The sequence below is a fragment of the Candoia aspera genome, chromosome 3 (assembly GCF_035149785.1).
Source record: "Candoia aspera isolate rCanAsp1 chromosome 3, rCanAsp1.hap2, whole genome shotgun sequence".
NCBI classification, from domain to species: Eukaryota; Metazoa; Chordata; class Lepidosauria; order Squamata; family Boidae; genus Candoia; species Candoia aspera.
Window position 1 is genome coordinate 160,767,984 of NC_086155.1, and position 144,179 is coordinate 160,912,162.

The 144,179-nt window shown below is 39.3% G+C and overlaps 2 protein-coding genes across 2 annotated transcripts in view; both read left to right on the plus strand.

Moving 5' to 3' along the window:
* Window positions 1-4,826: 4,826 nt before the first annotated feature.
* COLEC12 (collectin subfamily member 12) lies at window positions 4,827-111,370 on the plus strand. The gene is made up of 10 exons (XM_063299157.1): window positions 4,827-5,109; window positions 21,378-21,428; window positions 84,321-84,443; window positions 92,127-92,225; window positions 92,937-93,962; window positions 100,139-100,609; window positions 105,281-105,417; window positions 106,934-107,043; window positions 108,906-109,051; window positions 109,831-111,370. Exons 1-10 carry the CDS (start codon window positions 5,103-5,105, stop codon window positions 109,848-109,850), a joined length of 2,190 nt encoding a protein of 729 aa, XP_063155227.1. The 5' UTR covers window positions 4,827-5,102; the 3' UTR covers window positions 109,851-111,370.
* A 14,504-nt stretch (window positions 111,371-125,874) lies between these two features.
* The window catches only part of THOC1 (THO complex subunit 1), a 21,120-nt gene continuing 2,815 nt past the window's right edge, over window positions 125,875-144,179 (plus strand). Inside the window, exons 1-20 of the mRNA XM_063299158.1 lie at window positions 125,875-125,978; window positions 127,404-127,477; window positions 127,582-127,642; window positions 129,172-129,238; window positions 130,140-130,258; window positions 132,237-132,285; window positions 132,772-132,867; window positions 133,174-133,256; window positions 133,926-133,999; window positions 134,343-134,451; window positions 135,062-135,193; window positions 136,530-136,630; window positions 137,750-137,816; window positions 137,994-138,044; window positions 138,430-138,500; window positions 139,590-139,688; window positions 140,889-140,954; window positions 142,315-142,398; window positions 142,543-142,690; window positions 144,155-144,179. The exon at window positions 144,155-144,179 is cut by the window's right edge and continues 54 nt beyond it. Of these exons, the coding sequence (XP_063155228.1) occupies window positions 125,928-125,978; window positions 127,404-127,477; window positions 127,582-127,642; window positions 129,172-129,238; window positions 130,140-130,258; window positions 132,237-132,285; window positions 132,772-132,867; window positions 133,174-133,256; window positions 133,926-133,999; window positions 134,343-134,451; window positions 135,062-135,193; window positions 136,530-136,630; window positions 137,750-137,816; window positions 137,994-138,044; window positions 138,430-138,500; window positions 139,590-139,688; window positions 140,889-140,954; window positions 142,315-142,398; window positions 142,543-142,690; window positions 144,155-144,179 (1,627 nt within the window). The 5' untranslated portion in view covers window positions 125,875-125,927. The remainder of the gene's footprint in view (window positions 125,979-127,403; window positions 127,478-127,581; window positions 127,643-129,171; window positions 129,239-130,139; window positions 130,259-132,236; window positions 132,286-132,771; window positions 132,868-133,173; window positions 133,257-133,925; window positions 134,000-134,342; window positions 134,452-135,061; window positions 135,194-136,529; window positions 136,631-137,749; window positions 137,817-137,993; window positions 138,045-138,429; window positions 138,501-139,589; window positions 139,689-140,888; window positions 140,955-142,314; window positions 142,399-142,542; window positions 142,691-144,154) is intronic.

Here is a 144,179-nt window from a genome sequence, read left to right on the forward strand (position 1 = left end):
AAACCTTTGAGTGCTTTCTGGCTCCACATTATGAGAAAGTGGTGAACCTGACCACCAAATCACACCTACTCAATGAATTGTGAGTTTTAGTAAAATGAAATCCAGAAAAGTCCAAACAGAGAGAATTTTACTCTTTTTGGAATGTTGTCATTATGGATCATTTCTCCAATCTCACAATCCTCACTATTAAATTCTGATTTATTCAGAACATTTTTGTAACAGATGAAAGGAATAATAATCACTTTCAAAAGTTATTTATTAGTGTTTTTCATTAAGTGCTGCCTACCCACTGAAATTGGAGCTGAACAGTATTTTTTAGAAAACATGTTTGCCTTTCAGTGAAAGAACAGCAGAACAGAGAGTGTTTCAAAGGCTGGAAGTAGCCACTCCATCCTTCTGAAGCAAGTCTGGAAGAAGAGCCTCTACAAAGGATCTCCAAACCTGAGCAAGCAGACTATAACTCAGTTCTATATGACTTTACAGCCTGATTATTTCAGCTTCCTCTAAAGAGCTACCAGGTTTCTATATGAGATAATTTCTCAGGGAATCTTTTACAACTGACGTATATTTTGTTATTTTAATACAACACGTGCATGATGCCATCATCATTAAAATGCCATGACTTGCATCTCTGCATCACACATTGTGATGCAAGTACATTGCAGAACAACATAACCACTTATTGTCATTTTGATGACATCAACTGATGTCACTCTGATTTGTTACAGATGCCACAATCATAAAGCCTCTTTTGGATGGAAATATAGATCCAGCAATGATGAAGAGAAATGAAGCACACAAACACACACGTTTCATTGTGCCATTCCTAGGTGTGTCATGCCACAGCTTCTTGCTTCAATTACACGGTAGCTAAAAATCTGACATGATCACACAAATCCAGTACAGTCCAGTAGCCTAATATTGGGAACAAGAGGATGGGGGAATAATCTTGCTATACTGATGAAGGTATATCCCATCTGGCAGAGCTCTAAGTGTTACTGAACTTAGCAAGACTTTATTCTGATTAAATTGCATAGGACCATGCAATGAAACTCCAATCTTAGGTATACTAATTTAGAATTATGCTCCACTGAACTCTTTGGAACTTATCCTTAATAAAATTGCACAGAATGGGAGAGTCCTCTAGTTCTGTACATTCTGTAGCAGAAAATAGATCATGTGGTATATAATAATTATGACTTATGTGTATAGTGGATAGTTCAATTAATATAAGTTAACCTATTTTTGTTGCTCATTTCCCTTGTTATTCTTATAACCTCATAAATAAAACAATATACTCAAAAATGTTTTAAATTTTTAATTTAAAAATGCCTCTCCCTTTAAGCTCTAATTTTTCAGAGCAAGCGCAACAAGCTCTGGGTTATATTGTCCTACAGTTTCCCAACAGTCAACTGTAAATGTTGTCAACAGATACTTCATCCAAGGCTATTTGAAATCATTGGCAAATCTCTGCTTTGGTGATCCTCAATAACATTATTATTCTTTAGTAATACTACTTATAACACTCCAGTTCTGACACAGTTTAAGAGAAAAAAGAGTTATTCATCCTTAGTTTGCACAATCATTGGTTCTCTAAAGGTTTTTAACTTATTATTTCTGTGCCTCCCAATCCCCTGAGTATTTAACATGAAAGAAGTCTTTCTGTGTCATATTTAATGTGCAATACATTCTAAACATTTTGTAACACAATTCCTGTAAATTTCTTGCAAAGTTTTATAGCAACAGTTCTACAGGATATTTACTTCAAACTCTGATTAATTTTTCTCTAAAGCAGCCAACTCTTTGATTTCTCTCCTGGCAAATAACTTTAGAAACGGAGGACAAATAAAATCATTCACACATGAGAAGGCCAAACCAGAATTGTTGTGAGTCTGGCACAGGCATACCAAATAGCCAATAGCTTAGCTTTTACAACATGGTCAACAAGCCCAGGGTCACAGCTGCTGGGAAAACCTCAGGATACCAGATAATTAGGCATGGTCTATTAGCCTGGAAGTTCATCACATTGGATCTTTGAGCATTTTTGTGTTTTCTGCATTTTCTGCATTTTGAGGTCAGCAGAAGAAACAGTGATGGATTATTTCAACTGTACAGTATTATGAAGTATTGTGTATGTGCAGAAATGCCCAAGGTTTTAAGTATTCCAGAAAAGGAATGAGTAAGTCATCATGCTGTTGGACATGCAACCAAAGTAATACTTCATTAAAACACATATTTTTGCAATGGAATGGATTTTAGACTTAAACCAAATTTACAATCAGAGTGGACCAAGTATGAACGCCACGTATAGAATGTCACTAAGTAGCTCTTAAAATAAACTGCACAAGAAGTTCGATGTGAGAATTATAGAATTTGGAATTTAAAAGAATATATCATAATGTTGACATTATACTTTAGGGTGGCCCCCAAACTCCAGAAAAGGACAGCTGAAGTTGAAAGACCAATACAGCATGTGAATACGTTAGAGACTGTGAACAAGCTGCAGAACTTTTTCTGCTTTCATCAGGGATACACAAGTGGGGCCTTTCCAGATGTTTTAGATTCAATTCCCATCAGTCTCAGCCAACATATATGGGCTGTGGGAATTGGAACCCAAAATTCTAGAGGGCATCCAGTTGACTTCTTTTAGGTTACATGCAGAACATGAACATTTTATTTACAGGTTTTTGGGGGTAGGAAAGGGGATAGTGGGTAAATTAGTAAAATTAGTAAATAATCAGTAAATTATTAAGAATTTAATTCTTATATTTTAAAACAGGATGTAATCTTGGCATTCTAGGGGGAAAAAGGCTCAAACGCAGTCTTCCTGTTGAAAGAAAAGCGTTGATTGTGTGTGTGTGTGTGTGTGTGTGTGTGAGTGATTCATTCCCTTATACTCACCATCGTCTTCGATCTAATGCCCTCCAGATACGTTTGATTACAGAGCTCATAATTCTAGCCAGCATAACCGGACTATGTGAGTTATGGGGACTAAGAGTTTTGGAGGATTATTTGGAAAGCAAAAGATTGAAGAAGACTGTTCCAGAGGATTTCCTGATTTTGCAGAAGAGTTTCTCAAGAGACACACAGCCTGTACTGGGAAAGAAAAATGGAACAACTTGGCACCATCCCTCTTTCTCCTGCTTTGAGCAGAATTCTAAGGCTCACGTGTTTGGATCCAATACAACATGTGGTTAAAAGGAATTTGTTTCTCATTTCAGGTGGAGAGATGCCTGCAGCCTGCTGCACATAAAAAGAGGTTTGGCTTTAATTCCATGGTAATGGCCACCATCTTGACTTTTTTGACTCCCTACAAGAGACCTGTTTCAGTCTGAGAACAGCTCAAGATGTCTCAGATTGTGTAGATGATATTGGCAACATTACAGAGTTAAGCAGAATTATTTCTCAATCAGCAGTGGTGTACAGGTAGTCCTTGTTTAGAGACCATTCAGTTACGATGGTGATGAAAATGTAACTTTGTGACACAATCCTCACATTCCAGTCTGTAAAGCAAAGGAAAGCTGAAGTAAAAACATAAACACAGTCGCAGTTTCACTTAGCGACTGCTTTGCTTAACTATCGAATTGCAAGTCTTAATTGTGGTCACTAAACGTGGGCTACCTGTAGTTGAGACCATAGTGAGACTAGTTTTTATTTCACAGTGCAAGGGAACTCTTGCTTTATTTGGCCTCCTAATTCCTGGGTTTGGTTTATTTTTTTCATGCATTCAGAGAAATATACTGTACCCAACATAAAGTAAGGATATGGGTGGGGTGCGGAGAGGAAGTGCAATAATTTATTTTATCTCCCACTTTGCTGGAATGGGAGTGAGTCTTTTCCCTATTCTAGAAACTGTGGCAGCTGTGGGCAGTGATTGTTGTTATTTTTTGCTCTAGTTCCCAGCATTTCAAGATTAGCAGCAGTGAAACTGTGATAGTGATGGTGCAGAATGGACCTGAAGTTCTGTTTGCACAAGTCTATCCCAATTCACCAAATTGTCTGGGTTTTCAAAACACAGCAAACCACACACCAGCCAGCCATGTTTTCTTGTAAGGGGGTGTGCTCATTAGGGATGTGCATAATGGCACAGGCCAAACCAAGCTTTCTGGGAAGGGTTCATGTGTCTGGAACAGGAAGTTCTGTGGACTCCTTTCTGTTCCTAATGATACAGGTCTGGAAACTCACAAGCCACCCTTGGACTCTGGGAGGGCCTGTTCCAGGAGAAAAATGGAATGTTCTGGAAGAAACCGGAATATTCCGAAGTTGAACCCCACTCTGTCGTGCACATAATTAGGGCAACAACGCCACTGATTTAACCAGAATGAACGAGCATTTGTTATTGGTGATTATTTATCTTTTTTCGGAACAAATACACCTCTTCAACAGAGTTTCTGCATTCTGGGAAGGGACCAGACTTAGAAGGCTTAAAATGTTGAGCAGGGGCTGCTGGGCTTCTCTGTTTTCCACCCTCAAAGCGTTTCGCCTCTATGGAGAGCCTCCACACCTTCGTCTCTGCAAAAGCATTTTGGCCTCGTGTTTGCACGCCTCCGTAAGAGCTCTCTGTCCGAGAAGAGTCAACCTCGAAGGGAAGGGAAGGGGAAGGGAAGGAGGGTGGCTGATTGTACAGGAATTTTTCAGGCAGTCTGGAGCTTTTGGGAGGCTGCACTTAGAAGAGGGAAGAAATTTCTACTTCTCTTTCAAACTTCGCTGGAGGTTTATTATTACAGTCTCTTCCTTGCCTCACTTTACAGTCCAGCTCGTGAAAGAGGCGGGGGAAAGGGGAGCTGCGGGGCGGTGGGGGGGGGAGAACTGTGGAGCCAAAAGCTTTCTCTCCTTTCCAAAACTGAGCAGAGAGGAGGGGCAGCAGAGGCTGGTCGTCTGAGCTTAGGCCGGCAGGAGAGCGAAAACTCTGGACTCCTTCAGACGGCTGAGCGAGAGGCCAAGAGTTCCATCCTATCCATCCATCCATCCATCCATCCATCCTCCTCCTGATCAGAAGATCCAGGATGCCCGGCATGGAAATCCAATAAAGGAGTTTTGTGTTAACAGCAGCAAATTCCTCCAGCATCTGAGTTTTCTATGTGACCGCCTTGTGTGCCAACATGAAAGGTAAGCCAATGGGTGGGTGGCTATTTCAGAAAGTAGTATTGGAAAGAGCTGGGCGGCTGTGAAAGAACAGGAGGCTTGTCATCAGTGAACGTGAGCTTCTTGTGGAAGCAAATGTTTTTGTAAGAGGGTTCGTGTTTTGTGTTTGTAAGAGAAACTGAAGCTGTGTTGGATCGCTCGTCATTAAGGATGAAAGCTGCCATTTGTTCTTAAGGAAAAGCCCAAGTCCAGCTCCCTGTAAGTTGTTTCTAGATGCCTCTTTTTGGATTTCTTTTAATTGAAAAAAACTGTCCAGGAGTGCAAAGTGTTCACCCGCACAATTTCTGCTTCTTCTAGCACATATTTCTTGGCCACTTATCTTTAAAAAAAAAGTTTTAAAACTTTCCTCTGCAGTTTTTTAAGAGACCAGTGGGGGGTTGCCAGCATTTTGTGATGTTCTTCTAGACATCTGGCAGTGATTAGATTCCAGTAGAGGCTTAACTGCCTTATGAAATATATTTGGCATTTTCTCCCTCAAGATCTATAGACTGGAAAAATATTTGGCCTTTGCTGTGTATTGCATATGCTAAAAGCTGGAGTTTACAACCCAACTGCACCCACCAGCTTTTGAATCCCACTTTAAGGGAAAGCATTTTAGGACCCACTGCTTGCGAGTGTCATTTAACTTCATAAATTAATCTTCTCTTTGGCACATTTTGGAGCTTAATAAAAAAGATACGTTACAATGTTCATCTTATTCATGGAAGTAATAATGCTCCAAGTAATCTGCGGAGTAAGCACACATCTCTGTACCATGTGGTGTCAAATGTTTTCAAATGTACAGGAAATAGTTGTGAGCTTTCAAGTGTAGATTTTCAGAAATAATCTTAGTAACTATGTGGATAAGCATACACATGTGTGGATATGCGGGAAACTGACTGAATACTAGCATGCTGTTTGAAGTGCGGCATGGGGCTGTTGATGCCAAGAAGGCAGGAACTGTGACTGTTTTTTCCAGAGACCAATAAAAACACTATAAAGTCATTGATTTTTTTTATTTTTTGCCAGAGAAGCAGCCTATGGGGAATAATATTTAGTTTTACGAAGCCCACACACTTGAAAGTAAGTTTTGAATATCATCTGGTGGTGAGGACTGTCCAGAATGCTGAAGATAATTAGCAATTAAAATTATTTTTATCAGTAAAACCACTAGGGGCTTATATTTCTTATTTTTCATGCTCCTACCAAGATTGATGACATTAGCAAATGAAAAACGGTGCATGTTTGCTTACTAAATAACTTAATGTGTTGTTTTCATAAAATGTGAAGATTAAGCCCTTTATGCAAGGGACTTATTTGGGAATGAAGAAGGGAAAAATGTTTTTTTGCTCTTTATTCCAAATGCTAAACACATTACAGTAATACCAGCAGGAATTTTACTTGATGCATGCATTTGTGTATAATGTAGGTCACATGGTAGGTTTTCACATGGTAAACACATTGCTCCCTTAGCAGTGACTACTCATATTCATGTATGTAGCTTGCATACATGATAAACTGAAATGGGGTGCTACTAACAGACAGATCAGTTGTTAAAGGGAAGTGATGTTTTCTGCCTGAATAGTAGTTTGCTGTGTTAACTCTAACCCAAGTTTATGCAGGCTTGTTCACGAGGTATCCCACTTAGTTCATTTCAAGTCAGTTCCATGTAGGTATGAGTAAGATAGCAGCACTGATGAGATTTTTCACTCTGAGAAATTTAATCAGGTACATTTTTATAAAATGTTACAGTGTTCAATTTTTAGAATTTGAGATTTTGCTAAAGTACAATAGTGTTCCCAGTCTCTTTCAGGAGCCACAATTAACCTTTCACAGTAATTTTGGAATGTTTCCCCAGATACTCATAATAAGATTAAAAACATTTAAAAATTAGGACTTCATAAAAACATCCTTCAGTAAAAATTTCAAATGGTTAATCAAGTGTTATGCAAATTATAAACAGTGTCAAGGTGAATATAGTGTTTCATAATATTGGATCCTTATTTAGCTGATTTGTTTATCTCTCCTGGTGTCCTCTCTCTGTATTTGGAGCTTTTTAAGTTTAGCATAGTTGAACCCTTAGATGTGTTATACAACTGTCTTTATTCCTGCACCCCTTTTTATGGAAAACTGTAAACTATCAAAATAATGACATTGGTAAATATATGTAAAAAAATATTATGTTTTTCATTATTTGTATGTTAATATTATGTGACAAATAACCTGGCAACAATGCCTGATACTCAATTAAATGGATCATAGTAAGATAAATCTTTATTTGTAGACTTTTCATTGTTTTTATATTATTCAGAGACTGGGCAAAATTGCATTGATGAAGAAGACTGCCTTCCTTCTGCCATGATATTTCCTGAAAAATTCAGCTTCTTTGCCAAATTTCAACTTTCTCCTCAGCTGTTTCATAAATGGCTGACTTAAAGAAAAAAGAAAAAAAGATGAGAAACGTTGTTATGTGAAAAACATATCATTTTCATTCTCCTATTGAGAAGTCCTCACCCAGTCTGGGATCAAAGTTTCCAATCATTTAGGTGATTTTTTTTTTTTTACTAATTTTACAAATGGTTACCAACTGAAGCCAAATGATTATAGTGAATAGAATCTGAAACCTATAAATAATCTATAAGCTTATTGCATTATCTTATAGATTTATTAATGAAATAAATAAGTATCAGCAGAGGCTATAAAACTACTCTGTAATGAAGTACAAATTCTTAAGAATGTAAACGTTAAGTATATGGCAAAAATACAGCTGTTTCATGTTTACTAAATGAAAGCAAGAACGTACAGTAGTTGTGATTAAATGGGAATACTAAATTTATTTAATGTTATTGGCTGCAATTTTATGACATTTAAATAATTACAAGTGACTCACATTTAAAAATAAACAGGCTTGATCCTCAGTTTTAGTAACTAAAAAAACTAAGGTCTGCAAAGAAAAGATAGTGGAGGTAGACCAGCTTTCCAAGGCAATAAAAGAACAGTGAATTATCAACCAGCATTATATGGCTTTGCAGCCAGATTGAATTTCTCTTGTTGGGAGCTCTTGGTCTCTTGGCCAATAGATGAGGCTAGAGTATGCTTTCCTTCAGCTTCCCAGGCCCAGGAGGAGCTAAGTATCTATTAAAGAAAGAGAAAGAAAGTTCCCTGAGTTTTTCCTTTAGTGATATGAACAGCCGCACTGATATTTCCCTTTGCCTTAATGTTATTTTTAGGAGTCAGGGGATGCAACTTGTCCCCTGGCTAATGGATAGGCTTTCAAGTTCTAGTCAGTATATTTGTACTGGGCATTTCCACATCCCTTTGTGATTATGAATCTCCCTCATGTACAGAAAAGTAAAAACCTGTTTCTCAGGTGCAGAATGTAAGTGTGTGCGCTTACTAGAATACACCTGGATAGGTGGATCATAGAGATTAAACTGGAAAGAACAGAACCTGAAAACTTCCAGTTAGGTTACTGATGATCCTTAGAAATCTTGTTCTTACTAACACATCTCAGATTTTTCTCTGTACCTGTCTTATATTGACTTTCCCATAATTAAATTTAAGGGCCCCAACCTTTTGGCCAGTGGATATGTAGAATTTTGAGGGCATGTTGGTTCATGTGTGGCTTCCATTTGGGAGGGCTTGACCATTCTCAAAACAGTTACTAGGATGAAGTGCAAGTTATAAAAAAGTCAGGGGAGGGTTGCATGGAGCTTAAAAGGAACCCAGGTGTCAAGTTAGTCCTTGTTATATTTTCAGAGACTGTGATGACATATTGACTAAGTTCACACATCATGGTAAACTTGATGGTTAACTTGTCTTTCACTTAGATGGCCTTTAACTTAATGCATTAAGTATACTAAACCCCCTTTTAGGGGGAGATGGGCGGTGATAGAAATGTGAATAATAAATAAACCTAATGTGTGACTTTTTTAAAGTAAGCCATAGTTAAATAAGCTATGGTTAGATTATGTGACTGTGTCTCTTCTTTCTGTTATTTTCTAAAATAATTAGAAACTATCATGTGCCCTTTTAACCTAGTTTGCTGAACCCATGGTTTCATTTCCTGCCCAACAGCGTAATCAAAGAAATACACACATTTTATTATAAATGTGTGAAGCAAAACGTAACACAGGTAGTCCTCACTTAACGACTACAATAGGGACTGAAAAATTGGTTAAGCGGTGCGGTCATTAAGTGAATCATCACATGACCAGACCCAATTTTACTCCAGTCGTTCAGCAAATCCAGCTTCCCCAATGGATGCTTTTTGCTGGAAACTGGCAAAAAAAGGTCGCAAATTGCCATCACGTGATTGCAGGACACTGCAACTGGCTATAAATGTGAGTTGGCTGCCAAGTGCCAGAATTGTGATCACATGACCTCAGGGGTGGTGTGATGGTTTGCGACAGTTGCAAGTGTAAGTACAGGCTGTAAAACACTTTCTCCAAGTCCATCATAACTTCAGACCATTGTTAAATGAATGGTCATTAAGCGACAGCTGCCTGTATAGGAACATACCACTTTGCCAGCACCAGGAGATCATTCTGATATTCACACAATGTTAAAATAACTTGTAGTCTACCTGTTCTTGAAGTATCCTGAACAATTACACACACAGTCCAATAGACAAAGCCCCATACAGTAACGTAGTGGCAGTAGCTATAAAGACTATCTTTACTTGTGAATTCAGTATGAAAAGGACATCAGAATGAAAAAGTTTAACACTGAAAGCAAGACTTGTTCAGAAAAATCTGAAAAACAGGTGAATATGATACGCTATCACACACACAAATTTGAGGCTTGCTGCTTCTCATGGGCAGTTCAGGAGGTAATATCTGATCTGGTTTCAGAAGTTAAGTTCATCCTTCCCTAATGTCATATTCCAGAGCTGGATTGGGATTACCATTTCTATATTTGCCAGTGGCATGTTGTCAATGTCGAAATTCTGAATTTTATTTTATTTTATTATTTTACCATTTGAATTTAGTGGCACAGTAAATCATTGGGTTTATGTTTACTGCATTGGAATTATTTTTATAGCCTTGAACAAAATGTTTCATGCCATCTGAAACTTTTCAATACTGAACCTGTCAGCCCTTTGAAATAGGCCAGGTAAGGAAACAGACACCACAAGAACTACTAAAACTCTATTGGTATAGGTAAAATAACAGAATCTTGAGAGTCTGACAGAGTATCTCTCTCCCTCTCTCTTACACCAAAGAGAGTCAAAGCAGGATAATCTTGAGTTTCTTCCTCACCTCCTGCTGTCTTTCTAGGCTAAACTGATGTTTTCTTAACAGCTGTTACACACCTTTTTCGGGGCTATCTCCATACTCCTGTATATCCCTTCCCCCATTGGAGTCAATCTCCACTCTACCATGCAAAGAAAATGCTGGCATGGTGGGAACCAACTACAATCCCACCCCACCCCCAGTTTGGCAGCTCCTCAAGGTCACTAGATGAGTCTTGCTGCCATAGTCAGATGGAGCTGAAAAGTCCCCCCACCCCCACTTCCCGACTGTTGCACTGTGGCCTGAACTGGAGAGTCTGTCATGATGAGAAACGTAGAGTCTTCATCCTGAGGTTCACTGTCTATTGATAATGGTGGCATATCATGGGAATGGAACTTGTGTGAGAATTTCAGATGAAACTGGTGTACTAGGCATGGAGTATGTGTTGGAATTATCAGGGGTCAACTCAGCACTGTCTCATAAGCATAAGGGGGTCTTTCTAGTAAACTCATCTCTATTGTGCTTGTGGGATGTCACATGGGTCACCTGATTTCCACTTCCTCCTCTTCCTTGGGTTTGGGGATTAACAATCTCCATTACCTCTTGGGCATACCTGAAAGCAGGAGGTGCTGCAGAATGCAGCTCTCATCCCTTTCATCTCGCTTGCACACAGACTTTCTATTTCCATAGAAAGTGTCTACAAAGAACTAGTGATGAATAAGTGCTTCCTACTATGAAGCTACTTGTATCCAGATCTACTGAATAAATGTAAGCTACCTTTTTTTTTCTTCATCTAACTACTATGTGAAGACTGAATTATTTTTGGAATGTAATTAAGCTTAATGTGCAAGTTTTGGTTCACTCTTCTACATTGCAAGATTGTTGTTAGCTGCTTGGAGTTCTTTTATTAACCTTTAAAAACTCCATCAGTATGGACATCTGTTGTGCATTCCCAAGACTTTGCAGATTCAGGGTAGCCCTCCCAGTGAATCAGATACTCAAAGTATCCCCTCCTGCATTTAGAATCTAGAATGCATTCTGCTTCATATTCTTCTTCCCCATCCACCACAAATGGGATGGGGAGAGGAACGGGTTCAGAATTCAGAGAGCAGGGAGATCCTCAGGCACAAGCAGTGACCAGTGGAAGACCAAATGAACCTTCATAGAAGCAGGCAATTGTCAATAAAGGAGCAATTGGTTAATTTGTTAGATAACTGGGAAGGCACCAATGAACTCTGAGTCCAAATTTTTGGGCAGGAGGAAAGCAAACATTTAGTGGAGAGCCATACTAAATCTCCTGCTGCAACCTTAGCACCCTTTGTCCTGTGTGCACCTGCAGCCTGCTTGTGTGCAACCTTTGCCAAATCTATGTGTTTCTTTAAGAGAAGCAGAGCAGCCTGTCTTTCCTGCATAAAATCAGGAAGAATGGAAGAACATATTGTTATAAGCAAATTTTGCAAGAGGCAACAGTTGGGTATGAAAAATGTGCTTACAGATGCTAGAAATTTTGAAGGGTAAATAAAAACTTTCCTCAGATTATCATCTGACATGGGGTATGGCCTCTTAACTAGGATCTGTGCCCCGGCTTCAAATTGATGTTACACACTCAAGGGGGAGGCAGAGTTCTTGCTTCCTCCTCCCCCAAAACATCAGCAAACATATTTTTCCAGCAAGGAAGGGGATTCAGTGAACTGGAGAGGAAAAAGAGTAGGAAGCTTGCAAACAGTGCTGTTGACATCTTAAAGATGGAAAAGAAATGGTTCATTGCTTTCAGTAAACATCTGGATTATGGGTACCCAGCACAATGGGCACATATAAGGAAGCTCAGACATACAGTAGCAAAGATTTTGGATGATTGTTTGTTGCCAGCTGCAAAGGTGTAGTGTGTTGCAAAACAGGACTAGCTCAAAGAGCTTTCCTGTCAATTGTTTCCACAAGCGTAGATTTCTCTAATAACTAAATGGGTAATGTAAAACTTTGCACTGTGGTCTCGTCTATCGAACTGGCTGAGGCACCAAAGTCCATAAGAACTGAAAGTGGTATTTCCAAGGTAAAGGTAAAGGTTTCCCTTGACATTAAGTCCAGTCGTGTCCGACTCTAGGGGGCGGTGTTCATCTCCGTTTCAAAGCCGAAGAGCCGGTGTTTGTCCGTAGACACTTCCATGGTCATGTGGCTGGCATGACTAAACGGAACGCCGTTACCTGCCCACCGAAGCGGTACCCATTAATCTACTCACATTTGCATGTTTTCAAACTGCTAGGTTGGCAGGAGCTGGGACTAGCAACAGGAGCTCACCCCGTCATGCGGATTCGAACTGCTGACCTTCCGATCGGCAAGCTCAGCAGCTCAGCGGTTTAACCCGCAGCACCACCGCATCTCCCGGTATTTCCAAACCTGAGTCTAAATAAAAAATGACAGGAGAATAGAATGTCCTTTCCTGTTGTCGGTTGCCTGGGCTCATCTTGATTGTCTGAGGCTGCCCTGGCCATTCTTTTGAGAAAGAAGCCTGCAAAGTTTCCTGAAAACAAGGCTTTGGAGCAATTGGGCACTTGGTTGCTGTGTTGCCTGCAGTTCCACTGGTGTGGCACTTTGCAGCTGACTCATAGGCCTGTACTTTAGCCGTGCAAGTCTTGGCCAGATGTCCGAGGGCTGCATAGTAGAAACTTAAACTGAGCTCTTTCCTTCTCTATTTCTCTGCTGAGAACAGGGATCTTTTTACTGCATGGGTTCTCCAGCACTGGTGTCCAAGGAGCCAAACAGATGAGGTAGGGGTGAAGAGAGGCTATAAAACCTTTCCATACCATTTCCTCCATGCCTCAACTTTTCCAAACACCCATCAATTAACACACAGTATTGGAGCAGCTCTTTCAAATTCTCTGGGTGCCTTGTTTTACTGACTCACCAGTAAGTCCTTCTTGAAATTGATCAGTCAGAGCTAGATCATTCCACCCACATTTCTGGCAGTTTTAGTTTGTGAATCTCTTGATTGATGCTTTGCTCTTTTAGCTGAATCATCAAATGCAGCTCTAAGTCTTTGCATAAAGTTCTGGTAATTATCCAGTAATAGATCGTTGCCCTCAATGAGCATTTGGCTGCCCCTTGTTTCAGCAGACTCAGAACAAAACTAATCTTGATGCAATCCAAAGGAGATTCAGTTAGCTGACCCACCATAAACAATTCACACTGAGTTATGAAAGTCTGAAATTGATATGGGGCTCCTCCAAAATTCTCTGGAAATCTCCCATGAGAGTACAGAAAAATATGTTGGTCTATAGACTGCTGTATTGTTCCTGGCTGAGGCAAGACTTGTCCTAAATGCTGTGTTAGTTGTACCATGACATTGCCAAGGTCTTTTATTTGTGTATCTACTTGCTGTTGATATTGTAACAGTGCTTCAGCAAGTGGTTCTGTGGACAACGTCATGCCCCAAGGATCTGATGCCATCTCCATGATCAAAGGCAAGGTTTGATACCTGTCTGAACAGAGAATAGTGAGGCTTTCAGGACTGATGTCAGCTCTTTAAAGTAGGCCAGATCAGGAAACAGATACCACAAGAACTATGGAAATCTATTGTTACAGCATAAATGACAGAATCTTGAAAGCCTGGCAGAGTTTCTCTATTTCTCCCTTTCTCCCCCCGCTTATGCCAGAGAGTGATAAGGTGGGACAATCCTGAGTTTCTTCCTCACATGTCTTTGTGGGCTAAGCTTGTATTTTCATAATGGCTGTTACAAGATTTCTTCAAGGCTACCTCTGTATTCTTCTACACAACCATACTCTGTATGGAGTCCCCTACCCTCCAAAGGCCCTGAATCAGCAGAAATCATTGTACTGTATAAAGTGCTCTTTTCTTCTTCTTTAAGTTATTTCCAGTTACTGTCAACTAGTTGGAAAAAATATATAGGTAGTCCTCAGTTAACGATGGTAATTGGGACTGGAATTTGCATCGCTAAGTGATGAGGTTGTAAAACACTATGTCATGTGACCACACCACTTGGAGACAGCAGTTCTGGCAGTCCCCAGTTACTGTCGTTAAGCAAGGACATCACATGATCACAACTTCTGACTTCTTGCTGGCTTCGCCTTTGACTTTGCTTGTGGGAAGCCAGCAGGGTAGGTAGCAAATCGCAATCATATGACCATGGGACACTGTGATGGTTGGAAATCCAGGCTGGCTGCTGAGTGCCCAGATTGTGATCATGTGACCATGGGAGCACTGCACCAGCCAGAACTTTGAGGATCAGTCGTAACTACTACTCATTCAGTGCCGTTGCAGGTTCAAACGGTCGCTGAATGAGTGGTTGTTAAACGAGGACCACTTATATGTTTTAAAAATACTTTTCTTTCTTCATTTAATTGTCTTTATTTTATTTCCATAGTTGCTGTATTTTCTTTGAATATATAATGAACAGTGGGCATGCACCAGGTCCCCTTGATTAAACAGTGTGGGACCTGGAAGTGTGCCTTCTCTGTCACAGCACTGTATTGCTAAGTTCCCAGCCCAGCAGGGTTAGGTTACAAGTTCTTTTGGATTCGGAAGCTATGATAATACAGTATTAGCACTTAAGGCTTTATTCCAAGGCAGTATAAATAAATAGCATAAAAACACCACCCAAGACAGCAATCAAAGAATATTCATGAATGTTGTTATCATTATTGTTATTTAAATTTGTACATGGGCCAACTCCAACAACAGAGTATACTGAATAATACAATAAGACAAAGAAAGAACATATGCCCCTTCTGCCATTCACGGAATCCCCAAAAGATGACAGCTGGTGGACCCATTCAAAGCCAGCAAACATTCAGCACCCTCCCAATCAGATCTGCATCAAAGTTATATTCCATGGGAATTTTGACTAATTTATATAGGTTCTGAACCACCATTACTCACACCCCTTTTCAGTGGTCTCATCTCACTGGAGTTTGCCAAGGATAAGTTAATCTTACCTTGTGCTGGAAAGCTTTGTCTAGTTCTGCCAAAAGTGAGACCATCAAGGTTAAGGACTATATGTTTATGTCAAAGTTAAGGAGTATTTGTTTCCCAAGGTTTTTGGCTGACAATGAGAAATATCACAGGTGTCCCACCAAGGAGAGGGCAAAATAAAGTATAACCAAGTATACCCTTTAGTAACTAAAATAAATGCTTGCTTAATTCTCACTACATATTGAGCCATTAGATAGGAATATAAAGTTCTGTGTACTACACACCGATGGGAAGAGATACACACCACTACCTAATTTTTCCTTGCCAACCTTCCGTTAAAACTACCAGCAGTACCGGCACCTGTTCTCTGGAATGAAGTTCCCCTGAGATGTGGATGACTCCCACCCTGATGGCATTCTGGAAGGCCTTAAAGACCTGGCCATTCTCCCAGGCCTTGGAGTAGAGTGGACAGAACCTCTTGTTACATGTGTTTGATATATGTTGTATATGTTAGTTGGCTTGAAGTTGGGCAGCGTTGAAATAAAATCAAATAAATAACCAGATGTGAGACACGGTTTATCAAATTCAGGTTTAAGGGTCAGATGGGTTTCCTTGCCTGAGCTGCTTGATGCTGTGACCAAATTGGTAGTGGAGTTCTTCAGATTTGTGGTACAGTGAGACTTCAATTTGCCTTCTTTTGGCCCAGAATTAAAGGCAGTTCAGGAGATCATAGCCACCATGGCAACCATCAACCTGATCCAGTCTTTTGATGCCCCAGCTCATAATGGAGATAGCACTCTAGACTTTGTATTTGTCTCAGGGCAGCGGTGACATGATCTGGAGTTGGGGGAGGTCATCATCACTCCTTTGTCATGGACAGATGACAAAAAACCCTGGTAGCCTTGAAGTTCTCTGTGGCTGCTCCCTGTTGCAGGAAAAAAGGACCAATTTGATTGGCCCATCCCAAAAGATAATGGACCCAGGTGGGATTTGGAGAGAATTTGGGGTTGTTCCTGAAGCTCTGCTACATAGCTTGACTGAGGCCTTCTTCGCTGCTTGGAATGAGTGGGTGACAGTGGCTTTGGATGGATTGTGCCTGTATAGACTCTGTGTGTGTGTGTGTGTGTGTGTGTGTGTGTGTGTGTATTCTGGAGGGCCCCCTGTTTTTTGTAGAGACTCCAGCAAATGAAATGGCACAAGAGATCCCTAGAGTGTTGCTGGAGAAAAATGAAGAATGCCTATGACCAAGCATCGATAAGAACCTTTATTAAGGATTGCCTTCTGGCAATAAGAGTAACAAAACATAATAATACTGTTAGGTGTCTTGGTTCCTCCTCCTTAAAGATGGGCCAGGGAACTTTGGCAAGGTCATTGTAAGGACTCCTCTAGGCATATGTTGGATAATGCTGCTCCGATTCACTTGAAGTTGGATTCTGGCTGTGCAAGTTACATGGAGTTCACTGAGACATCTTGTTCCATTAGCTGGGAAGAGTTAGAAGGGATCTTAGAGTTCATCTAGTCTAACCACCTCAGTGTAGCAACCACTGGAGCATCTCTGACAAATGAGCATCCAGTCTCAGCTTGGAGACCTCCAGCAAAGGAGACCTTCTAACACATTCCCATTTTCTTTGTTTTCAAAAGCTTTCTGCTTCAGGGCTTAAACTCCTGTATCATTCAAAAGGCTAACTGCTTCTAGTCAAGCTGCAAATTATAACTTGTCTAACTCCCTGGCTTGCTTAGAGACTTGATCCTCTTGACTTTTCTTTTGAACTTCCTTTTTATCGATCATTCTATTTTTGAGGAGTTTTCCAATATGAGTGTGTTAGACTCTTTTTTTATGTTTTTCTCTGAAATATGCATTATATAGAGACTTCCAGGGAAGAACTGGCAGATCGAAGATGGCTCAGAAGAGTGGAGCCAACGACCACAGCAGAATGAGGAGCCGGCAAGTAGACTGGCTCTTCAATAATTCCTCTCCAGACAAGGAGAGGACCTGAGACTGCCCACAAGTGCTCCAGACAGTTTTTTCTCACAAGGAAACTGCAAGGCAGCAGTCTCTGGTGGGTTTAGAGCTCTGGGAGATGAGGGAATAGCCATCTTGCTCAAACCGCAGTTGGCACCTTTGAAAGGACGCTAAGTGTGCATACTTCCTTTTCTAATCACTTTCAGAAATAGCTTATTAACTGCTTTTCAGTATTATAAACCTTTGGATCAAAAGGTTTTACACCAGGCGAGTTTCCTTCAATCCTTAGCAAAAGAAGTTTTAACTACAAGTTTAAGAACTTTTTTTAAAAAAATTGGGGAATAAACAACAAAAGGGTGATGATTATAACTTTGATTTTAGAAAGTTACAAATGGACTTTGTGACTTTCTAAAATCAAAGTTATAATCCAGATAAATTTGAAATAAGATTTTGGAATAAATTATAAAGAATCCTTGCCGTGAGAAAATACTTTTATTTTGAATTTACACACGCAGACACACACACCATACATATATATATGATTTTAAAAATTGGACAGTAGGAACTAGAGGGAACTAAAGATTACAGTTAAAGGAGAACACTCAAACTCGACTTACAATTATAGTTTGAAGCAAAATAATCTAACATTGAACATAGTGAAGGATATTTTTGAACAATGGACCCAGAGGTTAATTTTAATAGTGTCTGCCTTTATAGATAGACTGTGTTTAAAAGATGTTATAGAAAAGGAACAAGTTCTGCCTGACAAGATTGAGACTGATTTGAAAGTGGATCTACAAATGACAGGCTACAAGGATGGCATGGAAAGAGATGTTACAGTGGACATACAAAAGAAACTGGCTGATGTATTGATAATTAAAAGGGATTTACAAACAACAAACCAAGAGAGTGACCTGGATAATTTTCCTATACTGGATTTACAAAAGAGGCATGTTAAAGTTTGGAAGAACTTTGTGAGAAGGGACAAAGAAAAAATGAAAAGAAATCAAGTTCTAGGACATTATTTGAAGGGACTAAAGGTTAAGATTGCTAGAAGTAAGAGGAAGGAATATAAAGTTGGTTTATTTGATCAGAATTAAAATAGATACGTTGTTATCTCTGGTAACCCTTAATGGACTTTTGCTTACACCAGGACTGAAATGATGATGCTTTATGGATTTGTTTATTGATAAGAGATAGTATAAGAGATAAGAGATGGGATATGGGAAGAAGAGATCATTTGTATTTTAAGAGAAGGTGATACAGTAAGTTACTAAAATTGTTTATGCTTGTGATGAAGAGGGAAATCACTTCTTTATATATTTCTTTTCTTTTTCTTTACTAGATTCTTATTTTTTGTTTCTTTTCTATTTCTCTTTATTTTTTCCTTTTTTTATTCTTTTCTGCACCTTCTACTCTTTCTTTTTATTCTATTTTTTCAGTTTGTATTTGTTTTAACTGTTGTAAAAACCTTTACTGTTGTAAAAACAATAGTTTGGGAAAAATAGTTTCACCGTTGGAAAAATTTTTATTGTTGGAAAATCTTTAATAAAACTACTATTAAAAAATGAAATATTCATTACACAGCAACAATTTTATTGCTGAGTATTGAACAATACATCTGCAATAGGATCTAGGGCACCACCTTAGTTTAAGTTCAAGAGTGCTTCCATTCTGATGGGTAACATGGCCAGATATTCCCAAAGATTGGGCATATATCAGGACTGGACAATATGTAGGTCCACTCTTTGCGAGGACCCTTTTTGTGTGAGGACAATTCAATTCAACTCTTCATTTGAAACTTTCTCTTTTGGTTACGTGCCTGATTTCATTCTCTGAGTATAAGTAGTCTTTGTTTAGCCATTGCCTCATTTAGTGACTGTTTGCAGTTGTGACACTGATGGTAAAGTAACTTTATGACCAATCCTTGCATTTACAACCTTTACAGGACTGTAAAGCAAAGGAGAGCTGAAGTAAGATTGTAAGCACAGTCACAGTTTCACTTAGCAACTGCTTTGCTTAACGACTAAGTTGCAGGTCCCAATTGTGGTCACTAAACAAGGACTACCTATACATGACATTTCAGCACCATTATATCAGTTGTTTATATTTTTTGAATATTTTAACTTCTGTTTACAGTGTATTGTTACTAAGGCTCAAAATATTGCTCATGCAAGTATGGCAATTATCTGTACAAAATAATGCTGCAAAACAAATGTTTGAGTTTAATGCTTATGCAAGAATGTCATTGGCTTTAAAAAAACAAGTCATTTTTAATATGGAAGAAATACTTGAACATAAATGATATGGCTTAATTTCAATCAGGCTAAAATATGTTACTCAGTACTGAGAAACTTAAATAGAAAATTAATTCCCTTGCATATGTATGTAATTTTGACTGCATATGCAGCTAGTAAATTCCCATATACTACAAACTAAGATAAATTATCATTGTATCATTAAGTGGCCGCTGTAGTTTTTTCCACTAAGATTCAACTATGCTGTGAATCTAGATTTGTAAGGCCCTATGAACTATTTAAATATTCACAAAGATATGCTTAGTAAATTCAAATTCTTTATTATTAAATTAAATAGAAGCTGCAGGAAATGCTTTACTTCCTTCAGAACTGTCTTAGCACAAGTTCCATACTAAGTTTCAAGATCCACTTATGTATTTGTGATTAAAATTCCAATAGCAGTTGGTGATAAATGCAGTTACATCATCAAATTTAGGATAAAATTAAGGGCCACATTTGCTCTTACCATTTCTCAGTTTCTGAGTACTTTTTGCTAAAATCATGCTTGAGTTACTTATATTTTACAAGACAAGAACTTAACTCTCTTCCACTTGCCAAGAACGACATTAATAAAGCTTAGCAGTACGATTGTAACAGTCCCATTGAAATAATCTTGAAGTCCAAAAACCCTGTGGAACTGATAGGCTGCCAAAGAAAGAAAAGATTTTGAATCTGTATGAGTATAAAAGTTTGGTCTTAGCCTTCAATTTCCTTTCCTGAGCTTAGTGACTCACATATGGCCACATGTACTATTTAGGCATATAACATCAGTATAGAAATTATGCCATTTTTACTTCACATTTTTTGTTGATACATGGAAATGTGTTTTGGATGCATATTAAGTAACCTTTCTCAAGACATTGCTTAAGAACACCCACTCCTGGAAAATACTAAATCAGTGGATTTAGTGTTGAACTAGAAATGTAGAGACTCAGCTTTAATTCTCATTCAACCATGAAGGTGACTGTGAATGTATTCTCGTGACATACTTCATAAGTCTGCTGCTATCAGGGCAGACCACATACCAAAGCAAGCTACAGTCAGACATTGTTTGATGGTCACCATCCATTCTCATTGTGTTGTTGGCAAGCCAATTTTGCTCTTTTTTCTGTCTTCAGAATTTATTACATACTGGTATACTTTGGGAATTTACTAGCTGCATGTGCAATCAAAATTGCATACATGTGCAATGGAATTAATTTTCTATTTAAATTTCTCAGTACTGAGTAACATATTATTTGTACCTATTTTTAAAAAATCTATAGAAGAATGACTGTGAATGAGATGAGAAACTTCCAAATACCTTACTAAGTGGTCTTCTCTGTTGTTCATAGGAGTTCCTTTTCTCCTCTTCCAAGTCAGAATGGGGTTAAATATTTTTCTTTGTTTGTGTTATTGTAGTTGCAACAATGATATATTTCAAGCCAGATACACTTTTCTTTTTAAAATGTTTTGTAAGAAAAATCAGACTGTTCTATTACACTACATATTAGACCACCCAATAATTTCCATACACAAACTGCTGAGTATGACCAGATGATATACTTGTGATTCAGACAAATAGAGCTTCAAGAGTTACATTTCAACTAATAGTAGAAACAACCAACCAACCAATAAATAAATAAATAGCAGTAAGGGGGAATGCTGTTGATACTTTTCATACTACTTTGAATCAAATGTTATCTTTAAATGCAGTTCCTATGTAGACTTTTCAGTAGCTCTAGATGTATTTTCATATATATTTATAATATTCAAAACTATCTAAATTAAGTATCCTAGTTTATCTTATATTGACATCTATATTGATGTCCATATCTCTTTTTTTTTAACAGACGAGTTTGCAGAAGAGGAAGAGGTTCAGTCCTTTGGTTATAAGAGGTTTGGTAAGTTAGAATATATCTTCAAGTTTTCATAGTGTAGACAAAAAGGTTGCCCACAAAAATTCTGTGTATATGTTACTTGAAACATGGTTAAAACATTAAAAAGCAGGGGCAAGGAATCTGTAGGGGGGAAATTGATGAAGAACACTTCACTGGTGATTTTACAAAATGTGTTTATTATAGGGATTTCTTTTTGAGCATTTACTTATTTATATAAAAGCTTTTACTCTTTTTGCTATTCAGTAGGAATATTTCACTCTTAGTAACTATCATCCAACATTTGCAATTATCATATCCTGAATAGCAAGAGGAGTTGCTATATGTCATAAAAAGTGCCTACTTAAATGAATTGAGTTTCCATCAGATGCAAAAAATATAGCCTTCAGACTTGAAGTTCAGTAGCACCAATTAGTAAGGGTACTTTATTTTCCCATAGGAATATGTGGGTGTGAAAGTTTAGCACTTCTGTGGATTAACATGCTGAAATTTTCTGTGTTGTTTCAATGTTAATAAATGGGCAACTGAAGTGACTACCCCAAAATTTCAAATCCTGGAAGCTGAATCCTAGGTGAGAATCACCATGTTTTTCTATCACCTTAATCATGCCCAAATATTGTGGAGAATTGCAAAGGCAAGTTTTAATGCTCTTACATCAGCTGAGATGGAGGATAGAACACACCTTGTAGTGAATACCTCTGCCTTTTTGATTTTGGATCTGTTGAAGCTCTTGCTCATTTTTTCCTATATTACATTGGTATAGAGATATTTATAGGCATAGGAAGTAAATTTAATTTTTTTTTAACGCCTCAACCCAATCATTCGGATCATGTTTATGTTTCTTTCTCAGCAGCCTGATGCCGTTTGCAAGATAGCTAGATTCTGAGTGTTTGTTTACAAAGTTTGTTATGATATTGTTAAGGATCCACTTATTAATTATTAATACACCATATACTCAGTAGCTGTGATTCATGTATTTTATGCATTCATTAAATTGTTGATCTTGGACTATAATGAAGTTAGTATTAAAGTTTCAGGCTTATGCATTTGTTCTGTGTAGAAACATCCCTGAACATGGAGTAGGAACTGCAGCTGCTACAGAAAAAAGGTGCCAGGTTATTAAATGGAACCATATGATACCAGTCCTCAAAGTATTGCACTGGTTGCCTATGAACCCAATGTAGTACTTGTATGTGAATGCTTTCACAACTTAAGAACCAAGAATGTATAACAATGCTTCCCCCAGTAACATCAAACTCAAGTTTTAAGATTGGTTAGGCCCTGCTTGTGATACCATCCAGTGGGAATGGCCCATACTGAGAGAATTTGAAATAAGCCCTTCTTGGCAGTACTTTGAGATAAAAACAAGCTCCTTTTTACAGCTGTTTGGAATGTAATGTGGCTGTGGGACTTTTAAAATTATTTTTATTTATTTATTAAGCAAATTTATATGGCTGCCCCACTCACACACGGTGACCCCAGGCAGCTTACAGAATTAAAATCCACAGTCTCTTGATTTATATCTATCTTGTTCTTTCTGTTGTCTTTTTGTTAAAAAAAAGCCCTCTTTGGGTGTTTTTGGTTATGATGCATGATATAATTTACATTTTGCACTGCCTTGGAATTACTTTATTCAAAGGACAGCATGTATGAATGAATAATGATGAAAACGTCAATTCTGAAATAAATCCAATAACTTCAATCAGGTTGCTCTTAACTATGTGAGTAGCATTGTAGCCTTCACTCTTGATTGCTGCTGGGATCGTAACATCAGAGCACATTCACAGCATCAGGCTGTACGCTAACTTTCCTGTGGAAGAACTATTTCTTAATGACCTAATGATAATAAATGTCTCTGTTTTCAGATTTTTCTTTCTAAGCTACTATCTGAGAAGAATAGAAGAATGTTTGATATGATCTATTAAGATCTGTTGCTAGAATTTATATCTTTTAATATAAATTGTTTTTATATTTCTACTGTTTATATATTTCTACTGTGAAGTACTCAATACATTTTTGCTTTCTGAATAATGTTGCTGCTTAGAATAGATCTGCTGAATATTCTGTAAAATGGAAGAGGATTTGCAAGATTATAACTTGGAATGGGCAGAACTCAGATACAGAAATGTTGCTAAGCTTAGCAGACCCCCCCCCCTTTTTTTTTTGCTTCACTTTAAATTCCTTAATTGTTCACCCAGCAAAAATCTCCAAATTCATCCTAAAATTAGATGGTAATTATTGTGTTTCTTCTACATATAATTAGGGCAAGCAGATTTTTTTAAAAGGTTACTCGGGCCTCCTACCTCTCAATGGTACTATAAGAAAAAAGATTTCAACTAACATACTGTAGCTTGTCATGCTATTGTTGCTTATAGTTCCTTTTCTATACAAGTATTAAAATGGTGCCTTTATTTTACATCTGGCCATCCTCTGTATAAGGTAAAATTACAAATCACTGTGTAATAATCTTAATGTAGAGCTAACTGTGCAATTTGATCCATTTTGATCAGAAGTAAGTGCCATTAGTCAAAGGATGAGGACTTGGCTATAAAAAGTCAAAAGATCTGCTGAAGAAGCATGACATAGCTGTGCCAAAAATAAAGTCTGTGTCAGTAACATTTTAGAGTTATTTGTGAATGTCAGCACACATATGGATACAGATGATTCAGTAGATAGTATTTACTTGGACTTTCAAAAGATACTTGACAAAATCTCTCAACAAAAAGTGCTAAGCAAAGTTAATTAGGAGAATAGGAGATCCTGCTCTTAGGACTCATTAGTGAACAGATAGCAGAGAATACATGGACAAATCTGAATTTGGACTGTTGATTTTTAACTTGGTCGTACATTAGCTGGATTTAGGAGTAAGTGAATGATTTGATGGTTGAGTTTGCTAACAACACTGCAGTTATAATTAATGCTTAGAGCAAAAGGGAACCACGGAGACCTTCAAAAGGATCTTTTGAGGAATTGGGCAACAAAATGGCAAATGCAGTTCAGTGTTAGCATATGTAAAGTTATACGTATTATGAGTTAACAATCCTAACTTTTCGTACAGGTACAAGTGATAAGGCTAGTGGTATCAGTAGCTTAAAGAGCCAGTTTGCTGTGTTAGTTAAGTCACTGGGCTAGAAACCAGAAGACTGTGAATTCTAGTCACACCTTAGGCACAAAGCCACCTGGGTGACCTTGGGCCAGTCACTCTTTCTCAGCCCTAGGAAAGAAAAACTTCAGGAACTTGTCCTAGAAAACTGCAGGAACTTGCATCCAGGCAGTCTCTGAGAATCAGAATGATTGAATAGATGGAAAAAAAAATCAGCACCTTAGCCAGCTGGGTGCTTGATGCTTCTTACATAGATAGTTTGTTAGCAGGGGAATGCTGGATTTGGTACAGAGGCTCATAAATTTTTTTTGGCATAAATATATATTATTGGTAAAACAAAACAGTGTTTCTTCAATCATAAAAGCATTTAGGACAAATTCATTTTATTCTTGTACTTATTCATTTATGTATGTATTTGTTATCTATTTATTATTAGATTTGTGTGATGGTGAAAAGTCTCCTGTGCAAGCACCGAGTCATATCTGACCCTTTGGGGGGATGCCGCTTTTGTGATGTTTTCTTGGCAGACTATAGCAGGGCGGTTTGCCTTCCCCAGTTGTCACCTTCCCCAGCAAGCTGGGTACTCATTTTACCAACCTTGGAAGGATGGAAGGCTGAGTCGACCTGAGCCGGCTACCTGAGAATCCAGCTTCTGCTGGGATCGAACTCAGGTCGTGGGGAGAGTTTCAGTTGCAATACTGCCACCTACCACTCTGTGCCACACAAGGCATTCATTAGATTTATATCCTGCCATTATTTTGTACAACATAATACTACTGCTTAAGTAGATTTCAAGTAAAAACTGCATGTGCTCAGAATATTGATTTTGAGTAACAGAGCATTTTGTTTGTTTTTAGTTATCTGGTTTTTGTTCTAAGATATCAGGATAGTAAAAGCAATTTTAGAAAAGCACAACAGGAGAAAGGGGCCACCTGATGAAACATGACATACCAATTCTTCCATCACTTGGTGTTCTTTGGGGTCCTTTAAGGCTACTGGGGGCAGCTCTACACAGTTCAGAAGGCATTCCATATCTTCTGATCTCATGTTCAGCTGGTTTTGAGAGCTGAGTTAACTTATTTCTATTTTGGGGCTGATTTATTTGAACCTGAAGACAGTTAGCTTTTCCATGTGTAGCACTACAGAACTTGTAGGTGGGCCACACTGAGAATTATGGGAGATGTAGTCAGTTTTCCTACTCTGACTGCAATTTTCTTGATTTTCTCCACAACTCACAGATTCCTTTTAATTCATTAGCTATGGATTATTTCTTTTCTGCTAATAGTAGCACACATTAATTGCATTGTAGGTGTAGACAAGCATTAGAATCAAGCACTTCCACATCAGTGCCTTACACCACTTTGGTATCAGTTTCACATGGGATTGATCTCACAAGGCCACCTGGTTTGTGAGCAAAGTCATTTTAGTTTTGATTCTGCTTTGGTTTATTTGGAGCCTCGTGTGGCTCAGAGTGGTAGGCGGCAGTATTGCAACCGAAACTCTCCCCACGACCCAAGTTCGATCCCAGCGGAAGCTGGATTCTCGGGTAGCAGGCTCAGGTTGACTCAGCCTTCCATCCTTCCAAGGTCAGTAAAATGAGTACCCAGCTTGCTGGGGAAAGTGACAACTGGGGAAGGCAATGGCAAACCACCCTGCTGTATAGTCTGCCAAGAAAACATGGCGAAAGCGGCATCCCCCCAAAGGGTCAGACATGACTTGGTGCTTGCACAGGGGACCTTTCACTTTTTTTCACTTTGTTTATTTGAGTCTACAGCAACATAGATATTTTTCTTTTAAGTATTATGACTCTTTAGACCTTGTGGATAGACTGTTTTCTCATTGATCTCTCCCAACTTGAGCCACTGCAACAATATGCAGTCACAGTTGCAGCTAATGAGGAAAGCATGTGTTGCAAAAACGTTGACATGTTACAATTTCACAGCTTGCAAACATCTTTTAATTGCAACTGAGGAATGGCACTTTGCAGACAGCTTTGCCACATAGAGACTGCTTAGATTTGTTTCACAAATGACCAGGTAATTGTATACCTGTACTAAAAATGTGCATGGAATGTCTTTTGTGTGGAGTGGGGAGAAGAGATGTTTGTTTCTCCAGGATTTGGAGCAGCTCAGTGAATGGGTCACTGAATTATTATTATTATTATTATTATTATTATTATTATTATTATTATTATTATTATTATTATTATTATTTCTCACTCTGTTATTGGCCAGTTGGAGTGTGGGCACTGATTGACTCATAATGTTACTGCCTGCTGTCAGCATTTTGAGGTCTGCAGAAGTAAGGGCAGTTGCAAGCTGGCTTCAAAATACTTTTGGAGGAATTGGGGAGTGAAAACTGTGATGTGGAAGAGACCTGGGCTGGTGGTCTTTGTCTTTCACCCTAAGGTCCAAGCCTAGTGGAACCCCTCCCACTGTAATTTTCTACAGTTGTTAACCACAGCAGGCCTGTTGTTGGCAAAGGACATTATAGGCAAAATACATACTTTTTGTACCATCACAGTGGATTAGATACTGGGATAAGCAGGAAAAAGAAAGAACAATTGTATTTATTCCTCATATGTCAGACTTCGAAGATTCCACTGAAGAGATATTTCTAGAGATTCCTCCTAGCTCTTAGATTACGTGCTTCTTGGAGGTTAAAAACATTCTCGTAGAAGAAAGCCTTTAAAAATAACTAAACAGTGAAAAATTTCCTCCTACAATAGACACCCTCATCCTCTTTCTAAGGGGTCTGTATTTTATTGAACTCGTTTGAAATACCAGATTGTAATACCATTTTCTGCAATAAACAGAATTAGTTTTCATTTGCTAAGTCCCAAAACACAATAGACTCTTACCCTCTTTGAAAATTCATGGAGAAATATAAACTACCAAGCTTATGTGTTTGTGTTTGAGTTTGAAAAGGAAAGAAGGAAAAAGGCACAAGGATTAAGTCAAGTTTCACATTTAAGTTATCTTCTGTGTCTCAGTAAATTGAAGGAGCATGCTGAAAGTATAAAAGAGAAGGAAAAGTATAAGAAAGGTGGTTCACTCATTCCAAATTCCATTTGGTAGAAATACATAGAGCAGTCTTCCCCAATATGCTGTCCTACAAGCCTACTGGACTGCGGTTTCCACGATGTCCTAGCCATTGTGATGAGGGTAACCTGACAGAAACAACTGGTGTAAAATATAGAACATTCCTGTCAGTAATTAAGTTCAGCTGCTTCAAGGAGCTCTCTGCACCACCTGAGCATGCATGTATTGTAAGTAATCACATACCCAGAAGACATGGACAGGGCCTTGAAGTTGCTGGCAAATGTCTTATAGGCTGCAATGCCTCGGCATCTTGAGCACTAGTTTCAGAGGGACATTTTGGTAACCTTACAAAATGCTCCTCCAAACAGTTTGTACAACCCTAATAGCAATACTACTCATGATAGCTAGAAGAACAGTCACCTTTTTTTTTTTTTCAGTGCTATAGTCTTCTGACCAAAAGATTAAAAAGAAAACAACTGGAGAAATGTATCTTCCTTTGAAGCTCTTCAAAAGTTCCTGTGATATCTGAGTGGGCTTTGCTAGCAGATGGAAGAATGCAGTGCTATTTAGACCACTGACCTGATCCAATCTGATGATTTTTATCTGCTTGGGAATAGCTTTGCTGCTTCTAAGGGTATCCTGTTCTAGTGACAGAATGGGATGTGTATCCCACTGATGCTATGGAGTGTTCCACACTTGGCCAAACCAAACTATTTGCTGACTTGAATTATCCTTTCTCTGGTTTGCTAGGTTGATGAAGTGCTTGAGAAAGCGTGTTTTCTTATCACCCTCAGTTAGTCATTAGTCATGGAATAGCTGCTTTGAAGTCAACTTCTTCTAGATAAACTAGAAATTTATGTGCATTGTTTTTCTTCAGGAAACTGCCACCAGCACTAATCATTCTGTAGGGCAGGCATTTCCTGTTGAGAAATACTTTTTGAACAAATTTTAAAATATGATTGGTCTGAGATGTGCCTCTGAAAATCCCACTGAAAATGTTGTTACTCTATTATAATGTAGGTCACAATTCTTTTTATTTTAAATTGCCAAGCAAATTGAAAAATGAATATTTAGAAAAGCAATATAGCCTACAGTTGCAATCCCAGAGTTAAATATTACAGCAGGAATAAGGCTAACATAACAGACAATGAATGGAGAGCAGATACATTCCACTTTGTAAACAGATTTCTCTCTCCATTTTCAGTGGCCTCCCTAAAGATTCCAGCTAGTGCTCCCATGAATAAATACTTGGTATAAAATTTAGAAAGTTTATCATAGTTTTGCTTTGATGTAAAACTGTGTTGAATCATTCAAAGAAACTGCAGTGGTTTGTTCTTCATTGTTAGACATCTGGTATGTAGATAGGCTACAATTTTGGACTGTTTTCTGTTTATTTTGAGAAAATATATTCTCTAATTGATGTTAGGCATGTGTCTTTGGTGGGTTAGCAAGAATTGCATTGCAGCTTTTGGGAAGATCATGTAGTAAAAAACAGGTATTCGGGAGGAAAAACTCCATGATGGAAAGAAGTGGTTCCATGAATAAAGGAGGAAAAGAAAAAAAAATCCTCTTCAACTGTAAGACCGGAACAATCATTACAGCAGTGTATTCTGCTTCATGCTTTTATATGATCTCTGACTGAACTAAAAAGATGTGTGACATCTTGACACAAAAATGGGTATGTTAGGATGACAATATGCCCCCATATACCCTTGGAGAAAGACTTAACAAAAACCAGAATTTCTGAGTGTGGTGGGTAAGATTAATATATGGGAATTCCAGAAGTAGGTCTGCTGTAGTCATCATAATAGTTCTAAAGTAAAACAAGTTTCTTCTTTCAGTTGCCCATCTTTTCAGAGCCAGGACTCAAGATCCTTAGTAATAGACAACTGCTTGCTCTCACAAAATGAAACACAAAAGGCTCACAATTGAAGGTGCCTTCAGATGGAAGGTCCTTGTATTGCCAGTCCAAAGGAATAGGGCATCTATTCCATATAATTCTTCTTAGCAGGTTTTCGTAAGGCACATGGCTGCCTTTTTTCAAACATGGAATTATATTTGCTGCCTGTGCTGTGGTATTTGCAGAATCACCTGGTGACTTTTTAAAATTTTCACAGGCAATCTTAATCATAGAATGATTTTTAGATTTTGGACCAATAATATCTTTACTCATTTTAACAATTTCTTGCATTATGTTTTATGTTTTAATAATTTGGTAAGGTGGCCAGAGAACTTGCTTCTTAGCCGCTATATAAGTACTGTAAACTTTTAAAAATAAATATTTTCTAATGAGGATGTTAACTAATGTCTTCACACAGACTTCATGCCTACTGAGTAGACTGCCATATTTTCAGTGATCACTAGAGAAGAGAGTGTTATGGTAAAAGTTAAAGGCCATTAGCTTCAGAGTTAATTTAACTCCCACACCCACACAAAAGCAGTCTTCTCAGAGTCAAAAATGCTCATTCTTTGCAACCCAGAATCACAGCTAGAAGACTCACTAAATGATAGAGTACTCTCAAATCTGAGTTTGAGAACTTGAAAAGTAAATAGAAGAAGAGTAACAAAGTGCAAGATACAGTATCTTCTTTGCCAAGAGAGTGTTAAGGCTGCCACAAATCAGTTCCCTACCTTTCTATTCCATTTTTCCCAACAGTTTCTGTTCCCTGCTTTGGAATTTAGACAACTTACTGTATTCCTTTCCTGACCAGATCAGCCTTGGTACCTTGGCAGGCTTCATATAAGGTTTCACATAAGTCAGTCAGAACCTAACACAAACATAGAACCAGGTAATCAGGAATCAATACTCCAAATGTGACCAGTTAGAAGCTGGCATGAACAAAGGACCAGTCAGGAACCAACACCACCAAAATGACCAATGAGGATCGGGCACAAACAACCAATCAGAGACCAGCCCTCACTAACCTGCACCAATCAGAAACAAGCTTAGCTAAAGGCCAGTCAGAAGTCAGGACACCTGGCTGTAAAGACAGGAGCCCAGTCAGACCCTGCTCAGTTGCCTCTGGTCTGCGCAGCAGACCACCTTGCTTCTAAAGATGCCAGCCACAGTTGCCAGCAAAATATCAGGATATCTGTTGTCTAGACCATGATCACTAAACCCTGAAGCCCAACATCGCCTTTCACATAAGGTCATTATATGCATATAGGAGATAGTCAAAGGTGAGCTATTGTCCAAGTCTTTAAAGACTGATTGAGTTTTCCCTCCCTCCCTCTTACACTCTAATAAATTAGGGAGGAGTCAGTCTGAAGTTCTTTCTCACACTTTCACTGTTTCCAAGGCTTAAAGTATGCTTTTGTTTATGTAACTGGCCCTGTTTCTGCCTAGTCCTCCCAAGGTCATCTCTGGTTCTCTACAGAACCCCAGTTTTCATATCAGTTCCATCTGGGGGAATGCAACTAGGGAGTCAAGATCTGAAGGTCTATGTATCCACAGCTACTAGGATGAGTTTGTTCCTCCCCATCCAGATCCCCACAGTCTTTTGTCACTAGGACAAAATCTTGATAGCATAATTTGGTTGGCAAGGAGTTGAGATGTACAGGTGAGTATCATTAGAATACTGATGATACTTGATCCTGTATCTGATGGATGACCTCTCCCAGCAGCTTCAAGTACAGTAGATGTTTAACAGGAGGGGTGTGAGTGTGAAGCCTTTTGGCACCCTGCAGCTCAAGGACTTTAGATTTGTTTTCTCCACTCCTATCAACACCAACTGGAACTGGCCATGGAGAATGGATGAGAACCACCATATTATGTCCCTAACCCTAACACAGAATCTGGTTAAAGAAGAGAATCTTTAGGAATAGACAATTCCTTAATTAAAGATTTAACCCCCTAATTGTGGCTAAATTCTTTAGTTTTAAATGCAGGCAGAGAATCAGAGCTAAACACAAAATCTAATTGTATGCATGTGTCACCCTAACAAGCTTCGGTGTGTTTAATTTTGGTTTTTTAAATGATTAAGCTGAGTTTCACCCTTTCTTTTCTTTTTTTTCTTTTTGTAAACATGAGAAGCTGAGGGTTCATGCATACATCTACAGAACAAGCATATTCTTCTGACCATTTTTAAATATGTCCTCATGTGTTTGTGTCATTCCCAGCCAAAAGCAGAGACAACCTAAAGTCACCTTTAGCTGTCCTACTTTAAAGTAATGTTTTCTCTTTTCTTCCAACAGCATTTTTGCTGTGCATACAATCTGGCATTCTTCATTGATGATGTGGTTGCTGACACAGCTGGGGTGGGATCTACTCAGCTCCTTAAAAGTATTGGGGCATCCCCCTCACTGCTGGTTGCTAGGAACTGCATTCCATGAACAGTTTGACTTAGGCTTCTAGAAACACCTGGCTTCTGCAGAGGCATCTGCTTGTGTAATATATGACTGCCTCTTTATGAAGTACAGTTCTTATGCAAGCTCCTTATAAATATGGATTTGGTACTCTTGAAAGAGTGTCCAAACTGTGTTTAAAAACAGGACTGTTGCTCTTGTCCAAGAACACTAGTCTTGTGCTGCCCAGAAGATTGATTAAACCAGGAAAGAGAAGTAAGTTTCTGTAAGTTGAGTGTTACTGATTTTGTTACTGATTACTGCATTGCAAGTTTTAATGGGACTCCATTTTCATACTGATTCCTCCATTCCTGTGATTTGCCCAATGGGCTATTTTTAGACACAGGTTTAACACTCTTTCAAAAGAGTACTAGACTACATTTAAAAATAGGCCAGCTGACAAGTCACAGGTATGAAGTACGTCTTTGTGTGCATCCTGTTAAGGCAACTTGACAAGTGGCTAAACCTACCATTCAGAGCATTGACCTAAGTTCACCAAGCCCTGCCTCACTTTATGTTAAGGAGAGGGATTTGCTGGCAGGTGACACGTGGTGGGAGGTGAAATGAAGCCGTGGAAGTACATCAGTCCCTTTCCTAAGCTTGTCCCATTTTGAAATAGTAAACACGGCACCAGTCACAAGCTTTATTATTAAAGCAGAATAGGACTCAGTCATGAGTCACAATTTATGTCAGCATACTTTTGGGCTGCCCCAAGGAGAAGAGGATATAATGTGAACACAACCATGAAGAAAAGCCCTGAAAGCAGTTCACAGGTACACATGAAAAAAGATGACTTTGTATAACAAAGTTGATAAGGGGCTTGGCAACTAATTCCTATGAAGAATGGTTAAAAGGTATTTATAAAAATAATAAAGGCAGGATAGAAAATAAAATAAGTAAGTAAAAGAACTAGGCATGTTTAGCCTAAAGAAGAGAAGGCTAAGGAGAGACATGAGAGCAGTCTTCCAATGCTTGAAGGGATGCCACAGGGAAGAGGATGTAGGTTTATTCTCTGTAGTGACCAAGGGTAGGGCAAGAGCCAATGGGTGGAAGCTTTACAAAGAGAGATCCAAACTCAAAATAAGGAATTTCCTGACCATGAGAGGAGAGCTATTAACTAGTGGGATAACCTGTATCCTGGAGTCATCCAATGTGCCATTATTGGAGGTTTTCAAACAAAGCTTGCCTGGGATGGTCTGAGGATTGCTGCCCTGGGTTGGACTAGAAGATCTCCAAGGTACCTTCCAATCCTAAGGTTCTGTGATTCTGTGCTTCTATGAACATTAGGTGTTTTCTGTGGGATCAGATGAACTCTCTTTTCTAGAATGTACCTAGTAATTTGTCTGGCTATGGCCATATATGGCCCCTCAGTAGCAACTCTACCCCTACTCCTTCTCACTGCTTTTGGTACTGGGAAATCAAGCATAAGCATCTTCTTTTTTTTTTTAATCCATTCAATCATGCCTGATTCTTGGAGGTTGCCTGGACAAGTCCCTGCAGTTTTCTGGGGAAGGTTTTTCAGAAGTGGTTTGCCATTGCCTGCTTCCTAGGGCTGAGAGAAAGTGACTGGCCCAAGGTCACCTAGCTGGCTTTGTGCCTAAGGTGGGACTAGAGCTCACAGCCTCCTGGTTTCTAGCCTGAGGCCTTAGGCATTACACCCAACTGGCTCTCCATCATAAGCATCTGGCTTATGTATAAAGCCCATGTAGTAATGCAGGCAAAAGCCAGAGAGGGTTTTTTCCCCTTTCCCATATCTTACCAATGGAAATTGCACCAATAAAAAGATAATAATTTATACATATTCCTTTTTCCATAGGAACAGCATATATTGCAGCAATCAAATAGAAATTTATTCCAAAACATGCAAGTTTGAGTGCCTCTTTTTGCTGCATGCTGAACTGTATGCCAGTAGAATTCTCTTTAAGATTTCTGTAGCATGTTTTAGAAAACACCACCATCTTCCATAATTTTCAAATGTTATCTGGAATAATTGGAGCAATATTTATTTTCAGTGGCGTGAACTTTGTATTTGAATTTTGAGAAAACAGCCTAAATCCAGTAAATATCTGATTTAAGTACAATATTAAAAGACATCATCATCATCTCCAATCCGTGTCTGGAGAGACTTGCTGGCACAACATCTTAAAGATCAAGAATAGTTTTTTTTCTGTTTTTAATGAGTTTTGATGCAGAATATAGGTTGTGGTGGGCTTCTTTTTAGAAGCTCAGGAAAAGGCATAGGGAACAAAGAAACATTTCCTTCTATGCTACTATATCATTCCTGTCTTGAAGCTTCTGTCATTCTGGCACTAGAAAAGAAATGAACATATTCTCATAGCTCTTCAGTATTTCGGTGCTATAGCATTTACTATTTTGTTTTATTTATTAGATGTTCATACTATTCAAGTTCTCTGGATAATAATACAATTCAGTCAATATATAAATAGCTTGTTATAGTTGTCTTTGTTATACATGGTTTCTGCTTAGTGAATGAGACCAGCAAAGTTGTAATATCAGTCTGTACACTGAGTAGAAACCATATGAAATGGTAAGCTCATTATATATCAACATTACCAATGTATATAATGTGAAAGTGCAAGCAGACTGAACCTGATGGAAAAGGTTTAGATAATCCACTTCCTTTAGGATGCTCTGCAGCTGAATAATTTTCCACCACATGCCTAGTGACCTTCCCCAAAAGATTGGAGTAGTGGGCAAAAGTTATTAAACACTACTGGATCCAAGGAGAACTCTAAAGGAGGGGGCGCCCCACAGCCTCCTTCAAAGCTGCTGGCATCCTCTGTTCCATAGTGAGGCATTGACTACTTCCTGGATCCAGCAAGTCACAGACTCAACAGCTCTACAGGAGCCAGGAGAGTTGGATCAAGCCTGCAAGTGGCATGCTTCAGTAGAAATCCCTCATGGAATGCAAATTTCAGATGCAAATTCTTTGATGGAATCTGACAAATGTTTATATAAGTTGGCTAAAATTATTTATAAGTAAATACTTCCAGAACTTCAGTGTTATTCTAGTTCATAAAAGGGCTGCCTATATTTCCCTGCTAGAATACGCTTAAGTCAATCACCAACATTCAGGTTTTGTTGACACTAGGTTTAATAAAACAGAATGAAGACAGTATTATTTTCCTGTCCTGCGTTTGATGTGCATACTGCTGAGGACAGCAAAGCTGAAGAACAAAGGGCAACAGAGCAGAGACAAGCTGCAGTCGTAGAAACAGTTGTGGTTGGTGGAGGAGGCTAATGCTTCCCTTCATTTGGAAATCATTTCTCGAGAAATGACCAAAAGTAACAGATTGCTGTTTCCAGGCAAAATGTTGCTGAGTTTTTTTTTTCTTTTCATTATTGCAAAGTATATATACTGGCATTTTGGATATTTTCCTTAATAATGTATAGTGTGTGTGTGTGTACATACACACACACACACATATACAAACACGTACATATATACAGTGCTCATTGATAGACAATATTATTTAAAAGATCAGCTGCTCCAACTGACATGTCAGAAATACTCCCTCTCTGCTCTGATTTGAATTGTTTCGGTTTATATACTATCCTTAACTTCATCAGACTGGGGCATGTGATACAACTGCACTTTAAGACAAGGTTAAAAACATCTGCAGTTTAGAAACAAGGTCCCTGGGGAGGGCTTTAAACCAGAGTGCTGATCTGTTTCCTGTCTTTGTTATGATTTCTGCCCTGTAACTGAATATCCCTCTGAGCTGCAGCAAATAAGAATTATCCTACTATGGCTATGTCAGCAGGCCAAGAATTGCTGGCTTCACCTCCCTCTTTTACATATTCCTAGTGAGCTTCCAGAATCCCAAAGCAGATTTTTATTCATTTATATTTTAAACTGTGCTCTCAGAGCATGCTTTGAGAGTAATGGACAGTTGCTCTCATCTTACTTTCGTTATTAACATTAAATGGATGCCTTAGTGTGGGATACTATATTTTTATTTGCTACCTCCAAAATTTCACAGGAATGCTACACAATGGTGTTGCTGTTTATATTTTGTCCTACATTTTTTGCCAACCCTGCCAGGCTAATCTGATGCTGTTTGTACTTAAAATGTCATGTTTAGTGGACAAATGGAATGCAGTTGGTCATAAATCATCCGCATAGGAAACTTCAAAAAATGTGGTCTTACATAACCTTGTTATAATGTATATGGAAAATTACTGGAAAAAAATTGCAAAAGGTAGTAACAGGGAGGTTCTCAGCAGTGTTCTGCAGGGGTAAGAATCTCCTTTGTATACAGCACCTGGCTATCCTTGGCTGTTCTCAAAAAATTAAGCAGGATTAGACATGGCCTTGTTTGGATGGGAAACCACCATACCTAAGTGCTAGATTACACTAGGAAGTCTTTAAAAAAAAGTTGGGATGAAAACAGTGGCAGCTATTTCCATATTGTTGCCAAGGAAACTATATGGACATTCCATAAAGTCACCAGCATTTACTCAACACAAGAGAGATTTCCATTTTTTATGAATATATTCATTATAGGAAAACATGAGGGGTTCTCACAAGATTTATAGCATTTGCAAGAAAAAAATGCCTAAGGGAGGTAAAGGAGCTACATGGATTAGCTCCATATTCCCACTCCAGTATCCACCACCTTCACATGTTTAAAACTAATTGAAATTGTTTGTGTACATACACTTACTGTCCAAGTGTATAGAAGTAGTCCTTGTTTAGTGGCTGCCTCGTTTAGCAACCATTCGCAGTTACAACAGTGATGAAAAAATAACTTTGTGACCAGTCCTCATATTTACAGCTTCACAGGTCTGTAAAGCAAAGGCAAGTTGAAGTACGACTGCAAGCACAGTTGTGGTTTCACTTAGTGACTGTTTTACTTAATGACCAAATTGCCAGTCCTAATTGTGGTTTTTAAACAAGGACTACCTGTATAACTCTTCCACACAATGGGAATCCCTGGTCCTGTGATGTTCAACCTCAGCAGAGTTTAACTTCTATAGATTAGTACATATGTATATTTCCTTTTGATGCATTCCTGATACGTTGGGTGGAAAACTGCTGGACAGCTCCCGCTCACATTATTCCTTCATGAGCAAGAGGCAGTGTAATGACTTGGGAAAAAATAGTCTTCTACAGCACAGGTGTCATGACCTCATTGCAAGGCACAAAGAGCCTCACAACGTAGATCATGATCATCAAGGAATAGAGGAAGAAGATAATTAAACCAGGGATTAAAACAAGCACCCAAAGCACCCACACCCATGGACCCATATACAGCTGAAAAGAAGGACATCGGATGAGCAGAGATAAGCCGCATCTGGTGCCCCGGAGGACACACCAGAATCGAGAGGACAAGAGAAGACACCGGGAAAACGCCCATGCAGCCATCAAGGATCCCATCAAGAGGGATTGGCACAATAGAGGGTGGAGGAGCCCGGGGCCCTACAAGAGGGTATAAAATGGGCACCTCCACACCACACACCCCGTTCCCGTTTTTCGTTCTGTCAGCCACCATTCCAATAAACCAGAAATCCTTAATACCCATTAAGTGAGTCTGTGTCTTATTGCGAAGCGAGACTGACCCTGACAACAGGTGAGATATTATTTAGATTTACTCTACCCAACCCAGCATTGTGCAGTTGCACAGAGTGACAGTTACTAAGATTTATTTATTTTTATTTTATTTATTTATCATATTTTTATCACCGCCCATCTCCCCCACATGGGGGACCCTGGGCGGTTCACAGTAAAAACAATTTAAAATTCAATGAAATTATAAGTAATACTAATATTTCAATAAATATAAAATACAATAAAATCCAAATAAGGACAGATCAAATTCAGCCCATAAGGGATAAGGCTGATCCCTGCAGGGCTAGGGAACTAACCAGCCCCCAGAATGGCTCTTTCTCTTCCCACCCCAAGCATGGTAACAAAACCAGGTTTTCAGCTGTTTTCTGAAGTCCAGAAGAGAGGAGGCTAACCACATTTCCGGGGGAAGGATGTTCCAAAGGGCGGGAGCTGTTGCAGAGAAGGCCCGCCTTCTGGACCTCGCCAGATGGAATTCTCTTACAGATGGGGTCCGTAGCATGCCCTCTCTGCATGACCGAATAGAATGGGTTGATGTGACAGGGATGAGGCAGTCCCTTAGGTAACCTGGACCCATGCCATGTAGGGCATTAAAGGTGATAACCAACACCTTGAATTGGACCCAGAAGCAAACTGGCACCCAATGCAGCGTGTGGAGCAGTGGAGTTATATGTGCTGATCTTGAAGCACCTAAAATCATCCGCACAGCCGCATTTTGGACCAGCTGTTGCTTCCGTATACTCTTCAAGGGTAGCCCCATGTAGAGTGCATTACAGTAGTCTATATGGGATATGACCAGGGCATGAGTGACCATTCGAAGGGCCTCTCACTCCAGGAGGGGGCGTAACTGGTGCACAACACAAAGTTGTGCAAAGGCCCTTCTGGCCATGACTGCCACCTGCTCTTTGAGCAGGAGTCGTGAGTCCACAAGGACCCCCAAGTTATGCATCGGGTCTGTCTGGGGCAGTGCAACCCCATCCAGAACTAAAGACGGCGAATTCCTGGGCCATCCGTAAGACAGCCACTCCGTCTTACCAGGGTTCAGCTGAAGCCTGTTGTTCCCCATCCAGACTCCAACAGCCCCCAGCAAGATTTCCCTGCTAGTATAGAAGAGATTGGGAAAAAATGTGTAGATTATGAAGGATCTGTGCCATATAAGAATAAATAAGAAAAAGCTGGATGTTTCATCACCTGGCCAACCTCAGGCACTCTGGTATAATATGATGAACAAACAGAATTCAAATAAGCTGCCTAAGGAAGCTGTGGACTGTCTTTTCTTGCAGGGACAATTTAGGTATAGGATTCACTACTTTAGAAACAGTTGCTTCAAAAACTAGGATAATAGTTGTGAAGACCAGTTACAAAGCTGCTGAGAACGGTGAGAGTGGTAGAACAACAGGAACTGGGAAGGAGTTAAAGCCTTAAATTAAGGTCAGGGAAAACATATGGCCCTTCAAATGTTGCCGAACTTTAACTCCCAGCAGCAGTATGGGATGCTGGAAAATATACATTAAAATAATATTTCAAATCTGGTATCCCTAAATCAACATATTTTTCTTTCTATTGTTGTGTGTACTATAATTTGCCTCATTCTAGTAATTTTACAGTTATAGTGAAGGGGGAAAAAATTCATTATATATGAAACCAAGTAATTAGCAATAGAATAGGGAGCGTTTGAGTAAAAAATAAAATATCTGGACGAAGAGTCATTTGAAATGCACCTATGCAACTATGATAATTAAACATGTCTCCATTACTTATCATAGTTGACTTCTTTACTGGATTTTTAAAATGGATATATCATCTGCAAACAAATTAAGTACACGTAATGTTTTTATATTAAGACCTTGAATAGTCTTGTTATTTCTGATATTATATGCTAATGTTTCTATGTACTAAGATCAAACAAAATAGGAGAGAGTGGCTACTTTATTCGAAAACAATCAAATATGAGGGCTGTGTAAAAGTTTCTAAGAACACAACAGTTGTGCCAAATTCAGTTTGGGCCATTCTGACCTGTGGGACTTCAGGTTAGGCATGGCTATAATGCTCTGTTCTTTCAGAGAGTAAAAGAATGACATGTAACATTTATTGTAGACAGACAGACAGACAAACAAATAAATAAATTAGAGCGGCTGTTTCAAACACAAAAGGTTTTTAATTCAAAACATTTTGTATATCCCTACTAATGAGCTTTTTACATACATATATTCCATCATCCCTGCCTTTTCATGGTAAACAATGTTACCATGGAAGGCACAGAAAAAGAATGAGAAGTAGTGAGCAAAACAAATCAAGAATTAAGAGACTAGGAAATTAACTAAATATTGTTTACACTATTACTATTCACTGTTCTCCATATCTTTCTGTCCTTGTAAATCATCCTTGCTTTCACCGTATCCATACACTAATTCATAGCCTTCTGTTCCTTAAACTTCTCAACTCTTTTCTGTGAGGATCCCACCAAGTCTTTTCAGCCAAAATGTCCAGTCTTCCTCTGCCTCTCATCCTTTTCCTTATATATTTGTTTGGCAAGTTGATCCTCATTTGTTCTCTCTGTTTTGTATTGAGTTCATATAAGTATAGCGCACATTCATTCTTGAACTTTTTTTAATCACATACTTCTTAAATAACCCCTTCCCACTGCATTCAACTTACTTTTATATTTTGACATAGTCAGCTCTCCCTTCCATATGACGAATTGGCAGATGCATACTCTTATGCACAGTGATTTTTGCTTCTTTCAACAAACATTTGTTCCTTGCAAGAATCCATATACTACTAATACCCATCTACCAGCAGGTGCATGAATTAATTATAGAAATTAACATAAGTAAAACTTTAGTTTAATAAACCATTTGAGGGAAGGGCTTTCTGTTAAACCCCAATGTCCATTACATTTGAATTTACACAACTGACCTGATTTCCATTTGTGTCATTTGAACAATTACCTAACTGAAAAATAATTACTTAATTATATCGTTTGACGCAAATGATGTAAATTATATCAGTTGTCTGGATAGCTATGGAAATCTGAAATAAAATGTTGCTTAAATCTGAACACCACCGAATGGAGGTCTGGAGTATCGAGGTTTTATTATATTTCCAAACCCCATTTCCAAAAACAATTAAAAAAATTTTTATTTTCCACTCTGTATGCTTTGGAAAGCATCTAAAAACAGAAAGAGTGTGTTAGTGTACTTAGGACATTTAGTAGCCTTTTAACTGAGTCTATCATCTTTTAGGAAAAAACTCAAACTGATCAGGAGTTAGGTGAAGAAAGAAATTAAACATTAATTAATGTTTTTACAGCCTCGTCTGCCATATCTCAGCTAGCAGAAGGACCTAACAGTGTCGTATTTGGCTGTGCGATATTGCTGGATCAAAACTGAAATGTTTATAACTGCCCCATCTTCTTGGAGATGATAGTCTCCCTGCTTATTTACTTTCATAAACCTAAGTGATAATTTACTCTAGGACTGCCTTTGTACTGTCAGTTTTCTAGCTCCTTTGTTGAGTGTATGAAAATTATACCTTCCCTACTGGCTTAATTTTGTTTGTTTTCTTTCTTCTTTGCTAGAGAGATGGACATCTGGCAGGGCTTTGATGCTTCCTGGTCTGATCTGATTGTTCTCAGGCTGCCAGAGCTGACCACCACTGAGAGTCAGTGTAACAAGTCAGCATATTTCTTTGTCTGCTTGGAAAGTCTGGTACTCACATTGCTTCTTTTCAAATTAAGCAATAAAGAATAACCAGTGGATTTCCAGTAAACTGTATGGATATTAAACACAGAGGAAGAGCTTTTGAACCACGTCTTTTGCAAGACTTCCAAATAAAACGGGAAGTGTTGGAAGAAGAATGAGCTTGCATGTTTAGTGGGTTGTAAATTATATGAGTTCCTTTCAGCACAGTTAGTATATATAACTCCTCCATCCCCATTTCTGCTTGAGATCTCAGAAGAATATTACAGATTTTCCAGTACCGTTCTCCTTGTGTTATACTGCTATTGATCACACTTTAATACAACAAAAATAAACTCCATGCCCCTTCTGATTCAAATTACCTGTGTGGAGAAGTGGGCTTCATGTATGTAGCAATTTTTCTCCCAATTAGGATAGAATTCTCTATTTTGTTTAAAATAGGTTACCTGGATGGAGCAATGCAGAAGTCTGTTTCTGTTTCTGTGATTGCTCTTTCTAAGTCCATAGCCTGATCATGCCTTTTGACCCTTAAGTGTCTCTTTGTTAACATTACTCATCATTTATTGTTATGTTTCTTAAATTAATTTATTATCTCTTGTATTTGGTTTATTTGGGCCCTAGATCCTTTGTCAGCTGAAAAATTCACTACTACTTCAGGATGTATACAATCATACATGCAAACTATGTACAACCAAAAGCTGAAGAATTTTCAGTGCTTTGGTAAAGGATCTATGATAAAAAAAAAAAACTTCATAAATAAGGGGCTGTTGGAGTGACCATGTGTGTTAGATCGCTGCCACTCCTGATTGGTTAAAGCCTCCAGGGTGGTGTCATGTGGTTAGATCCAAGTGGTAGTAAATGCATCCTTGAGACACGGGTTGCTTCCTGTAGCTCTTAAAGTGATGGTAATCTGCCCTTTCCTCAAGAAACCATCTCTGGATCCAACAGAACTGGATAATTTTCATCTGGTCTCCGACCTTCCGTTTTTAGGTTTTTTCTCCTTTACTGCTCCAAAGGGCCTTAGAGGAAATGGATTATCTAGAACCCTTTCACTCTGGATTCAGGCTAGGTGATAGTATTAAGACAGCATTGGTTGCACTTGTTGATGACTTATGAAGGGCATGGGATGGAAGTAGTACATCCACCATGGCACTCCTTGAACTCTCAGTGACCATGGTGTCCTTCTGGACTAGCTGAGGAAGAAGCGATTGTTCTCTTCCTTTCTCCAGGATTGGTTCCAGTTGATATTGGTGGCAGGCAAGCAAGCTAACCTTACGTGTGTGTGTGTGTGTAATGTGTCTATTCATATCTTATTAAGAGTACAGTTTTCAATTGTTTTTGCTCCTTGTATGTTTCATAATTAGAGGAGGCCAGAACAAATAGATAAATGCTAATTGGAAGCTTCATATTTGAGGTTCATACACATATATAATGTCCTATTACATGATTTGCACTTGTAGAAGCTATGCATTTATCAATTCTTTCCTGACCTAATAAACATAAAGAAACATAGTCATTCCATTGTTTTTTACACCAAGAGAAAAAGGGTTGTTCCTTATTGTGTCTATTCCTGCAGCCCTAATTTATGCAGCTCACTGCAAATGCTTATTTGTGCATACGTCACTGTTAATTAATCTTTAATTATGGCTGATGTATTCAAGAAAGTGCTGTTATTAGATATTGTAAAGGGAAGGAAAGATTAATCTTCCCCAAATCTTACGGTAATTTTTAGTCTTCCAGTAAGGAAATAATGTGATGCTTATCCATTACGTGCTTTTGCAGTCTCTTAATTAAATCACATCATAAAGTTCCAGTTTAGAATATTTTATTTATGTTATATACACAGAAGTGGATTGATATGTATTACACAATAGTTAACAAAGCCAATATTTCCATATTGATCAGAATAAACTGCTGTTAAGAAGATGGAATTGTATGTTTTCATCCATCCATTCATTCACGCACTCACTCAATTTATACAGCTGCCCATCTCAAATACATGACTCTGGGCAGCTAACAATTATTAAAAGCAAGATAAAAACATTATTACAAACTAATAAATAACATATACAGTATATCAGCCAAGATTAAAAAAAAAACCAACCAACAGCAATTAACACAACCATGATACAAGCTCAACCACAATCTGAGGCCACAGGCTCAGTAAACAAAACCAGGTCTTCAAGACCTTACAAAAGGCCACCAGGGTTGGGACAAGTCTAACTTCCTGGGAAATTATGTTCCAGAGAGGAGGTGCTATGACAGAAATTCTTCCAGATGGTACTTCCTAATGGATGGGAACCACAGCATGCCTCTTCTGTCAGATCTAACAGGGCAGGTAGATACAAATGGGGAGAGACAATCCACAAGTAACCCAACCCGAAGCCATGAAGGGCTTTATAGGTAACTACTAGCTGCTTGAATTGAGTCTGGAAGCATAACTGACAGCCAGTGCAGCTTGTGAAGCAGAGGTGTCACATGTGCCAAACAAAAAGCAGCCATAACTGCTGGTACCACTATATTTAGCACCAGCTGCAGCTTCCAAATGCTCTTTAAGGGCAGCCCTGTGTAGAATACATTGCAGTAGTCCAGTTGACCAGAGCCTCCCAATCAGGGAACGGACAGAATTAGCATACAACATATAGCTGTGCAAAGGCGCTCCAAGCTACAGTTGCCACCTCTCCAAATTGTGCATAGGTTCCATCTGGGGTAGTGCAACCCCATCCAAAACTAAAGATGGAAAATCCCAAAACCAAGGGGCCCTAAAACCCAGAGCCACTTGGTCTTGCTAGGGTTGAGTTGAAGCCTGTTGTTTCTCATCCAGACCTCCACAGCTTCTAGGTACCGAAACAAGACCTCCATGACATCACTTGGATGATCCAGGGTAGAGATGTAAAGCTGGGTATCATCAGAATACTCATGATACCTCACCCCAAATTGTCAGATGACCAAGTGGCTTCATGTGGATGTTAAACAGGATAGGAGAGAATATTGAACCCTGTGGAACCCTCCAAAGCAGGGGCTGTGGGATGGACCTCTCCAACCTATCAACGCCAGCTGGAACCAGCCCCAGAGGAAGGAAAAAAAACAGCACAACACAGCACCGCCTATCCTCAACCCACAAAGCTAGTTCAGAAAGATACCATGATTGATGATACCAAAAACTGCTGAGAGGTCAAAAAGAAGAAGGATGGACACACTGTCCAGCTCCAGCCAGAGGTCAGAAGTGCAACCAATGCTGCCTTTGTCCCATACCCAGGTCTGAATCCCACCTTTAAGGGATCCAGATAATCTGCTTCTTCCAAAGTCCTCTGCAGCTGCCGTATAATCACCTTCTCCACAACTTTCACCAAAAAGAGAAGGCTAGAGATTGGATGAAAATTGTGCAGAACAATTGGGTCCAGCAATGGCCTCTTGAGGAGAGGGTGAACCGCTGCCTTCTTAAGAGCTGATGGAACCACCCACTCTCTCAAAGAGGGAATACACTACCACCAAGACCCAGCCACATGTCACCTCCCAGGAAGCCTTAGCCAACCAGGAAGGCCATGGATTTAAAACAGAGATGGTCGAGCTAAGAGTCCCTGTAAGTGAACCCTGTCCACTTCATCAAGACCAATAGGATGAAACTTCTCCCAGATAACCAATACTGGATACCTTCTTCACACTTTTTATTTTTGGAAGAAAAAAGGCAACCCAACAGAAGTTTAACATTTTGCTAAAATAATTTTGTGGTCCTTTCTGTAGGAAATATTTATTGTTCATGTTATTTCAGCAAGCTGATGGTTCTGTGGGAATGCAAACCTATGTAACTCTTAAACTCAATAAACTATTTTACATGACTTGTTAAACTATGGTATTGTTTGGCCTTCTGTGGCATGTGAGCCCAGATCTTGTAGTTAAGGTTGTTTCTAGATGGTTTATTTATCCTAACCATGGCTCTGCATGTTATCCGAATGTAGCTACACACACATACACACTGTCTGTCTAAATTTAAAACTCTCTTCTTGCCCCCAGACAAGCCAAATTCCCACTTGCATTTAACCATAGCACAGCCATTTTTTGAGTACAGCAATTCTCCCATGATGTTGCCTTCATTTCGTTCCAGACCATGAGTGAAACAGACTTAAGTTATCCATGGCTGTGCTGGTATTAAAGTTGTCTCTTTCCCTTATTCTAACATTGTTCAAAAGCAGCCTTAAGGTGTTTAAAATCTGTTTATGTTTCTTCATCCCTAGCATTGGAGGTGAAAAGTGGCCAATAATGGGAGTTTTTAGAGATGTACCTTCAGTGGAGATGTGGGGGGGGGATGGGGTATGTCTCCCTAAGGTACTGTTGTGCTGCATCATCATAGTCAGGGTGTATTCCAGGGAAGGATGAGCAAAGAATGCCAGGAGTGTATGCCAAGAGTATATAATCCCAACTGGGCCACCCATGAAGGCCATCCCAGCCGCCCAGCTAAAGTAAGCAGTGTATAGAAAGATGCAGGAGGCAGATGATCACTTTAGTGACAATGGCACAGTCATCATTTCATACTCTGTGGAAAAAGGCAGTGGTAAATCACTCTTGTATTTTACCAAAACCCCCAAATGGATAACCAATATAAAGTGATTGACAGTATATTGCCAGATGATTGGCCCCTCAGTCAGATGGCACTCAACATGCTACTGAGGGAGAATTTAGAATCTTTTGGTGTACTAATAGTGTTTATGTCATGGCCAGATTAAAGCCTTTGGGGCATCTAGTTGCTGATGTTTCCATACAGGAAAAGAAAATCTGAAGCTGCAAAGACAGAATTATGGTGGGAATATGGGATATGAGAAGCATGAATGTGGGACAGTTTAACACAGTGAAAGATGAAACAAGGATGCATTGACTTTAAGGCACCAGTAAATTGAAATGGACTGGAATTGGACACTTTCAGTCAGAAGAAGAAGTTTACCACTCAGAGCATGAAAAACTCCTCTCGTTACCAAGTTGGAAGGCTATAGGAATTGATGGAATAGCTACAGAAATATGGGAAGCAATAGAAGAAGAATCAGTAAGAGTTCTAACCAAACTATGCCAGCAAATCTGCAGAAAGAAATAGTGGCCAGCAGATTGCAAGAGGTCAGTCTACATACTAAAACCAAAGAAAAGAGACTTAAAAGAGTGGGCAGATTAGTGTACAATACCCTTAATTTCACATGAAAATAGAAAAATATTGCTTAGGATCATCCAACATGGAATGGGAGATTCCAGATGTTCAAGCTGGCATTACAAAAGGCTGAGGAACAAGAGGCATTATTACTGATACATGCTGGATAATTGAGAAAGCCAGAGAATACAGTATCAAAAATAAGTCAGTGTATGCTTCATTGATTAAAGAAAAGCTTTCAGTTGTATCAACGATGAGAAGCTAAGGAATTTGCTTGGGAGAATGGGCATCCCAAAAGATCTCCTTGTCCTCATATGAAAATTTCAATAACCTGCACTATGCTGATGACGCTGCTCTGAAATGCAAATGACATGCAAGTTCTAGTAATGAAAATCAAGGACCATAGTGAAAAAGCAGGTCCACAGTAAAGAAAGCAACAGGTACAGGAACCAATCTGTGTGTAGGTCTCTCAAAGGAAAATACGGCTTTAGAAGTTCTGCTAAGTTGGCCCAATTTTAATTTTTAAAATCTCATCACATTTTCTGTCCTTAGGTGGGATAAGAAAACTCTTGGAGATATACACATAATAGAAAGAATGCAAAGAGATGTATCTGGGTATCATTTGGCAGTAAATGAAAGCCATGTGCAAATTTCAGACTGGTTTTTAAGATGTACATTTGCACACCCACTTCTGAACAGAGCACGCTACTATGAAACAAGCAAAAGCATCTTTATTGCCAGATAGTCAAATCCATGTAACATTAATATGCTATTTCTCTATCTGTTTTAAAATATAACACAGGAAGAAATGGGATAGACTTCCTCATATTTCATATTATTAAATTCATAAATTTCAGTCAGATCTTAAACACTGAGTCATGGCAGTTCTGATGTGCACTTATTAATTTAGCCCTTTTTAAAGAAAAAAAATACACTTTTAGCTAGAATTATCACAGAGCAGCTAACAAGTATCGGTACTAAGAAAATATGTACCTTCCTACAGAAAAGGAAAATGGGTAGAGAAGGAACAAGCTCAGCCACCAATTCTTAAAGTTACAATTAAGTTCAAGTCCCATTGGGATGCAAATAATTTGGATAATGTGATTGAATGGCTACCATCTAGATGATGCAGAGCTCTCTTGGTCTGACAGAACCACCTTCCATCACCTCTGCTGATGGAAAGTCCTTTAGTCCAGTGATACTTCTATAAATGCAGGGGAGGGACAGCTGATCTTCATTGATTCTCCCACCCTCTCCACCATGTTCTCTAAAATCCTCCAAACTTTTGGAGCAGATTTGTGGAGGAATATAGGCAATTACAGAAAACCACTTCTCACAATGTTCTGTTGATAGAACCTCCACTGGATCAGAGAGTTTTCTGTTAGTGGCTGTACTTTTTGGCACATCCACCTGCTATTTTTCATTTCACAAACAAAGCCTCTCCATTGAGGTTCATCCTCCCACAGAAACTTAATGCATATTTGCCCACAATTTCCTAATTGGGGTAATGAAATCTGAATTTTTGATGAAACATCCTATTACATTTATGATTTCTGGTTCTCATAAATGAAATTTCCCAGGATCAAACAATGCGGTTTTTAGTACCAGTGGAAGCTTTCCTCCCAGACAAAATAGTATCTTCTCAGGGGAATTTTCTTGGGGATTGATCATATGCTTCCCATGTAATCTTGTTTTATTAAACTCAGTTAAAAAGGGATGTATGTACATCCTTTACTTGGCTGAAAACTACAGATAGCCTTTGCTTTCCCAAAAATTGCACTCTCAAAAGTAGGTGGTGTTACATTAAACACTAATTTGATTTAATTTACATTTATATTTAATTAAAAGTAAACTAATTTAATTCATGTTATAGAGTATTCTTTATTTTCTCTTCGATCAGATACTTTAGAAGGGGCTTCGGGGAAGGCAGGCTGTGCACTTTCAAATTGAACAAATGGTTTCATTTATGAGTAGTGGATTCTTAAGTGTTGTGGAGTTTTTTCTTCAAAAAGCAATTATGGAAATTCATGCCCTGACATAGTGGTTTTCATCTTAGCACAACAGGCACATTCCTATAGCAGAGAGATCCTGTAAATTCTCATTTATCCAAGTTCCCATTGTGTTTCCTTTTAGATATTCTCTTGGCTTTTCAGGCGCATTAGGTCCACTTTATGGAAGGCCTTCTTCCTCTTAATGAATAGGTTATAATCTTTACTTAAACCAAGATATCCTAACAAATTCTTAGATTATACTTTTTTGAAATGTGAAAAATGTCCATAATTCTGCATGCATAATATTTGTTTATTTATTTATTAATCAAATTTATCACCGCCCATGCTGGCTAAACTAAATCTAGAAATGATCTGCTTGCAAACAAGTACCATATGTAAGAGAATCTGCGTCTTGATCCTATTTCTTCTTTTCAAACAAGCAAAGTGATTTAAAGAATTTTACTGTCAAGACCCCTGATATTGGAATGCATTTGTACATACATTGGAATTTCTGTATAGAGACACATAAAGAGATATCTGGCCCATAGAGAGATTCGTACAATTTCAATATGCTGAAGTAAAAACTACATTAATTCTGAAAGTACTAATAATTTGCAGCAGTCTTCTTTATCCTTCATGTTATTTTTATTTTTTATTTAATAAGCTCCAGTTTGGAACATATTGGCAGATTTCCCATAAAAGACAAATTCTTTTTCCTATCCTTCTAGGTCATCTGCTATTACTAATGGGTTAATATACTGAAAACCTTAAGTCAATAGTGTGGCCTGTCAAGTTCCTAATGGTTCCTTACTTCCTCAGTAATCAGAAAGATTTATTCTGTTGTTCTCTGATTCAAGTTTAAGAAATGCATTTTAGCTCTTGAAAAAGGGTTCTTGGCTACATAATCTGAATGCAGAAGAATGTCCAGACATAACCACAACAACGCTCTGAATCTTGTCAGGGGCTGCTACAGTTCAGGTCTGGAGAGCCACCCGTTGCCCCTCTTGATATAGATACGCTACTATTAGGATGCGAAAAGTCAGTTTTATATTGGACTTGTCAAAAATATTTTTAAAATATGCCTTTTACCATGTCAGTAGACTTGGCATTCAATCTTATGACCTTTGTTCTAAACACCAAGAAGACTTAAAACTCAATGATTGCTCGTATCGTGGGGATTTCTCTCCTCACAAACACCTGCACTTACAACCCCCCAAAATGATAATCCATGATGCAGTGGATTACACCTGATGAAAATCAGTGGAATTCAAAGACATTTTCCAAAAATCAGATCCATCCAATCAATATCCACTCAAATCCACCCAATCCACCAATTGACCCAATCGTCAAATAATGATTCCTTAGCATGGTAAAGGTGTGGCTTTTTTGTGTGTCTGGGTGGGGAACCTGTTCAGTTAAGACCAGTTTTTATTACTCAGCCTCCTATTGGGCAAACTGCCCAGAAAAGACTAGGGTTATTTCCTGTGAGGATATTGGGATATAGAGTTTCAGTCCATGGCTTTTGCAGGATATTACTACATAGAGATGTTGCTTGATGTGCACAAAATATTGTAACCAAGCCACTCAAAGTACAACTGCTTTTGTTACCACTACTCTTGCTTAATATCCTTTCCCCGGGACACATCAATCATATACGAAATAGCAGAAGGGGACCATGTAGTGATAGAGGCTATTTAGGCTAGTGATTTATAGCATCATCCATTCAGCACTATGATTATATAAAACCTGTCCATATTAATGCTATGTCACTACACTTATGGCTGGATAATGCTGTAAATCGGTGGTGTGGATAGCTTCTGAGTCCCAGACAGTGATATTAGATTATGTCTATAAAGCTGCATCTCTGTAATTGTAACTCCACTTCCAGGACAAACACACTTTGCTTCCATCAGAATACGTATGGTCAAGCAAAGGGGCGTCTCATCCCATCCTCATACTACAAGCTATCAGACTTTGAGATGCAGCTTGCTCTCTTTATGCTTCAAACATTTCTAGATCTTTTATAATTCTAGATAAATGTATTGGCACATACTTAATGAACAATTTGGGAAAAAATATGGTTGCTGAGGTTCGCAAATTTTAGCAATATTAACTCTTAGTATTTAAGTGTAAATTTATCTCAGTTAAAGAGCATGGTTTTTTTTGTTTTGTTTTTGTTTTTCTGGGGTGTTCTTATTTGTTTTGATGGAGACAATTTTTTTAAAATAATTTTTCTTCTTGGAAGAGACCAGTGGAAGCTGGTCAAAAGACCAATGGAACACTAAATCAAACTTGTCGAATAACAATAAAATATATAATTGAGTTGACTGAATCTCATTTTCAGTTTGGACTGCTATTTCTTTTCTTTTTTCTCATCAAGTTTTGTTAGCAAGGCATTTCTATCTTAAATGAAGCACTGAAAAGAGGTTTTGGAAAACAAACTTCAGACTGCCAAAAGAACATTTAAGGCTCACCTCCAAATTAAAGTTATCTGATTTATATAAAACAGGCTTTTTTTCCTTTTTGGAAGCTGTGAGGGTAGTAAGTGCCCATAGACTGTCTCAGAAAACATTAAAAGGTAACATGGAAAAGAATCCATATTCTTTGGTTTTAACATAATTTTATTCTAAGACAGATTTTTTAAAATGTGATATATTAATGTTAACTGTTCCTAAATATAAGTATTGGCACATACGACAAAATCTTTTAGCTGTATATGTGAAAATCATTTGGCTATAAATGAAGGAATATTTCATGTCTGTTTTCTTTATATTTTGTTTTGTTTATTATAAGCAACATACACCAGGCTAGAAACCAGGAGACTGGGAATTCTAGTCCCGCCTTAGGCATGAAAGCCGCCTGGGTGACCTTGGGCCAGTCGCTCTCTCTCAGCCCAACTCACCTCACAGGGTTGTTGTTGTGGGGAAAATAGGAGGAGGAAGGAGTATTAGGTATGTTCCCTGCCTTGAGTTATGTATAAAAATAATAAAGGTGGGATAAAAAAAATCTAATAATTTTAAAAAATTGTATCTAGTAGGGATGTATTTTGGAATAAATGGGTGTTGTTTTGGGATTTGTGTGTGTGCATATGTGTGTGTGTGTGTGTGTGTGTGTGTACACCTGCGAGTCAGTGTTGATTCCTGGCGACTGCCTGGACAAGTCCCTGCAGTTTTCTTGGCAAAGCTTTTCAGAAGTGGTTTGCCATTGCCTCCTTCCTAGGATGAGAGAGAGTGACTGGCCCAAGGTCACCCAGCTGGCTTTGTGCCTAAGGCAGAACTAGAACTCACGGTCTCCTGATTTCTAGCCTGATGCCTTAACCACTACACCAAACTGCCTCTCAGTTTTGGGATATGAAAGTATAGTTCATTGTTTTTGTTTTTGTTGCTGTTTTTAAATGCTGGAGACAGTATAATAGTCAGAAAAATTCCACATAATGACCATAATGAAATTTAACTGACCAAAAGTAAACAATATTTTGGCTTGTATATCCTTTGCATAACAGTGAAATGTGGTTTTTAGGTTTTTCTTCTTCAAAGAATAAAGAAAGGTCTGTAAGAGGAGTTCTTAATATAGAAACTTTAGAAATACCAACTTGAAATGACAACCTGAAATATCTTTAAGCAAAACAGACTAAAACAATCAACCCCTCTCCCCACACCCAATAAGGGTGAGGAGTACTGTTCCGCTTTTTACAATATAATATTCATGTCTTCTTATATATTACTTTGTAGAGTTTCACAACTATTTTTAAAAGTCTAAGAATTTTAACAGTTCTTTGTATGCCCACTTCTTCAGAAGTAATATTTGTCTATTTACTTATTTAAATTTATTTATATGGCCATCCATCTCACTCATGCAACTCTGAACAGCAAAGAAAGATGTAAAAATATAAAATAAAATAAATACAATATTAAAAAAACAAACACTATCAAGGCTATCTAAAACACAAGGTGACTGCCAAAGTGTAATGGGAAAAAGGAATAACCCCGAGGAACAGGAGGAAGAGCCATAACCAAGACAACAGTCAGGTGAAAGAAATCTGACTCTGGGCCAGAACTGTAACCCAAGAAAGCGTCTCAGACAAGACCCTCCCTAGTTCTCACAAAGATAAAGGGAGGGGGGAAGCACAAGACTTGCAAGCTTCTGTTACTATAACCTTATACTAAAAGTAGTACAGATAGGCCTCATTTAACAACCACTCGTTCAGTGACTGTCAGACATTAACAACACTGAACAAGTGGTACTTAACGACTGGTTCTCAAGTTTCCAGCCATCCAGTACCCCCGGGGTCCTGTGATCATGATCTGGGCACCTGGCAACTGGCTCGCACTTACGACAGTTGTAGCATCCCATGATCATGTGATCACCATTTGCGATCTTCCCTGCCAGCTTCCCACAAGCAAAGGGGAAGCCTGCAAATCGCTTGGGTAAGTCTCCCGTGCCTGGCAGTGGCCACCCTAAGCCTTGCGCTCACACCACGCCACACCAGTCCCTCACGCATCCTCCTCCACCCCACAGCAGCCATCTCAAGCCTCACTGCAGTTATGCTGCACTGGTCCTAATTATGGTTGTTAACCAAGGACTACCTGTATTAGCATGCATGACTTTGGTTTCCTACTCTAGTCTGTCTTGAAGGGCTGACACTAAGTCACCATACGCCAACAGTGTGGGTCCAAATATTCTCCCAACCCCCATGGCTAGGAAAACAGGTCTTCAGGGCTTTCTGAGAGGTGAGCGGTGTTGGGGCCACCCTAACCTTGGGGTCTTATGGTGTTCCAGAATGCAAGGGGCAGTTACAGAAAAGGCACGCTTCCTGATCCTACTAGATGACAATCCATGATCAATGGGAACCAGAGCACCTCCCTCACGCCTGATCTAACAGGATGGGGAGAAACAGTGAGAATAAGGTGGTCTCTCAAACATCCTGACTCCATGCCCCGTAGGGCTTTATTGGTAATAACTAGCACCTTGAATTGTACCCACATGGAAATTGGGAGCCAATGCAGCTCTCGGCGCAAAGGTGCACAGAGGCATAATGAGGCATACCCGTAACTACCCCTGCCCCTGCATTCTGGACTAATTGAAGTTTCACATATTCAACACATGTAACACCACTACTATGTGACCTGCTGGTGTGCTTCCGGGTGCAGTTCAAGGTGCTGGTTGTCACCTTTAAAGCCTTCATGATTTGGGACCGGGTTACCTGAGGGACTGTCTTCTCCCAGTTGTTTCTAACCCTCCAATTCAGTCTAGTAGGTTGGGCATGCTATGGGTCCCGTCAGCCAAGGAATGTTGGCTGGTGGGGACTAGAAGGCGTGCCTTCTCTGCTGTAGCTCCTGCCCTCTGGAATATTCTCCCTTCAGAGATCAGGATGTCCCCAACCCTGTTGGCCTTCCATAAGGCCATGAAGACCTGGTTATGTGCCCAGGCCCTGGGCCCTGTGTGTGTTAAGGGCCTCATTTCTTGGCTATCCATGCATCGTTTACTTGGCGACCATATATATTTATTTTGTACTTTTAATTGTTTTTAATTATTTTAACTGTGTTATGGCTTGTATGATGTAAGCCGTCCAGAGTCACTTGTTGAGATGGGCGGCTATAGAAAATAAATAAATAGAATAAGATAAACTTTGAAAGGTTTGTTTTCAGCCCATCACAGTGTCCATGATTCTTCATTGCTGTTATTGCCATTCTTTGCTGCTTTCACTTTTACTGCCATTACACAACCACTATTTTAGCACTTTAAATGAAATCTGCTGTCCCATAATGTCCATAATGTATATTCAGTGAAGGCCCATGTAACCTCATCTGAATTAATGAAAATAGGTTGAATTACTTATTTCCAAATGTATAGGATTCTATTCTGTGCAAATGTCTATAATCTACCCCACAAACATTTAGAATTTTTTAAAGTTAAGAAACAATAGAAGTATTACCTTTTGGCTTTGGAGAAAACAAAACTATCATTTATTTATATCAATAAATATAAAACGGAAATACTGGAAAATAGTGTAACTGGGGTGTTTCATTTTTCTTCATGGACTGTTCCTATGCAAGTTTACATTTCTGGAAGCCATCATTTTTTATATTTCAAGGACTTCAACTTACATTGGAATCTATCAATAAATGGGAATGGATGCAAATTATTGTGGGTGGCTTACAACAATTAAAGATATTACAGTAAAACCAATAAAACATAAAAGGTAAAAGATGGTAAGCCCAACGACTGGATGGAATGAAGCAGGGGGTCTTCCTCTCCCTCACCAAAGGCCTGGGAGAAGAGCCAGGTCTGCACAGCTCTTCTAAACAACAGCAGAGCAGGGGCCATCTGGATCTTGGGGGGAACCTCATTCCAGAAGGCAGACACTGCTACCAAAAAGGCACACTTCCGGTGTCCCGATAGATGACATCATTTAATTGAAGGAATCTGGAGTGCACTAACCCTGCAAGAACAAATTGGCCGAGCAGATACTATGGGAGACAGGCAGTCCCTCAAGTAACCAGGTCCTATGCCATGTAGGACTTTATAGGTAACCTTGAATTGCACCTGGAAGCAAACTGGCAACCAGTCCAGCTCATGAAGAGGTGGTGTTGCATAGGCATACTGAAGCATGCCCCTCACTGCTCACACTGCTGTATTCTGGACCAGTTGAAGCTTCTGGGTGATCTTCAAGGGCAGCCCCGTGTAGAGCACATTGCAATAGTCAAGTTGCAAGGTGACCAGAGCATGAGTGACTATCTGAAGCCCCCCCCCACCTAGAAAAATGTGCAGTTGGAGCACCAGATGAAGTTGTTCAAAGGCCTTCCTGGCCATAGCTGCCGCCTTCTCTTCAGCATTGAGCAGATAGTAAGACAAGGATTATGATATCTGCTTGGTTATTTAATGTATTGATATATAAATGTATTAGGAATGATTGTGGTGACATTGGTGGTATGTTGGCTGGGGACACACATTTATGTGTACTTTTGTATACAGGTTATGCCATGTTTTTGGCTGAGAACTTGAATTATTTTACAAAAGAAGTTAAATCAGTTGCATGATGGAATCAGAAGTCTGGGCTTAAAAATTAATGCAACAAAAACCAAAGTAGTTGTATATGTCAGGTGAAATTAAGTGAACAGTTGCAAGTTATGCATCAGTGACAAAAGCTAGAGCAACTAGATGATTTTGTATACTTCGGTAGAAAATATAGAAAAATACTGAAAGAAAGACAGTGGGTAGTATATGGTCTGCTGAAAGAATGAATGTCGAAGACTTGAAAATGGCTGTGTATAACAGCATGCTTCTGCCTGGTTTGTTACAGCAAAATTGTAGGAGTTCATTCCTAGACTGATAAAGATTCAGGAGAATATTACTGTATGTAAACACCCAGTTGCAAGCTTCTCCATTATCAGTGAAAAGACCTGGCATCTCCACAGAACCCAGGAAGGCAGTTAGAAGTTTCAAACAAACCAACCTCCACCCCACTGAACATTTAGATATAGACATCCTGGAAGGGAAATATTTCAGTTGTGAGAATTCTGGTAATCCCATCACTTTCATCACTGTGTTACTTGCTGTGGTAATAAAACAGCAAATAATATAATTTAATCATTATATAGCTCAATTGGTTATATATTAATAGATGATCTAGCTGATTTCAAGGGGTATGGCTTGGCTAACAGAGGGTTATTGTCAATTCAGTCCAGCCTAGCCATTTATCATTGGTTTCTCATTCCTAGATCACCTGCCTATATCTTGATATTCCTGAAAACTATGCCCACTTTAGAATGTTAATGGTTTATATGTGAACTGCAGAGTGATAATATTTGAGTACTTAATGCATTTTGCCTTTTGTCAGCCTTCCTTATGAAGAGTACTGAGAAAATTCAAAGGGGATACTGTATAGTAAGGGAGTAGTGAGAAAAAGAATGTGAATGGATGGTGAGTGGATGAGATAACATGTTTAGGCATGAATTAAGTTGACAGTGAGCTGCTGGTAGAATCCAAGAATCTAGAAAACTGTCTACAGACTGTATGGAGAGAGAGCAGCATATTTACTATGGTTACCTTTAGGGACTGGAAAAGGAAAAAAAAGAGCGAGGGGATGGAACACACTGCTAGCATACACGAAGCACAGAGAAAATACCAGGTGGAATCCACCTGAGGGACATGTCAGGATGCTGTGGGAACTGAACTAGGAAAAACCAAGGTCCCTGATGCTATTGAATGTGGAAAAGGAAAGGTTTTCCCCTTACCTGAAAGGTAGGAAGTAGGAGGAGGGCCAGTGAGAAAAGAAATTGGCAGGGTTTGGGGATTTGCTCAGAAATTACATTTCTGATGTAACATAAGATTTCATTGACAAGCCAACTGCAGTTGGAACTATGATTGAATATACACACACTGCTAATGTAGTTTGGCAATATTTCCACTGAAAGACAAATACATTCTGTTCAGCAAAGAAAAGGATTCATTTACTCTATAATATTAATAAAATGTTCACTAATATTTTCCTATCTCTAGGGAGAGGGTTATCACCCTTTTTTCACTTAGGAAGAGAGGATAGTTTTATGTATTCTATGCCTATGCAGACCATTTAATACATGTGAAGAAAAAAGGCAGTGGGCTTTCCTGTGAGTAGTCAAATAACTTTTATTTCTCCCAGATTTACAACTCTGCCTTAGTGTGTATGATGTATGCTTCTGTTGGGGACGCAGCACATACTCAGCTGTATTTTCTCTCAAATGTCTTCTGAGGAGCCATTGAAGTTTGTTTGTTTGTTTGTTTGTTCGTTCGTTTATTAATTACTCAAATTTAGCCACCGCCCATCTCCCCCAGAAGAGGGACTCTGGGCTGTTTACAATGAAATCCCACATAAAACATAAACATTAAAATCACCTAAAACAATTATGATAAAACACAATAAATAAATAAAATCCCAGAGAAATGTAAAATCCAGGCTGGTGGGAGGGACTCTAGGGTGCAAGCCATCCCCAAGAATGGTTATTCACTTTCCCGCCCCAGGCGAGACGGCAAAACCAGGTCTTCAGGGCCTTCCAGAAGGTCAGGAGTGAAGGGGCCTGCCTCACCTCCGGGGCAAGATATTCCAGAGTTACAGGATATACCATGGTGCTTTGCAGATAGGGACTCTTGTGTTCATCTTGCCCAAGAGAGCTAAAATATGCACAATCCAATACCTTAGTAGGCCAGAATGAAAAGCCCTACACTTCCAGCATTTTCAAGTATGCTAACAATTAGCTCTGAAGTAGTTTAATTATGCAATTGAATATATTCATACAGACTGGATTGAGAGAACTCTTTAGGAATGCAAAGAATGTATTGTGCGTATGGTGATGGTTTAACCTTTCTTTAAAGAAACAGAATGGTGGGGGTCCTGGAATGACAAAAGAGAGAAGCAGATGTTTGGAACATAAATTACATTATATCATTCCATGTTGTTATGAAAGAAAATTCCTATCTTACCTCCGTGTTCAAAATTTTTTGAAATATTTTATTGTACTGAAGTTTTTACTCACAGCATTACCTCAAAATAATATGTGAAAATATAGGTCTCTCTGTGGCTTTCTCCTTTGAGTTGCTTCTTTAAAATTACCACTCTCGACACTGTACATAAGAACAATCCTGTGGGATCAGGGCAAAGCCCACCCTAATCCAGCATTTTGTTTCTTACACCAGATCACTCTGGGAGCATCTCACAGCAGGAGACTAAAACAGGCCCTTCTCTTGAAGCTCTTCTCTTGGGCACTCATGCTGCCCTGACCCAGAGGTGATCCTGAGTCTTCAAGAGTGATGGCCATTGATAAACCTGCCTCCCATGAATTTATCCCATCCCCTTTTAAAGCCATCCTCGTTAACTGCTTGGTAATGGGTCATGTATTACATGAAGAAGTCCATTCATTTATTTGTTTTAAATCTGCTTCAACTTACTCACATTTTTGCTATGCTAAGTCCAAAACTGTGCTGGTACTGCAGAGATGGTTTTAAACTGCGTATGACAAAAATTTCATGTAGGTTCTAGATTCTTGATATAACTGCCTCTTCCTTTATCTCCTATAACTTGACCTACAGCAGCTTTTTCCTTCCTTCTGTAAGACACAGCCCACTGATTCTGCAGAGTCCTCAGTGTCTTTGTAGTTGAATTACCTACCCCTTCCTTGTTACCTTTGCCCTTCTGTGTTTTGCTAAACCTTGATCTTGTTATGTGTACATTCCTTATCTTAATAAATTTAGATTATGGCCCCTTTCCAATTCTCAGCCCAGCAAAACTGAACAACAATCACTTCTCACACTGAGGCTGATCTGCAAACTCTTTAAGTTCCTGAGCAGCAATTTTCTCTGCTTCCAGAATGGTTTTGATTAGTTGATCAGCACCTGCAACTTCAGGGTCAGAAGTACAATGCAGTACAAATTCTACATTCTGAGTAGAATTTGACATGGTGATCCAAAATATTGTTTGCAGAGAGATGTGTGTGTGTGTGAAAACACTTTAGTCTGTAGTTCTGGAGTTTTAAGCCCTGTTTGCTTTGGATAAGGAAGAATCAAGTATCATTGCACAAAAACTGAATTCAAGACCTATAGCAGTTTGTTTGTTTTCTGGTAGAAATTTGGAGTTCCCTGTAAATCTCCTGCCGCATCAGTGGTACTGCTGCATTTTTAAAATACTGTAATGTGAGTCAAAACAAAAGGTTATGGCTGCTATGTTGAATGATCCCATATAGACACACATGCATATGCAACTCATTAATTGCTACCAGACTGTTGATGGCCTTAAACCATACCATGGCATTTCAGACAAATGGCATTGTGGAGGTTTTCAGTGCTTTAATGTTTATTACTGCCTTCAATATACTATAAATAGCAAAGTAGCAAACAAGCATGGCTTGTCCTTTGTTGCTTTTGCAACCTTTCCCTACACTCGTGAGGATCACTGAAAGCAAGCAGGGAAAGCTTCAAGAATGGAGACTGGCAAGGATATTCAGATGTCTTTGCAGTTACTAAGTCTGCTGGTTACGGAGTCTGCTGGTTAGGGACTCTTAGGTAAAGAACCAGTGGCTGCTTGGTTCTTTGTTCTGCTTGCTTCAATTCAACAGGCTATGGCAAAGCATCCTGGGATGCATTGTAAAATTCCTTAAAGTAGTCCAGAGGGGAAAGGTCTGTCTTCTCTATTAATTCTTTAACATGTCAGATATTAATTTTTTTAAAAAGATTTAAAAGATACATGAGGTACCTTCAGGATTCAGTTTGCTCTATCACATTCAAATGAATGAAACACCATCCAGACAATTAGCAATTTTATGAATGGCTTTTAAAAACTAAAGAGCTTTTAAAAACTAAAGAGCAAGTGTAAATATCAAAACAATAATCCTTCCCTCCAAATTCCTGCTATGTTCCTGATTTAGACTGAGATCTTAAACCTGATTTTTGCACTGAAAGAAAGAAGTCCTTGTTGGGCCAAGAAAAACTTTTCTTCTGATGCAAATAACAAGCACAGTGGGGCTGGATCCAGATTAGGTCCACAGTGGGGAGGAAGGGTTAAAACCACTGTAAGTCATACATCAGATGCTGATGGAGTTGAAAGATGTTCGAGTAGTATATCAGCAGCATGTGAAAGTCACATCATTCCCATCCTGGTCTAGAGCTTGTTCCTAAATTATACTGATTTATAACTTATTAGTTATATGCTATGGAGAGAAGACCTGTGGCCATCCAGATGTTGCTGAGTGCAACTACCAGCCTCTCTCACTATAGTTGTATTGTCTGAGACTGATGGGAGTTACAGTGCAGCAAATCTGGCAACAGACTGCCAATTCTTGCTATATTGGTTAAGAAGCCAGAGACCCTATTCTACCTGCACAGATTAGAAAAAAAAGCCAATATAAAAAATAGAACAGAACAAATATTAGTTCATTTTGCTTTGAAACTGGCATTTTCTGATGATGAAAGAGACTTACTGAAGTTAAGATTTCCTTACAGCTAAAAAGCTATCAGTTTTCCATGATTTTCCATTTCCCAATACACAGCTATCAGCTAGAGGACACAACGGAATGCATCAACAGAATTCTTAAAATCAGTACAATTAGCCTAGCTAACCTAGTTACTTGTTAGCAACTTGAACAAGGTCTTTGATTTCAGCAGATGTTCACTGCAGAGAAGATGGTTGGAGAGAGTTATTTTAGGCTTCCTGTTTCTTCATTCTTTCTCTTGTCTTGTTTTTTCTTCTCATCTTTTTTTCCTTGAACATTTCTTGGTTTTATAGAAAGTAATAGCCAGCTTCTTTGGGGAGACTAACTTGTCCAGTGAAAAACATACTCTGTCCATGACATCCTGAGTTAGGCCAGTAAATTAGAATATCTGTAGCAGCTAAATCCACCTTCCTACTGAATCTTGATGGAATTAATTGCAACCCAAACTAACCAGTAGCAATTGTCAAAAATGGTGGCTTTTAGGGCTACTATTTTATAATTAATAGCTTCCCCTTTCTCCTTTGTTATGGTTTCTAACCCTCACCCTCTTTTATTTTGAAAATGGAAACTGCTTACACTTGTCTAATTGTCCAAATAATCCTCTGCTTACTTGAAAGATCTTGATATATATTGATTATGTCTTTCCTGGCACAACTGCCTCTTTCCCTGTTTGTTCAATTCTAGAGATTCAGAATGAATTTGTATGTTGCAGTAAGCAAAATAATTGAGTTTGTAATGTCTAAGTCATTCCATTGGCAAACTGACAAAACCCTATGAGATTGAGTCTGCTACTCAACTTTGTTTTGAGAAGGAACAAATTCAGACGAGGAGATACGTATTTTTGAGGGTGGATTTCCTCATCCATGTATATCCACACAAAGGGTTTATATTTAATACTGCTGCAGTAACAGTGTGAATTTTCCAATATGATACAAATCTGACTTTTTAAATATATAGTGTATATACTAAAATAACATGGCAATCTTGTCTGTTGGAAGAATGATTATTTTAATGGAATTATTGATGAAATTGATAGGTGTGTGTGAAAACACACATATTTTGGGGCCACCTACTACTTCAGAGCAAGAGAACTGAAAGTAAAATTAATTCATGGCTTTTAAGAGCTTAGCCGTCTGAACAGAAGACCATAGCAGTGACTGACAAGCTTCCTGAACTTTATTTAGTGACTTCTTCATGGTAGAGAAGCACTTTGCAGCTTTATGGCATAATTTCACACATCCTGACACTCAATGCTCACGCATACACACAAAGAGTGAGAGAGAGAAAGTTAAAAAGCTGTGAAGTGATTAAATGTGACAGTTTAGGGAAACCCTTGAAAGAAACTTCTGGTCAGTTTTTCCCCTTCATCTGTTGTTGCTTCAGGTCACAGAGGTCCTGTAAATAGCCCAGTCATGGCTAATTCCTCAGCAGGCTTAGCATGTGGTTTGAGTTTGCAAAATGATTCAGAAGCACACTGTGAGATAGCTACTGATAACAAGCAGATGTGAAATATGCTTTTCAAAAAGAGGAGGTAGGGAAGTGCAGTGGACATTAGTTGGATCTGATTTGAGCAGGCATGGTATAATTCCAGTTATAACTGCTTTTGGCACTTAGATAACCTCTAGGGATAAAGGGAGCATATTCAAGGGGGAAAAAAAATCTTTCCCCCTTTTCCTAAGAATATTCATGTTCAAAAACTGTATTTGGATTCAGAGAAATATGAGCCTGTTTTTTATCCAATCTCATAACATTTTGAAAAGGCATTTTATTTTGATTTCATGTAAATAGTTGGTTTTTCATTATATATTGAAGTATTCTAAGAATATTATATGTCAACTAACTTTTAAATATCAAAAGGAATTAAATTCCACCATTCTTTTTAAAGGCAGAAAAGGTATTATTTCCATCCTTACCAAGCTATTTAACCATGTTTTTTTGTAATTTCACTTAAACTTCCTTAGCTCTGCTGACTGAAGACTTTCTACTGCATTTGTGCTGCATGTTTTCACAATATACTGTTGATTAACATCTTATAAAATGGAACATCTTCACACACTGTGTTTTTCACCTTTTCTGTCATGGGAACCACTAAATATTCAGAAAGTACAGGGACTAATTAAACACCCCTAAATTACTCTTAGATAATTATTTTGGACTACTTCAATTATTTTATGTAGCCCATGCCGTATTATATCTTAGCATAAATTTGCTGGTCAAGAATGTCTTTAGGACTAAGGGGTTAGGATAAGTGGATCTCCAGCCTGATGAAATCCTGTTTTCAGATAGTCATCATCGTATTTCCTATTCACACTATTTTTTCTTTGTGCAAGAACACTGTTCCCTGTTGTACAACACATGTAAACTCAGTCAATAACTCTTTTGAAACCTGTTTGTCAGTTTTTTTAATGTTAATATTTATGTTGCTACTTTTATTATCATTTGTATACTTCAGTGAACCACTTTACAGCCACCTATTCATTCTTGCCAACCAGGGAGGCAGGGAAGGAGATGATAAGTGGACTCTAGCCCATGCCTGTGGGGAACCTGCAGTGGACCTCCTGGTGGACCTTTACAGACCACCAGTGATCTGTCAGCCACATTCTGAGAATCATTGCTATAAGGGGTTAATGTTGTATTTATTTAACAGCTTGTTATCAGCCCCACTAGGTAGACCACACCAGGAAATCAACTCCAAAAGAAGACTAGAACTACTTTTATGAGATTGACTCTAATAACAGAAACTAGCAAGTCTGATTGTGCTGTACCTCCTCCTTGTACTCCAGTGACTCAGGGAGGTGTCTGCTTGAGCCACTTCCAAATACAGGTAGACCTTGGGTTATGATGGCAGTTGGGACCAGAATTTCCATTACTAAGCAATGTGGTCATAAAGCTCACTGTCATATGAACGCATCCCAGCAATCCCTGCAGTCCTGGTTGCCATCATAACCCAGGGACTGCATGGGTCATTAAGTTATGTGACTGCCCTCGTGTGACCATAACATGGGAAGAGGCAGGAATCCAGGCAAGCAGGCTGGCAGGCGAGAGCTGCAGGTGGGAACTACAGGCAGATGAGGGCTACAGACTGCGGGCGAGTGGGCAGTGGGTGCTGTGGGCGGGCGCTATGGAGTGAAGGCAGGCAGATGGGTGCCATGGGTAGGTGCTACGGTGTGGGCAGGCAGGTGCCGCAGGCAAAAAAGTGGCAGAAGTGACTTATGGAGCAACTTGCAACCTGCTGACTTCCCCATTGACTTTGCTTGTGGGAAGTTGGCAGGGAACTTTGCAAATGGCAATCACGTGACCATGAGATGCTCCATCACAATTGCAAGCCAGTTGCCAAGCACCCAAATCACGATCACATGACTGTGAGGATGCTGCGATGGCCACAACTTCAAACTCCAGTTGTAAGTCCCCCTCATAAGTCCCCCTATTGTAACTTTGGTCACTGAATGAGTAGCCATAACCTGAGAAGTACCATATTACCTCATTTCCCAGACTTAAAACATGCTTCAGCCCCTTTTGCCTAGGTATTAGTTGTTGCATATTTCTGTCATGGTCACTTCCTCTATACATCTCTATACATGTTGCATTTGCAGAATACTTTAAAAACCAGTGAATGCCTTAGTATCCATGCATATTTTATCCTCACTTGTTGGCATAGTTTAAAGAAAAAGAAAAATCCTTCCGTCTTCAAAATTCTGATAACTCTCAGGGAGATTCCATGGACTATAACAAGAAGAAAAGATTCATAGCAATTAATTCACATACTCCGTTCTTTGGATCTTGGATTAAAATTTGTTTCATAGGTGATTTCAGATTGATGATACCTTCAAAAAGTGGGACCCTCCAGTAGATACTGTTGAACAGCAGTGCAGTCAGCCTTAACTTGACAGTTGTCGTAAAGCAGCAAGCAACTGATGTTTTAGAGTCCCCACCATGTGGGCATTCCTAGATGAAATGCACTTAGACCAACTTGGGAAACATGAAAATGTTTGCTCCCCAATCAACTGCTTCTTCTGCTGCTTGACATATCCAAGCCAAGAGACATGGATAGGTGGGAAGATTCCATACAGTGCAAACCTCAGAAGCTGTTTTGAAATAACAAACTTGATGTGGGAATCAGTACAAAACTTGACTCAAAAAACACCTAAAACCAGTGGGCCATGCTAGGGCCAAATAGTTGTTTGTGGATGCTGTATGCAACTGCTAGTCCTGGCTGCTTTGGTGAGTATTTGTAACAGTGGAAAAAATGGTGTATGCTGAAGCTTGTTCAAATCTTTATTTTTTTATGGTTATGATGCTCAAAACAAATTCTAGATGCAAACTGCATAGTATCTCTATTCTAATTGCAGACACCAGTCTGTTTATACTCTATGAAGTAAAAATTATCTGCAGTACTACAGATGATTTACTAGAAATTGTATTTTAACTTCTAAGCAAGTATGTCTTGCTGCAACATGAAATCAGTGCTCATCATGCACTAATAAGGAAAATGATGTTTACAACCTGTTTGCTTTGTTCTATAACCCGAAAGTTTAGTATGGTTTAGGCAACGCCAAAAAACACTATGAAAAATAAATGTGATCAGAAAGTTTGCCCAGTAATTTCTAGTGTGAGGATAAAACCCCAATTACATCAGAAGTACATGAAACATAATATTCACCAATATATAAAATATTAGTCAATACAACCAATAACATCCAGAAGTTCAACCAATGTTCATTTTTTTTCTCCCACCTTCTCCTGAGATTGCTTCTTAAGCCAGTCTCCTCCCAGTAACAAGATAATCTTTTGAGAAGTTGATGTTGTAGAAGAGATGTATTAGTCTATGGTAGCTCCCCTCAAAAATAAAAAATCAGGAGTCTCATGGTCCCTTTTCCAACTAATACATTTTATTAAAAGGCAATTTAAACTGTACATCACTCAAGCCCCTCTATGCATCTGATGAAGTGAGCTGCAGCTCATGAATTCTTATGCCTTTTAATAACATTTGTGAGAAGCAGGAAGGGAATGCCTGCAGTCTTCCTGCTGCCATCAAACAAGTGAGGAGCTTAAGCATCCTGGGGTTAGGCTGCCCAAAGCAGAGAGTTCCTTTTGCAGTAGCCTTTTGCACATGGCAAAAGTGATTGCTAAGAGATCCGTGGTCAGTCATCTGTTTTCCCAGATTGAATTTGAGCCATCCAGCTAAATAAGTGCAGCACTGGGATGACATCTGTACTCCAAGTCATAGTCACTTACATTAATAAATGGTTTTAATTGTAGTCTTTCACTAAGTCATTATAACAGCCAGTTGTTGGGTGGTATATTGGGGGGGAGGGATGTTACTTTTACATTGCTACAAAATGGGCCTATGCTAATTTGTATTTGTAGATTCACATTTAAAAGAATTGTTATAGTTCAAGTGGTAATGCAATACACATTGTGGTGGGGAGGACTCTGATCAAATGACCCTTTGCTAGATCTCCAGATATTAACTCTTGAGAGGCAATTTGTGAACTGCCCAGAGCTGTGTTTAAGATGGGCGGCCATACAAATCAAATAAATAAATAAAGTCTGCTTTTCTTTGTAATGGATTTAAAATGAAATTCAACTTAAAAGCACTTCAGATAGAACCTCAGAGCATTTTCAAAGAGGACTGTCTCCTTAAAAAAGGAGAGAAGGTTATAAGTAAAACAGGAGATAAATCAGGTATAAATAAATGTTCTGTTTCCATGGTAGGTTTTCTCATGTTTATATTGCACATGTCCCATTAACCTCTTAGTTCAATGGCAATGAACACAAAAATATACTTTTTTAATGGAGAAAGTGGGATATAAAGTTCTTAAATAAAGTATCCTTCAGCAAAGGATCGTTACCTTGTCGTGGTGCTGGAGACTGAGCACCTGAATGATGCCATGAGCTAAACCGTGAAGGGCCACCCAAGACAGCAAGGTCATGACAGAGAGGTCAGACTAAATGCGATCCCTGGGGAAGGTAATGGCAACCCACCCCAGTATTCTTGCCAGGAAAACTCAATGGATCAGTACGACCAGAGATATGTCGGTATACCATCGGAAGATGAGACCCCCAGGTCGGAAGATGGTCAAAATGCTACTGGGGAGGAACAGAGGATGAGTTCAACTAGCCCCAGACGTGATGACGCAGCTAGCTCAAAGCCAAAAGGACGGCTAGCGGCCGGCGGTGCTGGTGGTGAACGGCGAATCCGATGTTCTAAGGATCAACACACCATTGAAACCTGGAATGTAAGATCTATGAGCCAGGGCAAATTGGATGTGGTTATTGGTGAGATGTCAAGATTAAAGATAGACATTTTGGGCGTCCGTGAACTGAAATGGACTGGAATGGGCCACTTCACATCAAATGACCACCAGATCTATTACTGTGGACAAGAGGACCACAGAAGAAATGGAGTAGCCTTCATAATTAATAGTAAAGTGGCTAAAGCAGTGCTTGGATACAATCCAAAAAACGATAGAATGATCTCAATTCAAATTCAGGGCAAGCCATCTAACATCACAGTGATCCAAATATACGCCCCAACCACAGATGCTGAAGAAGCTGAAGTAGATCAGTTCTGTGAGGATCTGCAGCACCTACTGGACAACACGCCTAAAAGATGTTATTTTCATCACGGGAGACTGGAATGCTAAGGTGGGCAGTCAAATGACACCTGGAATGACAGGTAAGCATGGCCTGGGAGAACAAAACGAAGCAGGACATAGGCTGATAGAATTTTGCCAAGACAACTCACTCTGCATAACAAACACTCTCTTCTGACAACCTAAGAGATGGTGTCATGTTCCCCATTTCAATGTTCTGTTAACATCGTAACGTTTCACATGTCAAACCGTTTTTCCGTGTATACCCACCTTGCTCATGGCTGGGTTTTTTCCATTCCTGCGCTCTGCTTTGTTTTGGAACTTTGGAATGTATGTTTGGGTTTGCACTCCTGTTCAAGGTTACTTTCCCAGGCGTGTGTAACGGATCCTAGCACCTGGGAGGGGGTGCGTGCTGACGGGTGCTTGGGGCGGGACTGAATTGAAGGCAAGGCTTTTAAGTTTGTATTTTGCGCACTTTGGCTCATTCTCAGCTTTCTCTGTATTTGCATACTATTCCTTTAATAAATCAGTTATCCTTAAGCCTGAGCTTGTGAGACTGAGTATTTGGGATTAGGCAACCACTACATAAAGCTGAGAATCATTTATGTTATTTCCGCTAGCCCCATCCAAAGTTTGGGTAAAGAGGAGCGCTAGCGATGATCGAACCTCCGCTTCGCGAGTGTGAAGGGAGCGAAGAAGAGCCGGACTCGACGAAGACTCTGCTAGCTCCAACTTCGAGAGCGCAAAGGGCAGCACATCGGGAGAGGCGAGAGGTCCAATTGGATGAGCTATTGTTGGCAGTGCAGGGCGCCACAGGGGGTGAACCCCAACTCAAAGTGGAAGCAGCACCGGGGAGGGGATCTCCACAACCATCCTGGGAACCCGAAATCCCCTTATCACCGAGGGTGGTGGTGACCAATAGACCCTTGGAAGAGCCTGTTACCCCTGCCCGCATGAAAGCAATAGAGGACAAAATGGATATGATAGTGACCCTATTAAAGGATATCCCCAGGGGCCCGGGGTCCCTACAGGAAGACTGGGAAGAAGACCCCTCTCAGCTGGCTTTCCCAAGACAGAGGTCCCTGTCATCATTCCGGGGAAGAAGTAAGACTCAGGCTCCCCATCAATTGGGAGGAAGGGAGCTGGGGGCATCCAGAGATCGACCCCCACTGGGGGCTCGACGGACGCTGTTGTTTGCAGAGCCACCACAGCCGGTGGAGCCGGTAAGAACCTTTCCACCCTTTGGGGTGAAGTTTGATGGGGATCCTACCATGCTCTCCTTCTTCATCACAAATGCTAGACATTATATGGAGGATTGGGGGCGAAGTTTTCGGTCAGAACAGGGCAAGATTAATTTTATTGCCAACAAGCTGAAGGGGAGGGCAGCCGATTGGTACGTACAGCTGTGCCAAGCAGAGGCCACGGAGTTAGAGGACTTTGATGAGTTTCTGTGGGCGCTAAAACAGCACTTTGAAGACCCATTGGCCCAAGAGAGAGCAAAGAACTCCCTGAGAAAACTTTATCAAGGAACCCTCTCTGTCGCAGACTATGCTTTGGAATTTAAAGCCCTGGCGGGAAAGGTGGAGGACTGGTCCCAATCAACCTTGGTAGAGATGTTCAAACAAGGGCTGGAGACGGAAATCCTCCATTGGGCTTTGTGTAGGGACGATCCTAAAACTTTATACGGCTGGATTCAGTTGGTGGGCAGTGCAGAAAACGCTCTGCAAATGTATGCCCATAGTAAGAAACTGAGACAAACCCGAATCGCGAAGGGAGCTCGTGCTACGGGATATTCGAGTCGCCCTAAACCAAAAGCCTGGGAGGAAGAAAGGGAGCGACGATTTGCAAAAGGTCAGTGCTTGAGATGCGGGAAAGATGGGCATCGTGCCACTTCGTGCCCAAGACGCCGACCAGAGGAGCGGCCAGGAAAAGCGCCAGGAAAATCGCCATCCCTCCCCCTTACCGAACTGCTAAAAACAACTACAGACGGCTTTATACACGGACTTCACCAGATGGACAACACCGAAATCAGATTGACTACATCCTTTGCAGCCAAAGGTGGCGGACATCTGTACAGTCAGTAAAAACAAGACCTGGGGCTGACTGTAGTTCAGATCATGAACTTCTTATTGCACAATTTAGGATCAGACTAAAGAGATTAGGGAAGACCCACAGATCAGCTAGATACGAGCTCACTAATATTCCTAAGGAATATGCAGTGGAGGTGAAGAATCGATTGAAGGGACTGGACTTAGTAGATAGGGTCCCGGAAGAACTCTCGACAGAAGTTCGCAACATTGTTCAGGAGGCAGCAACAAAATACAACCCAAAGAAAGAGAAAAAACCAAGAAGGCAAAATGGCTGTCTGCTGAGACACTAGAAGTAGCCCAAGAAAGAAGGAAAGCAAAAGGCAACAGTGATAGGGGGAGATATGCCGAATTAAATGCAAAATTCCAGAGGTTAGCCAGAGGAGATAAGGAATTATTTTTAAACAAGCAATGCACGGAAGTGGAAGAAGACAATAGAATAGGAAGGACAAGAGACCTCTTCCAGAAAATTAGAAACATCGGAGGTAAATTCCAGGCCAAAATGGGTATGATCAAAAAGAAAGATGGCAAGGACCTAACAGAAGAAGAAGAGATCAAGAAAAGGTGGCAAGAATATACAGAAGAGCTGTATAGGAAAGATAACAATATCGGGGATAGCTTTGACGGTGTGGTCAGTGAGCTAGAGCCAGACATCCTGAAGAGTGAGGTTGAGTGGGCCTAGACATCACTAATAACAAGGCAGCAGGAGACGATGGTATCCCAGCTGAACTGTTCAAAATCTTGCAAGATGATGCTGTCCAGGTAATGCATGCTATATGCCAGCAAATTTGGAAAACACAAGAATGGCCATCAGACTGGAAAAAATCAACTTATATCCCCATACCAAAAAAGGGAAACACTAAAGAATGTTCAAACTATCGAACAGTGGCACTCATTTCACATGCCAGTAAGGTAATGCTCAAGATCCTGCAAGGTAGACTTCAGCAATTCATGGAGCGAGAATTGCCATATGTACAAGCTGGGTTTAGAAAGGGCAGAGGAACTAGGGACCAAATTGCCAATATCCGCTGGATAATGGAAAAAGCCAGGGAGTTTCAGAAAAACATCTATTTCTGTTTTATTGACTACTCTAAAGCCTTTGACTGTGTGGACCATAACAAATTGTGGCAAGTTCTTAGTGGTATGGGGATACCAAGTCATCTTGTATGCCTCCTGAAGAATCTGTCTAACGACCAAGTAGCAACAGTAAGAACAGACCACGGAACAACAGACTGGTTTAAGATTGGGAAAGGAGTACGGCAGGGCTCTATACTCTCACCCTACCTATTCAACCTGTACGCAGAACACATCCTGCGACAAGCTGGGCTTGAGGAATCCAAGGCTGGAGTTAAAATTGCTGGAAGAAACATTAACAATCTCAGATATGCAGATGATACCACTTTGATGGCTGAAAGCGAAGAGGAACTGAGGAGCCTTATGATGAAGGTGAAAGAAGAAAGTGCAAAAACTGGCTTGCAGCTAAACCTCAAAAAAACCCACAATATTATGGCAAGCAGCTTGATTGATAAGTGGCAAATAGAGGGAGAAAATGTGGAAGCAGTGAAAGACTTTGTATTTCTAGGTGCGAAGATTACTGCAGATGCTGACTGCAGTCAGGAAATCAGAAGATGCTTAATCCTTGGGAGAAGAGCAATGACAAATCTCAATAAAATGGTTAAGAGCAGAGACATCACACTGACAACAAAGGTCCGACTAGTTAAAGCAATGGTGTTCGCTGTAGTAACATATGGCTGCGAGAGCTGGACCATAAGGAAGGCTGAGAGAAGGAAGATCGATGCTTTGGAACTGTGGTGTTGGAGGAAAATTCTGAGAGTGCCTTGGACTGCAGGAAGATCAAAGCAGTCCATACTCCAGGAAATAAAGCCAGACTGCTCACTTGAGGGAATGGTATTAAAGGCAAAACTGAAATACTTTGGCTACATAATGAGAAGACAGGACACCCTGGAGAAGATGCTGATGCTAGGGAGAGTGGAGGGCAAAAGGAAGAGGGGCCAACCAAGGGCAAGGTGGATGGATGATATTCTAGAGGTGACAGACTCGTCCCTGGGGGAGCTGGGGGTGTTGACGACTGAGAGGAAGCTCTGGCGTGGGCTGGTCCATGAAGTCATGAAGAGTCGGAAGTGACTAAACGAATAAACAACAACAAATAAAGTATCAATTTCTTTTTAAGAAATAGACACATATACACACACTGTATGTACACACACATGCACACGCACACACACATGGACTGTACTTCATGAAATTTAGCATAAACAAGGTGAAAATAAGTCCTCTGAAACAAAGGTGAGGTTTACATTTTTTGTTTGTTTGTTTGTTTTAGAAATAATTAACAGTCCTACATCCAGATGCATGAAAGTACTATTGAACTCAGATCAAGGGAAGTTTATTTTCAACAGCAGCCCCTTAGAATGCAATTTCCAAGTAGATGTCTGTAGGTTGAGTCATGGCATTGGATTTCTTTTTGGTTGGAACTTTTGCTGCTTGTCCAAGCAGCTTCTTCAGTCTGTGCAAAGGTTGGTAAGGGGACCCCATATATTTCTTCCAGGGTGGCTGCATTGTCCCTACACCTGAATGGCTTGTTAATTGTGCAATGGAGGTGTGGATTGTCTTTGGGATGTCTTACTCCTAAATCCTCTGCTTATCCCCAAGTGGATTGTTAAGTGTGGCCTTCCTGGTAAACTTGTGAAGTGGTCTTAATCTTCCTGGGGACTATGAAATAGCAGCATGAAAAATGGGGTACAAGTTGTGTCTGAGGCCTCCGCCTCTATTGAGGGAAGGGTTTTCCACTTTGGCATGAATGGATTCCTTAACCCCTCTCTCAAACCACCTATCTTCTCTGTCCAAAATGTGACCATCATTGTCCACAAATGAGTGTCCTGTTTTTTTTTAGATGAAGGTAAACTGCTGATTCTGGTCCTGTGATGTTGCTCCTCCTGTGTTGGGCCATCCTCTTGTGTAAAGGCTGTTTGGTTTTCCAGTGTAGTGCTCAGAACACTCCTCACTGCACTGGATTGCATATACTACATTCCTCCTTTTACGTTTTGGTGTTGGATCTTTAGGGTGTACAAGCCTCTGTGTCATGATCACCGTTGCGATGTTCGCTCCATTGTAACAGATCGCATGCCAGAGTGTTGATGCGTGTTCCTGGCTGGGAGGGTGCTGCTGATAAACCTTGTATGGGGAGATGTGTAGGGCTGTGCCAGGAAGGAATGTGTTTGGGTTATCTCTTAAATGTCAAGGTCTTTTTGCCCGTTGATCAGCAGAGCTCGTTAGGAGCACCTGGGAATGTGGGATTGTTCTATATGCAAGGGGGGGATCGTTGTTGGAAATGGAGCTATTTAGTTTGAGTTTAGGCGCGCTTTTCTCATTCTCAGCTTTCTTTCTGTTTGCACCTTATTCTAAATAAACCAGACCTTAAACTTAGTTTTGGAGTCTGAGCTTTTTATTTGAGTAGGGCAATCGTTACATAAAGCTGAGAATCATTCCATGAACAAACCTCGCTAATCTCTACCAAGGAATTTTTCTTGAGAGAGAAGAAGTTAGCGATGGCAGAATTGGGGAAGGAGTCGACGGGATTTGGGGAGGCGACCAGACAGCTGTTGGAGACGGCGTTCCCGAGCAGGGACTCGAGCCCCCTCCCATCCCACCCCGCACCCCATTCCAGAGATCCAAGCTCTAGCCCGGAGGAGAGGGAACCGACGGACGAAGGGCTCGCCGAACACCAACAGTTCCTGTGGGATGCCCTGGCAGACCCCCAGCCAGGGATGTCTCGCACCACATGGAAACTGTGATGCCCACTGACTCCTGAAAGAGAGTCCACAAAAGTGTCGGGAAGTCAGCGACCTGAAGGGCCGGGGCTGGAAGACTCTACCACGCCAGATAGGATCAGAGTCCTTGAGTCCAAGATCGAATCCATGGAGTACATGCTACGCTCACTTTCAACCGCAGTGAGTGACCTGGTAAAGGTCGTTACTGGTCCGGGGGCAGCAGGGAGTCCCAGCATTCCACCAACCCCATCGCCAGCTCCGAGGGGAAGGGGCCAGCCAAGGGACTTTTCCCCGGTCTCCGTGGTTCCACTCCGGTGGTAGTTACCCCGGCTTGTCCACCGGTTGGGGCGCCTCCGAGCGGTGGGGTAGCCAAGGACTTTTCAGTGAAGTTTGATGGCGACCCCACAAACGTGTCATTCTTCCTTAACAATGCGATGAACTATATGCAACAATATGGACATTGTTTTACCTCAGAAGGGGCTAAAATTACAGCTATTGCCACAAAACTGAAGGGCAGAGCAGCTGACTGGTATGTCCAGTTATGTGAATCAAGAGCCCCAGCGCTGACCGCATTTGATTCCTTTCTAGCCGCTTTGAAACGGTATTTTGAGGATCCCCTGGCTAAGGAAAGGGCTAAGTATGCTCTGAATGAACTGGTTCAGGGACAAAAATTGGTTGCTGATTATGCCCTTGAATTTAAAGTTTTGGCAGGGAAAGTTCCCGAATGGTCGGAGGCTACCTTGATCGAGAAATTTAAGGATAGCCTCAATCGGGAGGTGTTGCGATGGGCGCTGTGCAGAGACGATCCAGACTCCCTGCATGATTGGATCTGTCTGGCCGGAAAGGCTGAGCGTGCCCAGTGCACCTTTATGTGAGCTACAAAAGGAGACAAGCCCCCCTCCAGTGCGAAGGGGCCGAGGATGCAGTCGGACTCCAGCTGGGCTGAGGAAAGGCAACGCCGTTTCGCCCGGGGCCAGTGCATCAAGTGTGGCAAACCAGGCCACCGCGCAGCAGACTGTCAAAAAGCTAAGGCAGCGGATCGCCCCTCTAAACCAACCCAAAAGGTACCCCAAAAGGCACCTAACCCCCCTCGCCGGCTGGCGGGGGCGCTGGCGACCGTGGACGAAGAGGATGAGCTATACTTTACAGGAGATGCTTTGGCCGCCCTGGAGCAGCCAGCGGGAAACGCCTTCCACCTGCCTTAAACAGCGCCGCTGGGCAGGTGGTGGAGAATGGGCACGATACCAACATGGTGAGTGCTGATTGCGCCATCCTAGCTGTAAAAATCCAGTTGACCTATTGATCCAAGACCGTCGACGTGTGGGCTTTGGTCGATTCAGGGTGTTCCAGATGTTTAATCCATCCTGACCTGGTCGCTGCTTTGGACTTGCCCTGCTCCCCTCTCCCTAAACTGCTGATTTTTCAGCAGCTCGATGGTTCCACGGCAGGAGGTGGTCTGGCCACCCAGTTTACTGGGGAGGTTACGCTGCAAATGGGCACACACATAGAACTGATCCAGTTCATAGTTACCCGAGTGGGTAATCCTTTGGTTGTTTTGGGGATCCCCTGGCTAACCGAGCACAACCCTTACGTTAATTGGAAAACCCATACTCTAACGTTTGAGGATGGTTTCTACCAAGCTCCCGTTGTGGGGAGATCCCTAACTATGGCTGCGGGGAGGGCTGAAATTGTTGACTCGCAAGCTCCCGCTCCCCCCCTGGAGGGACTGCCGGCAAGGTACTTGGACTTTGCTGGCGTCTTCGGGGAGGAGGCTGACCAGTTGCCCCCTCATCACAAGACTGACTGTGCCATTGAACTTCTTCCTGATGTTCCCTTACCCAAGCCGAAGATTTATCCTATGACCAAGAAGGAACTTGAGGCGTTACGGAAGTTCATTGATAAAAACCTGGCTAGGGGTTTTATTGAACCGGCTAACTCCCCGGTTGGGGCTCCCGTTTTATTCCGTGAGAAAAAGGATGGCACCCTAAGACTGTGCACGGACTATCGGGGGTTAAATTCCGCCTCCCTCTCAAACAAGTACCCTCTGCCTCTCGTAAAAGACATGTTAGCTCATTTCTCCACTGGTAGAATTTTTTCCAAGCTTGACCTTCGCAAGGCATACTACTGCATTCGCATTCGGGAGGGGGATGAATGGAAAACTGCTTTTAATTGCCCCTTGGGTTCGTTTCAATATAAGGTTCTTCCTTTTGGCCTTGCAGGGGCCCCAGGGGTTTTTATGCAACTCATTAATGAGGTGTTACATGAACATTTGTTTAAGGGAGTGTTGGTTTATTTGGATGATGTTCTCATCTACACCAAAACGGAGAAGGAGCACAAAGGTTTGGATGGATCACCACAACCTAGAGGCACTCCGCACGCCCAGGCGTCTCAGCCCAAAACAGATACGCTGGGCTCAGTTTTTTAGCCATTTTAATTTTCGACTTAAGTTTATCCCAGGCAAGAAGAATTTTTTGGCTGATGCACTTTCCCGCTTGCCACAGGACGCGGAGCCTATCTCCGATGTTATTGGGACTGTGCTCACAGAGCCACAATTGGGTTTGGTCGCTGTCACCCGGAGCCGCGCTCGGGGGCAGCCCCCTCTCTCCTCGCAAATGGCTCCGGTGCAGCGCTCTCGTCCCCGCAGGCAACCGCAAATGCCTGGTGGGTTGCAGGCAAATTTTGTCTCAGCTTTGAAATCTGATCCCTGGCTTCTTGCTAACCCTGACAAGGTTTCACTTGAGCACGACCTAGCTTGGGTGGGGGGGCGTTTATACGTGCCTGACTCTCAACGAGCTACAATACTTGCCCGTTCTCATGAAAGCAAGCAAGCTGGTCATTTTGGTTTTCTCAAATCCCTCCATTTGGTTCGGCGGCAATTTTGGTGACCCTCCTTGAGAAAGGATGTCAAGGCTTATGTCGCTTCCTGCCCTGTCTGCGCTATGTCTAAGCGACCGTCAGGTAAACCCCAGGGGCTTTTGCAGCCTGTGGCTGACCCTTCTCGCCCTTGGGAAGAAATCTCCATGGATTTTATTGTTGACTTGCCCCCCAGTCAGAAGAAAACTGTCATTTGGGTGGTCAAAGACTATTTTTCAAAGCAGGCCCACTTTGTTCCCTGTGTGTCCATTCCATTGGCGCAACAGCTTGCGAAGCTCTTTTTGGTGCACGTGTACTGCCCCCACAGCTGCCCCTCTCGTTTGGTGACCGATAGGGGCACACAATTTACCTCCCTATTTTGGCGGGCTTTTTTGAAACTCATTGGCACCGAACAGGCATTGTCAACCTCTTGGCATCCCCAGACTGACGGATCTACTGAGGTCCTTAATGCCACCCTGGAGCAATTTCTTCGCTCTTACATCAATTATCACCAGGATGATTGGGTTGATTTGCTCCCTTTTGCTGAGGTCGCTTACAACAATGCAGTGCACCAAAGCACTGGTCAAACCCCATTTCGGGTTGTTTCAGGCCGAGATTTTGTGCCCATCCCTGAGTTTCCCCAACCTCCTGGCCCGGCTGTGGGTTCTCGGCTCACTGATTCCTGGCCTGTCATTAAAACCGCTCTCCAAGATGCCCAGGCTTCCTATAAGCTCCATGCTGACTGGCATTGCCGCCAACAGCCGTCTTTTCGCGTTGGGGACCTGGTCTATCTCTCTACCAGATTTATCAAGTCTCCTCAGCCTTCTAAGAAGCTGGCCCCTAAGTTTATTGGTCCCTTTCCTGTTACTGCTATTATCAATCCTGTCACTGTTCGTTTGGATCTGCCTCATAATTTGAAGTGTTTGCACCCTGTTTTTCACTGCAGCTTGCTCAAGCCTGCCCAGGACTCCTCTTGTTGGCATCCACGACCTCCTCCCCCTCTGCCTGTCATGATTGATGGCCAGCAGCACTTCGAGGTCAAGGATATTCTTGACTCTCGCAGGCTTCGGGGGTCTCTTCAATATTTAGTTCGCTGGAAGCATTTTCCCCATCCTGAATGGGTCGCTGCGCGTGATGTCCTCGCACCTGATTTAATCTGCACTTCTCATGTTGCCTACCCTTCTAAACCTTCTGCCTGATTTTTGTCGGGGGGGCAGTATGTCATGATCACCGTTGCGATGTTCGCTCCATCGTAACAGTTCGCATGCCAGAGTGTTGATGCGTGTTCCTGGCTGGGAGGGTGCTGCTGATAAACCTTGTACGGGGAGATGTGTAGGGCTGTGCCAGGAAGGAATGTGTTTGGGTTATCTCTTAAATGTCAAGGTCTTTTTGCCCGTTGATCAGCAGAGCTCGTTAGGAGCACCTGGGAATGTGGGATTGTTCTATATGCAAGGGGGGATCGTTGTTGGAAATGGAGCTATTTAGTTTGAGTTTAGGCGCGCTTTTCTCATTCTCAGCTTTCTTTCTGTTTGCACCTTATTCTAAATAAACCAGACCTTAAACTTAGTTTTGGAGTCTGAGCTTTTTATTTGAGTAGGGCAATCGTTACACTCTGTTGCAGTGTGTTAGTGGGTTTGAAAAATAAAGGTATGTGATGTTTTCCAAATACCAGTTTTATCCTTTCCAACACGTCCCAGTCATGTAAGGAATGACCAGGTTCTTCCGTTTACTCTGGGTCTCAGCTCTGTCTGCTGTTGTTTTGGGTTTAGGGGTAGACTTAGATTTAATGAAGGCCAAGTTTGTATACCCACAGGCCTTCAGAGTTTTCTTCCTTTTTGGCATCCACGGAGGTTGGGATGGTTTCTGTCCTGTGAAGTAATGTCCTGATGACTCCTAGTTTGTGCTGCAGTGGATGGTGGGAGTCAAACATCAGGTATTGGTCAGTGTGTGGGGGTTTCCTGTAAACCTCTATTTCTAGCTTGCCATCGGTCCCAATACAAACCTCACAGTCTAGGAATGCCAGCCTGTTGTCCTTGGTGTCTTCCCTGGTGAACCTAATGTTTGCGTCTATGGTGTGTATATGGTCTGTGAAAGCCTGTACCTCCTGAGCCTTGATTTTTACCCAGGTGTCATCCACATACCTGAATCAGTGGGTGGGCGCCATTCCCTGGAACTTGCTGAGTGCTTTCTTCTCCACTTCTTCCGTGTATAGGTTGGCAACAATGGGTGACGTGGGGGAATCCATGGCACAGCCATGTTTCTGTCTTCTAGGTAGATAATATCTAACAAAAAAGCAGTTTAATGTGTCAAGTATTTATTCTTCAGAAAAATAGAAGATAAGATTAATTGTTTCCATAGTTTTGTTTTTGTTTTTGCAAATTGTTAAAAACCTGGGTTTTCTCCCAGGCCTGGGTTAGGATGGTGGTCAAGTCCCTTTGGCTTTTGGTATGTTTTGGTCTTTTTGGTTACGGGTTGGGCTTCTGATCAGTTGTAGTCTCTTTCTTTGATAGATGCTGCTTTCTTTTTAATTCTCTTTTAATTGTAAGCCACCCAGAGTTGCTGTGGAGTCAAGCAAAATTGAAATATTAAATGAAATGAAATGACAGAATTTTAGGTGACTATTTAGTGAACATTCCCCTCTAAGTTTAGAATGTAAATTAATTAAAGCTAAAGTTAAAGCCACAAGGAATTTATGCGTCAAAAAAGGTTGACCTGCTAGTTGGGAAAGTCCACATCAGTTCCTACAGAGCAGAAACACAGAAACTGCCAGGGCATCCATCATGAACTGTGGATGAAGAAAAGGGATGTAATATTTTTTGTTACGTAGCCATGCCTTATGCACCCTTTCTAGGTATGCAGCGATCATTTGTTTGGGTCACTATGTCTTTTATTAAGTATGTCTGGTATTCAGTAGTACTTTGGGCAGATAGCTCCAAGCAGCAACACATGTTTATATTTGTTTCTAAGCAAAACGTCCATATGCTAATGCTATGAATAAGATGTTTAGTTTAAAAAAACAACTTAATAAAGTCTGTCCAGTAAACAAAAGTTAAATCTGATGAAATATATTATTTATCTTGAAATCCTTAAGTACTTTGAAGGCAACTCTTGAAGTGCAGGCTTACTGAGTAGAGCAGGTATTTGGTTGGTTCTTCAGAAATCTCTGATGCTCTTTAGGGGATAAATGCTAGATCTTTGGATTAAAGGAAATGTGCACAGCAATGTATTAATTTGTTTATTCAGCTTGTGAGTGCCAATAAGAGTTTGTCTCTTAGAGTTTACTAAGAGTTCTTAGTAAAAGCTATAATGAAATATAATAAAAACTAAGGGCAGCCATAAACTACTGTTTCAGACAGGCACCCAAAATAGCAAAACAAGAAATACCCTCAAATACTTTTGTAATATTTATATGTTAAATGTATATCCTGGCTTTTGTTCAGGAGCTCAAGGTGGTGTACATAGTGCTTCCTTTTCCCGTTTTTCCCCACGACAATGCTGTATGGTAAGTTGGGCTGAGAGAGAAAGTGACTGGCCAAAAACCACCCAGTGAACTTCTTGAACCTAGTCCCAGTGAGCATGGACTAGGACCTGGGTCGCCCCAGTGCCACTCCAGCTCCTTAACCACTATGCAGTGTTAAGCTACTTGGGGGCATAAAAATATATCACATGTAAAGGGACTGAGAGAATGAGGAGGACCCTTCCTGATACCAAAAGGGTCCACAAAGTAGGTGCCGGGTGTACCCATTAGCTTATGGCTTGTCTTGGCTTCTGAAGTAAAAGCTGCAGTCTAGGAGAACTTCCTTATCCCCTGAGTCGTCCAATAGAAGGTGGAAGCTGGTCAGTGCTATTCAGGTGTTTCAGTAGCCACCACATCATGGTGTCATAATGCGGTATAAAGAGGGCTGCTCATGAACAAGTTTTACCATTACAGAGGGTCAGTAACTTATGGCATAAGTGCATTTTTTTTCATGAAAGAAGTGTTTGGTTCCATCCCTGCATCTCTCACTACAAATACTCTTTGCAGGGTGTGGTTAAAAAAATAAAGATGGCAGCGGCAATGGTGCAATCAGAGTTCTGCCTGTTTTTAAATATGTGTTGTGTGTGTGATGCTCCTTAAAACACAGGCAAAGCTTCTATTGCATCATTGCAACCATCATCTTACCATGTTTGGTCATACCCTGTGGACACCTCTGACTCTATTAATGAAGTTTGCTTTTTAAGAACACAACATTGGTATTAAAAAAAGCTGATATAGCAAAGCTTACCTTCTAAACTTTTCCTTTGACTTAAAGACCTGCCTCTTTCTATATGTACTGGGAAGATGTGTGAATTTGCTAATAGTTGTGTATTTGAGTCTGTTTTTCCTCCTTTGCGCAAGTGGCTTCCTTACTGTGGTTTTACTTGTGATTACTTGTTTTTAACCCTTTATAAGACATGCAGAGTAATTGGGCAAGTGGGTGATGGATGGAAGGAAGGAAGATCAGCTGCAGGAATTAAAGGGTCTTAGCCCATTTTTGTGGCTAGATATACTGCTATAACAGTTTGCCTGAAAATGAACCATAAGCAGTCTTCGGATTCTTAACATTTTAGGTATGCAGACACTCTAAGTTCTTGTTTGTGTGTGCATGCATGTGTATCTATTTTCCCTTTTTGCAATTGTCTTCTTTTTCTTGTCAGTTAAAATATTTTATTTTGTGGTTAATTGCAGTATGACATTGTTCCATTTAATTACATGCCCATGGCTGTTGAAGTGTGTAATTAAGATTTTTAACAATTCATTCTGTATCTCTGAGCCTGCAGTGAGCAAGAACAAAGCCATAAACTAAGTGATTGGGTTATCAAAACAATTGGGAGATGATAATCAAGCTGGATAATGAGGATTCTTTACCTCTTTATGAAAAGGCTTGTTGGCTAGGTTGGAGTTGAAAAAATATCCTGGAGAAAGCAATGGCAAACTTCCATACAGTTGCCAAGAAAACGGCTTGGCTATGTCCTTAATAGTCACCAGGAGCTGAGCTCTGTTCAAGACAACCTTTATTTGTTTTGTGTACATTGCATGCAATCAAAAATATTTCTTTTGTTGAAACCCTTCCAGAGAAAATAATGGCATCCTTTGTGGATTCTTTATTATGTCAGAGGCTAAAGAAAGGATTAATGAAAACACAGAGCTGATGATTTGATGATCTTGTGAGAGATGTTTCCTTTCCCTTTATAGGCACACTTGAACTAATACTTTCAGAGGTCCTACAGAAATTTGGAGACCTAGATGGCTATGCCGGGCAGGAAATTTATTTATTTATTTATTTACTTACTTACTTACTCACTCACTCACTCACTCACTCACTGACTCACTCACTGTTATTAGCCGCCCAACTCCAGGAAGGTTCTACAGTAGTTAACTTTTGCTAAGGAGCCCTTAGTGGTGTGGCTTTTCCTCTGGCTTTAGCAGGATCTGTAGAAAATAGAAAGTCTACGCTTCATGCTCTAAACCCTAGAGCTTTGGGAAAAGTCTCTCTCTTTCTCTCTGTTCCAGATTTTCAGATAACAGTATCACTTCATATTTCACACTGATGATCTCATTTGAAAGTTCCTATACCACATCACAGTTCAGAACTATTATGAATGCATTTAAGTGAGATTCTCTATCTTTGAATGGGATCTCAAGATGCAGAAAGGAGTGGATTAGCTTAAAAGTTAAGGCTGCAAGGTATTTAAGGGGTTTAAGAGTTTGTGAAAATACTGTCTTTAAACAGTATCTTAGACGTTCAGCAGTAGTACTGTTCCAGCATCGTTTCCAAGGTAAATATTTTGACTGTACTGCAGCCTAAAATTTAATCCTTAGCAGAGGTTATCAAGCTTTTTAGGCAGTGGACAGCAATGTATTATTTTGCCTGATGTGGGTGCTAATTTAGAAAAAAAATTAAACCACTGAAATCTCAGGGGATCTCATGCAACACAAAAATCTTGTAATTGTTGGCCATCTTCTGAGATTTTCAGCCATTTTTTTAATGTTCATGGATGACACCTAGTGGTGCCATATGTGCTTAAAAGACTTCTTTTTTGTATTTCCAAAAGGGTTTCTGGTTTAAAGGTGAATTTTATATAAAAAAGGAAAATTAAGAAAATATCCTAATGCACTTATTATTTAATAACACTAAAGTGTTCTCATGTACTATAGACACTGGCAGGAGCTAGGAGATTAATAGTTTAATTGGCCTCTGAGCTTCTGGCTAACCAATAAAAACAATTCAGCTTTCCAAACCTTTTTTTCAACTAGAATAAATCTTGATAGAGCAGTTTAAAAGATGTAACCATATAAACAAAATCTTTATTTACAATTATTTGTTGCTATGTATTGTAATAGTTTGGATAGTTCATATTTTGTAGGAAGTTTCAACATATAATTTGAAATTTTTGGTAGAGTTGAATTGTGATTAACAGCTCTGTATTCTGCACTTATAGCTTCCCAGTAAAGGATAAAGAGAGAGATTTTACCTTGGGAAGAAATAATAGATAAGAGATGATGGGGCAGTTTTATTAACTATAAATTCTGTCATCCCTGGAATTAACCAATGCTGCATGCATCATTACCTATTAAATATAATTTTATTTATTTCAAACATTTCTGTACCACTTTCCATTAAAAATATTGAAGCGTTTTGTTTATTTTTTAAATCGGTGTGAGTGTTTTGCTTGTTATTTTGCTACCTTGATAAAGATAAGGCCAGACCAACTGTTTAGATTTGGGTCTTACCTGGAAAACGAATGGGTCCCATTTCAAGTGTACTTTAGATAATTATACCTCAAGTTTTCTTTTATGGAAAAGATAGGAATAGATTTTTCTCCTAAGATAATAAAGAAATAGCTTGGTATAAAACTCTTAGCAATTATTCAGTAAGAGAAAAGACATATGATTAAATTCAAAGATCCAAATAAAGGCTCTTGGAATTATTGATGAGGCTTACCAAAAAAAAAAAAGGCAAAAATATCTTTTCATTCCTCAGTAGTAAAACTGTTTATCTGCAATCTCCTTCCCTCCAAAAATCTGCAGATGGAGACCCCCACTTGAGAACAAAGTCCTCAGTCACTGGAATGTAGTCCAAGAAAAACAAATACTACAAAGGCTAGTAACAGGAGGATGTCTTTCTTTCTAGCTTGTTTTTTTGTGACCATCTTGGCTGCTGGAGAAAGGGGGTCCCCAAACATGTGTATCAGCTGGATCCCTTTGTACTAGGCTTCGGTCTGTTTAGCCAGATGTCTTCCCAACAGTGACAAAGAAAAAACAGACCTTGCATTATAATAAGCCAGGAAACAGAAAAGTGTGTCTAGTGAAAGAAAGCCCATTATATCCCATCTGATATTTATTAAGGGTTGTTTAAGTCAGTGGGGAGAAATGTGCAGCATCCGGAAGTGACCCGGACTCTCTGGTATGTTCAACCAGTGACAAAAGTTTGGAAGCAGCCCATCATTAAAGCTCTGTGCTCACATTACATAATGAAGGACTCAAATCAAGGAACTAATACGAGCAGATAAAAATCCAATGCAGACTAAACTCAGTTTTGCATAATTTAGCATATGATCATTTCAAGAGCATGGAATACTCTTACAAACTTTTAATCTACTAATGAATACTGGGAAATTCTCAAGAACATACAATTGACCATACAGTTTTTTCCTCCTAACAAAAGCAGTCAGGGACTAAAGTCCTCCCCAGTACATTCCATTCATTTTACTTAAATTTACAGAGAACTGAGAAGGTTCAGGAATGGAATATTTTAATAGGAGCAAACAAAAGTTAACAACAAAAACCATACAACTATAGTATGTATAGTACTATAGTAACTGGAAGAAATCACAGCTACTTTGTGCCCCATTGCAGTTTAATTGACCAAATTAGCATATATTCAGTTTCCAGAGTTCAGTACCAATGTTTTTGGTTGTTCGATATTTCTTTTAACTGTTAGGTAAGTGGTTAACTTATATTGAGAATGCTTTAAGTAGAACAGAAACTCTTCTGAAAGCACAATGCTATGTAAGACCTATAGAACGCTCAGGGGTGTTTCTTATTTCTAGTTGTTTGAATCAAACCCCTTATTAATAAGATTTTTAAAAAGATGTTTGTATCTAGCGTTTATTCATTTAGGAACCTGAATATTTTAACAGCAATGTAAAGGATAGTATTGTACCACACCTTTTTAGGTGAAGGAATACCTTTTGGTGTGCAAAAGAATACACAACTATCATTCAGGAATCCCAGTATGAACTCATGCATGGTCCACTGTGGGAATAAACTACATGTATGTAGTATATACATTGAACATTATGTGTGAGTAACTCCCTCTGTCTCAGGTCCACAACTAGGGTCTGTGTCAGCCGGGGCAAAAATGGATTCCATGCCCATTTTGGCACCCCCCCACCACAGCACCTGGGGCACATGCCCTGCTTGCCCCCCCCCCAGTTGCGGCCCTGCTCTGTCTGTCTGTCCTTCGATAGATGGATGGATGGATGGATAGATTGGTTGAAGTTGCATTGGATATAATGTATGACTGTCTCTTATCAAACCAACAAACTAACATTATGAGTTACCAGTAAACAACATTTAGTTTTAGCTTTATGCAGACTTGCAAATAAGTATCTTCGGAACAACTTATTACAAAATAATTAAAGCTAAAGAGAAATCTAAATTCTTAATTTTATTTTGTAGGTATTCAAGAAGGAACACAATGCACCAAGTGTAAAAGTAACTGGGCACTGAAATTTTCTATCATACTTTTGTATATATTATGTGCCTTGCTAGCAATAACAGTAGCTGTCCTGGGATACAAAGGTAAGTACCACATCTATAATAATAGCTGCCTATTGAGTCCAGAAAAAAAATGACCACAAAAAAGTAATGGGTTAATTCAATCAGTGTGATTTCAAAATATGTCACAGACTAAAGGAAATGGTAATCATCTTAATTATTTTCCATGGTAGCCTATCAGTTAATTTCCTCATCCTACTTAAATAGAAGAAGATTGGTTATCAATCTCAGATTATTGAACTATAAAAATAAAAGCAACTCCTAAAGTTTAAGACAAATTCTTTGCCATCAATCCATCATACCTCAGTCTTTTATAGTGTTACTGTATATAGGGAACAGGCGTATGGCAGAAGGTCAGAATCTCACTGACTGTTCTTGAAATAGCTTATTAATTACTTTCAATTTAAGGACTGGATGGATGCACACACAACATGGATAACATTTACAAATCAATAGTAATGGGAAATCTGAATGTGTCAATACTCTGCATATACTACTTGCCTGGTGGGATGCAGGTAACAGCATGTTAACTTGCTTGATTAGAGATCCTAGCTTGCATAGAATTGCATTATTGGGATAAAGCAGGGTTTTGGTTGTACTTGTGGCATACTGGCCAAAATGTACCAAAACCGGCAGGTACTCTCCATACTATTAGCTGGGGATGCTGCATGTGAAATGGGTACAACTAAGGTCGATAACCTAGACTACACCTTATCTATCTTAGTAAAAAGCATTATGTAAAACCCTGGATTGACCAAAGCCATAATGGGTGGTTTGGGTCAATATCTATGGGCTCATCCAGTGATGACTGTGGAAGATTATAACTTGGAATGTAAGAGAAGTAAATGGCAAAGGGCATGAATTAACAAATGAAAGGAAAATAAATACATTGTGTATTGTGAGTTTAAAAGAGAAAGGATATAGTGGATCTGACTGAAGGAGGTCTGAGCTTGTGAAATGGAAAGGATAAATATATGAATAAATGAAAGAGCTAAATATATGTCAGAAAGTATGCATTGGCTTATGAGAGTTGTTATGGGAAAGTAGGAGGCATACTGAATATCGATCATAGTTACACATTAATGCTCCAGTGAATGATAATAAGTAATGATTTTTAAAAAAAGAAAGAGATGACTTTGGAAAAATTGCATGTTAAGAATGAAAGTGATTTAGGAAAAAATATTCTGCTAGTTGATGTGAATGGATAGGTTGGGACAAGATAAGTGAGTACAGAGTGTATGCTGAATAAAGATGGACTGAATATGAAAGTGAATGGTATGAAAGAAGTGTGTTGAGGGAGAGAATGAATGAGGAGTGAGTTGCAAAACTAATATACTGTATGAAGGAAGAGTGAATGGGTCAAGGGGAAAAGAAAGACTGAAGAAGTATGGTCGGATGACGTTAATGACATCGTGAAAAAGTGAGAGGTGAGACGTTTAAAGAACAAAAAGCAGTCCATGAAGCAGCTTATAGATATAGTGAAGCAAGGTTTGTAAGAATAGAAAAATATAGAAAGGTATAGAGAATGGTGTTGGTGTCAGCTAGTTTTGGCAATGTTTCCTTTTCTTTTTCTTATTTCATGCCATCACTTTTCTTTGGCTTACTATTCCTTACCCCTTTTCTGCATTTTGCAATAATTTAACTGCAATGTAACAGTGGGACAGATATGCATGTACATATGTATAAGAACATCATAAGATCTTCATTTTCTTCTCATTTTGTACCCAAGTTATGATCTGTTGCAGTATCATTGTTGCCTTGCCAGGAAGTAGAAGCTCTTCTGAATCTATAAAAATGTGTAAGAATCAGTGATTCAAGACTATAACCCAATAATTGTGTAAATTATTGTTGTGCAAAATTATTTTAATTCTTGTAGTTTATCTGAAGCCATTTATGAGCTAATGTTACTGGCACAACGGTCTTTATTTAGAATTAAATGTCATTAGAATCTGGCATAAAATATTTGCTAAAATGTGAAAACTAACTTGCAAAAAGCACTATTTCAGTATTGTGTGCTCTCCCAAATGTTTTAGCCTACTTCGTAAAAAATTATTCCTATTTCCCCAGTATTTACTTTCTGTTTTATATTTGGCTTCTCCCCTGGCTTGACTTCTGATTGTAAATCTTGGTACTTTGCTTGTACAACATTGCCAAATTCTCTTTTCTATTCTTCTCTGATTATAACAAACAAAAAACACTATATTCAGTAAGGCATACGTGTGCCTACCAGATAGCTTTACAGTCATTTCATTGTGATTTTTTTCTTTCTTCTTCTTTTTCTTTTTTCCTTTTCTATCACATCTTCATCCAAATGCAGTTGCCTAGGGGTTTTTTTTATTGGACCACTTTATAGTGTATACTTTCATGATTCTAAACATTGGCTGTGAATTATTCAAATTTAGGTACTTACGAAAAATTCACTATTTTTATAAATTGCAACTAGGTATCTTGTGAATGCCCCCTCTGGCTTTCTTCCACCTGTGGGCTGGAGTGAAGCCTTCAAGTCCCATTGAGTCCAATGCAGACGGCAGCAGCAGAATGCTGATCAACAGGTCTGGAAAGCCCGACAAATTTGATAATTCTGATAAATTACAACTATTTAAAACAAAAAAGCCCTGACACAGTGAATGTGAGATCAAAGTGGTGGTCAAGATTAGATTTAGAGTCTCAAAAGTATAGAATCACTGGGCAAAACATATTTCAACAGGCTTTAGTGTGCATCACCTAGTTTTATTATAATACCTAATATATACAGTTATATCCCCTCCATCTGAATAACTGGACATTTCAATTGATGTATGTATTAATATTATTGTATTATTATTTGATTAGCACCCTACCTTTCTGCCTGAACAGCATCAAGGAATTTAGCAATATTTTTTATTTTTAATGAACAATTGAAAAACATTAAAATCTGTTAGCTACATGTATTACCTTCAGCTTCCTTCCATAACAGAATTTAAAGGCTTATCCTATAAATTAAGTATTCAAGGTTTTTCTATCAGTTCCATTTTTAGGAAATTCACTGAATGTACATAAGAGACAGGCGTCCCTGTGATATAGGTGGAATGAGTAAACCTATAATGCCTTCCTAGTTAAAATTTCTTCAGCAAAGGATTGTTACCTTGTGATGCTGGAGCTTGAGCACCTCAATGATGCCATGAGCTAAACAGTGAATTTTCAGAGTAATTTTGACAACCAGAGCTTCAAGATTGACAATTCCTAGTGCTTGCATCAAAAGCTTCTCCTCCTCCTCCGCTTCTCCTTCTCCTTCTCCTTCTAGGTGGTGGTGGCAAGAAGACACAGTGGGAAATCATGCAAGAGTTACCAACAGAAGAGGGCATCTGACCCTCCTCCTATAACATGCCATGAATCAAGGTGTAGAGTTGCACAATAACATCCTTGTCTGGAAGCACCCAAAGCTTCCAGCTATGTGGGCAAGTGAAATGGGGAATGAGAATACTTGTAAGCACTCATTTAGAATACAAGGAGAAGGAAAATGGCCTTGAACTAAAGGGAGTATTGCTCTGAATGGGACCAGGGAGGGAAGGGTGTCTCAGACAATTTGCATGATAAAAACCTTGTCAGGAAGCTCCCTGTCTACTTAACGCACAAGCGTAAGTAAATATTTTTCTCAGAAAATTACATCTCTCTCTCTCTCATTCTCTCTCTCTCTATATATAAATAGCAATATCTTAGAAATTCTTTCTCAGAAAAACGATTAGTTAAAAATATTGGTTTAGATCCAGCTCCTACAATGAAATTATTTATTTTATTACTTTTATTTTATCTAACATATTTCTTCACTGCCCATCTCGTATAGCTATGATTCTGGGCAGTTTACAAGTGAAATTATTCTGGTTCTAGTTCCGTTAATCATAATAATTGGCCCCAGAGCACAACCAGAGATACTCAGAAGATGAGGCCAGATCTCAATGTCAAACTGAATTTTACTCTCAGTCATGCCTATCACTTCAGCAAAGGATCGTTACCTTGTCGTGGTGCTGGAGCTTGAGCATCTCAATGATGCCATGAGCTAAACCGTGAAGGGCCACCCAAGACGGGAAGGTCATGACAGAGAGGTCAGACTAAATGTGATCCCTGGGGAAGGTAATGGCAATCCACCCCAGTATTCTTGCCGTGAAAACTCAATGGATCGGTATGACCAGAGATATGTTGGTATACCATCGGAAGATGAGACCCCCAGGTCGGAAGATGGTCAAAATGCTACTGGGGAGGAACAGAGGATGAGTTCAACTAGCCCCAGACGTGATGACGCAGCTAGCTCAAAGCCGAAAGGATGGCTAGCGGCCAACGGTGCTGGTGGTGAACGGCGAATCCGATGTTCTAAGGATCAACACACCATTGGAACCTGGAACGTAAGATCTATGAGCCAGGGCAAATCGGATGTGGTTATTGGTGAGATGTCAAGATTAAAGATAGACATTTTGGGCGTCAGTGAACTGAAATGGACTGGAATGGGCCACTTCACATCAAATGACCACCAGATCTACTACTGTGGACAAGAGGACCACAGAAGAAATGGAGTGGCCTTCAGAATTAATAGTAAAGTGGCTAAAGCAGTGCTTGGATACAATCCAAAAAAACGATAGAATGATCTCAATTCGAATTCAGGGCAAGCCATCTAACATCACAGTGATCCAAATATACACTCCAACCACAGATGCTGAAGAAGCTGAAGTAGATCAGTTCTGTGAGGATCTGCAGCACCTACTGGACAACATGCCTAAAAGATGTTATTTTCATCACGGGAGACTGGAATGCTAAGGTGGGCAGGCAATGACACCTGGAATGACAGGTAAGCATGGCCTGGGAGAACAAAACGAAGCAAGATGTAGGCTGATAGAATTTTGCCAAGACAACTCACTCTGCATAACAAACACTCTCTTCCGACAACCTAAGAGACGGCTTTATACACGGACTTCCCCAGATGGACAACACCGAAATCAGATTGACTACATCCTTTGCAGCCAAAGGTGGCGGACATCTATACAGTCGGTAAAAACAAGACCTGGAGCTGACTATAGTTCAGATCACGAACTTGTTATTGCACAATTTAGGATCAGACTAAAGAGATTAGGGAAGACCCACAGATCAGCTAGATATGAGCTCACTAATATCCCTAAGGAATATGCAGTGGAGGTGAAGAATAGATTTAAGAAACTGGACTTAGTAGATAGGGTCCCGGAAGAACTATGGACAGAAGTTTGCAACATAGTTCAGGAGGCGGCAACAAAATACATCCCAAAGAGAGAGAAAACCAAGAAGGCAAAATGGCTGTCTGCTGAGACACTAGAAGTAGCCCAAGAAAGAAGGAAAGCAAAAGGCAACAGTGATAGGGGGAGATATGCCGAATTAAATGCAAAATTCCAGAGGTTAGCCAGAGGAGATAAGGAATTATTTTTAAACAAGCAATGCATGGAAGTGGAAGAAGACAATAGAATAGGAAGGACAAGAGACCTCTTCCAGAAAATTAGAAACATTGGAGGTAAATTCCAGGCCAAAATGGGTATGATCAAAAACAAAGATGGCAAGGACCTAACAGAAGAAGAAGAGATCAAGAAAAGGTGGCAAGAATATACAGAAGAGCTGTATAGGAAGGATAACAATATCGGGGATAGCTTTGACGGTGTGGTCAGTGAGCTAGAGCCAGACATCCTGAAGAGTGAGGTTGAATGGGCCTTAAGAAGCATTGCTAATAACAAGGCAGCAGGAGAAGACGGCATCCCAGCTGAACTGGTCAAAATCTTGCAAGATGATGCTGTCCAGGTAATGCATGCTATATGCCAGCAAATTTGGAAAACACAAGAATGGCCATCAGACTGGAAAAAATCAATTTATATCCCCATACCAAAAAAGGGGAACACTAAAGAATGTTCAAACTATCGAACAGTGGCACTCATTTCACATGCCAGTAAGGTAATGCTCAAGATCCTGCAAGGTAGACTTCAGCAGTTCATGGAACGAGAATTGCCAGATGTACAAGCTGGGTTTAGAAAAGGCGGAGGAACTAGGGATCAAATTGCCAATATCCACTGGATAATGGAAAAAGCCAGGGAGTTTCAGAAAAACATCTATTTCTGTTTTATTGACTATTCTAAAGCCTTTGACTGTGTGGACCATAACAAATTGTGGCAAGTTCTTAGTGGTATGGGGATACCAAGTCATCTTGTATGCCTCCTGAAGAATCTGTATAACGACCAAGTAGCAACGGTAAGAACAGACCACAGAACAACGGACTGGTTTAAATTGGGAAAGGAGTATGGCAGGGCTGTATACTCTCACCCTACCTATTCAACTTGCATGCAGAACACATCATGCGACAAGCTGGGCTTGAGGAATCCAAGGCTGGAGTTAAAATCACTGGAAGAAACATTAACAATCTCAGATATGCAGATGATACCACTTTGATGGCTGAAAGCGAAGAGGAACTGAGGAGCCTTATGATGAAGGTGAAAGAAGAAAGTGCAAAAGCTGGCTTGCAGCTAAACCTCAAAAAAAAAAAACAATATTATGGCAAGCAGCTTGATTGATAAGTGGCAAATAGAGGGAGAAAATGTAGAAGCAGTGAAAGACTTTGTATTTCTAGGTGCGAAGATTACTGCAGATGCTGACTGCAGTCAGGAAATCAGAAGACGCTTAATCCTTGGGAGAAGAGCAATGACCAATCTCGATAAAATAGTTAAGAGCAGAGACATCACACTGACAACAAAGGTCCGCATAGTTAAAGCAATGGTGTTCCCTGTAGTAACATATGGCTGCGAGAGCTGGACCATAAGGAAGGGTGAGCGAAGGAAGATCGATGCTTTTGAACTGTGGTGTTGGAGGAAAATTTTGAGAGTGCCTTGGACTGCAAGAAGATCAAACCAGTCCATACTCCAGGAAATAAAGCCAGACTGCTCACTTGAGGGAATGATATTAAAGGCAAAACTGAAATACTTTGGCCACATAATGAGAAGACAGGACACCCTGGAGAAGATGCTTATGCTAGGGAGAGTGGAAGGCAAAAGGAAGAGAGGCCGACCAAGGGCAAGATGGATGGATGATATTCTAGAGGTGACGGACTTGTCCCTGGGGGAGCTGGGGGTGTTGACGACCGACAGGAAGCTCTGGTGTGGGCTGGTCCATAAAGTCACGAAGAGTCGGAAGCGACTAAACGAATAAACAACAAATTAAAATTTGCTGGATTCCCTCTTTGTGCATCTCACTGAAACTTTGAATAAACATATATTTCTACAGGCTTTAATGTATATGTCCTTGTTTTATTATTACTAATTTTAATATGGCATAATTGTGTTTTGCTGTTGCTTGATTTCTGTCTATTTGAAGAATAGTTGATTTTCTGTTTTTTGGTTGCATTTTGATATTTCTTTAGAAACTTTTAGTCATTTATTGACCATGTAACATAATTTTATTTTGTTTCATGCTATTCTGGGTAATATGATTTAAAAACAGCACATGATAAATTTATATTATTGTTGTTAATATTGTTATTACCAGCAACTATAATAATTATAGTTAATTTTATTTAGTGGTTCCAGTGGGAAGGTTACTCTGGTTTCTTTATGCCTATATTAAGATATAGTTAGGAATGGTGAACCGGAAGTTTCATTCCACATATTATTGGATTACATCTTTCAACATTTTATCAATATGGATCACTGCTATTGTTTTCTTTTGTTCTAGTTGTAGAAAAAATGGACAATGTCTCTGGTGACATGGAAGATTCACGCCAACGATGCAGTGAGAAACTTTTAGAAGTGAAGAGTGATTTAAAGAAACTGGGTAATTAATATGAATGAATGAATTGATTGATTGATTGATTAAATAAATGATGAAATTATTATGCCTTTACCACAGAAGTCAACAAGATACTAAAATTGGAAGCTGTGGTAATTTTTTTAAGTAGATAGTTATAGATTCCTTAAAAGATTAGCATAGAGTATGAATGGTTCATCTTTAAGCTTTCAGACTCTGAATCCCACACTATATACAGTACTATACTGAGTAAATGCATATACAGATTATACAGTTACTCACTATAAAGCCAAATAAAGCATGTGTTAGGTCTACTAAAGCAAAGGTTAATCTCTGGGCTAAATGGGGTATTGGCAAACAGTTTTCACCCTTCTGGAAACATGCAACAGGACAGGTTTCTTCTTGTCTGAGACCATGGTGAGTTTCTGATAGTAAGAACAGATGATACTGAGTTAGGTTTACTAATGGTCTCTCAATAACAAGGGAATTCATATGCTTTTGTATGCCTTTACTTTTCTATTTTGCAATGACCCTTCCTCCAGCTTTGTAAATAGAAACTAGTTTGCATTAATTCAGAATTTCTCAACACATACAAACTGATGTTCATTAGCAATTCCCAAAATAAGCTTGTTTATGTATTGGCTTATTCTTCTGTTTTTATAATGAAATAAACTCTGTTAAACTGCTCTTCTGATAAGTAACAAATGTGAAGATTTATCATTTTCCTGCTTCTTTCAGATTACCAAGCAAAGACAGAGCTTTCAAATTTCGGAACTAATATCCAAACCCTCCGCCAACAACTTCATGAGATTTCAGAGAAAACTGCAAAGAACAAAGATACACTGGAGAAGTTACAAGAATCTGGTAGCGTATTAAATGACAGGCAAAGCCAAATGAATGGTGTTTTGGATAGCAATTCTTTCATGATCAACAATATCAACAAAACTCTTCAAGCTTACAATGGCTACATCAGTGATCTCCAGCAAGACACAAGTAACATTCAAACAAGTTTGCAAAGCCAAATGCACTCACATAATGTTGTCTTAATGAATCTAAATAATCTTAACCAGACACAGGTTCAGCAAAGAAATCTTATCAGTGCTTTGCAGAGATCTATGGATGATACAAGTCAGGCTATCCAAAGAATCAAAAATGACTTTCAAAACCTTCAGCAGGTTGCCCTCCAAGCACGAAAGGACACTGATTGGCTTAAAGAGAAAGTGCAGAATTTGCAAGTATTAGCAGCTAACAATTCAGTTATGATCAAAGCTAATAATGATACACTTGAGGATATGAGCAGTCAGCTGAACTCATTCAGTGGACAGATGGAGAATATTACTACTATCGCTCAGGCTAATGAACAAAGTTTGAAGGAACTCCAAGAACACCATAAAGAATATGAAAACAGAACATCTGCCAAATTTAACCAGCAAGAAGACCGATTTCATAGCTTTGAGACAGATATTGTCAACATTATTAGTAATATTAGCTACACTGCCCATCACTTACGGACACTAACCAGCAATCTCAATGATGTCAGGACAACATGCACAGATACTCTTAGTAAACATACGGATGAGCTGACTTTTATGAACAACACATTAGCAAATATTCGTTTTGATGCTACTACTCTAAGGATGCAGCAAGATGTGATGAGGACACGGTTAGATATTGAAGTAGCCAATTTATCAGTAATAATGGAAGAAATGAAGCTGGTAGATTCTAAACATGGCCAGCTGATTAAAAATTTCACAATACTGCAAGGTAAGAAATGTCTTGGATGACTTTTTCAAAATAGATATTGATACTGTTTTTCAAAATGCCCAGGGTACTTCAGGGCTCCCTATGGCTTTCAGTGGCATTGTAGGAAAATAAAAATGGTGAGCACATCACTCCACTTCCTGGCTTTCCTGCAATGGTTGTGGGGAAAGAGAACAGAACAATTAAGGCTTGCAAGAAGGGAAAAAAGAAAAAAAAAAGTGAGAAAAGGGAAGAGCAGTGACAACACTACAGTAGGGAGAAACGGTGGGCAAGCTTCTCAGATCATTACAGCTGCTGTTTTCTCAAGTCAGAAATAATATTATAACCTTTGTATGTCACCCAGAGTCACTGTTGTGAGATGGATGGCTATATAAACTATTTAAATAAATAAAATTTAAAAACGTCAAGCAAAATATTCAAAACAGTCACATACCCCTAAAACAATTTTAAATTCTACATACTGCATTTACTATTGTAATGCTATTTACAGTCTTAAGAATGTCATAGAGACGTGACCTTATTTTCTTTAAAATGAGATTTACAAGTGGTTCTTTGCCTGATAATTCAGTAATATAAATTCGTTAATTTCCAAATCCTAATTTTCAGAACATTACCTATATTATTATTATTATGATTATTGAACCTTACATAACACAACTTTGATTAACAAGGCACATGACTTTTATTTACAGATAGTATAAATGACATTTGAATTTATTTCTGAAGATTTTTGCTCTTTTCATGCCCAACTGCTCAATAAACTCTTAATCTGGAAAACTGAAAAAGAAATAATACTGAATATGCAAAAAAAAAGAGGTTTGTGTCTACATAAACCACTAAATGCTGAGGGTGGAGTTGAACTGTAGGACAGGCTTGCAAGTTTCAGTGAGCAGAGCTCTACATTTTAGGTAAAGGTAAAGGTTTCCCTTGACGTAAAGTCCAGTCGTGTCCGACTCTAGGGGGCGGTGCTCATCTCCGTTTCAAAGCCTTGGAGCCGGCGTTGTCCATAGGACACTTCCGGGTCATGTGGCCAGCATGACTCACGGAACGCCGTTACCTTCCCGCCGAAGCGGTACCAATTAATCTACTCACATTTTGCATGTTTTCGAACTGCTTGGTGTGCAGGAGCTGGGACGAGCAACGGGAGCTCACCCCGCCGTGCGGTTTCGAACCGCCGACCTTCCGATCGACAGCTCAGCGGTTTAACCCGCAGCGCCACCGCGGGTTAAGGCATATTTATTTGAGAGATTTATTTTGAAGATCTGTAACAATTACAGGAATTAGAAAAACATTATACCTATGCAAAATGGGTTTAGTGTGGAGAAAGATATTTGCCCTGTGTAGACATTGTGATTTGCTTCACTGAGGTGAAGAGGTGACCTTAATGAAGCAATGTGGGTGATTTTGAATGGTTTCAGGGCAGGGCAGTTCTGGCTGGGCAGTCTTGGAATTGCCTGCAGCATTTACTGAAGCTTTGCAGCCTAGAAAGCCTTCAGGGTGCTCAGAAGCTGCTCCAGGCAGTCTTTGGCAGAACAACATGCAACATGCTTGTTTTGCTGTTAGGAGCAAGGGGATCACATTGCTTTGCAAAGCAGCTTTGAGGCAGTGCTCCATTTAGACCTTCTGGAAGTAATAACACCTATTCAAAGCTTGTACAACCATGAAACGTTTGTCCTTTCCTTCTGTCATCATAGCCTAGCCAAAGGTGTTTAATCCATTAAGCCTTCCTCAGTCAATTGGAAGTTTTGCTCCAGAATTTTAAAAAATTATAGGATTATATAAAGAAACACATGTAGTTTAACTATGGAATTTGGTAGCATAAGATTTGGTGATGGTTGCAAAGTTCAAGAAGGTGGATCTAGTAGTAGTAGTATTTATTCAGTCAATGACTAGCAAATTAAAACAAAAACAAAAACAAATTAATACAGTAGTAAAGAAGGAGGATCTAGTAATAATGGAAGAACAATTGGACAAGGAATGAAATATGATATCTCTTCAAAGAAGCATAGAAAAAGTTATACAAATTTCAGCATTTCATTCAAGCAGTACTAACTGCAGTAGTCTAGACCAGTGGTTTCCATGCTTCTGTATCCCTGTATCAAAGAACCTAGGTCTTCCAACATATGAACTAAAAGTCTGCCTGTTCTAAAAATGACATGTATGTTTACAAGCATTCTGTTACTATATGTATCTGTTGTGGTATGTTTAAGGACTTAAACATTGCAATAATACTGTTGAACTTCCTGCTATAATGGTAGAATAATGAGTGAGCTCATTGGGGCTGAAGAAGGGTTTGCCAATCAGGAAAGTCTTCTTTAATCCTTATTATTATTAAATAATGAGAGGGAACAAACTAGCATAAATGTTATTTTGGCATCAAAGGGGCTGCTCCAGTTCTGGACTTCAGGAACACTCTGAAAAAGCTGAGTTCCTTGGCATCAGTACTTTCAGCTGCAGACTAGCAATTCTGCCTTCCTTCTCTGCCTACTTGTAATGATTGCCTATCCTAATATACTCAGACTCACAAGCAGGAGCTTAATAATATCTGGTTTATTAAAGAATAGCATGCAAAAGCAAAGAAAGCTGAGAATGAGCAAAAGCGCGCCAAATACAAACTAAAAACCCTCGGTGCAAACATAATCCCTCCCCTCGCCCAACCGTTTCAAATTCCCCACCCCAGGTGCTGGTAACGAGTTCTGCTGATCTCCTGGGAAGAAAACCTTGAACACCCTAGATAACCCAAACACATTCCATTCAACTCAATACAGATAACAAACCCAGGAGAAGGAGTCCTCACAGCCCCTCCCAAACAGAACACGCATCAGCAACTTGACATGCGAAACGTTACGATGTACAATGCACATTGAAACGGTGAACACGACACTACTTTTCTTCTTGAGCTCTTTCATGATTTGGGAAGGGAAATGCGTCTCTCTAGACTACCATTGTACTGTATACCACCTGTTGAGAAACACTGGTGTAGACTACAAACTATTTGTTGTATAGTCTAATACAGATTATGTGAAAATGTGTTGTTAATATAGTACAGATGATACAAATTCTTTCTTTTATCGCTTGCTTTTTGCTATTCCCAAATTCGTATTACTCCAACTTTAACCATTGTGTACAAATCTTGCAGCCAAATAGAATTTATATATTATGTTTTGTTTTCTTTCAGAACTCATTTCTAAAACTTATTCTAATAATTGAATAAATTAGTATCAGCTCTCAAAGATGCCAATTTCTAGTAAGGAGGTACAGCACTGTATTTGTTACAGTACTAGTTACTATAAAACCATTCCCCAAACAGCTCAATTTAAAAAATAACTGCAAGCTAAAACTGGCCCATTATATGTCTGGTAAGATATAACATTTTGGTTTACTGATTACAATGAAGTATCTTAGAATTATAGATGAGAATTGTCATATAGGTCATTAAGTCAGTCCCCTCCTCAAGGCAGGAATCCAAATTAAAGCATCTATGGCAGATACTTATTTTCTTGTTAGATTTATACCTTTGCCTTTCCTCTTGAAGCTCAAGGAGGTATACATAGCACTCTTTTTTTCATTTTCCTCACAACATCCCTATGAGGAATTGAGCTGAGTGACTGGCCCCAAACAATACAGGAACTTAAATACCTAAGGCTGAACTTGAACTTGGGTTTTACCCAGTCCTAACCCAACACCTTAACACCTACACCCCTGGGCTTCCCATCAACAGATGTGTGCAAGAAGAGTTAAATAGTGTTTAGCCTCTGCTTGAGTCCATCCAGTGAAGGGTAGCCCACCACATCTCTGGAAAGTTGGTTCCACTGTCAAATCGTTCTTACTGTTAGGAAGTTTTATCAACATCTACCATCTTGTGATTTGTATCCATTATTTTGTATCATGCACTCTGGAACAATAGAGAAAAGTTTTAATATTATTCTGTGTAATATTCTTTCATTTACCGAAGAGTGCTATCCTATCCCCACTCAATCTTTTCTCATCAACGCCAAACATTCTTAGTTCCTTCAATCTCTTTTTATAAGTCTTGGTTTCTAATCCCTGATTGTCCAATTTACTTGAATCCTTTTTAAAGTGTGGTGCCCAGAACTGGACAAAATACTCAAGGTGGGGCTGCCAAAGGAAAGAAAGGGAAGTAATATATCCTGTGATTCGAAAACTGTACTTCAGCTGATGCAGCCTAAAATTGCATTTGCCTCTTTGCATTCACAATATATTACTGACTCATACTCAGTGTGCAGTCAACTATTATTTTAAGAACTTTTCCAGTACTGCTAAGCCAGCTATTCCCCATCCTGTACTTGAGCATTTGATTTCTTTTCCTGAATGCATAACTCTGAATTTGTCTCTCTTAGGCTGAAAATAATAAGATGCAACTTACCTGTCTAACCTACTAGTTTGAATTTTATTTTAGTCTTCCAGGCAAGTAGACGTCCCGCCCACCTCTGTGCCATCTACAAATATTCTAAGTGTTCCATTTATCTCCTCATCCAGATAATTAATAAAATCAAGGAATAATACTCATTCCATCAATGAGCACTCATTGAGTATCGTTTTCAACCCAGCTTTTTTCACTTAATGCTTACACCTCCCAGCCTACACCTAATTAAACTTGCATTCTTGGTGGATAAAGCTCAGATGCTCTTGCTTTGGTGTTTCAGTAGTTTACGTTACAAGCTGGAAGGTGGAATAATTTTATTTTATCTTATTGGCAGGCCTCTTTTTTTCCAGTGTTCTCCCAATAAAAGATCACCATTAGGCTGCAACTAGTTAGGCTGAACTTCCTGACATATCCTAGTCTGCATACTTGTGCTGTATCTTAGCTGTTTAACAAGCCCTTTGGCCAGCTATTGAAAAATAAAAAGAGGGTGCTTTGGCTCACCCTGCCAAAAGCAGCAACCCAGGATTTGATAGCCCTTGTGTTGGTCTCTGACACATGGGGGGGGGGGGGCTTTAATGAAAAATTCCCTTTTTAAACTACTGCAGGAGTGGAATTTCTGCCATTATACTAAAAAGCATTCTGAAATATATGAAGGCTTTATGTTAAATCATCAAAAGCATTAAGAGGAAATCTGTTTAGCACTAAAAGTAGGAAACCCATATCTTGTCAGAAGTGGTCTTTAGTGTTTGGTGTGCCTTTCTGTATTTCATATATATTGTCAATAAGTATTGCTCTATTTTCTTCTGCAAATACAGTGTATAACATCTTACCTGTCTAAAGTTTCTACTACTATGGTTTTTCACAACCCTACAATCATGGATATATTGCATTGTGCATATGTTGTAAGTAGAATTTGTCACTATCTGAAAAACAACCCAATGTTGCAAAGACACTTAGCAAAAGTTTTTTTTTCTTCTGGTGAGTGGAAATTTTTTTTGGCAATTTCATGAAAAGGAGTTATTTTTTATTTATTTAGTGCAACTTCCAAAAACTGCAGTAAGCGACAGTGTTTCCTTTCAGTTTCAGAAATGGAAATTTCTCCCTTGCTGAGATCTCTAAATATCTTCATCAGGCAAATAAAAAGATCTAGAGATTTTTAAAGCTTTTCCAATAGTTTAATACTTTTTATTTTACCTAATAAAGATTTTCCTTGAATATAAATTTTATAATAGTTCCACCATTTTTTTAACTTTCTTCTATAAATATGTCTCTCATTACTTGGAAAGTTAATCAGATTTGCTTTGTTTAACCTGTGACTGTAATAGATAGAAAAGCAAGGAAAAAAGTGAAACATGGGCATTGAATCACCCTTGATGTATTTCTCAAAATAACAAAAATATAAACAATAGAATGCTTTGATAAGATTTTGGAGATTCTTTGTGCAACACTGATTCATGTAAACAACTTTAATACTAAATGTGTTTAATACTAAACAAACTTGGGCAATTTCCTTAATCTTTTAAGGAAGCTGTAATCATCTACTTAAAATAAAATCATCTTAGGTTCTAATTATAGTTTTCTGTTGATTTATTTTGTGATAAAGGCATACTTAAAGATTAAGTTTTCTTGAGTTCTTTGGAGGAACCCACTTTTAAAAATATTTAAATATTTGACGTAAATTTAAAGTACAAATAGGTTCTTAGTACTATGATGTACTACAATTCATTATTTTTACTATATTATACTATTTCATTATTCTTCTGGCTTTCTCCATATGTTCATGTTATTGTAGGCCCTCCAGGTCCAAGAGGATCCAAAGGTGACAGAGGACCCCAAGGTCCTATTGGACTTACTGGGCCCAAAGGACAAAAAGGAGAAAAAGGTGATTCAGGACCTCCAGGACCTCAAGGGGAAAAGGGACCAAGTGGCCCACCTGGACCACCAGGTGAAAAAGGTGGAAAAGGTTCCAGAGGTTCACCTGGATCTAAAGGCCAGAGAGGTTCAACTGGGAAGACTGGGCTGCCTGGTCCTAGTGGAGATCCAGGGCTTCCTGGACCACCTGGGAAAGATGGGCCCACAGGCCCACAGGGCCCACCTGGACCCCAAGGTCTTCAAGGAGTTGTTGGTGAACCAGGAGTACCTGGTGCTCGTGGATTGCCTGGTCTGCCAGGTGCACCTGGACTACGAGGTCTTCCAGGCGAGCCTGGTCCTCCTGGACCACCAGGTCCAGGAATACCTGTGGCACTACAAAGCGAAACTAACGGTAAGATGTTAACACACATACTGTCTGCATGCCTCGCTGTGTATTTATTGTTGTTGTTGTTTATTTGTTCAGTCGCTTCCGACTCTTCGTGACTTCATGGACCAGCCCACGCCAGAGCTTCCTGTCGGTCGTCAACACCCCCAGCTCCCCCAGGGACGGGTCCGTCACCTCTAGAATATCATCCATCCACCTTGCCCTTGGTCGGCCCCTCTTCCTTTTGCCTTCCACTCTCCCTAGCATCAGCATCTTCTCCAGGGTGTCCTGTCTTCTCATTATGTGGCCAAAGGATTTCAGTTTTGCCTTTAATATCGTTCCCTCAAGTGAGCAGTCTGGCTTTATTTCCTAGAGGATGGACTGCTTTGATCTTCCTGCAGTCTAAGGCACTCTCAGAATTTTCCTCCAACACCACAGTTCCAAAGCATCGATCTTCCTTCTCTCAGCCTTCCTTATGGTCCAGCTCTCGCAGCCATATGTTACTACAGCGAACACCATTGCTTTAACTATGCGGGCCTTTGTTGTCAGCGTGATGTCTCTGCTCTTAACTATTTTATCGAGATTGGTCATTGCTCTTCTCCCAAGGATTAAGCGTCTTCTGATTTCCCGAGTGCAGTCAACATCTGCAGTAATCTTCGCACCTAGAAATACAAAGTCTTTAACTGCCTCAACATTTTCTCCCTCTATTTGCCACTTATCAATCAAGCTGGTTGCCATAATCTTGGTTTTTTTGAGGTTTAGCTGCAAGCCAGCTTTTGCACTTTCTTCTTTCACCTTCATCATAAGGCTCCTCAGTTCCTCTTCGCTTTCAGCCATCAAAGTGGTATCATCTGCATATCTGAGATTGTTAATGTTTCTTCCAGTGATTTTAACTCCAGCCTTGGATTCCTCAAGCCCAGCGTGTCGCATGATGTGTTCTGCATACAAGTTGAATAGGTAGGGTGAGAGTATACAGTCCTGCCATACTCCTTTCCCAATCTTAAACCAGTCTGTTGTTCCGTGGTCTGTTCTTACTGTTGCTACTTGGTCGTTAGACAGATTCTTCAGGAGGCAGACAAGATGACTTGGTATCCCCATACCACTAAGAACTTGCCACAATTTGTTATGGTCCACACAGTCAAAGGCTTTAGAATAGTCAATAAAACAGAAATAGATGTTTTTCTGAAACTCCCTGGCTTTTTCCATTATCCAGCAGATATTGGCAATTTGATCCCTAGTTCCTCTGCCCTTTCTAAACCCAGCTTGTACATCTGGCAATTCTCGCTCCATGAATTGCTGAAGTCTACCTTGCAGGATCTTGAGCATTACCTTACTGGCATGTGAAATGAGTGCCACTGTTCGATAGTTTGAACATTCTTTAGTGTTTCCCTTTTTTGGTATGGGGATATAAGTTGATTTTTTCCAGTCTGATGGCCATTCTTGTGTTTTCCAAATTTGCTGGCCTATAGCATGCATTACCTTGACAGCATCATCTTGCAAGATTTTGAACAGTTCAGCTGGGATGCCGTCGTCTCCTGCTGCCTTGTTATTAGCAATGCTTAAGGCCCACTCAACCTCGCTCTCCAGGATGTCTAGCTCTAGCTCACTGACCACACCATCAAAGCTATCCCCGATATTGTTATCCTTCCTATACAGCTCTTCTGTATATTCTTGCCACCTTTTCTTGATCTCGTCTTCTTCTGTTAGGTCCTTGCCATCTTTGTTTTTGATCATACCCATTTTGGCCTGGAATTTACCTCCAATGTTTCTAATTTTCTGGAAGAGGTCTCTTGTCCTTCCTATTCTATTGTCTTCTTCCACTTCCACGCATTGCTTGTTTAAAAATAATTCCTTATCTCCTCTGGCTAACCTCTGGAATTTTGCACTTAATTGGGCATATCTCCCCCTATCACTGTTGCCTTTTGCTTTCCTTCTTTCTTGGGCTACTTCTAGTGTCTCAGCAGACAGCCATTTTGCCTTCTTGGTTTTCTCTTTCTTTGGGACGTATTTTGTTGCTGCCTCCTGAACAATGCTGCGAACTTCTGTCCATAGTTCTTCCGGGACCCTATCTACTAAGTCCAGTCCCTTCAATCTATTCTTCACCTGCACTGCATAGGAATATTAGTGAGCTCATATCTAGCTGATCTGTGGGTCTTCCCTAATCTCTTTAGTCTGATCCTAAATTGTGCAATAACAAGTTCGTGATCTGAACTACAGTCAGCTCCAGGTCTTGTTTTTACCGACTGTAGAGATGTCTGCCACCTTTGGCTGCAAAGGATGTAGTCAATCTGATTTCGGTGTTGTCCATCTGGTGAAGTCCATGTATAAAGCCGTCTCTTAGGTTGTTGGAAGAGAGTGTTTGTTATGCAGAGTGAATTGTCTTGGCAAAATTCTATCAGCCTATGTCCTGCTTCGTTTTGTTCTCCCAGGCCAGGCTTACCTGTCATTCCAGGTCTCATTTGACTGCCCACCTTAGCATTCCAGTCTCCTGTGATGAAAATAACATATCTTTTAGGCATGTTGTCCAGTAGGTGCTGCAGATCCTCATAGAACTGCTCTACTTCAGCTTCTTCAGCATTTGTGGTTGGGGCGTATATTTGGATCACTGTGATGTTAGATGGCTTGCCCTGAATTCGAATTGAGATCATTCTGTCGTTTTTTGGATTGTATCCAAGCACTGCTTTAGCCACTTTACTATTAATTATGAAGGCTACTCCATTTCTTCTGTGGTCCTCTTGTCCACAGTAGTAGATCTGGTGGTCATTTGATGTGAAGTGGCCCATTCCAGTCCATTTCAGTTCACTGACGCCCAGAATGTCTATCTTTAATCTTGACATCTCACCAATAACCACATCCGATTTGCCCTGGCTCATAGATCTTACGTTCCAGGTTCCAGTGGTGTGTTGATCCTTAGAAGATCGGATTCGCCGTTCACCACCAGCACCGTTGGCCGCTAGCCGTCCTTTCGGCTTTGAGCTAGCTGCGTCATCACGTCTGGGGCTAGTTGAACTCATCCTCTGTTCCTCCCCAGTAGCATTTTGACCATCTTCCGACCTGGGGGTCTCATCTTCCGATGGTATACCGACATATCTCTGGTCGTACTGATCCATTTAGTTTTCACGGCAAGAATACTGGGGTGGGTTGCCATTACCTTCCCCAGGGATCGCATTTAGTCTGACCTCTCTGTCATGACCTTCCCGTCTTGGGTGGCCCTTCACGGTTTAGCTCATGGCATCATTGAGGTGCTCAAGCTCCAGCACCATGACAAGGTGACGATCCTTTGCTGAAGGTGTATTTATTACCAATGTATAAAAGCGTGATTTGAAACTGTTGACTATTGGATTGGATTGTACTCTGTGTACATATTGCAATGAAAGTTTGCAGCTTATAACTGTTCAAGCCTCCAACAAGCTTGAAATGAACATCATACTCTTTGAATCCATGGGTCCAGGTCAAGGTTCTAAGGAACAGAAAAGCAGCTCTTAACATTTTTTCCCCATAATTCCTCCCATTCTGTTTCAGAGTAAGTAGTGCTTGGGTTCAGCCAGTTAATCTATCACATCACACAGAGAGATGGCCTGGGGCTGTGAAATACATTTCCTTTTTTGTCTCTCTCACTCACCTTCTAAAGCTTCTCCCTATAGTGTGAAAAAGAAGTAAGGGATTTTAACCCCTGACACAACTCTTTGTACTATTATATTAAAAAAACATTAGAAACTCAAGCAGGTCAATTCCTCTTCCCCATCTTTTCCTTTCTTTCTCCTCCCGTGATTGACACCTACATTCTGTGGTATCTGAAGGTCACTGAACATCCTGAGTCTTCATTGGATTTTCTTTCCCCCTTGTTTTTTAATTCACAAAATTATTTCTACATCACTGTAGAGCCCACATACATATATGCAGGACCAGCATTCGTCCCTTGTAATAATGGCAAGCACTGGAAAAACAAAGTTATATTTCATATGGAAAAAGTAGGCAAAATGTGGTTAATATGCAGTGTTGCTGTTAGAACTTCATGTAATTTTGTAGGATTCTTGAAATCTCATGATTAGTTATTGTCTTACTTTTTGCGTCCAAACTTACCCCAGAATGGTATTAGAATGGTTTTGATACCTGAAGAAAATCTGTCTGCTTTTCAAAATTTATCCTGCAAAGTCTGTGCCCTTTTTTCTTTTATGGTAAATTAAAAACGATTTGAAGGCCAATTTGATAGAAAAAAGATGGCTGCAGCTATCAATAATGGAAATTCCACCTCAACAATATTCTGCACAGACAATCAGTTTTTAAACTTGCTTGGCTGCCAATGATTAGAGATGGTTATTAGGGCTCTGTGTGCTTCAAGAGTAATTCAGAAGTAATCTTTTGGATTTCTCATGGGCACAGTGTCTCCCTGCTGTTGCTTAAAGCTGACGCATCTTTTCTCAGGCTTCTGAGCGAGTCTGAAAAAAGGATGCTGCTGTTTTAACAGTGGCATTAATTTTAATGGGTTGATTCTTAAAGCAGAGGCATCTTTTTTCAGGCCCATTCTGAACCCTAGAAAAAGTGATGCTGCCTTAATGTACAGCAGGGAGGTGCTGTGCTCACATGAGGTCTGAAGCATTTCTCTCAAATCATTTTCAAACTGTTCAGAGCCCTAATTTCTAAGGGGGTTAAGTTTTCATTCTCATAGGGGTTTATTGTAAATGTTTCATGTTACAGGTTGTCCTGTATACTGGAAGAACTTTTCAGGCAACTGTTACTACTTTTCAAATGAAAGAGCCATTTTTGAAGATGCAAAGCTTTTCTGCGAAGAAAAATCATCACATTTGGTTTTCATCAACAGCAAAGAGGAACAGGTATAGAATCCCATCTGGCACGCAGCTAGATTTAAATAGTTAAAAGGAACAGGTATAAAACACACTTGTATGCAAATATCATTACCTCCAATCATGCCAGCTGACAATGATAGGAGGTGAGTAGGCTAGACAAGACAGCTGGAAAGCATTATACAGGTAGTCCTCGACTTATAATCACAACTGGGACCAGAACTTCCATCACTAAGTGAGGTGGTCATTAAGTGAGTCACACCTGATTTTACCTTTTTTGCCAGTCGTTAAGCAAATCACTGTGGTCACTAAGCGAATCTGGCTTCCCCCACTGACTTTGCTTGTCGGAAGCCAGCTGGGAAGATCACATATGGTGATCATGTGACCCTGGGATGCTGCAACCGCTGTAAATATATGCCAGTTGCCAAGCACCTGAATTTTGATCATGTGACCAAAGGGACTCTGCGATGATCATAAGTGCGAGGACTGGTTGTCAGTCACTTTTTTCAGCACTGTCATAACTTCTAACAGTCACTAAATGAATGGTCGTAGGTTGAGGACTACTCAACTTACTCTCATAAATATAAACATCTAACTAAAGATAATCAGGAGGGATGCTCAGGGGATTACAATCTTACTGTAAAAGTCAACAAAAAACTAGGTAGTCCTTGTTTAACAACTGCCTCATTTAGCGACCATTCGCAGTTACAACGGTGATGAAAAAGTAACTTTACGACCAATCCTTGCATTTATGACCTTCGCAGGTCTGTAAAGCAAATGAAAGCTGAAGTAAGATTTTAATTAAAGTTAGACAAGAATCCCTTTCCTTTCAACCTCCAAGTTCCATCCTTCCTAACCACAGAGCCCCAAACTGTTTATCTATTTATTTGAAATAGTTCTCTGTTAGTCATCTTCAAATCTGATTCCAGGACAACTACAGCTGCATTAATATCAACATCGTATTAGAATGAGCCACTGTAAATATAATAAAAGGCAGCATTTTGTACTGAGGCAGACAAGGGATTGTACAAATTAAAATGTTTGGTCAGCACTTACTAAGCTGGTGCTCTTGTGACAGCAAGCAGGGGGAAGGAACAAGGGGAAACTTCTTTTGTCATCCTTTTTCATTCTGGCTGCAGAGCACACCATGCAGTAAATAGCCCGTTGAAGCTACATTTCTCACAATCTGCTTTGCAGCATTTCCATTGCTAGAGAGGAAAGAAAAGAGTCCCTCTCTTCACTTCATGTGCCATAGCTGGCTATTGCTGGCACCAGCACACCATCTTTAACGAGAAAATTGGTTGGGAAAGGAAATTCTTGGCAGATGATGAGAAGGAGACTGGATTGAGATTGGGAGGGGGGAGGGAAGAATGGGTTGGAAGTGTGCTCATATAAAACGGGATTAGCTCAGAAATAGTTCCAAGTTGATTTCACCCATATGTACTCTGCATTCATGTTTATGTTCAATCTTAAAGCCCAAAGTAGTTTAAAGAGACAAAATCTTGGGGTGTGAAATAATGTGACCAATCCTTTCTTCTGTGCCCAGCAATGGCTTAAAAAACAAGTTATCGCAAAAGGCAGTTTCTGGATTGGTCTCACTGACTCAGCGAAGGAAGATGAGTGGCGATGGCTGGATGGAACCATACCAGAATATATGTAAGTGCAGGGAGGACATTAACTATCTGTTTTCTGCTATAACTGTTCTCTTAGCATCTGCCACTAGGAAACAGTGCTGCAATCTTACAAAGGGAATACTCTTTTAGACTCAACTACCTGTCCTTTGATTTCAAAAGGCTTATTGCCAGAAAATTTTTACTGAATAACCAATAAAAGAAGATAACAAGGCACCTTAAGATGCTTATTACAGAGTTTAGTAGCAAACTAGGGGTAGATAAACCACAGGTTTTTTAAAACCTTATTTTATATAAACATCGGGGGTGGGGAGAGAGAAATCGCCATAGGGAAAGAGTCCATGTTAGTTGACTGATTACATTGCAGAAGATAAGACTTCTTCCCTATTGCATCAGATGTAAATCATTGCTGGAATCCAAACTTGTGTCTTCACTTTTCACTGAAACTTACTGTCAGCCAAATTCTTTTCAACTGGAATCAGGATATACTGTACACTGGATCAGCACTGGATCAAGAAGACTAAGATCTGTCATTCCCACTGAATGAAATTATTACTGTCTCCTTCAGTCTCTCAGACTGACTGCTGTTGGAGCTTATATTAAGGAAATGTCACTGGAGGATTTGGCTAGTTCCTTCTTAACCTGATGGAATCTCCAAGTTTTTAACTTAAGCCATTGCATCATTAAGGACCTAAAAATCTTTAAGAGATCGTTCATAATCCATTCAAAGTATAATTTACTGGGTGGTACATCCCAAATAAATACTATATGAAGGTTACCGAAATCTGAAGGATCACTAGATGGCAACAAAGTGATAAAGAATCTCTGCTCTCGAGTTTTGCAGTCCAGATCTGGTAGCCCTAATTATACAAACCTGTCTTTATCATAAGATAGTTCTTGCAGTGTATGATTGTTGATGTGCTTTGAGTTTATGATATGGTAATATTATATATTCCTCTCTAAATATTGTATTTTATTTTTGGTATGACAGCCGGTTTGGGTAGTGGTTAAGGCATCAGGCTAGAAACTGGGAGACCATGAGTTCTAGTCTCACATTAGGCACAAAACCAGCTGATGACCTTGGACCAGTCACTTTCTCTCAGCCCTAGGAAGGAGGCAATGGCAAACCACTTCTGAAAAACCTTGCCAAGAAAACTGCAGGGACTTGTCCAGGCAGTCTCTGAGAATTTGAACAGGGTGTGTGTGTGTAAGTGTGTTTAGTATAACAAGAACCTATTCATTTTATTTTGATTTGGAGATGCATATATAAATCCAACAGGAAGGTGTATTTTATTTATTTATTATCAAATTTGTCACCGCCCATCTCCTCCGACCGGAGGGACTCTGGGCGGTTTACAACACAGAATAAATATACAATAAAAACTCAAATAAATACACGATAAAATTCCAATAAAATCCCATTAAAACCAAAACAATTTCTTAAATACCCCAGCTCATAAAATCCAGATGGCTATGATCTCTTCAACCATCATGTAGGAGGGGCACTTCAAGGCACCAGCCAACCCCAAGTATGTCGATATTTATATCTTAGTAGCTCATCTGCAGCTGTAGATGAAGCAAACACATACAATTCCACTGATGGATCACACTCTCTACATGTGTCTATGTGCCATCCAAAACCAGAACAGAATTCTTGGTCTAATTTTAGGCTTTTGAGCTTTGGCAATTTGTCCAATTGATTCTCATCTCTAAAGCCCAGCTGTTTTCCATTTCCAGGAAAAGTCACACACTGTTTGTTAAGGAGTATGTTTTCTGCTTTAGGAAAGTTTGGTTTTTTATTTGTTTTTGCAATTTATTAATCTCCTCTGTCACATTGTCACATGATAGCTTGGTTATGGAATGATGCATTTTCTGTTTTATTGCAAGAAACTGGAGTGCCGGACAGCCTGATAACTGGAAACATGGCCATGGGCCAGGGGAAGATTGTGCTGGGTTAATCCATGCTGGGCTCTGGAATGACTTTCACTGTGAAGATGTTAACAGTTTTATTTGTGAACAAGATATGGAAAAAGGTATGCTAGAGCCTTGAATTGAATGCATTCACATTTACCACAAAGGCCTATACCAAACCAAGTTTTCACAGCTGGGACAAAGGGGAATTGAATGTCCTGTTCATACAGTTAGATGATCTTGGAAGAGAACTGAAGATCAATCCTTATTAGCAGCTGTACTATGTATAGATTAAACCTTCTCCTTAGCTGCTTCTGGTGTTCAGGCCACTGAGTTTTTAAACTGTTGGCAAGTATTCCAAGATTACACAGATACTCTTACTATGTTACATACGTTTGGCAGTCAGTGTCCTAAAACATGCCCAGCTAATTATGAAGAAAAATAATGCAGTAATTTTCTTTTTCCAGTTAATACCTAAAAGACAGTGGTGTAGTTTCAGAATTCAAGTATGCAGTTTGAAAAGCTGTAAGCAACAGGACCCAATGTGGAGGTGGGGCGGGAAGGATTACCTGCAGAGAAGAATCAGTGGATGGAATGAGTCTTTTTCCAGTTCTGTGTTTCAAGAATGAAACTGACTGGGGTGGCCTGAGGGTTCATTGGCAATGGACATGAGATGGTCCTCTCCTCTTTCTTCCCTCACCTGCAATTGGTGCCCACTGATTTTCACATCAAATGTCCTCCTCCTTACCATTCTCATATTTGCATTTTGACTGGATATGAACTGACATGGGTTTGGAAGGCAGTACTCATCAGTGCAACTTAAAGTTCTGGTATTGGTTTCTGGTTTTTAAAACCAAGTTTTGCCTTTGTAACACTTGTTACTTTTCCTTTCCTGTTGCAGCTCAGCCTCCAGGATTGTAATAGGTTATGGGCCAAGTGACTGACATTTTCTTTGCAAAGAAATTCATCTGGGACTGAACCATCACCCAGCTAAGAGAAGGAGCACTGAGAACTTTGATGAATGAACTTTTATCAGCACAATTTGTCCTCCACATCTTCTAATTTTTCAGGGGATTTACAACCTGTTGCACAAACATGTTGATTGAAAATGCAATTGGACAGAACTACCTGTAGATTCTCCTCAGTCATAAAGCAGAAGATATGTTCTGGTAAGAAATAGACTATAGCAAGCTGATTACAAGTTATGACCTTACTACTCTAGGAAGACAAAAAATACAAGCTACTGTGTAAACAAAGCAGCCACTTGCTAAATTCCCAAATATTGGCAATTTATATAAATATACATGTATAAATTTATATAAATTTTATATAAAAATATATATAGTCCAGTTCTGATCAGTAATATAGAATATACTTTTAAAGCTTTTAAAATTCTGTATTTTTGTACAAAATTTTGCCTATTGATTTAATTGCCTTTTATATAAATATAGTAAATAGAAGTAAAAAAAAAACACCATTGATAATACTTATCATTCACTAGAAATAACTGTCTGGAATAAATTACCCAGGTTTAATAACCTTTGAAACTGATTTTAAATTGGATTTGCAGTCTTTTTTGCAAGAACATACATAATGTTATGTTCCCAAAGACAACATGCCTGTTGTTCAGAATTGGTCCCACTGACTACAATAGCAGAACTCCAGGGAGATGAAAGTCAAGCAGTAGACTTGAAGGAAGGGATTAAAATTAACCAGTAAAGTACATACTTTACATATAGAAAATTCCTGATTCATTCTTCCTGATTCCAGTTAAAATAATCAAGTAGTCAGAGATAAGGAAGGACTTTGCCCAGGGAAATTTTACTAGCTAGTATCATGCAGAGCTTGGTGGACTAACTGCCTAACATGACTGAATATAAAGTATGTTTTTATGTTCCTCTTATTTCCTTCATGTGTAGGCAATTTCTATTGGTGTGATGGGTTTCAGAGCATTGGGGACTAGATTTAAGATTAATAAAGGCTTTAACCAAAATAGATATTTCTGATAGATGTGTACAACTTGTTCTTAATGTCTTTTGGTATACTCACTCCTGGGGGAGTGGAAAGGAGGCACCAATAGACTTTGCCATTTCCCAACTAGATTTTTTTCTGCTCCAGTTCAGCCCCTCCATGCTTCAGCTTTTTCTTCCACATGGAAAAGCACTTGTCAGAAAATGGTTAACCATTCCATGCCACAGTTGCTTTCCTGTTGTTTGTCAATAAGAAGTTCCTTTGGAGAAAAGAAAGAAAAAAGGAAGAAAGCAAAATGTGAGGCAGTGGGGAAAAGTTCAGTATATCTGCATGCAACATCTAGTTTGGGAGATCAAGTGGCAAAAATACTATAGTAGTACTAAGACGTTCTGTACTTCCACAGTGTTCAGTAATGGATTGTGTTTAACATAAAATTACAGTGAAAATAAAAGGCAAGTCACACATGTTGACATATATAGTATTTACATGATTTTTATGTGTAAAATTGACACTATGATTGTGAACATTTATATTTAAGATAAGTATCTGCAATTATTTTGCTGCAGATCTGGACACAACTGGGTACCTAAAAAGAATGTTCGATAAACTCATAAATATCAAAACGATGAATATATTGAAGTAATTTCCTCTGAAACTTTTTCACATTAGAAAGCTTGTTGCTGTGATCTGTGCTGTTAGTTTAATAATGTACAAGACCTTTCCTTTCTATCTCAAATATCCTTCTGTATTACCTTCACTAGTACCAAAGCAAATTCTTAATTAGTTTGAAATAGGATAACAGGCAAGTTATTTATTTATTTGCTGAGGCTTACACGTTGCCCCAGTCACAAATGACTCTGAGCCACTTAAACTCCAATGTCCAGTAACACAATTAAAAACATAAAATAGCCCATTACAATGTGCCTCTAAAGAACAGTCAAAACAAAAATGACAAACACCTCTTCTCAAGGAGGAACCAATATTCTCAAAGGCCCCTTAGAAGCACCAGGTCTTAACAGCCCTTAAGAACCATAGTAGGGGTGGGACTCCAATCTCTGGGATATACTGTTTTAGAGAAGGGGAGCAGTGATTGAGAAGATCTGCCCCTGTGGTCCCCAGTGACAACAGTCCCTAGGGATTGGGACCCAGAGCAATCCTTTTTTGCAGTTTGCTACTTGGAATAGGTGGTCTCATAGATAGCCAGCTCCTGAGTCATATGTGACTTTAAAGGTGATAGCTAGCATTTTGAAATGTGCCCAGTAATTGACTAGCAACCAATGCAGCTTTCTAAATTCAGGTATGGCATAGATGAATCAAGTTGTGCCTGTCATTACTTAAGCCATTGCATTGTGAACCAGCTGAAGCTTGTGATCTTCAAGGGCAGCCCAAGGTAGAGTACATTGCAATAATCAAAGCCATGGTGACAAAGCTACTGCGCATAGCTTCCTGACCCAGAAACAACCATAAAAGGCACACAAACTAGAAATGGGTAAAAGCCTCTTGGCCATGGCTGCCACCTGCTCTTTGAGCAGGAACTGTGAGTCCAAATAGACCTGCAGATTATGAGTCAGCTCTGCATGGTGGAGCTCTATCCTGGCCAGGCAAAAAGATGGAACATTAATGGATTTGGTTGGCTTCTGTACCCAGAGCCACTATGTCTTGCTGATATTAAACTTGAGCCAGACCATAACAGGATCTCCAAAATGGGATGAAATTTTGATCACATCTCCTGTTTGACCCATGACTGAGCTACAGAACTGAGTGTTGTTGGCATACTGTTGATACTGACCCTGTACTTGTGGATGACGTCCCCAGTTGCCTTCATGTAAATGTTAAACATAATGAGGTTTGTTGCACCCCACAGTGGAGTGCTCTAGAGGTCAACTTCTCTCCCCCCCATTTGGAATAGCAAGAGGGTTTTGAGGAAGGAGCATACTACCATTCCCTTCAAAGGAGGACACGCCACTGCTTCTCCCAAGGATCCACTCGCTACTGGCCTGACTCAGCCTCCTGGATTCTTTCACCAACCAACCAGGTAGGGCAGGAATACAAACCACAGATGGTTTCTTGTCTACTTACTTAGGACCAACAGGCTCAAACTCATCTCAGATAACTTTGCAAGATGCAGCCTCTATCACTTCTCATAGAACTTGCCAGGATCGTAATCTGAATGAATGAATGTGTGTGTGTATAATAACAGAACGCAGAGAAAAAATAAGAGGAAAATATTGAAACATAACAAAAAAGAAGAAAACAATGCAACTACATCAAGGTAAATTGTACACATAATGGCTTCTCATGCATATGTAGACCATATACTGTATATAAAGATTTTGCATAACAATTTCGAAAAAGATAATAATATTTCACTGTAACTGTTTGTGAATAATCTATTTGCATAGGCAGATAACCTGAAACTTTTGCCTTTTTTTTTTTTCTAAATAGCTACTTTGATATTTGTTATTTGAGTTCTAATGTCAATTTTGGGTACTTTAGAGATTTCAAAGTAGCCATTTTGGGGGGAAAAAAGAAAAGGTCAAAAGAAAAAAGAAACTTGTCTAGTACAATTGAATGAGAGATTGCTGAACTCACATACATCAACAGATTTCACACCATCTCAGAAGGTCTCAATCAACACAATGGGTTTTTAGCAGATTACAATTGTTAATTGATATTCTGTCTCGCATGTAACCTGTACCTTCGTAACCACCCTGCCTTCCCCCAGGCATCACCCCAGTTTAAATCCTGCATCAGTTTAGCCAGATTTAGTGAAAGGTTATGCCTTTTAATAAAATTCGATAGAAAACTGTTACCAGACTCCTCCTGAATATGGCATTCTGGGGTTCTGGGAGTGGGCAGAACAATCATAAAAAGAAATTCGAAGTGTGTACACAAACCATGTCCAGAAAAGCACAACTTTGAAAATGAACCCAGCAAAAATTGAACTGTTCTCCATAATTAGGTAAAACACAGAGAACTCTTGGAAGGTGGAAGAAAGCAGTACAGACAAGTAGGCAGATCTTAATAGTTTAAAGGTTTACTAAGCAGGAGTTTAAGATTTAAGTAGAGCTCTCCCATCTAAGTTCCAAGTACCTTATCCCATTCTGAATTGGCTTTTCACCTGGCACCTATCCATTTTGCACTGTATAAATCATATAATAATGGTTGATTGGGTAAGAGTTTGGCTAAGCCAGCAGAAAGCCAGAAACACCATTGCTGTGATAGATTGCCCCCCTCTAGATGGCTGCTGCCAATACGGTACTTCTCTGATAAACTGTTACCATGTTTCCAAGTCCTCTGCTGAATGGGTTGTATTGTTCCCACCTTCCCTCCCAACTTAAACTGGCATTCCATCAGCTTAGCAGCAATGGCCATGTTACCCTTCCCAATATAATTGAGGAATGTGATTGCTGTGCTCATGACATTTAATATTTGCCCCTTCCCCCTGAAAAATATCTCTTAAGGCTTTTAAAAAATTTGAGTATTTCAGGTACAGATACTTCAAAAAAACAAAAAAGCTGCTAGTCTTTATGAGTAGAGAATTTTTAAACATTTATATCCTCTGAAAAGTATGTCTACATAGATGACAAATGTTTTTCTTCTTAACTCTTGCCATTTTTAAGTTTGTAGGAAACTCTTCCCAGAAGAGACTTCATAAGAGAAAAGTATAGGTTGTTAGCCTACCAGGGGCCAGCAGAGAAGCAGCATTTCTTTGCAGAAGGTTTTTCTGCTATACCAGCCATCTTGGGTGTTGTGCTACACAGAGGAAAGCCAGAATATGCTGTCTCATTGCTGGGAGCCAATTCACTCTCTGTGTGGAATGCTTTATCACCCATTATCATCAGCATAATGTGACGCACTAATTACAAAATAATGGGCAAAATATATTAATTGTGTGCATCTGGAATATGCAAAGAGCTCCATGATGTTCATGGAAAAGATCCAGCAAAATCTTCAGTAGTGGGGGATGGGGGAACCTCACAGTGTGAAAGCAGTGTGATATGAATCTAATGACTACTTTCAACCACAGTAATCTGCTGAAGGAAAGCAGTTCCTCCTGGAAACTTGTCAAATTTGTCATAGCCATTTCCCACCTACACACATTTTTACAATAATATGAAGCTGCATGAAGCACCAAGCTAATTTTAAAATTGCAGTGTGTGTGTGGGGGGGGGGGTTTCTGTGTGTAGGGACAGAGGGATAAAGAAAGGGGGAGAGAATTTGTTCATGCACACGTATACAAAAAACAAACCACAGACGTCAATAAAAATAGAAGATCAAGCTTCCTGGTTCAGGTTTATAGAGTGAAACAGTCACATACTTCCTAAATAGCTGTGATATCTATAAGAAAAACAACAGTCTTCAGTTTAAAAAAAGTGGAAGATAATGTTTTAAAAGGACAGTGCTATGTCTTTTATATTCTAAGAAACAAGTTAACAATCATTTCTCATTTACAATGTACTTCTTTTGAAGCTGTGCTTCTCTTCCTAATGCTCAAACTGCCTTAACTGTTGCTTGGACTGAGAGGTTCTTTTTCGAACCTTATTAAAAATGAGAGGTTCTTTATTGAACCTTATTTTTAAAAAAACTTGGTTAATCTTATGAGTTACTGAATAATTAATTTATCAAGCTATTAGGTCAGCATGAAAAAACTATATATACTGAAAAGATGGCATTCATTCACTGTTTATAAATTATATATACTTGTTTCAGAGTTGACCTGAAACCGACTTTCCTATATGGCAGTGTTTCTCAACTTTAGCAACTTTAAAATGTGTGAACTTCAACTCCCCGAATTCCCCAGCTAGCAAGGCTGGCTGGAGAATCCTGGGAGTTGAAGTCCACAGATCTTAAAGTTGTCAAGGTTGAGAAACACTGCTATATGGTATCAGCATTTCATATCCGAACATGAGTACATGGAAGTTCTGGCTGGAAACCCATTTAATCTATGTTCACACACTTCTTCTTACTCTATTTTTAAAGCATGCATTAGTTGGATCCTCACCAAGTTGCAAGGCTGGTGTCTTAAGACAAGTGAAAGCCTGAGAGCCAGTGGGATGCAGAGGTCCCCATGTCAGGCTAGGAAAAGAGAGACCTAGGGTCTAGGCCTCCTCATCCTTCTCCACAGAAGCTCACTTTGGACTAGTCTCTCTCTCTCAGCCAACGCTCCACACAGGGATACTGCTGTGGGGGGAAAACGGGCTATCTATCCATCTTGATCTCCTGAAGGAAAGGCAGGATAGATCAAATAAATAGCTATCATAGTATCTATAATGTCACTGAAAGTCTACTTAGGATCCTTTTTGAAGATTAATATTGTTATGTACTGGACAGTGTTTTCAAGTACTGATCACTGCATATTATCTTGGTTTGATTAAAATAAACATGGGTCAAAACTTGGAGAAGTAACATTATACTTTTTCTTGGCTCCTGAAATGATGTAGATGCCTACGGTATTCTCAGTACCACTGGGCTCTGATCCTGTTTCTGATCAGCTTGTGAATAATGAGCCTTTAAATCATGCAGCAGGATTTCTGGCAATGCTGCTGAACAGATTTCACAAACTATGGCACAGAAGTATTTGGAAAAATCAACATTTTTTTTTCTTTTTGGAGCGGGGTCCAAATATGCAGTGGACCTAACAACAATGAAACATAAGGACTTACAGATATTTATTCTAGTGTTATTGAAAACAATGTGTTTGGTTTTGTTTGTGTAGTGACTAGAATGAAGCATTGAAAATGCCGTACACTAAGTAATGAGGGAGTGGGGTTAGTTATTCCTTCTGTGCCCAAAAGGAAATGACTTCAGGAATCTGTTTGTAATTTCGCAATGAATTTGGCTTGCCAATTTCTATGACAAATAACTTGAAGACGTTCTGTTGTTTAAAACAGAATGTCTTCACTTGCCTAAATCTTCCATTTGTGTAATCATTATATAAACTGCAATTTGCTAGTGTGGCAATAATAATCTAATATAGGAATGTACTATAACACTGATGTTGGTTCTCCAGCCATGCTGTGCCACATTTCTAATCTTCCTTTTTGAGAGGAAGTTGTTTTGCCAGTGGCTAAATTGCAAGTAGAGTACATTTAATCATGAATTTATCTTCCAGCAATCTTGTAGTGCTGTACTGCAACACATTTTAATGGTCCATTCTGTCTTAAGTAGTGGTCCTAGGCAACCAGTCTTAGGCAACCATCAGAAGTCTTAGACAACTAAGAAGTCAGGCCCGCCTGAATTCTCAAGGTGTTAAATCTTGCTCTTTAAGACTAAATACTGTCTACCAACCTGCTCTTTCATGTCTTCCAGTGGTGCTGTCATGAGTACTGATGGTGAGCAGGAGGGGGCCTCTATCCAGGGGGGAAAACGCATGCGTAGTACTGAGGAGTTAAGCAGGCATTCAAAGAGACACAGATCAGACCCGCCTTAACCTATGGGGTTTATCTGTCTGGGTTTTTCCCACACTTCTTCAGTTTGTTAGGATTTTCTGTCTAATGTAGCAGTAATAAAGCACTAGAGACCTATTCCTTGTCTCAGCGTGGTTCCTGGCTGTTAGGACAGGTGCTCCCATCACCACTGTAATAGAGACTGCCCTGCTGCTGGTCATCCTCGCTTTCTCTTTCCATCCGCTATTCGAAGATGCTGTGTCTTTCCATAATGTATCAAAAGTATGAAATTTTGAGTCTGGTCATTTGTGCCTCAAGTATTAACTCTGGATTGATTTGTTCTGTGATACATTTATTTGTTTTCTTGGCTATCCGTGATATTTATTCTCTGGAGTTTACTCCAACACCAAGCTTCAAAAGTGTCACTGCTCCTTCTATTCTGCTTCTTCAGAGTCCAACTTTTGCTTCCATAGAGTGTCAGAGAAAATTGCTGTTAATGTAGCCAGACATATTGTGTATTTATGTGATTTTCTTGGAAAAATACAGGAGCTGATGGGTGGTGACTAACAATTTATCTGTTTTTTCTAGGATTTATTTCAGGAAGATGTTTCCTTTATTTACTGCTACCTTTTCAAATTGTTTAACTCTGAACAGTTGCCTCTGGTCCTTTTCTTTCACCGAGATCCACTTTGAAGGGGTGAATTATTTGCCTCTGTGCAGAAAAACATATGAATTTATAATCAAACAATTTTTGATGTTACCAGCTTTCTCTGGTAACACAAACATGAAAGTTTGAGCTTCAGTGAGTTCTTGCTGTATACTTCAAACAGTATAATACAAACAGCCATATTGCAAATGGCCTAATATCAAAGAATAACCAACATTATTTAAAAACGACACAACATTTGTAGAGCTGGTGTTTGAAGATTATGCAAGTGCTGTGTATTTGTGTAGAGGTTTACTTATTTAATTAATTGAATGTATTATGGCCACCCACTCCCATAGACTCTAATACTGAAAGGATAAAACAAAAGGGGCAACTCATCAGAACTAAGAACTAAAACTGAAGAAAACATGAAGAAGCAGCTTTTGTCCAAACAACAAATGAAAGAACATAACTCAGGTATGTCAGTAGGTATCTACTGACTTGTTCACTGGACAGTAGTGACAGAGCAATCACACTCATTTCACCAATAGCAGAATTAAACATTACAAGAAACATCTCCAAGAACTCCTGTTAAAAGCCATTGTGGAGCCATTCCATCTTTTATTCCTCAGCAGACTTTTTTTCTGATAAGCAAAAAGATGGGATGGAAAAACATGGGAAACTTGTAAAGACATTGTCTGAACACCTCACAAAATTCCATAAATGAGATAAAATGGAACAATGAAAGGGAGAACATTCTTTGGGTTCCCAAGTCTGAAATTTAAAAATGCTGAAATCTGAGATTTATTTAAATTATGCAAATAAAGGAAATACTTATTTCCTTTCATGTACTTGCTGGCACTGCCATTCTATCCTCCTTTAGCCAAGCTAAGCATACAAAGTTTTAAAGTAATTTTTTAGTAAATCTGGCAAAGTAACATTGTGTGTGATACACACTGTGGTTTGTTTGGATTTTTCACACAGTGGTTTTTCATAAAGTTTTTCAGTGTAGGCTTTTTTTTAGCGGTGCCTTCAAATATAAAACAACACTTATTATCCAAGGGATGTTCTTTCCTGTTGATCATGCATAAGTAGGTGGAGCAAAGCAGGAAATGAATCAAGAAATGGGCAGTGAACGGAAAGACTAGCAAGGTTCCATTAACTGAATTTGTCCTGCCTGCGTGAGAAAATCTTGTTAAAATCAAATGTAAGTAGTGAAAAGTAAGTTATTTATAAAATATGGGAGGAAGCATATGCCTAGTCTACATCAGTACAGAAAAACAATATGGATATTATTGTTAGGAAAACATTAACGATAATATGCATGCTATTCAAAAATAGCCCCTTTTTTTTCTTTCTAATTCTCTGAATTTATTGGTTATATTCAACTGCTGTACCAACACGAACTCTGATTTGCCTGTAACAAGTCAAGTTGCAGCTGAAGTGCCTCAAGCACCAATGACCTACTGTAAACTGAAAAACAAAACAGACAATGCACATTTATTTTCTGTGTTAGCTCTGACACCTACTGGCACATTAACGCCATACAGTAACTCAGCTAGAAATAAGCAAATTAAACAAAATGTTCTTATCCCAGAGGGGGGAAAGTAAAAAGGCAAATACCTTTGAATACAATTATTCCAACAAACAAACCTTTCATTTTGCTATCAAAAATACTCATTCTTTTTCTCCACCAGACAATAGGAATACTCACTAAAATGTTTACTGTATGCATATAAAGTTAAGTGTATTTGGTTTGCCTTTTCACAAGACACTTAAAAACAACTGTAATGCTGTATTCAATCCTCAAAATGCTGTGAAGACGAGAGAACTGCTCAGCTGCAGAGCCTTTGGTCAGTGTTACTTTCCATAACATTAGAAAATGAAATTTAATTTTCAGAATAATTTTGACCAGAGCTTCAAGATTGACAATTCCTAGTGCTTGCATCAAAAGCTTCTCCTCCTCCTCCTCTTCTCCTTCCCCTTCTCCTTCTAGGTGGTGATGGCAAGAAGACACAGTGGGAAATCATGCAAGAGTTACCAACAGAGGAGGGAATCTGACCCTCCTCCTATAACATGCCATGAATCAAGGTGTAGAGTTGTACAATAACATCCTTGTCTGGAAGCACCCAAAGCTTCCAACTATGTGGGCAAATGAAATGGGGAATGATAATACTTGTAAGCACTCATTTAGAATACAAGGAGAAGGAAAATGGCCTTGAACTAAAGGGAGTATTGCTCTGAATGGGACCAGGGAGGGAAGGGTGTCTCAGACAATTTGCATGATAAAAGCCTTGTCAGGAAGTTCCCTGTCTACTTAACGCACAAGTGTAAGTAAATATTTTTCTCAGAAAATTACATCTCTCTCTCTCTCATTCTCTCTCTCTATATATATAAATAGCAACATCTTAGAAATTCTTTCTCAGAAAAATGATTAGTTAAAAATATCGGTTTAGATCCAGGTCCTACACTGAAATTATTTATTTTATTTACTTTTATTTTATCATATCTCTTCACTGCCCATCTCATATAGCTATGACTCTGGGCGGTTTACAAGTGAAATTATTCTGGTTCTAGTTCCCTTAATCATAATAATTGGCCCCAGAGCACAACCAGAGATACTCAGAAGATGAGGCCAGATCTCAATGTCAAGCTGAATTTTACTCTCAGTCATGCCTATCACTTCAGCAAAGGATTGTTACCTTGTCATGGTGCTGGAGCTTGAGCATCTCAATGATGCCATGAGCTAAACCGTGAAGGGCCACCCAAGACGGAAAGGTCATGACAGAGAGGTCAGACTAAATGCGATCCCTGGGGAAGGTAATGGCAACCCACCCCAGTATTCTTGCCGTGAAAACTAAATGGATCAGTACGACCAGAGATATGTCGGTATACCATTGGAAGATGAGACCCCCAGGTCGGAAGATGGTCAAAATGCTACTGGGGAGGAACAGAGGATGAGTTCAACTAGCCCCAGACGTGATGACGCAGCTAGCTCAAAGCCGAAAGGACAGCTAGCGGCCAACGGTGCTGGTGGTGAACGGCGAATCCGATGTTCTAAGGATCAACACACCATTGGAACCTGGAATGTAAGATCTATGAGCCAGGGCAAATCGGATGTGGTTATTGGTGAGATGTCAAGATTAAAGATAGACATTTTGGGCGTCAGTGAACTGAAATGGACTGGAATGGGCCACTTCACATGAAATGACCACCAGATCTACTACTGTGGACAAGAGGACCACAGAAGAAATGGAGTAGCCTTCATAATTAATAGTAAAGTGGCTAAAGCAGTGCTTGGATACAATCCAAAAAACAACAGAATGATCTCAATTCGAATTCAGGGCAGGCCATCTAACATCACAGTGATCCAAATATACGCCCCAACCACAGATGCTGAAGAAGCTGAAGTAGAGCAGTTCTATGAGGATCTGCAGCACCTACTGGACAACACGCCAAAAAGATGTTATTTTCATCATGGGAGACTGGAATGCTAAGGTGGGCAGTCAAATGACACCTGGAATGACAGGTAAGCATGGCCTGGGAGAACAAAACGAAGCAGGGCATAGGCTGATAGAATTTTGCCAAGACAACTCACTCTGCATAACAAACACTCTCTTCCAACAACCTAAGAGACGGCTTTATACATGGACTTCACCAGATGGACAACACCGAAATCAGATTGACTACATCCTTTGCAGCCAAAGGTGGCGGACATCTATACAGTCGGTAAAAACAAGACCTGGAGCTGACTGTAGTTCAGATCACGAACTTGTTATTGCACAATTTAGGATCAGACTAAAGAGATTAGGGAAGACCCACAGATCAGCTAGATATGAGCTCACTAATATCCCTAAGGAATATGCAGTGGAGGTGAAGAATAGATTTAAGAAACTGGACTTAGTAGATAGGGTCCCGGAAGAACTATGGACAGAAGTTCGCAACATAGTTCAGGAGGCTGCAACAAAATACATCCCAAAGAGAGAGAAAACCAAGAAGGCAAAATGGCTGTCTGCTGAGACACTAGAAGTAGCCCAAGAAAGAAGGAAAGCAAAAGGCAACAGTGATAGGGGGAGATATGCCCAATTAAATGCAAAATTCCAGAGGTTAGCCAGAGGAGATAAGGAATTATTTTTAAACAAGCAATGCACGGAAGTGGAAGAAGACAATAGAATAGGAAGGACAAGAGACCTCTTCCAGAAAAATAGAAACATTGGAGGTAAATTCCAGGCAAAAATGGGTATGATCAAAAACAAAGATGGCAAGGACCTAACAGAAGAAGACGAGATCAAGAAAAGGTGGCAAGAATATACAGAAGAGCTGTATAGGAAGGATAACAATATCGGGGATAGCTTTGACGGTGTGGTCAGTGAGCTAGAGCCAGACATCCTGAAGAGTGAGGTTGAGTGGGCCTTAAGAAGCATTGCTAATAACAAGGCAGCAGGAGACGACGGCATCCCAGCTGAACTGTTCAAAATCTTGCAAGATGATGCTGTCAAGGTAATGCATGCTATATGCCAGCAAATTTGGAAAACACAAGAATGGCCATCAGATTGGAAAAAATCAACTTATATCCCTATACCAAAAAAGGGGAACATTAAAAAATGTTCAAACTATCGAACAGTGGCACTCATTTCACATGCCAGTAAGGTAATGCTCAAGATCCTGCAAGGTAGACTTCAGCAATTCATGGAGCAAGAATTGCCAGATGTACAAGCTGGGTTTAGAGGAACTAGAGACCAAATTGCCAATATCCGCTGGATAATGGAAAAAGCCAGGGAGTTCAGAAAAACATCTATTTCTGTTTTATTGACTATTCTAAAGCCTTTGACTGTGTGGACCATAACAAATTGTGGCAAGTTCTTAGTGGTATGGGGATACCAAGTCACCTTGTCTGCCTCCTGAAGAATCTGTATAACGACCAAGTAGCAACAGTAAGAACAGACCACGGAACAACGGACTGGTTTAAGATTGGGAAAGGAGTACGGCAGGGTGCGAGAGCTGGACCATAAGGAAGGCTGAGAGAAGGAAGATAGATGCTTTGGAACTGTGGTGTTGGAGGAAAATTCTGAGAGTGCCTTGGACTGCAAGAAGATCAAACCAGTCCATCCTCCAGGAAATAAAGCCAGACTGCTCACTTGAGGGAATGATATTAAAGGCAAAACTGAAATACTTTGGCCACATAATGAGAAGACAGGACACCCTGGAGAAGATGCTGATGCTAGGGAGAGTGGAAGGCAAAAGGAAGAGGGGCCGATCAAGGGCAAGGTGGATGGATGATATTCTAGAGGTGATGGACTCGTCCCTGGGGGAGCTGAGGGTGTTGACGACCGACAGGAAGCTCTGGCGTGGGCTGGTCCATGAAGTCACAAAGAATCGGAAGCGACTAAACGAATAAACAACAACATGCCTATCGAGCACCCATTTAAATCACCTGCACATAGGGGAGTTATGAATAGATTGGGTCTTACTGGGTCAATCAAAGCACTGATGGGAACCAGTTCATTGCATTAATTTAACGTTATTCTTTTTCCTATTCTTATGACTATTATTTTTATCCTGGAGTGTACGTATTTCTTCTTCCTAGTTTTCATATTGATTCACCACATGCGCCTCCGGTATTTCCGCTTTCTGTGCACCCGAAAAGGATGTTTTCAGAGTGTGCACATATTTCCAGTTATAGCATAGAAGCATTCAGTAACAAAAACTGAAATAAACATGACACGGTCCTTAACAACACAAAATGTTTTCTAAAACGTTTACATTATTTCAAGATTTTAATAATATATATGGAACCCTGGAAACATAAAGCAAGCTCTTCAGCTGCTGCTAAAACAGCCACAATGCAGGTACCATGCAACCCTCCTGGCACAGAGCATTTCATAACAAGGACACTACTACTGAAAACTCCTCTCCCTATCACCCCAGCTTGCTTCTGGAGAAAAAGGTGGGCATGGAGCAATACACAAGAGATTTCTCCTCAGCCCCTTCCTGCTGTGCTGATTTTCTGCAATACAGCCAGAGCACAAACTAGCACTCCTACCTCCCATCTGCAATCTGAGATGGTAGAGGTCATTCTGTAGAAGACAGAGGTTAGGTCTTTATGTTTACTGGTGAATGCTGGGCTGTTAACTTGATGTACGCCAATTGGAGAGAATACACATCGCAAGAACCATTTAAAGTTGTTATTTTACTATCAACTCTTTTCCTTCTATGTCATTTTTAAACAATTATTTTGTATTCTGGGAGATTTTTAGACTGATAAATGGTTTTAAATTAATAATTAATCAACTAGATGCACATGGAAAGAGCTATTTTAAGCATGTACAGTATACTAGCATCTAGACATCATGGAACACAGTGTGACCTGCTTCTGAATAATCACACATAGAACTAAACTTTGGGTTTTACAAGAGAAATTTTATTGGAAGGTTTAAAGGTTTAGGGTTTTATAGTTGCATAAATATTATTTTTACTGAGATTGTAAATATATCCTGGATGGGGAAGAACAGAGTTCAGCAAAATTCTAGCAAGAGTGAGTGGCTTTGGTTTTAGGGAGCTCTGTATCCAAGGATTTTCCAGCTTTAGTTCTGGAGGAGTTGCACTACCCCAAGCAGAACCAGTGCACAATTTGGGGGTCCTCCTGGACTTGTGGCCCCTGTTCAATGAGTGGGCAGGAGGGTTTTTGCACAACTCTGCTTGTGCATCAGTGGCACCCTTTCCTGGGCCGGGAGGCTCTGCCTACGGTCCCTCATGTCTTAGTCACTTCCCAAATGAATTACTGCAATGTGTTCTATGTGGGGCTACCCTTGAAGAGCATCCAGAAGCTGCAGCAAATGCAGAACGCAGTGGCACAAGCAGTTACAAATACACCTTGGTACGCACACATTACACCTGCTCCATGAGCTGCGCTGGCTCCAGGGGTCTTCCAGGTGCAATTCAAGGTGCTGGTTCTCCCCTAAAAATCATTTCATAGCATAGGATCAGGTTATTTATGGGACTATTCTCCCTGGTTGTTCCTACCCATCCCTTGGATCCAGTTAAGGAATGTCATCTTGCGGGACCCAGGAAGTGAGCCTTTTCTGTGGCTGTGCCTGTCTCCCCCCAAGATTAGATTGGCTCTGACCTGCCAGTTTTTCAGAAGGCTCTTAAGATGTGAATGTGTTCCCAGGCATGGAGGTCGGAGTGTTAATTAGAGCCCATGATGTGGTTATTATTTGTTTATACTGGTTTGGCTCCTTGGCTGTTGTTTATGTTCTTTGTATTATGTTTTTATATTATTTTTAAATGTTATAAGCAACCCAGGGTCGCTACTGTGAGATGAGTGGTTATATATATCGAATCAATCAAACAAACAAACCTGGTATATGCTAATTGTATTGCCTTTGTGTAATCTGAATTTTTGTTTCATACATAAAATTGGCCATGGAGTACATGAATTCACAAATCGCAATAAACCTTTACATAATATTTGTTATTAACTGTTGGATTTAGAAAACAGCCCAAAACGAATAAATACATTTTGACTTACTTCTACAAATACAGCCAGCAAAAGAGAAAACAGCCCAAAACTTCGTTTCTTTCCTATCTTTCAGTGAAGCGTTACTACGCTGGAAACTCACTTCCTCCAGAAATAGGCCAACAGGCAGAGGAACAGGAGACAATCTGTTAAAGCAGAGATTTTCTGGTTTGGCAACTTGAAGATGTGTGGACTTCAACTCCCAGAATTCCCCTGCCAGTATGGTAGCTGGGGAATTTTGGGAGTTGAAGTCCACGCATCTTCAAGTTGCCAAGGTTGAGAAACACAGTGTTAAATCATCGACCGCCGCTCCACACCCACACTTCCTCTCTGCAGGCGACGCCGCGGACGACTCCAGTGTATGCCGAGACTACATCGGGTACGAGGGGGCGCTCGCGCGGCCATATCCACTACGAGCGCCGTGGGATGACGCCATCAGAGAGCGTCACCAGTTGAGTCTGTCAGGAGCAAGTATGTCGCCGCCGCCGCTCTTTAGCTTGCCGGAGGCGCGGTTGCGTTTCGCGGTAAGTGGGAGACTGCAGCCGGGCGGGGTGAGAGGCCGCCCGGTTGGATTTCCGATAAAATGCGAGTAATGATGGCCTCCCCGTTCAACGTTTTGAATGGAGAGATTTTCTCTCTGGCGGACTGCTCACCTGAGAGAAACCAACGGCCCCACACTTAAACCCTCAGCAACGGGCGTAAAAAGCAATCTTAATGACGGTCCCCCTGCTTATTGAGATTTGCTCTTTAAAATAAGCTTCGAATTTTAACCTCCGTGATAGAAATTATTCCTGTGATTCAGGCAGAATAGTTTAGGCCTTGAGTGAACTTACAGACGAGTTTGTGCTCTTTAGGTGCTTTGTGCTGCAGTTTTTATCATCCTCGATTATTAGTCGTGCAGCCTGGAGCTTATGAAGTTAACTAGTGTAAATCAGTCAAATAATATTCCATCCTCTAAGAACGAGCAACGGTGCAAAGGTACTGCTTATCTCTTGCTGGTAATCCAGCACTTGAGCCTTGGTATAACATGGACATTCTTTGTGCCATTTTCGGGTTCATATAAGATGTTACCTGATGTTTTGTCAGTGTGTGGGCTATTGTAGAGTTCAAAACTTTGTGTAGCCAGTGTGTTTCATTTATATTTCATCTGTAAGTTACCACAGCTAGTGTACCATATCTATATTCAGTCAGTGTTCAGAAGTTTTGCAGAAGTTGAGTTGTAGGTTAATACATATCAGTGTAATTACATTACTTCAGAAATTTAAAACGGTGAGTAGGGATCCCCAGGGGGTTCATTACCAATTTGAGGGGTGTGTACTCATTCCTGTTCTGCCTAGCTAAGCTTGGCTTCCCATCACAAGGTGTTGTGCCAGAACTGGAAGAGGTGCTTGGAGCAGACATGCAGGTTCAGCATCAGCCTAGCATGACATGCCCCAAGAAGAAGTTTAGAGTTGCTCTTGCAAGTTGGGGACATGAGCCTAGGTAAGAACACCTCGGTCCTGGCTGCATCACCTTGTGGCATAGCGGTTGCTGCTGCAGGAGCAGGTGCTGCAAGTGCCAAGGCCATCAAAAGAGAGCCCCAGCCCTGGACAGTTCTGACAGGTGTTCAGCTTTTGGTATAGAAGCCACCCTTGCACACCCAACTGGATTGTTGACAGACTGCACTCCTGTTCTGCTTGGATGAGCTCAGAGGCTTAATTTATTATTTTACAGCATCGCAGAGGTTCTAAAACTCTTTGGGGTTGTGATGCTGTAAAATAATAAATGAAGGCTCTCGCCTTATCCAAGCAGAGGTAAGGTAGGTCCCAGGAGAGTGATATTTATGGCATCTTGAATTTCATGATGGAAGAAGGTTGTAAATGTAATTTTGATGTAGATTTTCTAAAACAGAAACATATTCCTTTAATATCTGATATCAAATAAGTTATTTCTCATTTTTATCTTCTTAGAACTCTACCCGAGATGCACTCAAAAACAAAACAATTAAACCTTTATTGAGTGCATTCATCCAGATACCTGGAAGGTAAATTTCAGTTTGATTTGTTGTATAACAAAAATATGTGTATAGTATTTTTATTGAAATTGAAAGTTTTGGCAAAACAATCTAATATTTTTATATATTGCTAGTGAAAATGAAAAAAGGTTTACACTGGATCAAGCTTTCAGAGTTGCTCTCGAAGAAGAAATTGTGAGTATTTTTTTATTAACTGTATATGTGGATTAATTGCGTATCTTGATTGATGTCATTCTAAACTATATATATATAAATACTTTTACAGTTTCTGGAAGTAAATACTGTCAACTGAAGTAAGTTTGAAGTGTGTGGGTGGTCTGATCTCAAAACAAGGTTGTTTCATCCAGAATGTCTAGAACACTTCAAATTGTGTCCAATTCAAAGGATCTACTTCTGCAGGTGCCCAACTAACCCTGGAACTGCATGACCAGGAGGAAGTTGAGCATTGTACCAAGGAGGAACAAAGCATTCTGTTCCTGAATCAATGAGTTTTGTGCATTTATATTAGTTACAATAAGCTTTAAATTCTACTAGACTATACTGTTACAAACCCATGAAGCAGCTTAACATTATTGTTTCACTTAAGTATCATATGTGGGAAGGTCAAAAGTGTAATTGGTGCATGCTGTTGTGCTTTACCTTTAGCCCTGGCCCTACTGTTGCATAGATATTCTAGTCCATGTCATCCATACACTTCTTTGGTCATTAAGGCAAGGAAGTCTCTAAATGCATATCTTTATATGTAGAGGCATCCTGGCTTCAGAAGCCTTAGTTGCACAGATTCTGTGGCCCAAAGAAGCCACTGTTCATACATGTTATTTACCTTGCATGAAGTTAGAATTGGAATCAAGGATGCTATACAGGTAAACCTTGCTTAGCGATTGCCCTGGGCAGTGTCCATTTGAAGTTATGACAGTGATGAAAAAGTAACTTTGCAACCAATGTCCACATATATGACCTTCGCAGCAGTCTCTCTCTCAGTCACATGTTCACCATTACAGTCAGTTAGGATGCGTTGTCCTGTGCCTAACCTGTTCCCCCCCACCGCCCCGCAGAGTGGAGAGATTGCCTGAACAAGCAGCCTCTTCCTGAGCTGCTTTTCTCCTACAGCACAGTGCTTTCCTAAGGGGAAGTTAACAAGCTGAGCTTTGTGAACTTAATTAGTTTGCTTGTCTGTAACTGACAAGACTTTAATCAGTTTCACACCTTCCTCTTGCTTGCCTCCTAAGTACTAGGGGCTAGGCAAACAGCCAACACCAGCATATTCCTTTTGATGTGCATTCCCCATTTTTTGTCTGCTTACTCTCTTGTAATCCCTTCCTCTCCAATGCTGTAAAGCAAAGGAAAGCTGAAGTAAAATTGTAAGCACAGTCACGGTCATGTGATTTTCATTTAGTGACCGTGTCACTTAGCAGCCGAGTTGCTGGTCCCAATTGTGGTTGCTAAACAAGGACTGCCTGTATGTGGCTGAGCAAGAGAAGTAATTAAGCTGCTTGTTTCTTTTCTGTATTGTATCATTAATACCATTACGAGTTAAATATTAATGAGTCTTGTTATCAAATCCCAATCTACACCCAATATGACCCTAAGATTTCTCACCACCTGCACTCCTGGAAATAAAACACTGTATTCTGTCCCAAGTGTCATACGCTTCCATTCTTGATGGCTTTTCACCAAAGTAAATTATCTTTTTTTTTTTTTAGATAAATAAAGCTTCGTGTGAAAATGTCTTGGCTATCATTTCACTTGTTATTAATGGGGTCATAGAAGGTGAGTCTGTTTGCCTATTTAAAAAGGTGAGAAGTGCTTTGAAATCAAATGTCATGACTAGAATGTATATTAATTCAAAAACTATTTTATACTGTTTATATTACCTAACACATAGCATACACAAATATTGCATTCTGCAAAATACCTTTATTAGTTCAGTTCAATTTGTCACTGAATAAATCTCCAGTTTTATACTACTTTTACATTTTGTCCAATGCCGATTTGTTATTATATGCAGTCTGTATAACCATGCATACTATACATTTGATTGTCACAACTGAGTCTTCTTAAAGAAAAGAGAGGAAATTGTAATGGGATTAGAATTTTTGTCTATGTTATACTTGATAATGCTGCTAAATTAAATTCAGTGTGAGGGATGTATTTATATGATCTCATTGATCCATTAGGCAGGTGATTTCTGATCACAGTGAATGGTAACAAATGTACAAGTTGAGGTAGCCACTGCTTCATAGTGGAATATTTCAAATCTATGCCTTTCTCCATTGGCATTTAACATTCCAGAATGTAGATTCTGGAATTTGAATGAGTTTGTTGAATCTGGGATTACAGTGCTTCGTCACAGCATGCTAAGTAAAGCAATAATCTAATGAACATTGTTCTGATTACCACTGCAGTTCAGTAGCTTTAGCCACGCAATTTAGCTTGCCTACTTTAAGACAGGTTATGAAGACATTGCTTAAAATCTGCAGTATCAGGAAAATACTTTAAATTTTCTAAAATGTTACAATATTTTTAAAGGCAGTTTATATCAAACAATGAAAATCAAGTTCTATTTTACTGTTAGTAACCTTAGCAAGACTCTGGAAAAATGCCCATTGTTACTTTTTGTTAAAGAAATCATTTTGGCAGACATTATATAAACAGATTCTGTCCCATGAAGGTATTTGTACTGCATCAACCCCTTTTGTGCTCTTGGGAGATGTTTTGGATTGCCTTCCTTTGGATCAGTGTGACAAGATTTTCACCTTTGTGGAAAAAAATGTTACTACATGGAAATCAGTAAGTATCATGAAATTTGATAAGTTTCAAAAGTTCATTTTTGTAGTAAGTTAATAGGTGAATAATTTGGTTAGCATGTAAGAATTATGTAAAACAAATGGATATGCTGTTTGGAATAATACATACTGATTTGTGGTAAGAAACATGCATGTTTGGTGGAATATGGTGATGAGTTTAGTAATTTAAAGTGTTGTGATTGATTCATAGCATAGATTTTTCAAAAAATTCTGCAGTTCTAAATAAAAAAAGTAGCATTCTAAATAGGTTCACAACCAATCTTAACTAGCTGCTTCATCCAGTATGCATCTAAAAGCCTTATATGGTACTTCCAGGTCATATATGGCTCTGCAGAATAGCTGCTATTTATGTTCTCTAGCCTTTTTCTTATACAAAAGAGGCAGAGATAAGTGTCTCTTTGCCTTCATGTTGACAGAGAAAGAGAATCCTTCTTCAAAGAAAAAGCACCTTTCCACTTTCTGAAAGGAGAAAGGAATATTTCTCTTTGCTCAGAAATACTTGAACAAGGAATCTGAAATGGCAAGAATGCATTGGTACCTTCCTCAGAAAAGAACTTAATTCTCCTTATCAGTCTGTATTAATTGATTAAGTGTTTAATCATTTAATCTGTCGACTGCAGGGGAGAAGTGCAAGTAGTTTGGAACCAAGCATTTTTGAGCACTGGGTGGGATTCTGAAATGAGATAAAAGTTGGGAACTTTCAAAAGCTTGATTAAGTCCATTGGCCAGAGACTCCCTGTGACTGTAGTAGGTGCACAGCTTAGCAATTTGCCTAGATCCAGCCTTCTCTGAATGTTTAACCACAGTGGTTGCCACAGTGACTTTCATTAGTATTGCTTGTTTTGCTCACAATGGCCTCTCTCGGAGAAGTTCTTAGATACTTATAAGTGGGTTCATGGATTAAAACATACATGTAACTCATTGTGCTACTTCATTTTTATCAGCTTTTTTAGGACTTAGTATAAAGCGTTCAGGGTAACTAGTCTTTAAAACCACAAATGATTTTCCAAAGACATCAAAAGACTATCTGTCCCTAAAATAAAATTGCTAGAAGTGTGAATTGTATCTGTGTTACAAAGAGCTCTTGTCTTCAGCTTAGTTATTCCCATTGGCAAAGTGCAATACTTACTCAGGGATAGGAAAACTCCTTATAATAAAAGAGTTTGCCTTTGCAGTTCTGGGGAGGTTAAATCAACGTTACATGTCCTCCTAAACTTTGTTTTCTGAAGCACATTCTTTCATCACCCTGATTTTATGTGTCACAATCCATTTTTTTGCTTGCCAGTTCATACCCCCAAATAGGTACACATACAAACTTAAAGAAGGTCAAATTTTGTATAGTAGCTTGTTAGATTAAAAAAGAAGAATATATAGTTGGCATAAAACTGTTTCTTGAGTCTTTTTAACTGTGTTGGAATACATTTGTTCTGTGAGGTTAAGTTTGGGCTTATTTTGTGATCATACCATCTTGATATGTATGTATATGATTGGTGATTGATCAAAAGAAAGTTATTTGATTTGCCTGCTTCTTACCATTGTTTTGAACTAATAATTTCTTGACCACAACACCACAACATTGGAATAATCTTAGTGTGATGCATGTCAGCTCCTGCTCTGTCTATATGCCAACAAAAATTAGTTATGAAAATAGACATATTTTTATTTTGATTCTGCTTTTAAATTACAATACTGATTTGAAACTGAATGTTTAGATATATTTTGTGGTTTTGCATTTTTTATTTGTATGAAGTATTATTGCTGCTCTACAGTAAGTACAAAAGCCTATTGTAAATATTTAATAAATATGAACATACTCTTTCCTGTTTGCTTTGAATATATATTTTATTGCATGCATGAGAGACTATTCATAATCCTATTCTGGCTCTCTTTCTAGTGTAATTAACTGCACCCTGATTTTTAAATATCAATTAATTACATCTTGAATCATGTGTTATTTTTAGAACACATTTTACTCTGCAGGAAAGAATTATTTGCTGAGAATGTGTAACGGTAAGTAGTCTTTTTCCTAGCATTGCCAGAGAAGGTCATGCAGCCTGCAGTGCAGTTTTCAATACTGTTTGTTAAAACTCTACGCATGTCCTACTATAGCTGATCAATATCTAAAAACATAATTCTGTCTTGAAACGTTACTGGCTTATTTAGCAGTTGCTGCTTGACATATGCTGCATTTTTATTTGAACAATAAATATTTTTCTGCCTGGAAAAGAAGATAGAACTGTGTACATATGCAACTCAGTAACAGCATGATCTTAAGAATATTTACTCAAAAGTTAGTCCCAAATAGTTTACTTCTTGTCAGTAAGTGAGTTTCCAGGCATATGGAAAATAAATAGAAAAACAGTCAGGAGATTAAAGAGAATGCATGATTGTATTTGTGGAAGCTATCTGCTGCTTCCTGTTCGATATCATAGTCTATCCCTGTAAGATTTTTAAAATGTTAGAAACCTAAATACATATATCTTTTATCTCATTAAGACCTTTTAAGAAGACTGTCAAAATCACAAAATACAGTGTTCTGTGGAAGAATTCAACTCTTTCTGGCCAGGTTATTTCCTCTTTCAGAAAAGTCAGGTAATTTTTTTTTTTAAATGATAGCATGAACAACAATACAATGGACAGATTAATCCATCACATATTTTTCAAACCCAATTCTGTCCTAATTTTATAATAGTTATTTTATGTCTGTAATCTGCCATGTTCAGGAGATTTTTCTCCAAATTGTGTTAGACACCTTTGTCTGCATTGGGTTTTTTGTAACTGAAATAATGTGTGATTGTTTATAAACTGCTCAGAAAACTGTTCCATATAGTGTGACCTATGGTAATTGCAAATGTCACTCCAGATTATTTTGCCTGATCAGTTTTTTTTTTCCTACAGGGCTTAACTTGCAAAGTCAATTTAATTTGGAAAATATCACAGTTTTTAATACTAGTGAGCAAGACAGCACCCTTGGACAGAAGGTTATTTTTTTATTCTCTGTTATCTACGCAATATGGGAAACTTGTAGAAATGTAAATATAATAAGCAGGCTGTAATCCTCTCTAAAGAAGGAGCATGAAGTGATTTTAGAGATAGCACTGCAGTCTGTTATTTAATTTATATTGCACCCAAATCATATGACTCATGGCGGTTGTTCAAGGACCAGGTCTCATCCCATCTGGAAACCACCTGAGGGACCTTGGGAAGAAGCCTAGGGGGACTTGGCTTTCACTGGGAGAAATTTGCTAGCATAGATATTATTTTGCCAGTGGTGCAAGGGAGACATTATTTTCTCCAACCACCTCAGAAGCTGGAGGCCTCTTCACAAGCCTGAGGCTGCAGAGTTATTTCCTCTCCCAATGGAGAAGTGAAAAAAACTTTCCAGTTTGTGAAACCAATTTCAGTGGCCATTTTTAAAAACAGTCATGCTTTTTAAAATTGGTTGCTCAAACTGAACAGACCACTGAAGTCTCTCAATAGGTTATTGATTATTTATATTTCCAATTTGAAATAAGTATTGTGATATTATTTGCTTCTTCCAGTTTTAGTAATGACACAAGATGTTAGTACTTTGTTTTGAATGAATAGAACAGACTTCCACTCATGTAGATGTAATGGAAATTAATGTTAAATTCATTCTGTTACTTCAGCATGCCGAGGAGAGAGAGGAAGGAATGGAAGTAGAAGAAGGTGAAATGGGAGATGATGAAGCTCCTACAAGTCGGTAAGGATAAACAAGTTTCAATTCCCAGTTGTGAAATGAAAGAAAATGTATGGAATTACACCTGTTAAAAAGACTGCCCCATAACTTTTAAATTTGTTTTAGGATACCATTTTTATGAAAGTTTAGTAATTACTCAAATCTTATTAACTCTTTGGTGGTGGCTATGTATATTGGGATCCAAAGGTGTGTATCTACTGAACAAGCTCTCATTTCTGTGTTTATGTAATATTAACTGGACAACAAATGGAAAGGGATTATATGTATATATTTAAATAATGAATGAACTAAATTTATTTCCAGTGAATAGCCAGAGATATATATGAATAAATATATTGTTTGTCAGTTCCATTCCAATAGATTATAATCTGTACAGAAAATTCTGGTCACTTCAAGATTACTTCAGAAATCCTGTACAGTGCTATGAAAAGGTCTCATGGAAAACATTTCTTAAGGTATAGTACTTATATTTTACTTCCATTTATGGGTAAATATATATGTATTCCTTCTGGAATATTGCAGAATTATGTTTGGTCGCACAATCAGCCGAATATTTAGACTGGATTTGGCATTTTTGCCCAACTATCGAGTCCTTCCCAAGGACCTGGGACAGGCATCATCATCATCATCATATCCAGCCTTTTTTATAACTTAGGGAGGTGAACATACCCGATACTCCTGCCTCCTATTTTCCCCACAACAACCCTTTGAGGTGGGTTGGGCTGAGAGAGAGTGATTGGCCCAAAGTCACCCAGTCAGTTTTCATGCCTAAATACAATACTTATGAATAATTATCTTTGGATGCATTGGAGGCACGTTAATTAAGAACTGTAGACAACACAGTGCAATTGACAATTTACCTGCAGTGATTTTGTATGTAATGACAATCTAGCCTCCTTTTACTGGCAGTCATTTGTTAATGTTCTTGCATATAAAATGCATTGTTGGACAGTGGGTAATGGGAAATAAATGATAGTAATTAGCATCTTTTGCATCTGATCAAATCTCAGTTCTGCTTTGTGGCTATAATTTAAATGTTGTATTTTATGTCATCTATTTTAAAAGTACTCTGAAGAAGTATTAGCTGTCTTTGAGAGCTACAAGTTGGATGACACTCAGGCATCAAGAAAGAAATTAAAAGAGCTGAAAAGTGGAGGAGAACATGTTTACTTTGCAAAATTCCTGACAAGTGAAAAGGTATTTTTTTTTCCGGGCCCTAGAAGTAGATTTTATTGCAAGATGAATTCTGACTTAATCCTTACTACTGTAGATAATAATTCAGTTGGCAAGAAAATGATAGATTACCATCTGATTGTCTTGTCACTGAACTCCCTGGACCTATCAGGGCTTTGTTATTTCTCTTGGCTGATAGTCTCTCTGGGTTTCTCAGGAACCGTTGAAGGGAAACAACAGACAGTTGTCGCTCTGGGCTTTTCCGCTTGCACAGGGTAGATGGGTGAAAGAGAAATTGCTGGTGTTGTGAGACTTAGTTTCTAAACTAGCAATAAAGGCTGGAACATACAGGTAATCTCACTTAACAGTAATTGGGACAGGAATTTCTGCTGTTAAGCAAAGTGGTTGTAAAGCATGACATCACATGACCATGACTCTTAGCAACAGCAGTTCCGGCACTTCCAGTTACCATTGTTAAGCAAATCCTATGACCTTGTTAATCACGATATCACATCATCATTTGCAACCTCCTGCTGTTTTCCCCGTTGACTTTTGCTTGTGGGAAACCAGCAGGGAAGGTCACAAATGGCAATCATGTGACTGCAGGACACTGCAACATTGTAATCGTGAGCCAGTCACTGAGCATCTGGATCTCAATCATGTAACCACAGGGATGCTGCGATGGCCACAACTATGAGGACCAGTTGTAAATACCACCCATTCAGTGCCATTGTAAGTTTGGATGGTTGCTGAACAAGTGATCATTAAGCAAGGACCACCTGTATTTTGATTGGATTTAGCGTTGCAATGCAGTCATTTTGGGTAAAGCACAAAAAGAAAGATTTTTATTCAAAAAATACTTGATCCATTAGCTACAAAACCCACTTGTGACTAGATTAGTACATGATCAGGTTTATTGATGAGTGTGATGGCCAGGTGTCTCCCTGGAGTTATGTTTGTCACACCCACAGGTATTCAGCAACATGCACTTAAGATTCTTTCCTTTCCCAGAAATAACACTGTTAACATTTTATACAAATAAGATTAATGAAGTGAGTTTCTTTACATAAGTACATCTCAGGACTTTCAGAATTAAATTAAAGAGACTTTTCACATTTGACTATCCTTTTAGAATAAGGGTAGGAGAAAATTCATTTTTTAAAATCTAAGTTTCATACTTAAATCCAATATTTTACGTATGCACATAGTATCATCTCCAAAGAACAGTACACTGCAGCAATCTTCAAGTGTGGTTTTACCCATTTTTATTGTTACTGCCCCATTAATTTCATTTTGCTTAACTTTTCTATAATTAAAAATAGAAAACTGCAGAACACCTGTGTGTTTGTCTCTCTAACAGTTAATGGATTTACAGTTGAGTGACAGCAATTTTCGCCGCCACATCCTATTGCAGTATTTAATATTATTTCAGTATCTAAAGGGACAGGTGAAGTTTAAAAGGTAAGTGATGAAGGTATTTTAAATACATTTTAATAAAACTTTTTTATTCCTTTAATATATATGACTATCTATTCTTCTGTTAGAGCAGCTGAAAATCTAACTCACTGCAATCATTGTCTGCTTGTGTGAATCTGCCCCTAAATTCTATCCATTGGAAAGTATTTCTCCATGATCTAATCTAGGTTCTAAATAAAAAGAAGTTGAAAGATAATGCAGAAAGTGGGCTGTGTTTATACTTACTGTTCTGTATTTTCTTGGACCTTGCAATAGTTTTTACTCTGTCTTTTAAATAAATATCTGCACTGCTTTCATAGAAATTTGTATATCTGACATCTAGGCTGTTTTATTATTTTCTGAATGCGTATCTTGCATATTCAGATCATTGATGTTCTCAGCATGGGCACAGAAATAAGATGTAAACTAATGTAGCAAATTAAAAGTGTAACTGAATGCAACTCAGAGATAACTCATTGTAAAAAGAGAACATAACCTTCCCTGCAGTTAAATTACTGCAGTAAATTGAATAAAAAGGTCTGGTGCTGGAATAAGATTGGAGGAGGTGAGCCTCACAGAGAATGGAATTTTAAAGTAAGGATTACTTATTTTGCCTTAAGAACTGGGAGGCCCTGAAAAAGAGCCTCTGATTAAAGTATGCACACATCTTCAGCCTAAAAATAAAATGTTTAAACATGTTCCATTAAAACCAGTGAGGTTAGTATCTTTTGGTTGCATCAGTCTTCAAGTTTGCTGTCTTTCAGAGAGAAACAGTAACTACTGGTATATAACCATTTTTTAAAAAGAACTAATTCTCAGTATACTTAGCAAAATGCCTCCTATAGTTAGATTTCAGTCCTTTAGTCCAGCAGTAGCAGCAGGAAGGCAGACAATTTCATTGGATTCTTCCCTCAGCTTTTTCCCTCAGCTTTTTAAAAGCTACTTATAGGGTTGGGTTGGCCGTGGTGCTGTAGAATTAGTGAAAATTCCTTGCTTTTACCATCAGTGAGAGTATTTTGTATAGAACTCTGCTAAAGTGATGCTATTGCTGATGCTGTTGCTTTAAGAAAATCCTGAATCAAATCCACTGTGTGTGTCTGACTTATTGTGTGCCTTATTTCCTAGTTCAAACTATATTCTGACCGATGAACAGTCCCTATGGATTGAAAATACCACAGTGCTAGTTTACCAGGTCAGATCAATCGATCATCTTGTGCATTTTATTTTACAATGCTGCTTTTTGGAATAAACTTTTCATAAATGTTATTTTTTAGCACATACCATATTATACTCTGGCTTTATTGCTGAGCATAACATTTTCAGCTGCTGTGCTGCAACTTTTGATTTTTGTGGCTTCTTCTAATTACAGCTTCTTAAAGAAAACCCTCCAGATGGAGAAAGATTTTCCAAAATGGTGGAGGTGAGTGCTTTCTTCAAAAATTGAATTAAATTAGACTTTAGATAAGCACGATCAATTTTAATTGGACCTTATTATGGTAATGTGCTTTGAAGTTGTAATTCCTCAAAAGTAGAACTGTGGCACCCAGGTCTCCTGCCCACAGTAATCTTTGAAAAATAAATTAATGGTTTTTAGATTCTTGAATTCAGTCCTCCCACTGTTTTTTTTTAAATTCTGAACTTTTAAAATATGTTTATATATTTAATGGTTTTAACATTTATTGTGTATTAATTAGAGCACTTCTACTGTTCAGCAGTATAGAAAAGCTATATTTTTTGCTAATACTTGTTTTCTGCCTTTAAAAAACTATTTTTGTTACTGATATTATTATGTTTTGCTTTTATAGCACATATTAAACACAGAAGAAAATTGGAATTCATGGAAAAATGAGGGCTGTCCAAGCTTTGTGAAAGAAAGGTTGTATATATAAACATTTCTTTTTAATCAGCATTCCCATTATATGCTATATCAGTGTTTCTCAATCTTAGCAACTTTAAGCTGTATGAACTTCAACTCCCAGAATTTCCCAGAGAAACACTGTGCTATATAATCCTTTATACACTGTGTACAAACCTTACTTTCTAGGGATCACTAGAACATTCCCTTTTTTCTTCTACACCCTTTCATGGTAATTCTGGGTTCAGTCACATTGTTCTGACAAGGGGCAGGGCCTTTGCACTGGCTGTCAATCGTGGAATTCTGTCCCAGGGGAAGGATGGTTTGCTCCCCACTTCTCATTTCAGTGACAGCTTAAGATTATTTACTTAACTCATCCAGAGATTTGTGGGGGAACAATGGCTATATTGGAATGCTATGACAAATTCGTAACTATTTAGCATAAAGACAGTAGAGGCTGTGTTGGTGGGGCTAGAGCTGATTAATACTGAACTGGGGCAGCAGGAGAGAAAATGGTGAAGGCAGAATAGCTCTAAGATAATGACAATTTTTATAGCTAAATCCTTTAGTTTTTAACACTTAAACTGTAGGAACAGTTTGGAAAGAAAGAATCCACAAAATCTCTCATGCCTCCCTCCCCACAAGTTAATATTTTTTTCCTAGATAGCCTATAAGGAAAGCAGTCTCTCTTCTGATTCATTCAGACCAAGTACCAATGTGATGTTGACAGTGCCTTTATGCGAGCCATATAAGCTAGCTTTTCTGTATTAGCTGTTTGTTGATTTGCAGGCTCTTCAGTCTATCTCACCTGAAGGTGGTAGAGATCTTATCTTACACAATTTTCAGACTAGCTATGAATCTCCCTAACTTCTTAAGTGGGCTATCTTAGTAACCTTATTTTTATTGTATACTTTCATTTATTGTATTTATGGTACACCTGTTCTTCTTGTAAGGAACTCAAAATGACCTTTTAGGCATAGGAAGAAACACAGAATCACTTTGAGTTGACAATTAATTGCTTAAAATAACCTAGTTATAACTGCACAGCTTTTTGACTATAAATCCTACACTTACGATAGTTCTTAACTCTAGCATCTTCTTGCTTTGTAGACAGAGTGATTCCAAGCCAGTAAGACCTTTTGTGCGAAAGAGACCAGCTCCTGAAGATTTCCTGGGGAAAGGACCTAACAAAAAAATTCTAATGGGGAAGTATGTTCAGTCCTTCATTAATGTGTTTCTTCTTTTGTATTGCAAATTAAATGATGTGATATTGCAAGGCTGGAAGTACATACTTAAATTGTGAATGTTAAAATCTGCTTTTCCGTATAATTTAAATTGGAAAAGCCATGGAGAATTAAGATCTGAATCTACACATAGGGTGGGCTGAATGTCAGTGAGATAAGATTGAAATGTAAGATCAAAGCACGGTTGAGCAATAGCTCCCTTGTCTGGGAATTAGAGCAGTTACTTGCTTTGGCTGGGGATACATTCTCCTTGAAGGAAGAGCTGTGCACTCTCTGAGTGCTTTTAGCATTATGGTTGTTAATGGAGGCAGAAGTGGCTTCCATGGCAAGGAGGGCCTTTTCCCACCTATGGCTGATCCATCAGCTATAGCAGTTCCTGGATATAGGTCAGCAACTGTATGCTAATAAATCCAAAACTGGACCATTGCAATAACCTGCACAAGCCTTACCCTTGATGTTGGCCCAGAAATTGTAAGCTAGTGCAAAATGCCATGGCTTTAAATTGTTGAATGTGGCGCTTTACCATGTATATACAGTATTATACCTGTTGGAACTGGATGTAGTTTGCAACTAAAGAAAGTTCAAGATTCTTAAGACATACAAAGTTGTGTATGACTGAGGATCTGAATATCTAACATCACCTTCCTTTTGTTTGTACTGCCTGGTAGTCTTTGACATTTTAAAAATGAATAATAGCCGCAGTGGTAGTAGTAGTAATAGTAATATAATTTGTTTTCATCTTTATGTCAATTATTTGTTTTTTAATGAATTGTATCTGGTTTGGACTACTTTTAATGATTAAAGATCAGGATAAAAATGTATAAATAAAATAAAAATCTTACACAGATTTTTCCCCTTATTTTATCCATATTAGAATTGCTTGTTAAATCATTTCTTATTTTAGAAACAGCAGAGCATAGAATTAAACACTCACAGCCTGTGAATCTAAGAGACTCTTACTACTACTTATATGGAAAGTTTTGAATAACAGCATTGTTGTTCGTTGATGGTGCTAGTGTGAGTGGTATAGAATCTCATCCATCTCACACCCATGCATACATACATACATACATTCTTGTATTTTGTTGAAGAGTAGTTGTCTTTGGAAATACATGAATCACAAAATATAAAAATACAGTAATGTGTTTTGTATTTTGGTTTACAGTGAAGAATTGACTCGGCTGTGGAATTTATGCCCTGATAACATGGAAGCATGTAAATCTGAGAGTCGGTGAGTATAGAGTGTATGTTCTAGTTCTGGCAACACAGGTGCTTCCTAAACTAATATTCTAGTTACATTAATGCTACAGATCTATGGGGTTAGCAGATGATTTTTCTAATCATTTTCTCATCAAAGCTGATGCATAAATTGGGGATCCTGCTGAAAGAACAGGTATAACCTTGTACCACAGTTGAGGGGAACAGGAAATACCTGATAATCAGTTATGGTCCTTTTGCTTGATTTTTGATGCCCTCCCTCCCTCATCTCCCACAATAAGAGTGCCTTATTCACTGGGTCTCCAGTCCCTAGAGTGGCTTTTGGATGACTATTAGGATGGGATAGTTGCAGTTCTATCCCTTTTCCATGGATGAAGCACTGTACGTTATGTGAAGGATATTCACGCTTAACCTTTTTGGATTCTGTCAAGACTTATCATATGTCATTGATTAGATTTTTTTAAACAAATTGATAAATTAATGCCCATCCATATTTTTCAAGACAGTTAGGTTATTTATACATGAGCAAATGGTTGCTTCTTGGGAAAGAGTATGTAGTAGAGTGCAAGACACAGCATACTGTATCAATTAATGTGAAAATAGATAAATGATAATTCAGTGCTATAGTAGGTTCCTTACCAGCTTAATGTCATGTTTCATGACTTGCAAGATTAAAGGTGGGTTACCTCTAGCCCACAAAGACTTATATGAAGCATTTTCCCAACCTCCCCAGGTTCCTTCCTTGTGGTTAGGAGTGTTTTTGTTGGTGCTGGCAGCTAAAGCACCTGCATTTGTGATTATGCTTTAGCTGTCCTGTAACTTTCTCCTCTAGGAAGAAGTAGAGGAAGGCCAAAACCCAGCAAGAGCTGGATTCCAACTGCAGTGTCCACAGGAGCTGGCTCTGCTATAAGTCTATGTAGGACAAAGCAGGAAGTGATTAGTTCATTACTTTCTTGTGTGGGTTGCCTGTCTTCATCTAGGAAGAGGCAAGGAGACATTCTTTTGTGCTTCTGGCCAGGGCTTCTGGGGAAACTGGATTGGTTCTCCACCTTGCGCTAGCTATTGTAGTAATCTTATTCTAATGTAATTAACTCTGCTATAATTTGATAATTTAATCTGCATGAAATGTTTTTTCAAATGAAAGTATGTGCATTGTGATATGCTACATAATAATAAAAGGAATAATCTCAATAACTTACTGAATTACACAAAGGATTTCTCACTCTGAATGTAAAGAGGCTGAAGCAGAAAAATCAACATTTTCATTGCTATTTTATGGAGAGGGGGCAGTAATTTTAAGAAATTACAGTTAAAATCTAGACATACCATTCCCTCCCTCCAAATTAAGCATTTCCTTTCTCTTTATTTCCCAGAGAATATATGCCAACATTGGAAGAGTTTTTTGAAGAAGCTATAGAACAGGCAGATCCTGAAAACATGGTTGATAAAGAATTTAAGTATGTTCCACAAATCATTTTTTTCATAGTTCTGCTTTTTCAGGTGTATATTCAAAACATTTTGACTAGTATGACATAATAAGAGAATACTTTTTTGCCCCCTAATTATCAAATAGCAGTCTAATTCTTATTTTGTTAACATAGGGCTGTGAATAATTCTAACTATGGCTGGAGAGCATTAAGACTATTAGCACGAAGAAGTCCTCACTTTTTTCAGCCAACCAATCAACAGTTTAAGAGTTTACCAGAATACCTCGAAAACATGGTCATCAAATTAGCTAAAGAATTACCTGTAAGTAATAGTGTCTAATACATAAAATTATTTATAAAATTCTGTGCTTTTGATTATTATAATGAATGCACTGTTTTAACTGAAATAATTAAAATATAAACATGTAAATATAAAATTTTATTTCTTTATAGTCACATAAAACTTTTTCTATCTGTATTTACTGTGTATGCTTTTAAAGTATAAGTAAAACAGTTTTGAGAAACTTTAGAGCTGTGATGAACCTATATAGTTCCTCTCCTGCTGTTACTGAAGTATGTTAAGGTCCTAACATGAAATTGTGCTGTAAATCTATCCAGTCAGAAGTAAGTTCTACTGAGTTCAGTGGAATCAACTTCCAGATTCTGATACCTTCCAATCTCATTCTGTATTTAATCATATAAATATTTATAGTAAAATGAATAAATACGGAGCAGTATAGTGAGTATGGTTAAGAAAGCCAACAAAATATATTCTACTTAAGTTCTGCTATCTATTTCAACTTATCATCACTCAACTTTGCTATTCATCTGATGCATGAAATATGTATTTTAGCATACTGGCTATCTATAAGAACACAAAAAGAAAATTTATATTAGGAGAAAGGCTACCTGAAGGCTTGTAAATTTTCATTTGACCAAGTATTTTGGAAAATGGAGTAATACTTTAGGAAGTTCCTTTACCCTGTACTTTTTCTCCCCTACTTCATCTCCCCAAATCTGTCCTATTCCAAATGGTATAGATGACCAAATTTTAGTTCCCGCCATCTCTTTTCATTCACTATTCATTTAACACTTAAAGAAGTAACAACAATATTGGGACCATGTTTTGTGATAGGGTATTTTTGCCTGTAATTTCATAATGCATTTGCCATACAAATTGTCATGTTTTGTTTGTGAATAGAGATCTCTGCAGAATAGTACAAAACATTCAGATTTCCATATTTTTTTTCTTAGGTAATGGTGATAGCCTTTTAAGAAGATTATATATTTTGTACTTCATTGAAGGATTTTTTTTCCCATTTCACATTCTTTCATGAAAAGGTCCATATTTCAGTTTGGATATTCACTTGGCCAATATAAAGGGCAAAAAATGGACAGACAGGAATTTGTCTTGGCAATGAAGTTTTGAATGAGCTCTAGGAAGTTTATTTGTATTATATAGAAATATTTAGAAATATTTTTAAATGTTTTTATTGCAGTGAGATATTATTTCTATCATCCTAGCAGTTTTGTATGATAAAGAACAGTTTATTGTACCTGAGCTTCAGAAATGCAATGGAACATAGTTTGAAAAGAAAATTTAGTTTTTTATTCTTTATTCAGTGTTTATAATGTTTTTGTGGTACTTGGCCTCTGTGAAAACAAAAATCCTAAGTGTATATAATTTCCAAATGTTTTCTAAACTTCCTTTCATGTGCTCAAGACACCACCATGTGACAATTTTTTGACCAAGTACATCCAGTGATACTCAATTCTCTCATTATAGCCTCCTTCTGAAGAAATTAAAACAG

Excerpts from the sequence above, each read along its gene's own strand:
- COLEC12 (XM_063299157.1), top strand. Across the intron at positions 92,226-92,936 it reads GAGTGATTTAAAGAAACTGG|ATTACCAAGCAAAGACAGAG; the intron begins GTAATTAATATG and ends TGCTTCTTTCAG. Across the intron at positions 109,052-109,830 it reads TGAACAAGATATGGAAAAAG|CTCAGCCTCCAGGATTGTAA; the intron begins GTATGCTAGAGC and ends TTCCTGTTGCAG.